Source organism: Cherax quadricarinatus, chromosome 83 (genome assembly GCF_038502225.1).
Source record: "Cherax quadricarinatus isolate ZL_2023a chromosome 83, ASM3850222v1, whole genome shotgun sequence".
NCBI lineage: Eukaryota > Metazoa > Arthropoda > Malacostraca > Decapoda > Parastacidae > Cherax > Cherax quadricarinatus.
Window position 1 is genome coordinate 1,412,938 of NC_091374.1, and position 144,179 is coordinate 1,557,116.

The window sequence follows — 144,179 nt, forward strand, 5'->3', positions numbered from 1 at the left end:
CCATATTCCCATGGCACTATAAAACGAAGGAAAATACACTGTTAAATATCTTAATACTTCTGATTTGTACTGAAAACGTCATGATGAATCGTAATTCACACCTGGAGGTTATTCCGGGGATCAACGCCCCCACGGCCCGGTCCATGACCAGGCCTCCCGATGGATCAGGGCCTGATCAACTAGGCTGTTACTGCTGGCCGCACGCAGTCCAACGTACGAGCCACAGCCCGGCTGATCCGGCACTGACTTTAGGTATCTGTCCAGCTCTCTCTTGAAGGCAGCCAGGAGTTTATTGGCAATTCCCCTAATGCTTGATGGGAGGCTGTTGAACAGTCTTGGGCCCCGGACACTTATGGTGTAAAAGTCTCCGAATATAAAGGAGAAGCGCAGTAAGCGCACTAAAGACAGCTCAACAAGCAAAAGAATTCTAAGTTTTCAACACATCTTTAAATATAAAGGGGAATTACCAATGACGCCCCAACTCTCTTCAAGCGGGAACTTGAGAAATTTCTTCGCCGGCCTGTGGTGTCAGTGTCTGACTGCGAGCAACGGCAGCCTAATATCCACACCGTGAGCCGTGAGCTAGGAAGCCTGGTCTGAGACAGAGCCGCAGAGGCGATGATGACCTCAACATGTGAGTCTCTACGACTGCCAAGAGGACCTCTAAAAAGTTGGGATCTCTTCAGAATCACTTCCAATTATCTGAGCTCTAAGGCTTGTGTCTTGAACACGGGCAAAGACCCTCTCTATTTCATCTGTACCTTGAACACAGGTGTTCGCATCAGACATTCCGGAACTGTGTACCTCTTGATATATGACCAGTAAAGTTGTATTCTATCTTATATTTTATTTTTGCAAATGATTCAGTATATTTGTAGTACAAGCAGTACAAATATCCTATCCTGTTAGTCGACTCTTGGAGGTCACATCCTGGGAAGAACTCCTATGTAAAATTAATTAGAAGCTAAAATACCTGCTGGATAGTATATCGAATGCAAAATACCAATGTGTAATCAAACCCCTGACCTACATGAAGCATGCAGGTATTGGGTATAAGGTGCCCTCACACTCGTGTATTCAATGGTGATAAGGGTACAAAAATATGTGAAACTTTTCAAACAGTATTGGATGTTCTGTTGTACCCTGGGTACCCATAATGTAAAGGACAACTCTGATTCAGCTGTGGCTCACTACGCAACAAAGATTTACAGTAATACGCTCCAGTGGAATTAACCTTTATTCACTTTAGTTATCCTAGAGTAAATCTACATAGCAGACCTTTTTTTATGCCCATAATGTGTGCTATCAAGGTATATTTTTTTGTATGGTAGACATATTTTTTGTATGGTATATACGTAAGGCCTAAATAAAAACTTACTCGTAGAGCGATCCACTCGGAATTTTATCACAATTATTCCCGCGGACACGCAAAACTCGGGGGATAACTCTAAGTAGACAGATTAAGTCTAATGAAGATGTCAGGTTCAATTCCTTGGGTGGAACCTCTTCGCCAGCTTCAAGAAATTTCCATTGAGAGGACTCACAAGAGAAATGACCCTGGTTTAAATCCCAGGCGTAGAACGACACTTGTCGTCTCGTAAGTGCTACATCACCCTTACGGGTTGAGCGCTTTTCCGTGATAATAATAACACGTGCCTTTTTTCACCTAGCAGTAAGTAGATTGCCAAGAGTTAGTCGAATTTTGTATTGTATCCTGTGGGAGGACACATGAAAGGTATACATCGGACTTAATATAAGGATCCCAACGGCAGTAAGGCACAATTCTTGACTTTCTTGGGTTACCCCGGTTCATTAATCTTCCGGGGTTAATAAGCTAATAAAACCTTTTTCTTCCTCGGCTTATAACTATAGTAACTTTTTAGCTGGCAGTTATTGGTGGGTTACCTGGAGGTTATTCCGGGGATCAACGCCCCCGCGGCCCGGTCCATGACCAGGCCTCCCGATGGATCAGGGCCTGATCAACTAGGCTGTTACTGCTGGCCGCACGCAGTCCAACGTACGAGCCACAGCCCGGCTGATCCGGCACTGACTTTAGGTATCTGTCCAGCTCTCTCTTGAAGGCAGCCAGGGGTTTATTGGCAATTCCCCTAATATTGGTAATTCCCCTAATGCTTGATGGGAGGCTGTTGAACAGTCTTGGGCCCCGGACACTTATGGTGTTTTCCCTTAGTGTACCAATGGCGCCCCTACTTTTTATTGGGGGCATTTTGCATCGCCTGCCCAGTCTTTTACTTTCGTAGGGAGTGATTTCTGTGTGCAGATTTGGGACCATTCCTTCCAGGATTTTCCAAGTGTAGATTATGATATATCTCTCCCTCCTGCGTTCCAACGAGTACAAGTCAAGTGCTTCCAAGCGTTCCCAGTAGTTAAGGTGCTTGACAGAACTTGTATGTGCAGTAAAGGATCTCTGTACACTCTCTAGATCTGCGATTTCACCTGCTTTGAATGGAGATGTTAATGTACAGCAGTATTCCAGCCTAGAGAGAACAAGTGATTTGAAAAGGATCATCATTGGCTTGGCATCTCTCGTTTTGAACGTTCTCATTATCCATCCTATCATTTTCTTTGCACTTGCGATCGTAGCACTGTTGTGATCCTTGAAAGTGAGATCCTCAGACATTACTACTCCCAGGTCCCTTTAATTTAGATGTTATTACTGGTGGTAGCGTCAGTCTCACTGTCATAAAGGCAACCTTGAAGCCACGCTGCGGAGGAGATAGTCTGGTACTTATGCAGCATAGATAATGTTGGGCTAACGTATATAGCAGGTAGGGAAAGTGGGAATTTTGCTCGTTTGGGAAAATTTCTGAAGCATGACCCAGTCACATGATTTGCTCTGTGGAGCTTTTGGTCATGGGACCAAGATGTGTCTGGTGCGGGTCCTAGTTAATAATGACCCCACTCAGAGGAGCTTTTGGTCATGGGACGAAGGCGTGCCTGGTGCGGGTCCTACTCAATGATGACCCCACTCAGAGGAGCTTTGGTCATAGGACGGAGGGCTTCCGCTGGCTTACCTATTCACCTCATAAAAATTTGAATTACATTATATTGTAAGATATACATATATATGTAGGAGGCGCACAGCTTGTGATTATTGGCGAGTGTGTGTGTGTGTGTGTGTGTGTGTGGTATTGATGTATATACATCATACATCTGCTCATCTCACACACCTGTCTTACCACCTGCCCTAATTTATCTAAAGCCTCTAACTTAACAGTTGATATTACTTTATTCTTTTATTTTCCCAACGTGAGTTACACGCTTCGCTATTGTTAATAAAGTTTACATCCCAAACAGCATGAAAATATTAGTACTAGACAATAAAATATTGGTGAGAGAACGTAGAGCCGGGTGGGAGAGCCCAGCAAGGTGACAGGTGCGTTATCAAGCATTACCTCTCTGGTAATGGTAACTCACAACGGATGTCTTTCACGAGTAGATGGTTAGATTTACATGTTTTCACTAAATATTACTATACATTATATAGCATTACGATGGATGAGGTGAGAGGTAGCAATAGTGTAGTGGTGGATGCTACAGGAAGTAGTGAGGGAGGGATGGGGGAAGAGAACACCGTTACACTGAGCGGACACTGACTCTAGCCCTTACTGAGGGCCCCCTCAGCCAGCACTACTCTGAATCCTCACTGGCTATGGTTTCCTAGTAAGTTTATTCAGGTATACACAAATACAGTTACATAGATGATCATATATAGCAGCATATGTGTAGAGAACCTAGGATAATCCAAAAAAGTCAATGTGACTGACTTCCATTGGGGTCCTTTTTCCATATCAGGTATACTCCAGGTATCACTATTCATAATTGTATTCACCACCTTTTGAAACGTATCTACTCATAACCCCCTTCACCAATTTCCCCTTAAGTCAAATTTACATAAACCCTCTTGATAAAACACCTCAGTTTGGCAATATCATTGAAAAACGAAAAAAAAAACCAGAGGCTAGTCTGCTATTCTTATCCTACAGATAACTTGTAATCGAGGCCTACCTGGAATCAAACTTCTTTCCATCTTCAGCAAGTGTGCCGGTGTAATGCATGGTCAGCATGTCCCCCTTCTTAGAGGGGCGCTCACACGTCTCCGCCTTCTGTACGTGTTCCACCTGTAGCTCCGCAGCGTAGGCCACAGTGGAAAAGGCTAACAAAATGAGTGCTGGTGTGTTCATTATGGAATGGCAGGAGACACCTTGACACAGCAGCTTCGGTGTACAGTGTGAGTCTGGCCGGGCCCGGCTGTGGGGATTTTAGCTGCCTTCACTCACCCTCCGTCCGCGTCCCCATCACCCCTTGTCTCGTTCTTAGAGATCTCTTCTCTCATTATTATTTTAGCTCCATTACATTTTTTTTTCATTCTAGAACGCTTCGTAAATTAACTTCAGGTTGGTAGCTTTCTGGATATTCAAACACCTAGTGTGTGTATTGTTAAGGAAGTAATAATAAGGCAATGCGAGTGTGTTGGACTGTAAGACAGAGTCATGGAGAGAGAGATTGTAAGGATGCCGCACCTAGTGGGTGATTCTTACGTACACGTGTAAAACAGAGAGCCTAGATACAAAACTATCTTACACGTATTACAGTGATTTCGGTACATGGTAATAACTACAAAGGAGTTAAAAATACGCTTTGAGTCTTTCTTCTTATATAAAGTCTAAGTCGAAATGCTATTCACCCAATAAGTGCAATAAAATGAAGATACTTTTGAGCTCAACAGAACTTCTGTGAATGAAATATACTCTTCTCTCTCTTGTAAATATATATCTTTCTTCCAGTGAATTTACACTACTTACTACCATAAGAAATATATATATAAGAGTTTGTATTAACCCTGCATCTTATCTTGCATATTAATTTTCTCCTATAATAAATAATAATGTTTGTGTCGTCTTTCAGGTGTTTAAGTAAGTTTATTCAGGTATACACAAATACAGTAACATAGATTATCACACAGCAGCATGTGTAGAGAACCTAAGATAACCCCCAAAAAACGTCAAACTGACTTATTTCCATTGGGGTCTGATAATAATCCAATTTACCCATGCAACTTGTTAAATGTACAGTACATTAAACATAGACTACGGTCGTGTAATGACATTTATTGTGGTGTACAGCACTGGGTTCATGTCCCCAGTCCTTCAGGTGTTTCTCACTGTCTTATAAAGTATACTGTTGTTACCAGTGTGGTTATATTAATTTCCCGCGTGAGAGTTTAATGTCACTGATGTCAGATAGGTCTGTATAAGTTGTATAATGTACTTGTAGAAATAAAAATATTATTATTATTATTATTATTATTATTATTATTATTATTATTATTATTATTAGATTAAGAGCTTTGCAAGGCTTACCTCTCGAAGGGTCACCTCACCTAGATAATTTAACTTTCTCACTGTCGCCCGAGTTATTCTGCAACTTTCTCCATTCTCTTCTTAAAAACCAAATAAAAGTAGGTGGGTGTAAGTTGATTTAGGTACAAATTACACACAGGTACAATTATCATACACAGTAACATATATGGAAATTACCTATGACGCCCTGAAAGGTCAGACAGTGTGTGTTACGTTTTTATTATTATCATGAGAAGTATCACGGCAAGAGACAGCCAACAGCATTGTCTGCCACCCTGATAGTACCATGCCCAGTACCATGCCCAGTACCATGCCCAGCTACTCTCCTAAAAAAAATAATAATGTTCAATCTTCATCTTTAACAAATTTATTAATTCAGTGTTCTGGAATACATACTCAACCTACAGAAGAAAAATAATATCACACATCTACGCTGATGGCTCCTTTAATCGTGACTGCTGTTATAATAATCCAGTATGATGGTACCATAATACATTTATTAGAATTAATAAGTGGACTTCATAATTCTACGCAAATCCAGGGATGACCTTTTACACTGTCCAGTACTTAGTTATTACCCCTGATGAAGCCAGCACACAATATACATGCTCCGTGTTATTTGTAGGGGTAAGAATCAACTAAAAAAATTAGCCCCTCCCAAGGAGACGCGTAACTTTTGCTGTTTATAGACAAGACAGGAAGATAGTTTAAAGATTAGAAAATAAATTCACAACTCAGTTAGTAACATATCCAGCACAATGATTTTCTTGATTGAAACAGAACAAAATAATAGCCTGTGCACTGAGTCACAGTGAAGTGTCAGTCCATCCTTCAGTTACAGGAGGATGTGGGCAACCACAAAAAGCTGGTGTTGGTTGTTTTTATGTTGAGCGGAATCGGATATATCAGTATGCAGGATGATTTTCCTGTCAACCCATCATACAGGATGGTTTTCCTCTCATAACCCATCACACAGGATGATTTTCCTCTCATCCCATCACACAGGCTGATTTTCCTCCCATAACCCATCACACAGGCTGGTTTTCCTCTCATAACCCATCACACAGGCTGGTTTTTTCCTCTCATAACCCATCATACAGGCTGGTTTTTCCTCTCATAACCCATCATACAGGCTGGTTTTTTCCTCTCATAACCCATCATACAGGCTGGTTTTTCCTCTCATAACCCATCACACAGGATGGTTTTCCTCTCATAACCCATCATACAGGATAGTTTTCCTCCCATAACCCATCACACAGGATGGTTTTCCTCTCATAACCCATCATATAGGATGATTTTCCTCTCATAACCCATCACACAGGATGGTTTTCCTCTCATAACCCATCATATAGGATGATTTTCCTCCCATAACCCATCGCACAGGATCGTTTTCCTTTCATAACCCATCATACAGGATGATTTTCCTCCCATAACCCATCGCACAGGATGGTTTTCCTCTCATAACCCATCATACAGGATGATTTTCCTCATAACCCATCACACAGGACGATTTTTCTGTTATTCTCCACCACACAGGAGGGTTTTCCTCTCATTCCGTTAGGATGGCTTTCCTGTTAAAGTCTATCAAAACAATTTGAGGAGGGTTATATCCTGTCATACTCCATCACACAGAGTGTGCTTTTCTGCTTTCGTACACCAGGATGGTTTTTCTTGCATATTTCTTCACTCAAGGTGATTTACCTATCATACTCCTTTACACAGGATAGTTTTCCTGTCATACCTCATCACAGTTTGTTTTTCCTGTCATACTCTCATGCAGGATAGTTTTCATGTCACTCCTTCGCACAGGATGCTTTTCTTCTTATCCTGCATCACATAAATTGGTTTTCCTGTCATGTACTTCTTTCTGGCGTGGTCTTCACGGTTTTTGGCCTTTTTTTATTAAACAAAATAGGATGCATAAGAAGTGTTCAGCTGAGTATTTCTCGTAAATTAGGTCAGTTTTGTCCCAGGATGCGACCCACACCAGAATACAACCTCGTTCATATTTGCTAATATACAGGGCCTTAAGCCATCCACCAACAACAAAATACCTTTTATCAGTGGACTTCTAGTGGAGTCTAATGCAATGTTTGCAGCCTTCACAGAGACTCACACAAAAGATCACTTTGACAGTGAAATATGGATAAGTGGTTACAACCTTTTTAGATGCGACAGAAAAAACAGGCAACAAGGGGGGGTTGGCCTGTATGTCAAAGAGTCCCTTATCTGCACGGAGTTGCTGAACACCACAAATGAGGTAGTTGAAGTTCTATCAATAAAGATCGAGAACCAAAACCTAGTCATTGTGGTTGTATACAAGCCACCAGATGCAACCTCCCAACAGTTCAAGGAACAGCTACTGAAAATCGATTACTGTTTGGAAAACCTTCCAGCTCCATCCCCAAACATCTTACTGCTTGGTGATTTCAACCTAAGGCATACAAAATGGAAGAATGTAGCAAATAATGTTATAGCTGAAACAATCCCCGGAGGTAGCGCAGATGAAAGGTCACACACACATGAGCTATTAAGTCTCTGCGAAAAACACACCTTAAGCCAGCAGATAGTGGAGCCAACAAGACTAGAAAACACACTTGACCTTATCTTCACAAATAATGAGGACCTGATAAGAGACATAAGAATATCAAAAACAACTAATTCCGATCACAATCTAATCGAAGTCCAGACGTACATGCATAGGGGTCCTGAACAACAGAATGCATGTACCTGTGAAGGTGTCTTCACAAAATACAATTTCAACAACAAGAACATCAACTGGGACCAGGTAAACCATGTCCTAAACGAAACATGTTGGGAAGATGTCTTAAATGACATGGACCCAAACCAGTGCCTTGAAAGGATCAACTTCCTGGTAGCCGAAGCATGTTCTAGGCATATTCCCCTAAGAAAGAAGAAGAGCAGGAGTAAACTGGAGAGAAAAAGACGCTCCCTCTACAGAAGACGACGAAGAGTCACTGAGCTCCTCAGGAGTGCTAGAATATCTGATACACGAAGGGAGGCGCTGACCAGGGAAGTGGAAACTATTGAACTTAAGCTAAATGACTCTTACAGGAACCAGGAGAGGCAGGAGGAGCTCAAAGCTATTAGTGAAATTGAAAGAAATTCAAAATATTTCTTTTCATATGCCAAAAACAAGGCAAATACCACATCTAGTATCGGGCCCTTACTCAGACAGGATGGGACTTACACAGACGACAACAAGGAAATGAGTGAAATATTGAAATCCCAGTACGACTCTGTGTTTAGTGAACCACTAATCGGTCTGAGGATCGACGACCCAAATGATTTCTTCATGAATGAGCCTCAAAACTCCATAAATGTATGCCAGATTTCCGACATTACCCTAACTCCGATAGATTTCGAAAAAGCCATTGACAACATGCCTATGCACTCAGCCCCGGGCCCAGACTCGTGGAACTCTGTTTTCATTAAGAACTGCAAGAAACCCCTCTCGCGTGCTCTAAGTACACTATGGAGGAGGAGCTTGGACATGGGTGAAATTCCACAGTCACTTAAAACAACGGATATAGCCCCACTCCATAAAGGTGGCAGCAAAGCATTAGCTAAGAACTATAGACCAATAGCTCTGACATCCCACATCATAAAAATCTTTGAAAGAGTGCTAAGAAGCAGGATTGCAAATCACCTGGATTCCCAAAATCTGCACAATCCAGGGCAACATGGGTTCAGGGCAGGTCGCTCCTGCCTCTCACAACTACTGGATCACTATGACATGGCCTTGGATGCACTGGAAGAAAATCAGAATGCAGATGTAATATACACAGACTTTGCAAAAGCATTTGACAAATGCGATCATGGCGTAATAGCCCATAAAATACGTGCTAAAGGAATAACTGGGAAAGTGAGGAGATGGATCTTCAACTTCCTAACAAATCGAACACAAAGAGTAGTGGTCAACAGAGTTAAATCGGAGGCTGCCATAGTGAAGAGCTCTGTTCCACAAGGCACAGTACTCGCCCCCATCTTATTCCTTATCCTCATATCAGACATAAACAGAGATATACACCACAGCACCGTATCATCCTTTGCGGATGATACTAGGATCTGCATGAGGCTGTCATCTGCTGAGGACGCGGTTAACCTCCAAGAAGATATAAACAAAGTTTTCCAGTGGGCAACGGTAAACAATATGATGTTCAATGAGGACAAATTCCAACTACTCCGTTATGGAAAACTGGAGGAGATAATAACTAGAACAGAGTATACTACTGACTCCGGACATACAATAGAGCGGAAAAATAATGTAAGGGACCTGGGAGTAGTAATGTCTGAGGATCTCACTTTCAAGGATCACAACAGTGCCACGATCGCACGTGCAAAGAAAATGATAGGATGGATAATGAGAACTTTCAAAACGAGAGATGCCAAGCCCATGATGATCCTTTTCAAATCACTTGTTCTCTCTAGGCTGGAATACTGCTGTACTCAGTTCCTCAAGCTTCAACATCCGTGCACACGAGGGCCTGGGATCTTCAATCAACTTGGCGTCCACCAGGACGCTGACATGTCCCTAGGGGAGCTCTTCATCGGGCTGCTAACGGAGTCACTGGCTTCTTGGACCTCTTGGGGAGGGTCGATGGTGCTCGTGCAAGCAGCAGATCCCAGGGCAACTTGCTGCTGTTTGCAATGGCTGTCTACCGAGGAGAGACAGGCACCTAGCAACATCTGTTGTTGGGGCAATGGATGAATTCCCTGCTATGTTTGTTTACTGCTCATTACTCTGTAATTTGTCTATGATTGTAATCATGTGATAACGTGTTTATCATTCATTACCTTTGAAACTTGTCATGATTGTGACCAGCTCTACCTGGAGCTCATTACCTTTGTAAATTCTCATGATTAATGTGTTTATGATTCATTACCTTTGCAATTATTCATGAGTGTGACCAGCTCTACCTGGAGCTCATTACCTTTGTAACTTGGTCATGATTATGACCAGATCTAGTTCATTACCTTTGTAACTTGCTCAGCTATCAAAACTTTGGAGTCCAGTCCCTGGACCAATTATGTACCTCTGTAATCTTTTGACTACCGCCCACAGGATGGGTATGGGGTGCATAATAAACATATTAAACTAACATTAACATCTCCATACAAAGCAGGTGAAATCGCAGATCTAGAGAGTGTACAGAGATCCTTTACTGCACGTATAAGTTCTGTCAAGCACCTTAACTACTGGGAACGCTTGGAAGCACTTGACTTGTACTCGTTGGAACGCAGGAGGGAGAGATATATCATAATCTACACTTGGAAAATCTTGGAAGGAATGGTCCCAAATCTGCACACAGAAATCACTCCCTACGAAAGTAAAAGACTGGGCAGGCGATGCAAAGTGCCGCCAATAAAAAGTAGGGGCGCCATTGGTACACTAAGAGAAAACACCATAAGTGTCCGGGGCCCAAAACTGTTCAACAGCCTCCCATCAAGCATTAGGGGAATTGCCAATAAACCCCTGGCTGCCTTCAAGAGAGAGCTGGACAGATACCTAAAGTCAGTGCCGGATCAGCCGGGCTGTGGCTCGTACGTCGGACTGCGTGCGGCCAGCAGTAACAGCCTAGTTGATCAGGCCCTGATCCATCGGGAGGCCTGGTCATGGACCGGGCCGCGGGGGCGTTGATCCCCGGAATAACCTCCAGGTAACCTCCAGGTAGTTAGGTAAGACACATATGCAACAGTTAGGTATCTTTATTATGAAACGTTTCGCCTACACAGTAGGCTTCTTCAGTCGAGTACAGAAAAGTTGATAGAAGCAGAAGATACTTGAAGACGATGTAATCAGTCCATCACCCTTAAAGTTTTGAGGTGGTCAGTCCCTCAGTCTGGAGAAGACCATTGTTCCATAGTATGAAACAATATGGAGATGAAGTGACAGGATGGAGCTTATATAGCGCCAAGAGGTGAGACGTAGGCCACTAGGAGAGGTAAGAACTCAGATGTTGAGAGGTCAGGTCCCTCTCAAATCCAGCCGCTCTCACTAGTGGAAGTTGTCGAAGTTGATTGCAGGTCTGTACCAAGATACCCTTGTGTTGCAGTGTCTGACAGATTGAACATTAAAATGGTATAAAATACCGACAGGTTGTTAGGTAAGACACATATGCAACAGTTAGGTATCTTTATTATGAAACGTTTCGCCTACACAGTAGGCTTCTTCAGTCGAGTACAGAAAAGTTGATAGAAGCAGAAGATACTTGATAGACACACACAGACACTGCAACACAAGGGTATCTTGGTACAGACCTGCAATCAACTTCGACAACTTCCACTAGTGAGAGCGGCTGGATTTGAGAGGGACCTGACCTCTCAACATCTGAGTTCTTACCTCTCCTAGTGGCCTACGTCTCACCTCTTGGCGCTATATAAGCTCCATCCTGTCACTTCATCTCCATATTGTTTCATACTATGGAACAATGGTCTTCTCCAGACTGAGGGACTGACCACCTCAAAACTTTAAGGGTGATGGACTGATTACATCGTCTTCAAGTATCTTCTGCTTCTATCAACTTTTCTGTACTCGACTGAAGAAGCCTACTGTGTAGGCGAAACGTTTCATAATAAAGATACCTAACTGTTGCATATGTGTCTTACCTAACAACCTGTCGGTATTTTATACCATTTTAATGTTCAACCTCCAGGTAGTCCACTAACACCCAGGTACCTGTTTTACTGATGGGTGAACATAGATAACCAGTGTAAAGAAACACGTCCAATGTTTCCATCCCTTCACCGGGAATCAAACAAGGTGTTGAAATTATACACAAATAACCCGCACATAGAAGAGAGGAGATTACGACGACGTTTCGGTCCGACTTGAACCGTTTACAAAGTCAGTGTCTCTGTAAATGTCCAAGCCGGATCGAAACGTCGTCGTAAACTCCTATCTTCTATTTGTGTATCGTTCCAGTCACTACATTGTGACTTTTTTTATTATTTAAGATGTTGAAATGTATCAGTCTGAGCTAGGAGACTTCACTAGGGCAATGAGGATATTAAGTATTCCAGGAAGTTAATTTAGGCACGGGTACACATAATTAATATTAAAATTCTTTATTTCTTTCTTAATATTACAATGTGGGGTTTACGTATTATAAAATATTATTACATATTATAAAATACTTATTACAAAGAAGGCTACTAGTATGCCTAGGTATGACTAGGCATTTCAGGCAGACTAAGCACAATTATCAGTATAAATTACCTATGATAACCGAAGAAATCAGTGACGTATTTTGACTGGTATTCTTGAGGGTGTATCAGCTATGACTGTATAATCCTACGGGTTTAACGCTTCCCCCTTGATTAGAATAGAAATCATCAACTATGACAGCTTCGTTCTAGCAGAGCTGGAGTTACTATCACTTGGAAATAAGTCACTTTTTTGGGTTATCCTAGGTAATTTACACAAATGTTACTAGGTATAATAATTGTACTCATGTGTATCTATCTAAATAAATATACTTTGTGGATAGACGTTTTTCCATTAGTGTTCTCAACCCTAAGAATGTCAAGAGGACATCTAGAATAAGTTTATAATTTTTTCCCTCAAGATTCCGGTCAAAATATTCAACTAACATCCAGGTTAAGTATTTACTAATAAAAAGGAGTGATAGGAGGTGTAAAAAACCCGGGATCTTCAACTATAAACCATTGCGAACCCAGCTTTCATAACTGAAATAACTCGTATCACTTGTATTTGTTGAGTTATCTCAGTTTATAATTTATTTCCACTGTATAAATGTAATAAAAAATGTGGTTATGCAAACTATCAACTTTTTCAGAACAGCGAGGGTAGTGTAGACAGCTCCTGGGCCTCACAGTACTCAGTAACAAGGACCCCAGTGGAAATAAATCTCTCTATTTTGGGTATTTCCTCCCAAGTAGGTACCTGGTTGTTAGTCATCCTACACCTGCTGTCCCTGCTCATGTAGCAGTAAGTAGGTACCTGGTTGTTAGTCATCCTACACCTGCTGTCCCTGCTCATGTAGCAGTAAGTAGGTACCTGGTTGTTAGTCATCCTACACCTGCTGTCCCTGCTCATGTAGCAGTAAGTAGGTACCTGGTTGTAAGTCATCCTACACCTGCTGTCCCTGCTCATGTAGCAGTAAGTAGGTACCTGGTTGTTAGTCATCCTACACCTGCTGTCCCTGCTCATGTAGCAGTAAGTAGGTACCTGGTTGTAAGTCATCCTACACCTGCTGTCCCTGCTCATGTAGCAGTAAGTAGGTACCTGGTTGTTAGTCATCCTACACCTGCTGTCCCTGCTCATGTAGCAGTAAGTAGGTACCTGGTTGTAAGTCATCCTACACCTGCTGTCCCTGCTCATGTAGCAGTAAGTAGGTACCTGGTTGTAAGTCATCCTATACCTGCTGTCCCTGCTCATGTAGCAGTAAGTAGGTACCTGGTTGTTAGTCATCCTATACCTGCTGTCCCTGCTCATGTAGCAGTAAGTAGGTACCTGGGTGCTACTCATCTGATGTGGGTTGCATCCTGGGGAGAGAATTAAAGGACACTAATGGATTATTATTATTATAATCAAGGGGAAGCGCTAAACCCGTAGGATTATACAGCGCCTGGGAGGGGGGGGGGATGTGGAAGGCATTCAGACTTAATTCGGGGAACTGGAGCACAGATCCAATTCTTTAAATCAAGAGCCCCTCACCAACATCAAGGAACCTTCCTTGAGGGGTACATAAAAGGCAGTCTGATTATATCCTGGCTTTATTGTGCTATCCTGGGTTACTTCTTCTCTTAGTTAATAATACAAATAATCTTCAACTTTATTGGGTTTTCCTAGGTTACATCTACATAATGTGGCCTGGTGGCTAAAGCTCCCGCTTCACACACGGAGGGCCCGGGTTCGATTCCCAGCGGGTGGAAACATTTCGACACGTTTCCTTACACCTGTTGTCCTGTTCACCTAGCAGCAAATAGGTACCTGGGTGTTAGTCGACTGGTGTGGGTCGCATCCTGGGGGACAAGATTAAGGACCCCAATGGAAATAAGTTAGACAGTCCTCGATGACGCACTGACTTTCTTGGGTTATCTTGGGTGGCTAACCCTCCGGGGTTAAAAATCCGAACGAAATCTTATCTTATCTTACTGCAGTGAATATGTATGCCTACAACATTTATATGCCCTAAAAAAATAAAAATTGTAAGAACAAATCTTTCTTTGTAATACAGTTTGTAAGTTGTTGTAAATAATAATGACAATAATAATCTTTATTTCTGCAAATAATGTACAAGGTATACAGACCATAGCTGACATCAGTGACATACCACTACTGTACAGAAAGCCCCTTGTTCTGCAGAACATTTCTGGCAAATTTGGTCAGTTTTGTCCCCAGGATGCAACCCACACCAGTCCACTAATAAATGAAAGATTATTAATGCTGTCCCATAATGATAATAATAAACATTTAGTTGTCTTCTATTTTAAGTAATTTCTCATCATTTACTCAGTATTTTTTTGTTATGCTGTTATATAACCATAATTAAGACATTCTAACTGTGAACAGGTGTCATCTGTGTGAAGAGGTAACTACTAACTTATAGTAATGCTGCAACAACTTGCCTCAAGTTAACATGAATTGGGTTGGTGGAGTCCGTCGGCGAGTGCTGTTAAGAGAGGAAGAGCGTCGCCGCCAGGAGCAGTTCTTTGCTGCACATGTATCTTCTGCAAGACACCGGGATAGGTGAAAATCTTTGTTGTGTTTATTAATGTGCAGTAAACTATCTGTCTCTTTTAATTCATTCCATTTGCCTACCTCTCTGATTTCTTTTTTTTTTCAGTTATTCTTTGGTTCCACTTTTCCTTAATATATATTTGTAACCTCTTGCTTTCATTGTTGCAGGTATATTAAGAAATCCTATTATAGTCCTTTTATGACCTTATATGTACTCACCATGTCTGTTTTCTTCCTATCAGCCAGCATGGACATTTTTTAGCATTTAAAGTCATCATACAGTAATTCATATTTCTTTGAATCTTTTCTAATTGAGCAATGTTTACTAATTTAGCAATGTGTATTTTTTAGGTATAAGGACCACACAACTGCTGCATATAACAAATTTGATCTTATATATATTGTAAGCAGATTTTTTTATGATTTCTTGCATTTGTTTGAAAGCTGTTTTGTTATTAGCCAGTGTTTACCTGGAGTTTACCTGGAGAGAGTTCCGGGGGTCAACGCCCCCGCGGCCCGGTCTGTGACCAGGCCTCTTGGTGGATCAGAGCCTGATCAACCAGGCTGTTACTGCTGGCTGCAATGATGATTTTCTATCAATTTTGTTTACATGATCTTTAGATAACAAATTTTTGTTAAGATTAACTCTTGGATCCCTACTCTCTTTCTGATATTGTACTTTTAACATTTCTTTCGGTTGTATTCTTCATGTTTACGCTTTCATTTTTTCTTATTTCCCTAACGTGGAATTTATCTGCATTGTTAAATTTCACCATCCATCTATGACTCGTTTGCTCAGTTTATCCAGGTCATTATGTAGGGATTTATTGTCAATTTTATTAGTATTTATTTTGGCTAAGATTTATACAAACATGTTCATATAGTTTTTATTTCTTCTTGTAAATCAGTTATATAAATTAAAAATGTTGTTAGGTCTAGTAAGGATCCTGGCAGTGCCCCACTTGCAACATCTCCCTACGAGGGCATTTTATCAAAGTGTTTACACGACCATAACACAAGACATAGATCTCTTGTTGATGTACCCCGTGTCCATGTCACACTGTGTAAAAACTCTATGCACATAAAGGGCTCCAAAATTTGGAATTAATTACTAGAAAATACTAAAGTAATCTGGTCTGAAAATCAATTTAAGACTCTTCTAAAAAACCACTTACTCGCCCTGGACTAAATAATCAATACTCAATATTTAACTTTACCAATAAATCTCCCATTTACTTAAATCTTAAAACCTCAAGACAACTAATAGCAAATTGATCATCTTGTTATGTATTGTTCCAGTCACGGTATTGTGCCTTTTTTGTTATTTGTTACGTTATACATTGTAATGTGACAAATTCACAACTAAATGCTTCAAAATTGAAATGTTCAAAGTTCATTGTTTCAAATACTCAGTTGTACATCATACTGTAAATTGTTTACGGTAATTTTTACCACTGTATCTATCATTGCTTAGTTAATTTTAAGTTAATTTTATGCCTGCCCATAATGCTATGCATACAAGGGGCTTTTGTCATGTACACCCAACTACTATAATTCCTTGTACAACTATGTATCATGTCCAAATAAAGTATTGTATTGTATTGTAATAGTACTTAGATGAAGGTAATGAACATTTTTGTCTCATGGATTTAGATGTATGATAGGGTGGATTGAGAAGCAATGTGGCAAACAGCCTGTCTCTGTTTGCCCTATCAATTCCTCCAGGGTCCTTTATTCTTTCTCCTTGGCTCTGAAACTAGTCTTGTTGCATACTTCTACACTTTTTCCAGTTTCTTAACATGCTTCTTCAGGTGTTGGTTCTATACAAGTGCTGCATGCTCAAAGATAGGCCTAACATATGTTGTATAAAACACTCTGTTGAGATTTCTAAATACCACTCTTAGGTTTGTCCAATTCCCAGGTCCTTCTCTTTGAAGGTATGGTCTTCTGGCCCCTTCCCCAATCTTCATAATCTTGCATTTACTGAGGTTGAATTCAAACAGCCCCTTATCTGACCAACCCTGCAGTTTGTCCAAATCTTTTTGCAGCCTTTTCCCATCCTCATCTGTTTTGTATTCTCTTCATTAGTTTTACATCATCGATTAATAGAGGTACATTTGACTTGATTCTGACTGGTATGTCATTTACATACACCAGAAACAACACTGGTCTTATTACCGAACTTGTGGTACACTGCTTGTTTCTTTTCCCCATTCATCTCTCATTGGATAATCACTCTTTGCTTCCTTCCTCTAAGGCACCCTTTGATCCACTGGAGTATGTTTCCAGTTATTCCTGCCTGCATTTCAAGGTTTTACCTGTCTCATTTTGGGCACAGTATTAAATGCCTTCTTGCAGTCCAAGAAAATGAACTCCACTCGACCCCTTCTCTCCAGTCTCGCTTCTTTTACTGTCATAGAATTCCAAAAGGTTAATAAGACAAGGTATGCAAGTTTGCAAATTGGTTGTGATTCCTTTCACTTATTGTAATGCCATAAAAGGACAACCATTGACTTGTATCATAACTTGTTTTTCAGGATATCTCAGGGAAGCAGTAGTATTAAGCCTGGGTATGTGTCCTACCTTGCAGAATCGTCAGAAAAACTTCAGCCGGCTGGAACCATGCCCCTACGACCTAGAACAGGTCAGCACATACAAGAACTTATTACTCTAAGAGTATTTTTGAAGTTGTGGAGGCACTCCCCTTTTTGCGAATTACTGTACATAAGATTATAGTATAAAAAACTGTTCAGTATACCCAGAACTGAATGGTATAGTTAGGATAATGATTTAAAGTAAAGAATACAAATACTGTGTACAACTTTGTCCAAATGCTTTGCAGATTCTTTTGTCCAAATACTTTACAGATTCTTTTAGAGAGAAGTGTTGTATGCAAGAGTGTTTCCAAATACAGTATTGCAACACTATGTTCATTGGTTATATTCCTTGCTTGATATTGTTTTTGCTCTGGCATAAAAAAAGGGTTGTTCCTGGGATGGGCAAACACTTGGCAGGGAAGGTTGGAATTAAAAAAGAAAGGCAAAAGTTTGTAGGGTAACATATATATACATCTTAATATGAGGAAGTGGAGCTATCCTCTCTTTTCTTGGATTGAAGCTGTTTACCTTCCATTTCCTAGGTAATGTATCATCCCATAGCCAGTGCATCAAAAAACTTATACTGCATGTAAAAATTTGTACTGCATGTATATAATGTATGACTGTATTATACTCCATATATTTGCAACATTGAGGCATTGTCTTTCTGTATGCCATGGAAAACAAAGCACAGTATTGTCAGTAAATTAATAATTTTATTCACAGGGTCTCAAAGGTGGAGAAATGAGGAGATGGTCTGTAAGCGAATTAAACAAGGTTCTGCTTCCTTGAATTACAAAGTTGAAAAGGTAATACTGTACAGTAATTGTTTTAGAGGTGTAAGAGGTATGGGGTAGATTTAAGAATGTAGTGATGGTGTGTGCAGCAGAAGTCTGTGGATATAGGAAGGTGGGTGCAGAAGGTAAAAAAGAGTGATTGGTGGAATGATGAGGCAGAGAGAGTGGCAAGGGAGAAAAAGTTAGCATATGAGATTGCAGGCACTGTACCTCTCACCTCCAGAACTCAAGTCTGGCTAACTGGTTTCCTTGAATCCCTTCACAAAATGTTACCTTGCTCACTCTCCAACAGCTCATCAGGTCGCAAAAACCATTCACTCCTTTCTAACATGCCCACACATGCCACGCATACAAAACCAGGATCATTTATCCCCTTCCTCCATCCTTTCCTTGGACGATCCCGACCATGCCTCCCCTCCATTACAGATTTATACACCCTCCAAGTCATCTTATTGTGCTCCATCCTCTAAATGTCCAAACCACCTCAACAACCCCTCCTCAGCCCTCAGGATAATACTTTTTGTAACCTGCACCTCCTCTTAATTTCCAAGCTATGATTTTTCTACATAATATTTATACCACACATTATTTATTTATTTATTGAACAATTATGTATTTTGTTTCATTTAGTTTTTGTTTGTATCATACTGTTTGCCTCGTTCATGTATTGTATGGGTGTTTATATTTGTATTTTATTTAATCCACTAATAATGCACACAGCTGAATTAAGTCTGTTACAATTTCATATCCATTCAATAATGCTGTGGAATTCAAATATAAATGACTTTTCTTATATGGAAGAGCCTTCGTTCTTTGATGGACTCGTTATCATTCACTGCAGCAATGTAACGTTAAAATAAGTAATGCTGCAGCCAGTAGTGAGTGTGAAGGAAAGAAAGTGCCATCACTTCTTGCAGATAATGTACATCATGGAAGTAACACACTTTCTGGTAACTCAAGAGCTCGTCGTATTAAGCCAACATCCATCCATGGACCATTTTCAAAGTTTTTATTAAAGGTTAGCCGATTTTTTTAATGTGTGTATATATGTGTGTGATTAGATATTTATTCACAAAAAGTAATGTAATACGAATCTGTTTTACATTCTCATTGTCAACTCCTAGATTGTTGAAATTTAAGAAATGAATAGGTACAAAAAAGTGTGAATAGGATAGGCATACCTTGTCCCTTTTGTGGTAGAATAGAGTGTTAGGTGCATATTTTACTATAGAATTTGTAGGACAATATTAAAATATACCATGGATAGTCATATCTCACAAATGCCAAATTCTGTGAATGATGTAGTTTCAATGTACAGTGGAACCTCTACTTGCGAGCGTGTCCACATACGAGTTTTTCCAAATACAAGCAGTCGATGGATCGATTTTTTGCTTCCATACGCAAGCAAAATTTCCACAAGTGAGCAGACTTCAAGGCAGGTTCCTTGACACTGGTGAGGGGCTTTTGCTCTTGATCTCGGGAATTGTATCCCATTTGTTTGTTGGACTATCTTATTGAAACTTGGGCAATGTATGATGGAAAGATGCTTCTTAACGTACACCAAAAATGAAAGAAATCTAAGCCTAAATAATGGAGTTCACTTCTCAGCAATTAGCCACCCCTTAGTGGTAATTTCGAATGGTTTTTATGGTTGTATTCTCGTTTTCTATTAATTTTAGAGTATATATCAGGTTTCTATGCTATTTTTATTGTTTATTGTGTCATATTAGATGAAGTGAGATAGATAAATAAGCCGTAGAGTTGATATTAGCGAAATTATTGAAGTACAGAATTCCACTGGAACGGATTAATTGCATTTCAATTAATTTAAATGAGGAAAATTGACTCTGCAAACGAGCAAATCCAGTTGTGAGCAAGATCATGGAACGGATTAAACTCGCAAGTAGAGGTTCCACTGTATTTGTATAATTGCTTAGAAACCCTGTGTTCAGGTAGAATATTGAATGTTGTTGAATGGTAGTGTACTGGATTTTGGGAGTGTAATATAAATGGTCTTTTGAATGTAGTTGAACAGGAAATTTATATGGATATTTTTTATTAATGTTTACCAGTAGTTGTTTCAATTAAAAAATGTAAATGTCATTAACTCTTCAGCTGGAAATGGAAGGTATTGAGAAGAAGTCACAGCAGCAAGATTTACTTAGAAGTTCAGAAGGGAGACAGCCAGAGATCTCTGGTAACAGAAGACTATTTGAAGAATCAGAGAGTGAGAGAGAGAGAAGAGAAACTGGAAATCATGAGGGTAATGATGAAGAAATGAAAATAAGGAATATAGATACAGTGGTCAAGAGTAACATAAATTATAAATCTGAAAATATTTTACGAGACAGAAATAAAGATGGCAAGAATACCAAGAGTGAAAATGGTAAACTGGGAGAGAAAGGTTTCAAGAATAAGGAAAAAGAAGCAACTGAAATTCACAGCAAGAATAAGAAAAGTGAAATTAAAGTGGAGTTGACAGATGTGAATAAAAAATCCAACTTTATCCACAGAACTAAAACTGACAAAACAGAAAATAGAAAAAATAATTATGGCATTCAACAGAATTACTGCATCAGTAAAAGTAAAAAACACAAATATAATTTGAAAGAGACAGAAGATAAAGAAAAAATCAGAGAAGACACTTTTAGAGAAAATAAAGTTGAGAAGGAACTTCATGCAAAGTATGAAACTCAGAAAATAAAAAGTCATAAAAACACTAAAAATAGAGTAACTGACAAAACAAAAGTTGATAAAAGACAGAATTTGTTAGATAAAGAAATAATACAAAAAAATTGCACAGCAAAAAAAATGACCAAAGAACTGGGTAACAAGGAACACTTGAGACATACAAGGAATAAAAGTACTGAGACATGTGGAGATTTAAATTTAAAACTAATAGACTTAAGATCTAAACAGACAAATTTGGATTTATCAGAAACCAATAATTCAAAACTAGATAAGAAAGATGAGATGAAAGGAGAGGAGAGGAATTTTTATTTAAGAGAAAGAAGTGCACAGATGAAAAAAGGTAAGCAAAAGAATAAGGATAGCAAATCTGACGCACTTCAAATGTCATCCAGAAATCCTGTATGTGGTAAAAATAAAAACAAAGTAGTTAGTAGCATTCCAGTACCAAGTCTTCTGATTGGGGCTCCGCGTGTAAGACAGATGCTTTCATTGAGTCCAAAACGACACAAAGGAAGGATTTGGGCACCATTGAACTTGCCCCAAGAGCCCTTTTTAGGGAAAGATAATGGAAATAATGACGGATGTGACTCTGAAGAAAAATATAAGCATCAAAAGTGCAGATGTATGAAAGATTGTGGTAGTACTGGCAGCAAGGAAAACAGTGAATGGGAAGAAAGGCGCTTAGAAATGCTTTTGGGTCCTCGGCTTCACAATTCACCAGGTGTTTGCTCTATTCCATGTGATATTCAGAGGAACAGTGATCAAATAAAAAATCTTGATGCATTTGAACAATCACATAGCAGAGATGTAATGCCACTTTTGAGAGCTTCTTCAGTGGAAAATGATGAACATTTAAAACCAAAAGAAGCAAGTAATGGTTCTAAAATGTTTGAAAATTCATTACCTCTAGATGTAAGAAGACTCGGAAAAAGAAAGCTGCAAATAATTTATAAAAATATTGATAAGATTCAAGAGGAAATTTCTCAAAAAGTGTTGCAAAATAAGCCTAAACTTAGCTCATTTACTCGCAAAATAGAAAAAGTTGAAGGTGGCTTGAGCTTTGCTCGTCAAAGAAAGGATAAAACTCCATATATGGATAAGGGTTTCAGTACTCCCTGGAATTTAAGTAAATTATTTAATACTTCGAATAGTAGCAAATCTTCATCTAAAACTCCCTCTGATCCTACACTGGAGAGATCACAAGAGGATCCTTTTGGAAGTCAAGGAGGATCAGAGCTCTGCAATGCTACTGCTGATCATACAACACAAGTTTTGTTGAATTTTGACAATCGTGAAGAGCCTGAAGAAAATAGCAAAAGCAGAGCTAGGGAAATTAGTTCATATTTCTCCTTAAATCAGGTGTCTACTGAGAAAACTAGATTATCCTCAACTCATAGAGAGGATGAAATGGAAAATGTTATTACAACTTGTGTAAGCAAAAAAGATAACAGCTCATCAGTAGATTTAGATAAGAGCCCAGATATAGATGATTGTGCATTTTATCATACCAGTAAGAAGAATAAGTTTCCTTCTGATCAGTTGAACAACAAAATGCCAGATTGTGCAAAGAGCGAGTCTCAGGCTCTCATGTGTGGTACGCAAGTTCATTGTTTCAAGTCTTTTCCTGTAAACTCTCCACAAAGTTGTTTCCAACCTTTAAGCAGACCTAAACATCACATCTCATGTAATAATGATTATTACCCACAGGCTGTAGCCTATGATGGTCATGTTTTTCAGACTGATAGAGAGCTACCCTATATATCTGGTGAAGAAACCAATTTACAAGGTGTTTTTCTTAAGGATGTGAACCCTTCACATACTTTGAATAGAGATACTGTAAGTTCACAGAACTTCAGTAACTTAATTAATGCATCACAGTCACATGTCAGGAAGAATGTCGTATTACACAGTCCTCAAGCAGAAACATGCTCTTTGTGGTCTTCAAGTAATGATCATGCATTTTCAAACAGTTGTAAAAATGAAATACTGAAGACAGAAACTTCATCCAATAATTTCTTCACTTCATATAACCTTAATAATGAAGCACGAGTTCCAGTTAGGGAAAGAAGCTTTTTACTTGCTCCTTGGTATGAGACTGATTCATTGCAGGCTTCAGATATTCACTTAGCTAATAGATCAACAGGAATGCAATGTGAAACAAATTCAACTCAGTTTACATCACAGTTAAATTCTTCGGAAGGTACAATGCAAGACACGTACAAAAAGCAAGGCTACTCACATCTGTTGGCTACTGTCCAACAGACTCCATCTGTTAACATCACAAGTACTGTTTCACATAATGTCGTAAATCTAATGCCAGAAGGGAAGTGTAATCTTGTAAGCAAATGGATGGACACTGCACAAGAAAGAGAACCTGATAGTTCTCAGATAACTTTCAAAAAAGATATTTGTTCTAGTGCGTCTCAAAATATTTTATATTCTGACGTGACAGGCAACAATATAGAGCCTCATGATTACTGTCAGAATGTGAAACAAATGAGATATTCCAATGAACTGGAAGGATCTGTGATCCATAATGAGACTGTGATGAATTATGATAACAGTAGCACCAGGGAAGTTGTTGGTGATGGCGATCATCTTCAAACTGAGCAAGAATATAAAAAACAGAAATATGCATTTATTAACAGTGAGGATGTTTTTAGAAACAGATTTATGAAGGAAAACTTTGATAGTTCACTTTTCGTAAGAGAAGAGAATGGACAAAATCCCAGCGAGCTTCATGACCTTAAGATATCCGAAAATAATATATGTATTGAAAAACTTGGGCATGATTCCGAGAGAATCAGCAGTAGTTTTAAGGATAACACAAAACATTCTATAAATACAGCAGTAGACAAAGCAAAGTTACAAGAATTACACTCTGCATATTTTTTAGGAAATAACACACACAAATTAATTTCTGAAGAGGGAGCTGCACAATTCCTAGGCAGTGGGAAAGATTGGGGAGAAGTGAGGAGTAGAATTCTGAATACGCATGCAGATAAAGAGTCGAAATTGCCAACAGCAGCAAAAGTTAAAGGAGATAATATAATTCAGATTACAAATAACAAATTAAATAAAATCTCTGGGGAATGTTCTCAGGATAATACAAGGCAAGTTGAAAATTTTACTTCAGATATGACCCTGAAAAACTTCAAACAAAATACTGGTAAAGAAAGTAATAGGCAGTCATCAACCACTTCTAGAGGTCAGTTTTTTAACTTGTGTTAATACTATTGTAGTTTTAAAAATAGAACCAATTAAGATGATATAAATTAAATTTGTTAATACATCAATCATTGCAGTTTGATATTATACTGCAGGATGCAGTGTAGACCCTCCCTCTATTATTGATTTAGAATAGTTTTGCAAGCTCCTCCATACTAAAACCTCTCACTTCTCCCACCACCTTTAGTATCTATGCTTATTCACTATACATTTTAAAAACATTTATTCTCCGCACTTGACCAATTCATTTATCGTTTTCATTTATAATGTTGTGCCTTATATATCTATTAGTTTCATTCTATATTTTTTTAATTAATTTTCAGAGATTGAAAAATCATTTTAGCATTTTCTTTTTACCTTCTGGCCACTCTGGTTTTATGGATTAGTGTTGCATTTTATTGCCTCAGTACAGTGACTTTTTTTTCCTTTGTTTTACAAATCTTTGTTGTTCTCACTGGTTAAAAAGTTCTCCCTAATACTGTATGTTATCATGTTTGCCATAGCCCATCTGTTCTCTGCATTATATTTACTGGCTAACAAGTGTTGTCCCATTTGTTTTCTGTATTTAATTTATTGCCTCGTAAGTGTTTCTCCATATTATACAGTGGACCCTCGCCTAACAAACGCATCGCATAACGTTAAATTTGCCTAACAATACATTTTAACGCTAACATTTTGCCTCGGCTAATGCTAAAAAACTCGCCTAACGATATTCGTTCTCGGGTACCAATTAATATCGTTAGGTGAGGGTCCACCGTATTTATATAATACAGTGGACCCCCGGTTTACGATATTATTTCATTCCAGAAGTATGTTCAGGTGCCAGTACTGAACGAATTTGTTCCCATAAGGAATATTGTGAATTAGATTAGTCCATTTCAGACCCCCAAACATACACGTACAAACGCACTTACATAATACACTTACATATATGGTCGCATTGGGAGGTGATCGTAAAGCGGGGGTCCACTGTATAATGGTGGTCTAGGTAAAAGAGGTCTTCTCTTCTGGCTGAACTACGTATATTTCTGGTTAACCAGACTTAAGTCTTGGAAATGGGAAGTACAGCGTCAGCACTTTGAAGGAGGGGTTTGGGATATTGGCAGTTTGGAGGGACTTCTGAACTGTTGTATCTGAGCACGTCTGTAAAGACAGTGATTATGTATGAGTGAGGTGAAAGTGTTGAATGATGATGAAAGTACAGTGGACCCCCGCTTAATGATCAGCTCCCAATGGGACCAATTATGTAAGTGTATTTATGTAAGTGCGTTTGTACGTGTATGTTTGGGGGTCTGAAATGGACTAATCTAATTTACAATACAGTGGACCCCCGCATACCGTTGGCATCACATAACGTTAAATCCTCATACCGATACATTTTATCACTAAGATTTTGCCTCGCATACCGCTAAAAAACCCGCTCAACGCTATTCGTCCGAGACGCGTCTAATGTGCGGCCTGAGCCAGCCTCACATGTTCCGCCGGTGGCATTGTTTACCAGCCAGCCTCCGCGGTAACATCCAAGCATATAATCGGAACATTTCGTATTATTACAGTGTTTTTGGTGATTTTATCTGCAAAATAAGTGACCATGGGCCCCAAGAAAGCTTCTAGTGCCAACCCTACAGGAATAAGGGTGAGAATTACTATAGAGATGAAGAAAGAGATCATTGCTAAGTATGAAAGTGGAGTGAGTGTCTCCGAGCTGGCCAGGTTGTATAGTAAACCCCAATCAACCCTCGCTACTATTGTGTCCAACAAAACGGCAATCAAGGAAGCTGTTCTTGCCAAAGGTTCAACTGTGTTTTCGAAACAGAGATCACAAGTGATGGAAGATGTTGAGAGACTCTTATTGGTATGGATAAATGAAAAACAGATAGCAGGAGATAGCATCTCTCAAGTGATCATAAGTGAAAAGGCTAGGAAGTTGCATGAGGATTTAATTAAAAAAATGCCTGCAACTAGTGATGATGTGAGTGAGTTTAAGGCCAGCAAAGGTTGATTTGAGAGATTTAAGAAGCGTAGTGGCATACATAGTGTGATAAGGCATGGTGAGGCTGCCAGTTCGGACCACAAAGCAGCTGAAAAATATGTGCAGGAATTCAAGGAGTACATAGACAGTGAAGGACTGAAACCTGAACAAGTGTTTAATTGTGATGAAACAGGCCTGTTTTGGAAGAAAATGCCAAGCAGGACCTACATTACTGAGGAGGAAAAGGCACTCCCAGGACATAAGCCTATGAAAGACAGGCTTACTCTGTTGATGTGTTCCAATGCTAGTGGTGATTGCAAAGTGAAGCCTTTATTAGTGTATTACTCAGAAACTCCCAGAGCGTTCAGGCAAAAGAATATCCTCAAGGCTAATTTGTGTGTGCTGTGGAGGGCAAACAGTAAGACATGGGTCACTAGGGACTTTTTCTATGACTGGTTACACCAAGCATTTGCCCCCAATGTGAAAGATTACCTAACTGAAAAGAAATTAGACCTTAAGTGCCTCCTGGTGTTAGACAATGCCCCTGGTCATCCTACAGACGTGGCAGAGCGACTTTATGGGGACATGAGCTTCATTAAGGTGAAGTTTTTACCTCCTAATACCACTCCTCTCCTGCAGCCCTGGACCAGCAGGTTATTGCAAACTTCAAAAAACTGTACACAAAAACTCTGTTTGAAAGGTGCTTTGTAGTGACCTCAGAAACTCAATTGACTCTAAGAGAGTTTTGGAGAGATCACTTTAATATCCTCAATTGTGTAAACCTTATAGGTAAGGCTTGGGAGGGAGTGACTAAGAGGACCTTGAACTCTGCTTGGAAAAAACTGTGGCCAGAATATGTAGACCAAAGGGATTTTGAAGGGTTTGAGGCTAACCCTGGGAATCCTATGCCAGTTGAGGAATCCATTGTGGCATTGGGAAAGTCCTTGGGGTTGAAGGTTAGTGGGGATGATGTGGAAGAGTTGGTGGAAGAGGACAATGAAGAACTAACCACTGATGAGCTGCTAGATCAACTTCAACAGCAAGAGGCCAGACCTGAGGAAACTGCTTCGGAGGAGGGGAGAGAGAAATTGAAGAAGTTGCCTATTTCAAAGATTAAGGAAATGTGTGGAATGTGGCTTAAAGTGCAAACCTTTTTTGATGACAATCACCCTAACACAGCTATTGCAAGCCGTGCTGGTGACTATTACACTGACACTGTTGTGAAACACTTTAGGAAAGTCATAAAGGAACGAGAGGTACAGGCCACTATGGACAGATATGTTGTGCGACAGAAGTCCAGTGACTCTGAAGCTGGTCCTAGTGGCATTAAAAGAAGAAGGGAAGTAACCCCAGAAAAGGACTTGACACCTCAAGTCTTAATGGGGTTACTAACACTAAGACTCTCTCCTCCTCCCATCCCATCAATCATCACCAGATCTTCAATAAAGGTAAGTGTCATGTAACTGTGCATGACTTTTTCAGTTTGTGTGTATTAAAATTAATATTTCATGTGGTAAAATTTTTTTTTTCATACTTTGGGGTGTCTTGCACAGATTAATTTGATTTCCATTATTTCTTATGGGGAAAATTCATTCGCATAACGATAATTTCGCATAACAATGAGCTCTCAGGAACGGATTAATATCGTTATGTGGGGGTCCACTGTATTCCTTATGGCAACAAATTCGTTCAGTACTGGCACCTGAACATACTTCTGGAATGAAATAATATCGTAAACCGGGGGTCCACTGTATGTATTTTCTTTTTGGGGATTTTCTTTCTTTTTGGGGTCACCTTGCCTTGGTGGGAGACGACCAACGTGTTAAAAAAAATGATATAATGAATACATATTTTTTTTTTTAACACGTCAGCCATTTCCCACCGAGGCGGGGTGACCCAAAAAGAAAGAAAAAACAAATTTCATCATCATTCAGTACTTTCACCATCATTCAGACATAATCACTGTCTTTGCAGAGGCACTCAGCTATGACATACGATACATCCCTCTAGTGCCTGGAACCAATCTTGGGCGGAAAACATTATAAACTGAGTCAAAAAAGGAGAATTAGTGTGCACTACCTAGCAGAGTTTATTGCCAGAGGGGAATCTTAGGCCTGTGTTCTGTGTGCAAAATAATAATAATAGAACTTTTCTTTGTCAGAGGAAAGAAAGTCTCCCTGATAACATTGTGTATACATAGTGTATAGTGTATACTACAGTGGCTCCCTAGTATATAGATGATAAAGGCTAAAGTGTCATTTGAAAACAGGTGAATTTGTAAATGAAGTGATAAGCCTATAGAGGCAGGTGCCAGAAGTCGCCAGAATCTTACCACAGTGGTCAGCTGTTTTAATAATCTTCCTGGCCTGCTAGTGTACTCGCATATAATCTAGTGATACCAGTGAATAGCAGAATACAGTGTTGTAGTAGCAACTAACCAGTATTATAATGGTACTTAGTGGAGTGGAGTGACTTTCATTAGTTTCTTTTTTCTTGAAATGCCAGACGTATACTGTGAATTTCATATAACCTGTAGTTACCAGCGGTCGCAATATACACAACGAGAAGCAATTATTACTACAGAAAAAGCGTCCTTCCTCCAAAATTTCCACCAGTCAACTATAGTGATAATTTTTTTTTATTATCACACTGGCCGATACCCACCAAGGCAGGGTGGCCCGAAAAAGAAAAACTTTCACCATCATTCACTCCATCACTGTCTTGCCAGAAGGGTGCTTTACACTACAGTTTTTAAACTGCAACATAAACACCCCTCCTTCAGAGTGCAGGCACTGTACTTCCCATCTCCAGGACTCAAGTCCGGCCTGCCGGTTTCCCTGAACCCCTTCATAAATGTTACTTTGCTCACACTCCAACAGCACGTCAAGTATTAAAAACCATTTGTCTCCATTCACTCCTATCAAACACGCTCACGCATGCCTGCTGGAAGTCCAAGCCCCTCGCACACAAAACCTCCTTTACCCCCTCCCTCCAACCTTTCCTAGGCCGACCCCTACCCCGCCTTCCTTCCACTGCAGATTGATACACTCTTGAAGTTATTCTGTTTCGCTCCATTCTCTCCACATGTCCGAACCACCTCAACAACCCTTCCTCAGCCCTCTGGACAACAGTTTTGGTAATCCCGCACCTCCTCCTAACTTCCAAACTACGAATTCTCTGCATTATATTCACACCACACATTTATTGTGGTGGAGACGAAAAAAAACTAGAAAAGCTAGATACAGCGATTGATAAACAAGGGTTGAGGCTCGACCGTTCGTCATTGTAGGAGCTGCCAGAAATCACCGCTTCTTCAACACGCAAGTTATACTTTTGTATCAATCAAATCACATATTACTCGGGTAGATAATTTCAAGTAGATCCTTCATGTGTTAGCCCAAATCACCGACCAATATGTTTTAAATAAGTGACCCACTGATCAGATCAGATCGACTGGTCCGAACCCTCAACTGGTCCGAACCCTTGACTGGTTACAAACGGATTCGTTGGACAATAAAGCAGACTGTAAACGGATGGGGTTGTAGGCGCCCTTATCAAACACAAACAATAAATATAAATCAGGAACGTACACGGTAAGCTGTCCAATATACAAGTACAGTTAGAAATAGAAATACAAATAGCTAGAGCTTCATTTAAGGAGGTTATTAATAGAGTATTCAAGAGGTTGCTAGTAGAATTATAGTAAATCAACCATTCAAATCATTATGAAGCTCTGTGTAGTCTGCAGTCAATCAAACAAACGGGCTTCCACATGGATAAATTGTCATTTTTGTGGAAATTGGTGTCACGCCCCTTGTGCAGATATCCAAGAACTAGCTACAAGCAGTATTAAAACAGGGAAGTGTTTTTGGGTATGCCCAAATGAGATAAATCTGTGGACTAAAATCACAAGGGTATTAAAAGAGGATAACATCAAAGCTGCTTTCATAGACAACCTGGAAGCTTTCTACAACAGATGGGAACATAAAAAGTCTGGGCTGAATGGTACTGCCCTTGATACTGGCCATGTAGTCAGAAACTGTAAGGCTGGAGGTGATGTCCTGGTAGTCAGTAAATGTGGGGCTGATAGTGCTGTCCTGGGAGACAGTAATGGTGAAGCTGGAGGTGCTGTCCTGGGAGACAGTAATGGTGAAGCTGGAGGTGCTGTCCTGGGAGACAGTAATGGTGAAGCTGGAGGTGCTGTCCTGGGAGACAGTAATGGTGAAGCTGGAGGTGCTGTCCTGGGAGACAGTAATGGTGAAGCTGGAGGTGCTGTCCTGGGAGACAGTAATGGTGAAGCTGGAGGTGCTGTCCTGGGAGACAGTAATGGTGAAGCTGGAGGTGCTGTCCTGGGAGACAGTAATGGTGAAGCTGGAGGTGCTGTCCTGGGAGACAGTAATGGTGAAGCTGGAGGTGCTGTCCTGGGAGACAGTAATGGTGAAGCTGGAGGTGCTGTCCTGGGAGACAGTAATGGTGAAGCTGGAGGTGCTGTCCTGGGAGACAGTAATGGTGAAGCTGGAGATTTTGTCCAGGTAGTCGGGAATTATACGCAGGAAAGAATACATATAAATGACCTCATAGGGGACAGGAGCCGTAGTGGGGAAACAAGTGTAGTCAAAGATAAGATAAAACCAATATTGCAAACTAGAAATACCACAGGAAATAGCAAACAAGAGGACTCCACTAGTAATAGTGAGGATATATTACCAAAAACAACTGGTGGGAGCTCCATTGTTGGTGCTAGGGAGGATAGGAATAAGACAGGGAAACATGCACCAACAGGGAATACAGTCACAGAAACCCAAGGCAAACAGAAACCAAGCCTGTGCACATACTATGCACTTGGTATCTGGAAATCTGGAAAAACAGACGGGACGTGCAACTATGACCACCCTAGAAAATGCCGTGCCCATATGACAACAGGAAAATGCAAACTCCCTTCCTGTAAGCTTTTTCACCCTGAAATGTGTACCTCTTCAGTACAGGAAAGACTGTGCTATAACTTAAATTGCCAGGCACACCATCTAAAGGGGAGAAAAAGATACAAAACATCCAGGCCATGGGAAAACCTGGGTAGCCACAGCCACTCAAGAGGGAGAGGTTTTTTAGTGCCAGGAAGGAAAAAAAAACTGGCAGGAAATGGCAGAAATCGTACACCAAATCCAGTCATTCCTGGAGTGGAACCACAGTTGATGGCTTCCATTCCAAACCAACAGATAGAGATAGTAATGCCGGAAAAAAAATCCCCCCCCCCAGTACCAACAATACCACCAGTCCAATGACATTCTTCTTTGCAAATATACAGGGTCTAAAGCCAGCAACAAACAACAAAATACGTTTCATCCATGGACTGCTTGCAGAGGCAAAGGCAATGTTTGTGGCTTTCACTGAGACCCACATAAAGGATCACTTGGACAACGAAATACGGATCCCAGGTTACAACCTATACAGATGTGACAGAGTGAACAGGCAAAAGGGGGGGTTGGCCTGTTCATTGCAGAGTCACTTGTTTGCACAGAACTGCTTAATGCCTCAAATGATGTAGTGGAAGTTTTAGCAGTAAAGGTCGAGAACCAAAACCTAGTCATTGTGGTAGTCTACAAGCCTCCGGATGCAACATCCCAGCAATTCCAGGAACAGCTGTTAAAAATTGACCACTGTCTGGAAAATCTTCCAGCTCCTGCACCCAACATCTTGCTCCTGGGGGATTTCTACTTAAGGCACCTAAAATGGAGGAATATAGCAAATAATATTGTTGCAGTAATAACACCAGGAGGCAGCTCTGATGAAAACTCACACTCACACGAGCTTTTAAATCTCTGCACAAAATTCAATTTAAACCAGCAAATAATAGAGCCTACTAGACTGGAGAATACACTAGACCTCATCTTCACTAACAATGATGATCTGATAAGAAATGTCACCATATCAAAAACAATATACTTAGATCACAACATAATTGAGGTTCAGACATGTATGCGTGGAGCCCCAGACCGACATAATGAGACTAGTCATGAGGGAGCATTCACCAAATTCAACTTCAATAACAAAAACATAAAGTGGGACCAAGTAAACCAAGTCCTAACCGATATAAGCTGGGAAGATATACTAAGCAACACAGACCCCAACTTATGCCTAGAACAGATTAACTTGGTGGCACTCGATGTATGCACAAGGCTTATTCCTCTAAGAAAAAGGAGGAGTAGATGTAAAATAGAAAGAGACAGGCGCTCCATTTACAGGCGACGGAAAAGAATAACAGAGCGGCTAAAAGAGGTCAATATATCTGAAATGCGTAGGGGGACACTGGTTAGAGAAATAGCAAGCATCGAACTTAAGCTAAAGGAATCTTATAGGAGTCAGGAATCGTGGGAAGAACTAAAAGCCATAAATGAAATCGAAAGAAACCCAAAGTATTTCTTCTCCTATGCCAAATCAAAGTCGAGAAGAGATAAAACACCTCAATTACTGGGAGCGCTTGAGGTTTCTAAACCTGTATTCCTTGGAATGCAGGCGTGAGAGATACATGATTATATACACCTGGAAAATCCTAGAGGGACTAGTACCGAACTTGCACACGAAAATCACTCACTACGAAAGCAAAAGACTTGGCAGACGATGCAACATCCCCCCAATGAAAAGCAGGGGTGTCACTAGCATGTTTAGAGACCATACAATAAGTGTCAGGGGCCCGAGACTGTTCAACTGCCTCCCAGCATACATAAGGGGGATTACCAACAGACCCCTGGCAGTCTTCAAGCTGGCACTGGACAAGCACCTAAAGTTGGTTCCTGACCAGCCGGGCTGTGGCTCGTACATTGGTTTGCGTGCAGCCAGCAGCAACAGCCTGGTTGATCAGGTTCTGATCCATCAGGAGGCCTGGTCTCAGACCGGGCCGCGGGGGCGTTGACCCCCGGAATTCTCTCCAGGTAAACTCCAGACAGTCTAGATGTCACTCCAAACAGCCAATATCCCAAACCCTTCCTTTAAAGTGCGAGCATTGTACAGTGGACCCCCGGTTAACGAACTTTTTTCATTCCAGTAGTATGTTCAGGTGCCAGTACTGACCGAATTTTTTCCCATAAGGAATATTGTGAAGTAGATTAGTCCATTTCAGACCCCCAAACATACACGTACAAACGCACTTACATAAATACACTTACATAATTGGTCGCATTTGGAGGTGATCGTTAAGCGGGGGTCCACTGTACTTCCCATTTCCAGGACTCAAGTCCACTTAACTAGTTTCCCTGAATCCCTTCACAAAATATTACCTTGCTCACACTCCAACAACTCGTCAGAAACAGAGCTAGTTCTAAAAAATGTACATATAGTACACACAGTACTTACCTTAAAATATTTTCGTTATTAGCATATAGTGAATGGTGAATATATTTATTGTAAGAAGTCTGAATAAATGAAAAATGAGCATAATTAAAAACTGCTGCATTAGCAAAATGCTGTAAAGCATGACCCACCTTTATATATTTTCTCCTGATTTTCCTGTGTTCTCAAAATGCCAAAAATTTATTTAAGTTTTGCAGTGATTTATATATCTATTTGAATACACCTACCATCTGACTTACGACCGAGTTTGGTTCCGAGAAACCGGTCGTAAGTCGAAATGGTCGTAAGTCGAACTTTACTACTGAATATCAACAAAACATTTTTGTAATGACTTTATTTTATTGTTTTATTTTGGTATTTCATGTTTTACTTTACTTTTTATGCTGTAAGTACTGTATTTTATACTGTAAGGTTTAAGATAAACACTGTGTACAACACAAATAGTTGTTTATTTCCCAGAAATTTGGCATAAAAAACACGGTTGTAAGTCGTAAGTCGAGCAGGTCGTAAGTTGGATGGTAGGTGTATTATATAGTTTCGTATATACATTAGCTGTATAGTATCTACTCAACTGAAGTTGAGGAAGTACTTATTTAGTTGTATTAATATAAAGTAAGATGTACGTTTGCAAGTACATATTATACTATAGCTATACATAATAGGATTAAATTAATAATTTTATGTGGTAAAATAGCTTTATAATTATCTCTTATTTTTATTATAATCAAAAAGAAGCACTAAACCCACTAGGGTCAAACAGCTTAATTATCTCTTTTATTCTGGTATCCAAAGCTCTACTTTTTTTTAATACACTTTCTTACATTCCTTTAATATGAACCAAGTGGTTTCTCTCATCTGCTTTTTTTTTTTTTCCACAGAGGTGTTAACAAATTCTTACTTGAATTAACGTCACATACACATCACTGTGTTGCAAAAGGGGTGCACTTTTTTAAAACGGTATTTTCTAAAATTTACCAGGAGGGGTGTTAATGTTGCAGTTTAAAAACTGTAGTGTAAAGCACCATTCTGGCAAGACAGTGATGGAGTGAATGATGGTGAAAGTTTTTCTTTTTCGGGCCACCCTGCCTTGGTGGGAATCAGCCAGTGTGATAATAAAAAAAAAATTACCAGTTTTCAAAATTATTAGTCAAAATTTTCCCAAATTTCATTAAGATATGTGAGGTCTGACAAATGATAAGGATTTCCCCCCTTTACTGATATGATAGTTTATAAATTTCTACGTGCAGTGATGTAGAATACAACATACATAAAATCTCTATATACAGTACTGCATTTATTGTTACATTTCTTTAGTAAATAAGGTTAATCAAGTACATGTACAATTACCGTAGCTGCATAAACCACTCAGGTTTATACAGGTACTCAATTTTAACTTGTAAATCCTTCTGTAAAGCATTCTCTGAATTATGATGATGACTGTTCTTACTGTTAAATGTTTATTTACACTTTTTTAAATTCCCAGATGTCAGGAGCACTTTAGAAGAGCTGTTTACCAGGAATGAGTTAGAAGAATACCAGAGTGACCACCAAGACATAGACTTAGAGCTAGCTGCCCAGCAATTTAAAGAGGTTAGGCTTGAACACAGTCTATAGATGGATGTCATCTATGGGGGATGGGGTGCAGATTTTTTCCCCCTGGATCAGGTCTGTCAAGAAAAACAGCCTTATTGATAACTTTGTTATCCCTTTGCTTTCATTTTCCTCTCATTTGCCCCTTCTTCTGTAGGTGGTTGCTGTGGCCGAATCCTAGCTCCTGACCCCACCTTTCAATTTGCTGTTTGCTATATTCACTTCCTCCTAGCCTCACGGGCCCTACTGTACCTGCTCTTAAAACTGTGTATAGATCCTGCCAACCCCCTCTCCCCCAGTTAAGTACCTGTTCCCACCTCTCAAATAGCTTATCCCTGTCAGCCTCTCTCAATTTGTCTGAGTATTTTGCAAGTTATCATATCTCCCCTGATACTGTATTAATGAAGGGTGATATTCTTTTACTGACCCTGTGGTATTGATCCTTTATGATTACTACACTGGCTTATAATTTACATTATTTGTTATTGTCTACCTCTTTTTGAATAATTACTGTATGCAAGTAGTGTTTCAGCTTCCTAGTATTGATTCTGTCTTCATCGTTGTACAGCAAATGAATGACCCATTTGGGGTTTAACATGGTGAATAATAATAATTTATTCCTCTGTATGTCAAAAGCCGCATACTGAAAGCATAAGGCACTTCATTCAGTATAACTGCTTGGTTCTGTTGGCTTTTCCATATTCAGCTTTGTCAGGGTTTCTTCACCCCTTTTCTTCTGTCAACACTTTATATTGCTGTATTTCTTGGTGTGGTCTCTTAGTTCCAGTGTTAGTGAATATCTTTGAATGTTTACATCCTGTGTACATATGATACATACACATTTAACCTTTTTGATAACTTTTTAAGAGTTGAAAATTTTAGATTATGGAAATGTTTTAGAGAAGTGTAATTGCTTTAAAAGTACACTAAGTAGACTACTCAGGGAAATGATGTAACATTATTTTGACTAGTACTGTTTACATCCATACAACTCCTGGCCAGGTTACAAATCTCTGCAGGCGTATACCATTAATATATTGTTGAATTTCACATAAATGATTATTTTTGGATCTGACACTTTTCTTCAGTTTAGTAACAACACTAGCCAACAAATTTTAAATTTTTATTCAGTTCAGAAACCAAGTATGTTGCTTTTAGCTAGGTTTTATGTGATGCTCATGAATCTGAGGTTTTTCAGTTTCTATTTAGGATATTTAAGGTTGAAGAACCACACGATATATATTACTTAACAATCATGGGTATTATATTATGCATAGATATTAAGTGTGGTGCATGTAATGGGAAGAACTAATCTTAACCCTTTGACTGTCACAAGCCCCTTTCTGAAACTGTCATTCTATGTCGATAAATTTTTTGGAAAAAAAAAAAAATTTCTTATGAAATGATAGAGAATCTTTTCCTGATGGTAATGACACCAAAAGTACGAAATTTGGTCGAAAACTCGTGGAATTACGCTCCCGCAAAGTTAACAGTCTCGGCGACACATACGCATCGGTGATTTCGCCGACTTTGAGCCCTGTTTTTGGCCAATTCTGTTGTTCCAGTTGACCAAACTCAGCTATTTCTTTAGAACTCCATTTTTTCTATCAGTTGAGTACAAGAAACCGCCCATTTACCGATTTGAACTACCCAATAAAGTGGTCAGAAACTAGCAATTTGACCAATTTCATGCAAATTAAAAAAGATGCCAATTTCAAAATAGGGTCCAGAATAAACATTGTAGACATTCTTGGCACTAAAATAACATATCCTCTGTTCATTAGTCATCTCTAGGCCCCTCTTATATTATTATTGCTTTCTATTTTGATTTTTTATTCATACAAAATTTACTGTTATGCAGACTACATGTACTGCATTATTGTAAAAATGGTATAAATAATATCAGTGCACTAGTGAAAGAATATTAGACTCCCCAGTTGAAGTGTATTGGACGTGTGTTATGATTTGCTTACTCCTGAACATTGGTAAAAATCTAACATTTCCGCTACTTTGAGCTCAATTTCAAGGTCGTTTTCATCGTGAAAGTAATCAAAATCATCTCTATTTCTGTAATATGTTTTCCATTTTATCACCTGAGACCGTGAAAACGAGAATACAACGATAAATACTGTATGAAAATACACCTCAAAGTTGGCGTTTTAATCCAAAAAAACGGTCAGTTTTTTTTTTCTCATTACACACTGCGTGCTGCAGGATTTTTATGTGGTGCACACTGACCACACAGACCCATTCTCTCACATGTGGGCCTACCAGTTTTCTCCCGCTTGATTTGAAGCCGCTAGAATTTACGCATATAAATACGTCAGAAACAGTGGTGCGTAAGACGTATATATACGACCGAAACAGTCAAAGGGTTAATTATATACATGCATAAGAAAAATAACAGAAATTACCCTAGTCACCAGTATCTCGCAGTAAGTGGAAACAGAGTGTAAGGTTTCCCTGATATCTCTTCTCCATGATGGCTGTCAAAAGGTGGTTCTATTTCTCAGAAACCACACGTTAGAGCAAAACCACGTTCAGATTTGAATTCATGCATCCCATCCCAAAATTAATTAGACACGCATACTTTTAAACATGAACTGAAATCATTTTTTTTTTTAGTCATTGTAATACTTGTTCATTATGTATGTCTGCTTCACAGGTAATACACCTCAGAGATGATGATCTTCAAGAAGTATCTTTGATTGGTACTCCTCACACCTCCTAGCTCTTGTCATCAGTCTCCCCCAAACATCTAGACTTAAAAGTATAAATAGTACTTTTGTTCTTTTAGGATTATTATTATTATAATCAAAAAGAAACACTAAGCCACAAGGGCTATACAGCTGTTCTTTTAGGAAGTTGCAGTTCCTCTAGATTTTTTTTTTTTTGTAACATCGGCTGTTTCCCACCGAGGCAGGGTAACCTAAAAAGAAAGAAAAATACTTTCATCATCCAACACTTTCACCATCACTCATACATAATCACTGTCTTTGCAATGGTGCTCAGATACGACAGTTTAGAAGTATGTACCTCCCAACTGCCACTATCCTAAACCCCTCCTTTAAAGTGCAAGCATTATACTTCCCATTTCCAGGACTCAAGTCCAGCTAACTGGTTTCCCCTGAATCCCTTCACAAAATATTACCCTGTTCACACTCCAATAGCTCGTCAGGTCCCAAAAACCATTTGCCTCCATTCACTCCTATCTAACATGCTCACGCACGCTTGCTGGTAATCCAAGCCCCTTGCCCACAAAACCTCCTTTACCCCCTCAATCCAACCTTTTTGAGGACGACCCCTACCCCGCCTTCCTTTCCCTACAGATTTATATGCTCTCCATGTCATTCTACTTTGATCCATTCTCTCTAAATGACCAAACCACCTCAAAACAAGCCCTCTGACTAATACTTTTATTACCCCACACCTTCTCCTAATTTCCACACTCTGAATTTTCTGCATAACATTTACACCACACATTGCTCTTAGACAGGACATCTCTACTGCCTCCTCGCCGCAGCATTTCCCAAGCTTCACACCCGTATAAGTGTGTTAGTACCACTTTACTTTCATACATTCCCTTCTTTTGCCTCCATGGATAAAGTGTCTTGTCTCCACAGATACCTCAGTGCACCACTCACCTTTTTTCCTTCATCAGTTCTATGGTTAACTCCATCCTTCATAAACCCATCTGCTGACACGTCAACTCCCAAATATCTGAAAACATTCACTTCTCCCATGCTCCTTCTTTCCAATGTGATACCTAATTTTTCTTTAAATCATCTGATACCCTCATCACCTTACTCTTATCTATGTTCACTTTCAACTTTCTACCTTTACGCACCCTCCCAAACTCATCCACTAACCTTTGCAACTTTCCTTTAGAATCTCCCATAAGCACAGTATACTCTCCCATTTTGTATTTGATTTCCCATAATTTAATCCTACCCCTCTCCCTAACACCTTAGCATTTACCTCTTTTACAACCCTATCTATAAATATATTAACCATGGTGACATTACACATCCCTGTCTAAGACCTATTTTTACCGAGAAGTAACAAAAAAGAATTCTTTACTGTAGGCGAGTGAATCAATAATTTGCTGTTAAAAATCTTATTGAATCAAATCATAGTTATGAAATTTAAAGTCTTAATTTGTTTAAATTAAGAGGGAATAAAAGATAGATTTGACCTGTAAAATCATAACATGACTGTAAACAACTCAGGGAACAGACAGGATTCAAATCCATGGCAAGCCAGTTTTATAATTAGCATACCAGTGCTCTGTCCACTACATCATGCTGGCCTAAACAGATTTCAGCTAGCTTGTGATGGGTTTGAATCCTGTTTGTTCTGTGAGAATTAATGTGCTGTAGTATGAGAGATGGTATGTCTGTCCCAGTTTTTCTAGATACATGGGAAGAAATACATAGGATATATTATTTATTATTATAATCAAAAAAGAAGCGCTAAGCCACAAGGACTATACAGCTACATAGGATATAGAATGGGTAATCTGGCAGTGTATATTCTTTTAATCTGTAACTTCCTGAATATTACAATTTTTTTTTTTTTTTTGCATTTTCAGTTAGGACATTAAACATAATTATAGTTGGTCTCTCTTTTTTCCCCCCTTCCTCTTTATCTTCACATTTCTTCAGTTGCACATTACAAAATCTTAATTTAATTATAAATACATTCAAACCTAAACTCATGCAGAAATCCTTTTGGGTGTTTTCCCCAGTTTTATCTTGAGGTGAGAACATTTGTAGATGGTGGATAGAGCACTGGAGGAATGCACTGCATAAACTATCCTGCTTTGAATACAGGAAAAGGCAAGATACAGACCAAAAGATTTAAAAATACTTAAGCAAACTTATTTGGAGTTGAGATACATAAATATAATATAAAATATGTACTTGTCTTAACAATAACATACAACACTTATTTGAATTCTCCCATAATTTAATTCTCAACTGTCATTAAATTTATTTGTCAACCTTATGTGGGAGTGATAAATGCATAAGTCCTAAACAGGGGTAGTGAGTATTATGAAAATTATATTTCCATGCATGTATAATGAGATTCGGTTAATTACATTTCCTCCATTATAAACACATTCTGGTATAAATGCAAGGCATTACAGATAGTAAAGGCTGACCACACCATATTACTACAGTAAAGAAGACTTGTAACTACTCAGTTTTTATGTAATGTATGAATAATACAAATACTGTATTAAAAATATTTTTAAAATATGTTCATTGTTTACGGAAATTCAGAATTATAGTTTGTCCTTACTATCCACAACATCTTATGTGTATATTCACTTGTGTTTGTGTAAATTAAGTTCAAACTCTTGGGGCTCCACTTTTTAATGATTTGTGTACGCCATTGCATAAATGGACAAGTACGTGTGCGCAAATACATTATGCCGTGCTTTTTAGCCAGAGTGGTCAAGCAAAATTTTTTTGGTTATATTTTTCAATATTTTTTCTTTTGAACTGGGTATATCTACAAGGATTAATATATTTCAATCATTTTTTTTTTATTTTACACAAAAATTAACTGAGCAACTTGCCGTAAACTTTAAGGCAAATTTTATAATCTATATAATCATATTTAAAGTCAATAATTTTAATAAATGACATATGCTGTATTAAATTTGCAGGAAAATGCTAAAAAATGTTAATTTTGTGATGTTCAGAGCAATGTCAATTATAACAAAAGGGTATGCTTGGCTTGTTTTGTAAAATGACCTTTACTTGACAAGTGAAGATTGTAAACTCTGGCTAAATTGCATGCATGCATATACTTATTTTACAGACATGCACTGTTAAACCACAGGAAAGAAATATCTACACCCAGTAATTACACCCTAAGTTTAAAGCCTGTTAAGTATAACCAGGTTAAGTATATGCTATAATTATAATGATTGGATTGGAAAGTCAAAGTATGACTGCAGATGAACAGATTGTATTTAATGCAGGAGATATAAACCAATTCGTGGAAATAAATGGTATAAAATACCGACACAATGGAAATACAAACACATATGCAGTACAATGTGACCCTTTATTGACAACGTTTCGCCCACGCAGTGGGCTTTATCAAGTCACAAACAGACCTACGTGGGTGGAAGGTACGTTGAGTATTTATAGGATGAAGTCAGGTTGAGACTGCTGGGTCAGGCGGAGAATGCTGTATGTGACAATCTACAGAGTAGGGTTATAGAGTCTAATGCCTACGGTAGCTATCCAAGGTATTAGACTATAACCCTACTCGTAGATTGTCACGTGCAGCATTCTGAACCTGACTTAATCCTATAAATACTCAATGTACCTTCCACCCAGGTAGATCTGTTTGTGACTTGATAAAGCCCACTGTGTGGGCGAAACATTGTCAATAAAGGCTCACATTGTACTGCATGTGTGTTTATATTTCCAAACCAATTTGTAAATACAGTAGGATTACAGATATGTGGAGCAAATTTAACAGTTTCCAGAATCTGAAGAGCACAGGGTTGTGGTGGGACCCCCCCCCCCCCACCCCACACACACACACGCACAAAAGAGTGCATATGCAGTTTAGGTAAGGGAAAGCTTTGTTGGGTAGATTAGGTTAAGCTAGGTGGAATGAGATAAGCTAAGCTAAATTGGTTAGGTTAATTAAATTAGGTGGGGTATATTAGTGATGGAGTGAATGATGGTGAAAGTTTTTCTTTTTTCGGGCCACCCTGCCTTGGTGGGAATCGGCCAGTGTGATGATAAAAAATAATAATAAAAAAATATTAGGTTAAGCTATAGGAGCATTATACAAGTACTGCCACCTCACTGTAGCCCCACACCAGGCTTGTATTTCTTAATTTACCACACTGCATCATTGCCATAAATGCAATTCAAGTTTCAAACATGTTGGATCATTACCTAAGTGATAAGGCTTCTTATTTTTTTGTTTAATGGTGGTTTTATCGCCTGTGGATTTAACAATGCATATGTAATACACAATGCATATATGAATTATACATAAATATTAATGGAAAGTAACAGTATTATGGAATTTCTATTGTTCTTACTTTCCTTGAAAAAAGTTCAGTTTCTCACTGCCAAAATGTACTTCTTTTCACATTATCAATTTAAAAATTCTACAATGACCATGAAATTACAATTACAGTTTGTCAGCATACGAAAATATATCAAAATATACAGATTCAAATATAAAAATTAAATACTGTCCAGTATTTTGAAAAAAAAAAAAATTATAATGAGGGTTCACAATCTGTTACTTCAAGTATGTGTATATAGTACAGTATATGTAAGAATGTATACATTCACACATATATTTGCACTTTTATTGCTGACACTTCTTTTTTCAGCACTTACTGTCATATTATTATTATAATCAAAAAGAAGCGCTAAGCCACAAGGGCTATACGCACTTACTGTCATAGAATTTTGATAAGTTTCCAGTGGTTGTAGAACATACTACCTATTCTTTGATCCCATTCCAGCAGTCTACCATTATATTTATGAATAAATATTTTCTTGTCTAATTGACATTATTTTGCAATTGCCTCTCTCTCTTGTTATCCCTTTTAGCACTATCATTTCACACATAACCCAAACCTTTGAGAGGAACCTAGATTCAGCATTTATGTCTGTCCTGGACTATTATCAAGTCGCTTGTGACTTGATAATAGTCCAGAATGGACTGAAATGTAGACTTCAGTTTCCTCTCAAAAGCAGTAGTTATTTGTAAATCATTCCAGCTGCAGCATTGTGATTTTTATTCTTAGCACCATCAACAGAGAGAACAATAACAAATGTAAACTATAAAAATGTAATGTTAAAAAAACATTAGAAATTATTTTTGAAGAAATAAAATGATAGACTACAGCCACTGGAAATCTAGAAAAATATATGACAACCTAAACACTGAAGACATCATTAACATATCAGTATGTTAAAAAGAGTACACCCACATAGTGTTAGCTGAGAAAGTACATACATGCACATGTACACACGCATATAGGGGGAAACACATTCGTCATCATTCACTTGCTCTCTGTCTTGCCAGAAGTGTGTTGACATCACAAGTCAGATTGCCTTCTGACTGCAACATGCCTTCAAAGCGCAGGCACTGCCCTTCCCACCTCCACGACTCAAGTTCGACTAACCAGTTTTCCTGAATCCCTTCATAAATGTTACCTTGCTCACACTCCAAAAGTGTATCTATTAAACACTGACTGCAACATCCCCACCTACCCTACATATATATACATACATACAAGTAACAGGCCTATCATGACTCAAGCAAATTTTATCACAGTTTAAGTTCAGAAATCACCCACTGATGCATGACTTATCAACAGTATTCTCTTTAATTCAAAACTGAAGAGCTCAAAAATAATCACTAAGATACTGTACAGTATTTAAAATCTGCAAACAAAATAAATTATTCAGAGAACACACAAAATACAATGGTTTATTAGACTGACAAAAGCTAGCAAACATTTTATACAGTATTCAGATTTCACTGTGCTTTTACGCTATAATTCTCAGGTTCAACTAGCATTCAATGGTTAACACAATTGGTTAGGAACAAATTAATCAGATCATGTTTGCCTTATATAGCTTAATAAAATAGTTGTCAATGCAGATCTAATCTCCCTTTCCCCACATATAAAATTAATTTCAAACTATGGGGAGAAATTATATTCAAGCAATAATGTTGTATCTAATGGTAACTAATGTCAACAAGTGATTTAAAGAGTTAAAGCATTTAAATTATTTTCTACTATTCCCACAGAAAAAATTAAAACTTATGAGCCATTCCTTGCTTAAAGCACATATAGTGAGCAGAAAAAGGCAAACTTTTACCTTATCATTAATGAAATTAAATATACATTCAGTGATATAAATGAGCTACAAAACTATAATGAAATTTTAAGCTAGTGATCTAGGATAGTTGGAGCAAAATGATGCTAAGTAATATATACTGGTATGAAAGAATTAATAAACAAATCTAATACAGTAAATGCCAAATAAACATGTGTGAATGTGTTATCACAAAAAGACACCTGAATATGAATAAATAAAATATATAACTGCACTTCATTAATTGTTAATCCTTGCTTGAGTTGACATTATAGTTTTGCTCATATAATCATGCTGTAGTATATTAAATTTATGTGGTATCCAAGTAACAAAGAATGTAATATGTTTTTAGAAATTTCTTCTATGCAAATTTATCAAGAAGAGCCGATGCTGAGCGCTCCAACTCCCAGCTATTGGCCTCCAGGATGTACTCACATTCATCTTTACTTGCCATGCCCAATCTGTAGTAAGAAAAGTTATATGCATAAGCTTATCTTTGCAGTATATTTATTTGTCTGTGTATTGTCTATACAATAATAAAAATAGTTACTCCTTGTGATCAAGCACAACTGCTATCAAGACAACTTAGCGAGGAATTTGAGGCACAAAATCTGAAGCTACTGCTAACACAACCACAACATGCATAGTTAGAAAGCTATATGACCACTGATGTCAAAATAACCTAAGGATATGTAACTCAACACAGGCTAACTTTTCCTCTCTCTACAATCACTGTTAATGAATTATGACCAAATAAATGTAACTGTTGTAAAGAGCTGCCTTCAGTGATGCACACTGGCTGGGAATCTTACTGGAACCTTCTCTTGCTTGGTCAAGTACCCATTTCACGGAGCATTTATATTCACTGTAGGTACAGAATACAACAGAGTGAAGTAGTAATCAACAATATTTCAGTGAATTAAAATACTGTCAAGGATTTCATGGTGAGTACAAACAGGAAATGTGCTGTCTCACACTCAGCAGACAGAGGATCGAGCCTCCACTATGTCTTGCACTGAATGACCCAAATGGATTTAGTACTTAATATGAATTAAATTTATAGGTAGTAGGTTGGTAGACAGCAACCACCCAGGGAGGTACTACCGTCCTGCCAAGTGAGTGTAAAACGAAAGCCTGTAATTGTTTTACATGATGGTAGGATTGCTGGTGTCCTTTTTTCTGTCTCATGAACATGCAAGATTTCAGGTACGTCTTGCTACTTCTACTTACACTTAGGTCACACTACACATACATGTACAAGCACATATATACACACCCCTCTGGGTTTTCTTCTATTTTCTTTCTAGTTCTTATTCTTGTTTATTTCCTCTTATCTCCATGGGGAAGTGGAACAGAATTCTTCCTCCGTAAGCCATGCGTGTTGTAAGAGGCGACTAAAATGCCGGGAGCAAGGGGCTAGTAACCTCTTCTCCTGTATATATTACTAAATGTAAAAGAAGAAACTTTCGTTTTTCCTTTTGGGCCACCCCGCCTCGGTGGGATACGGCCGGTGTGTTGAAAGAAGAAGAAAGATGAATTAAATTATTAAAAAAAAAAAAAATCATGTGGTGATGATGAAGAACAAAGAAAAAAAGATTTGTTGATTCTGTCAATTTTGCATTTTGTTTTTGTTGCATTTTCTGGGATGATATTACAGCCTCTCCTCACTTAACGACAGAGTTCCGTTCCTGAGACCACATCGTTAAACGAATCTGTCGTTAAGTGAGGAGCATACCATAATGGTGGTGAGTTTGTGTCAACCATCTTTGATATTGTTTTAATGTCACCTTTGCACCATTTATAACATGTCTGGTATATTTTTAAATGTTTATATAGTAGTTTACTGTATATTAAAATAAACAGAATAGAGGAAATCACCTCTAATATACATTATTTAGGTATGAATACTGGTCAGAGAGCCCGTCATAAGTCCGAGGTTTTGGTAAACAAGTACGTCACCAAGTGAGGAGAGGCTGTATTAGACAAGAGAAAGCTGACATATGCTCATGTAATTTAGTGAAAGAATATGGTTTAAAGATGAGGTGATGTTTTCTAGGCAAGCAATAACTACAAGGAAAATAATGAAACAAGTTAAACACAAAGTTCAAAAGATGGAAAGATGTTTTCTGAAAAGGATTCAACATGAACAGGAAGCCTGTACAGCTATAAAACCAGCATCTATAGCACCAGGACAACACTCTTCACAATGGGTGCCTTGATGCTGATGGGCTTTTGATCCATGAGACTGGGGTTATCCTCCCCTTTGTTAGATCAAATATGATTACCTCCCATTACCCAGGCAATGTATTACCCCTATAGTTTTAGCACTTCCCCATGAATATAATAATTGATGAGAGTAAGACACATGTGCAACATCTGGGTATCTTTATTGTAGACGTTTCGCCATCCAATGGCTTTATCAATACAAATTCCAGGACATAACTTGAAGACAGTAGAACTATGTACAGAAGATGAGGTAATCAGTCCCTCAACCTAGGAGTAGGTGCGAACAGCACCATAGTCGTGGTGCTGTTCGCACCTACTCCTAGGTTGAGGGACTGATTACCTCATCTTCTGTACATAGTTCTACTGTCTTCAAGTTATGTCCTGGAATTTGTATTGATAAAGCCATTGGATGGCGAAACGTCTACAATAAAGATACCCAGATGTTGCACATGTGTCTTACTCTCATCTTGTCGGTATTATATACCATTCGTACACAATATAATAATTATAAAAGTTGAGTGTAGGAAGTATTAATTATCTCTTCCAGGAGTGAAAAATATTATGATGAACTTCTAAGAGTACAGGTTCTTTCCATTAAAGGTTCAGGTTTGCTATCAAGCTTTCTATTTAGCACATGCTTCATTACAGGTACAGACTGACTACCAGTATTTGTAAACAAGGTTTCTTTACCAAGATGCAGGCTTTAAATAAATTAGAATCAACCTGAATAAACTTGTTCATTGCACTTTCTTCCAATAAAAACTGAACCATTAGCTAGAGCTTTACTGAAAATATCATTGTGGAGTGTGCCAAGTATAAATATTGTATCACATGTAACCACATTCCTGCATGTCATCTTAAGCAAGCTTTAAGGCACTGTAGATCACTGTTTACTTTAGATGAGAGCATCATTTAAATACAGGGCAACTATCAGCTGTCTTCTTGATCAGGGTGAGGGAGGGGCAGAGGCAGCATAGATCTTCGATGAGCCTCAAGCTGGTTAACACCATACTAGAACCTGTCCTCTATGTGGGTGTATATAGCTGTAGCAGTGACAGTTTTCATACTTAAACTCTCTTCCAAACTGTATGTTTTGGGTCAATGGTTCATACCCACTGTACAAAGTGTAAATATCTGTATATAAACCATACCACAGGTGGAAATGAACCCGTGGTCAGAGAGTCTGTATATACATTTTGCTGGTGAGAATATATGGTAAACCAAAACTAACTACTGGTGTATATATACTTTATTCCTCATTTCTTTAGTGCTCTTTTGACTGCACTATCTGCAATATCTTGCATGATCAGATATTGCAAGCTTTTGAAAGTATTTATGTTCATGATAGAAAACTTTCCTGCTTCTTGCTTATCTTGTGCTTTGACAATTTCCTCGACTTGTTAAATTTCCTAATTAATTTAAATAACCTTCAGAAGTTTTACCCAGTCATCTTTCATTTCCCCATGTATTTTGTGATTCCAGTTTATCATTTTGACAACACTTGTGAATATCTCTGCTTTTACTTCATTTTTTTTTTTAAATGCAGTGAAGCAAAGTGATTGTCCCTTTAGCAAACAGCTCAATGAAAAGTAATTATGATTATATTTATGAGGAAGTGCCAAACCCATATGCATCATACAGCACCTTAGGAATGAGAGGCAATCAGGTTTATCCAAGGACGAAGAGGCTATCGTCTATTCCTTGGATCAAAAGCCCTTTACTGGCATTATGGTGCTCCCTTAAATGGCTCTTTAGTGAAACGTGCCATTAAGAAATAGGAATACAGTATAGAGAAAAATGCATGCGAGATATTTAATGAAATGAGTACTGCTATTGAATATCAGGATTTCATTATTTATTGTGAACCCTTTAAGTGAAAAATGGTATGAGAATATGAGAGTAAAATAAATTCTTAACAATTTCTAAGATGTCAAGAGGAACATTAGTTTGTGACAGCAAAGCAAGCACTGGCAAAGCTGACCTGTAAAGCTTCTCAACTTTTAGGAAGCGCACAGCACCCTGGTAATCACCACTGGCTATGTGCAGTGCCTGGCGGGCAGCAGCCTTAGAAGTCCCTGGCACCACAGCAGCAACACGGCAAACAAGAGTCTCTCCCCCACTGGCACCATAACCCCTACTACTGCTCCCACCACCACACACCATCTGCAAGCCAGGACCCAAGTGTTGGAAAGGAGATACAGTAAGATGCAAGCAAAGAGGGTGAAGGTGATATAAGCAAGCTCTTAACAAATATAAAAATTAAAAGTGTCCAAAATAACAAGAAAAAATTAATATACTCTATTTGATTATAGTATTACTTTCTGTAACACCTTTTTCATGCTATATAATATGTGGAAGAAATGTGTCTTTCTTTATGCATAACTTTTATATCAAATTAAAAGTTCATTCATATACAATACCCTGCATAAGTAATATAAAAAGTCAATTTTACAATATAAAAAAATATGAAATAAATAAGTCTATGTTTAAATAAACCAGCTATCTCCCACCAAGATATGGTAACTTGAAAAAGCAAACTTTTACCATCATTCAATCAATAGCTGTCTTACCAAAGGTGCACAGACATCACAGTTCAAATGCCCCTCTAAACTACAACATCCCTACCCCTCCTTCAGACTGAAGGAACTGTACTTCCCATCTTGATGACTCAAGTCCAGCTAACCAGTTTTTCTGAATACCTTCATGTTACCTTCCTAACACTCAAACAGCATGTCCAACCATTGAAGCCATGTAAACCATACTACGGGTAGGGATAGAACCTGTGATCATAGAGTCATAAAACTCCAGACCAACGTGCTAGCCACTGGGCCAGCTGGCTAGCACGTCGGCCTGGAGTTTTATAATTCTCTGATCTTGGGTTCTATCCCCGCTAGTGGTATGGTTTGTTTACAATTGTGTCATTACAATTTTGTGAGTTATTAAAGCCATGTGTTTTCACTCGATCTGACCTACAACACCCACACAAGCCTGCAGGATTTTCGAGTCTCTAGTACTCGAAGTCTTCTTTACTCCCTTCTTACAATCCAGCTTTGCACGCTCTTAGTTATCCTATCCTGTTCCATCATCTTTAAATGCCCAAATTATTACACAAACCCCTGTCTAGCCTTCTGAATTATACCTTTGGCAACCCAACATTGTCTTCTAATTTCTAAGCTCCAAATTTTCTACATAATATTCACACCACACACTGTTCTAAAACATGATATCTCTGATATCTGCTATCTCTAGCCTCCCCCTTGCTGCAATGTTAAAAACCCATATCTCACTCATATGAAAGTGTTTGTATCACTGTGCTCTGGCAGTTTTTGCTTCATACACTTTCCTTCTACAGATGTCTCAACAGGGAAAGACAATGGCATAAGCTGACATGCGATAATTTCAAGACACTGTATATGAGGGTATTAGATTTCAAATAGCATAATAATACTAAGTAGACTTGAGTGTTGATGAAAAGAAAGGAATATTTATGCGAGTATGTGTATGTGGGCAAGGGGCTTGGACTTCCAGCAAGCGTGCATGAGCGTGTTAGATAGGAGTGAATGGAGACGAATGGTACTTGGGACCTGACGATCTGTTGGAGTGTGAGCAGGGTAATATTTAGTAATGACACAACTGCAAACAAGATGGGCAAAATTAACTAAGTGTATTTTCAGAACATTATGGTAATATTTTAGAAAGGTTGTTCAGACTATTAAGTCATGTAAAATCAAGACACAGTCTGTGTATGAGAATGGAAGAATAATGAAGACGAGTCATAACATCATTTAACCGAGTATGCCAACTGAACAGTACATATTGAATTATTTTCCTTATTATATGTTCTTAAATGATTAACTCTAGACATCTAGTCACTTAAATTACATTGTTTTTAATAGGCAGCATAATCTTTTGCTTTGAATTACAGTAGATGCAGAAATAATTAGACAGCGACAGACACAACTAACCTGATTATAGTTAACTGTCAGTTGAGGACTAAGAACAACTGTTGGCTGTAACACAGAGCTCGGAATTGTAGGACCACTTTGTTGATGTTGTTCATGGTAATTCTGATGTTGTTGCTGTTCACACCATGGAAGTACAGAAGCAGAAACAGATGTGGATGAACTCTTCTGAGTAAATTGCACTTGCTGCTGAGGCTGTTGCCAGCTATAGCTCATCTGGAAATTGGGAGATACACTGCTCAAACTGGAGACTGCTGGTGTTGTTCTCATATTTGCTGACTGGTTCGGCCATCTTTCATCACTAGTATTTCTGACCTCACTCGGAGGTTTCATGGGGGCTAACGTACACACTGATTCAGTAGAAAACATATGGTTATGTTGAATGAGGCTCCCTGTAGTGCCCAGAATTTGAGGCTGGTTTCCTAGGTTGACACTAGAGATGCCTCCAAGGCTGGCTGTTGAAGTTGGAGGGTACTGAATGAATGGACGAACATGAGCAGTTTTTGGAAAGAACTGTCCAGTGTCTACTATCTGTTTTGGTAGCAAACCTAGGGTTTTTGAAGAGGTAAGAACATCTAAATCTGAGAAGGCACTGTTGCTGATAACTGGTTCTAGCTGATGAACTCTTCTATCACGTTCAACTTTATTCTGGCATGTATTCATTGGTGCGGCTGCAACTGCTAAGTGTGTGTTTCTAGATCCATGTGTATGTTGTGGAGGTGACGGAGATGGTGCTTGAATACTCTGCATTAAATGTTGTCTATCAATTTGGCTAGATGCAGCAAAACTTGAAGTAGCAGAATTTCTTAAAGAATTGCTTACTTCTTTTTCTTTGCCAGTAAAGGTGTTTGCCGAGGCCTGGTCTTTTCCGAGCGATTTTTCAAATTCTGCAATGAAAGCAGGATCTAATCTTGGTAATGTGGCTTTAGTTGGAGTTAGTGGTGCTGGTAAAGCAAGTTGAGTATGATGAACTGACTGTGAAGATACTGTGGATATCTGGGTAGGGTGTAACAAAGAATTTCTTGAAATAGCAGACTGAGGAAATTCCTCTTGTCTACTCTGGCTCTTTTGCACAATTTGTTTATTAGTATACAGAGAAGGGGGTGATGATGACAGTGAAGTGGAAATGTGACTTTGTTCAGTATGTGGTGTTAATCTGGCTTGTGTTGTAGAGATGGGTAATAAGTTTGAACTCGATGACTGAGAAATGGAGCTGATCCACATGTTACTTATTTGTGTATTCAAGTCTCTCATACAATTACTGTCTTGAATACTCTGCACCAAGTGGGAATCTGGAGAGTTAAGATTATTACTTATCAGTGGAAAGACCTGTGTTGAAATTGCCATGCTATTTGATTGGGATGGTGAACTAATGTGGAAAGAATTATGGAGTGATTTTACTATTTGAGAGTTGTGAGACATTCCCACTGTAGTTGAAACACCCATCGATTCTGAGCTTGGACAGACTGATATAGGCAATGAAGGTTTTGAGGTAGCAGTAAGTGAACTATTAATGGTTGAGGATTGGCTTAATGAGACTGAATTATCTAATGGTGAAGAAGTGTTTGTTTGCGAGTTTAACTGACTACTGGATAATGAAGTATTGGCAGACATGTTCGGTGTAGGAATGACAGCTGATGACCCACGTATTACACTTTGGGAAGAAGCTGTGTTAGTGGTGCAGATATTATCTGGGGATTCATATGGTGGCTCATCATAACACCTGATGTATGATGTGTCAAATGGATCAGATGCTTCATGCATTTCATTAACAGCTTTGTTTTTAATTTCACTACTTTTATCATTAACACTACCAACATACTGATCATGGGATCCAATTGTCATATTGTTCTTTGCTGAGTATGTGCATTCCTCACTCTCTGTATCATCATCCCACTCAGAGTCATCATCAAAATCATCACAAAATTCATCAGTATCACCAAAAGAATTAGAATAGATTGTAGGTACAGGTGGGGCTTGCCGATGATGCTGATAATTTTCTGGAAACTCACAATCCAGATTCTGCTGTACATTTTTCTGATGAGTATCACAATTTTGGAGACTGCTCTCCAGGGAAATATTTTGCTGGTTATGAATTAGAGGTTTATTTTGTTGCTTTTTTTGTAACTGGTGAATGGGTGGGCTTGGGCAGGGACGGACCGGTACTCTAAGAGGCTGTTGGACAGCTCCAGTGGTAACAGCAACTGAGGCACTGCTTACATTTTCATAGGTGGGCATATCCTGGTTACCACTTACTGAAAAAGAAAGAAATATTTCATAGATTATTGAAATATTTAAGGGCTACATCAAGCTATATAATACTGTACTGCAAATGTTAATGTTCTTCTGGAAACAATATATAATTTAAATAGTACTGACTAATTGATGGTTAATATGTAAACAGCAGAAACATCTCATATGATAATTGTTGAATATTCCAGCACACTGATTTCTTGCTATTTCATGGCCTCATTAGCTGCTGTTAGTACAAATAAATAAATAGTATCTATAACTGTCCTTGATAAGTAATTGCAAGGAAAACAATGTAGCTCCTTAGCCAGGAGCCACACTTAGCTGGGAGAGATATATAGGAAATTTGAGACATGGAGGGAATGGGACAGGGAAGACAATCTCTCATGAATACAATGCATATATATTAATTTCATCTTCTTCCCCAAAAACCTAATAGGAATTAGATATGGGTTATTAGTATACCAGTCTGCATCTCGGTTAGAACATGGGATGTCTCTGGGAAGATGTTATATGCTTAATGTAGTATTTGCTTAATGGACCTTTATCTGGTTCCTATTTAGATTGTTAAGTGATGACTGACAGTACTGCCTTGTCCACACTCCAACACAACATCAAATCTGAACACTACTTGTCTTAATTCCCTAGAGTCTAACAAACTTTCCCTTCAAAACTTTCATACCCACTCTCCATGCCTCCCTCCAAGTACTGTAGATTTATACAGTACACAATCTTAGTAATCCTACCTTGATCCATCTTTTTTTTTTTTATACATGTAAACAAGTCAGACTCACCAGGGTTGATGTTTCCATACACTGGAGAGGTGGTTGGTAATGGTAGGTCAATGAGAGAGGAGACACTGCCCCTTAATTGACTTGTGACATCTGATGAGCCACTAGCTCGTAGATCTGTAGCAGAGTGAGATCTCTGTCGTCCTCCCTCTGACAGATCTATCAAGAGTTCATCTCTGTAGACAAACATAACACAGATGAAGTGCAATAAGCTTCATGACTATAAGAATGAAAATGAATAAAAATCAATAAAACAAATAAAAACAAGCAAACAAAATCAAACAAACAAAAACACACACACATGCACACACACTTGCAAACAAATCACAGAATGGGTGGGGCTCTAACCTATAGCAGGCAAGTGCTACAGCTTGCAAGCCAGTGTGCTTAACCACTGGTATGCATGTCATAAAATTTCCAAAATGAGAACTTGATTAACCCTTAAACGGTCCAAACGTATACATACGTTCACTCGCGTAGCGCCCCAAATTTTTTGGGGAAAAAACAAATCTTTTCTTTTAAAAGGAAAAAAGAGCATATTGTGCCCAGGCATCCCCAATTATTTTAATATGGCACACAGTGAGTGCGCACACCCATTCTCTCATGTCAGGTGACTCAGGCTTATTGTGGCAATGTTGAATGAATGACAAAGAAAACGTATATATACGTTTGGGGCGCTACGCTCGTGAACGTATATATACGTTTGGACCGTTTATGGGTTAATGTAAGATTAGTATTAAATTAAAATGTTACCAACTGCAAAGATGCTATGCAGGGAAAGAAAATAGATGACATTTAAATTAATATTCTTATATGACGTAGTTAATATCTTTCAAGAACAAAAATTATCCATCTAAAATTTCAGCTTAATTTATACTGTATTAGGTTAAATTTTAAACTTTGTGCAAGTTTTAGCTCCTTCATTGGTGTACTAACCTTCCATGAGAAGTATTTTTCTGAGGCTTTAGTGTCTGGGCTCTAGGTAAATCATCTGGCCACTTCTCATTTACTAAACGGCTGTAATTAAATTGCCGCCGATACCCTTGCTTGAATCGCAATGACTGATACTCTGAAATAAGATGCTACATCAAAATATATAATGCAACAGTGTCACAATTTGGAGAGGAAGCTCGAGAAAACATTTTGGTCTGCCCATAAAGTGTGACTTGATAATGATACAGGACAGACTGAAATGCTGTCTCAAGTTTCCTCTCCAAACTGTGGGTTAATAGTGACCTTACCAACTGGTCACAAGGAGTACCCAGAATAATCTCTATAATAAAACTGACTAATATATTTGATATTTCCAAAACTCTGTTAAATTTCCAGAGAAAAAGAATACATTATATTTATCTGTTGATTTCTATAATACTGCATATTTCTTTTAATAGCTGGTATTGTTATGGTATTTTGATAATCTTCTTTCATGTATAACTTGTGCACCCTGCAAACATAACTATCACTGGTTGTCTTTAGTTAAGCTGCATAATGTTATCAACGTCTTTCTGAATTTGAATGCTTTAACATTTTAACAGCACACTAAAAAGGATTCTTTAAGTTATCCAATGTTTCTCTTTATATACAAACATTATCACTACTAATATTAATTAATAACTATAAATTTCTTATAAAATATACATACAAGAAAAAGTTCAAGAGACATGAATATATTACATAAAACATTTTTAAACAGTTATACCAATGAACCAAAATAAATGATAATTGTATCAAATGAGTCACCAAGAGGTAAACAAGAGTTACACTTGAAAAGCCTGATCAAGTGTGGGCATTAGAAGTGTATTTACTTACTGACTCTTCGAGGTGACATGGGTTTTCCCAGTTTATCTGGAGGCTCCATTGGGTTCCTGAGATACATATCATCAATAAAAGCTGGACTGCCCCAGGTTTTTCCTCTTATTCCTCCATGACCTAATAGATAAAAAATAAACAGAATTGATTATTTTTTAACACTGCCATCTCCCAGCAAGGAAGGATGACCTGAAAAAGAAGAAACTAAAGTGTTTCTTCCTTTTCATTTAGTAATTTATTCAAGAGAAGGGGTTACTAGCTCCTTGCTCCCAGTATTTTAGTGGCCTCTTACATCAAACATGGCTTATGGAGGAAGGATTCTTCTCCACTTCCCATGGAATGGAACTGATGATGTACGTATACATTTATAGTCATGAGAAAGCACTAAAACCAATGGGGTCATACAGTACTTTCGCAAATGGAAGATAATCAGATCTGATCTAAGGAAGTGGGGGTAGATCCAATTCCTTGGATCAAGAGAGCTTCACCAGTATGACCAGGAATAACTAAGGTATCAGTGCATGAAATTATACATTTCAAGACTGTAAAAAGATGGCATTTTCTCAGTTATAATTATTTTAAGATTCAAAAATGTTAAATGCACTGTGGTAGATTAATTTTTAATTCAATTAGAGTTGAAAATTTTCCAATTCATTCAGAATGAAGCTAACATCCCCACCCATCATTCAGAATGAAGCTAATATCCCCACCCATCATTCAGAATGAAGCTAATATCCCCACCCATCATTCAGAATGAAGCTAACATCCCCACCCATCATTCAGAATGAAGCTAACATCCCCACCCATCATTCAGAATGAAGCTAATATCCCCACCCATCATTCAGAATGAAGCTAACATCCCCACCCATCATTCAGAATGAAGCTAACATCCCCACCCATCATTCAGAATGAAGCTAACATCCCCACCCATCATTCAGAATGAAGCTAACATCCCCACCCATCATTCAGAATGAAGCTAACATCCCACCCATCATTCAGAATGAAGCTAACATCCCACCCATCATTCAGAATGAAGCTAACATCCCACCCATCATTCAGAATGAAGCTAACATCCCCACCCATCATTCAGAATGAAGCTAATATCCCCACCCATCATTCAGAATGAAGCTAATATCCCCACCCATCATTCAGAATGAAGCTAATATCCCCACCCATCATTCAGAATGAAGCTAACATCCCCACCCATCATTCAGAATGAAGCTAATATCCCCACCCATCATTCAGAATGAAGCTAACATCCCCACCCATTCAGAATGAAGCTAACATCCCACCCATCATTCAGAATGAAGCTAACATCCCACCCATCATTCAGAATGAAGCTAACATCCCACCCATCATTCAGAATGAAGCTAACATCCCCACCCATCATTCAGAATGAAGCTAACATCCCCACCCATCATTCAGAATGAAGCTAATATCCCCACCCACCATTCAGAATGAAGCTAATATCTCCACCCATCATTCAGAATGAAGCTAATATCCCCACCCATCATTCAGAATGAAGCTAATATCCCCATCCATCATTCAGAATGAAGCTAATATCCCCACCCATCATTCAGAATGAAACTAACATCCCCACCCATCATTCAGAATGAAGCTAACATCCCCACCCATCATTCAGAATGAAGCTAATATCCCCACCCATCATTCAGAATGAAGCTAACATCCCCACCCATCATTCAGAATGAAGCTAATATCCCCACCCATCATTCAGAATGAAGCTAACATCCCCACCCATCATTCAGAATGAAGCTAATATCCCCACCCATCATTCAGAATGAAGCTAACATCCCCACCCATCATTCAGAATGAAGCTAACATCCCCACCCATCATTCAGAATGAAGCTAATATCCCCACCCATCATTCAGAATGAAGCTAATATCCCCACCCATCATTCAGAATGAAGCTAACATCCCCACCCATCATTCAGAATGAAGCTAATATCCCCACCCATCATTCAGAATGAAGCTAACATCCCCACCCATCATTCAGAATGAAGCTAATATCCCCACCCATCATTCAGAATGAAGCTAACATCCCCACCCATCATTCAGAATGAAGCTAATATCCCCACCCATCATTCAGAATGAAGCTAACATCCCCACCCATCATTCAGAATGAAGCTAATATCCCCACCCATCATTCAGAATGAAGCTAACATCCCCACCCATCATTCAGAATGAAGCTAATATCCCCACCCATCATTCAGAATGAAGCTAACATCCCCACCCATCATTCAGAATGAAGCTATCCCCACCCATCATTCAGAATGAAGCTATGTTCCTCCAGGAGGTTGCCTTGAAAAAGATGTTCACAAGAGAAAAATCTCGGTATCTACACTTTTTCAGGTTTCTGAAAAGCTCTTAAAATGTTTATTGGGTATTCATCCATTTAAGCCCTAGCACTGCAATTCTAAAAATCTCCTTACAATCTTGTCATTCATTAACTCCATATACCAAAATGATCATAAAGTGCATTTCTTAAATAGTTCCCACCTCATTTTTAACATTCCTAGCCATATCACACATTATATACTCTTCTCCATTACTTATTCCCTATTTACTGCCATATTCACTTCTTACACTTCCTTTCTACTAGATAAAGTTTTAGATTTTTCCCATCTCATTCCATTTTCATGTGTTGCTTCCATAACTCAGGGCAGACAAAAGTACAATGCCAAGCTAGCCATTTTTCACATCCATAGAGTTCACTCCCTTCCATAATCTCTTATCAAGTGTCTTCCTTCAAATATTATGATCCAATACTATAGCCACTAGTTAATATTCTTTCAATGACTCCAACACCTACTAATCTACATAAAGGTAAAAGGTTAATGTGACATGCATATTTCACTCAAATATAAATATAAACTTGTCAACATCCAACTTGTAAATACCTGTATGAATGAAAGAGTTGCGGAGAGGTGTGCTTATGTCTTGGTTTTCTAAACGTCTCTGAGGATCAGCAATGCAACGTGGGAAGTCTCCCACTTCAAAGGTTCTCTGGTTCTGGCCCCTCCACCAGTAATTTTCAGAGCTGCAAAAAATCATTTAATATAAAGTTCAAGTGCAGTATAAATGAACAACAGAATAATGCATAAACATCATTCATTATTTCTTGATAAGGTAACTGAAGGTCCTTTCACCTCAATGGCCATCCTCCACTAAGCTAGGGTGACCCACAGAAAAGACAGTCACCATCATTTATTCAGTCACTGTTTCCAAAAGTGTGCTGGCATCACAATTCACATGGCTTTCCAAACTGTGACATCCCATCCCCTCTCAGAGTTTAGGCACTCTACTTCCCACCACCATGAATCAAGTCTGGCTAACTGGTTTTCCTTGAATCCCTTATAAATGTTACTGAATTCACACTCCAACAGCACATCAGGCCATAAAAGTTACTAGTTTCCACTCACTTCAATTTATCATGCTGCCACAAGCCTGTTGGATGTTAAAGCTTCTAGCAATCAAAACCTCTACCTCTTCCTTCCAACCCTTCTTGAGATGACCCTTACCCAGTGGTGGCTCGTCAAAAAATAGAATGGGGGGACTGCGTGACTGCAAGCCTCATAGAACAGCATAATAAACATTATTAAAGTAATCATTTTTAAAATTAACTGGGTGTGTGCTGCATCGAATGCAGCTCCTAGCTGCCAGATGTAACGCCAGTAATACCTATACTATCGTACCGCATCAAACTTCTATTTTTAATTATTTTTTATCTCGTTTCAACAACAACAAAAAAAATTCGCTTATAAATACATCGAAAACAACATACAACAGATTTTTTCTGTAATATATTTGTCAGTTGCAAATAATTTTAGAGTAAGGTTGATGAAGTCATATATCGGTAATGAGCATCTGGGGGGACTGCAGCTCTGCAGCTCCTATGGATGAGCCACCACTGCCCTTACACTACCTTCCTTCTACCCCTGATTTATACACTTTTGTTGTTTAACATATTTATAGGTGGCGGTTGTATATAAAATGAAGGGAATGCTAGAGTACTGGGGAGAGATGTGGGATTAAAAAGTAAAGAATCTGATACAGAATGGGAGTTGTCACAGTTGTTTGGGAGATTCAGAAATTAAAAAGGTTTGTGGATAAATTTGGGAGGATGTTTTTTTTTTATTTATTTTTATTTTTTTATTATCACACCGGCCGATTCCCACCAAGGCAGGGTGGCCCGAAAAAGAAAAACTTTCACCATCATTCACTCCATCACTGTCTTGCCAGAAGGGTGCTTTACACTACAGTTTTTAAACTGCAACATTAACACCCCTCCTTCAGAGTGCAGGCACTGTACTTCCCATCTCCAGGACTCAAGTCCGGCCTGCCGGTTTCCCTGAATCCCTTCATAAATGTTACTTTGCTCACACTCCAACAGCACGTCAAGTATTAAAAACCATTTGTCTCCATTCACTCCTATCAAACACGCTCACGCATGCCTGCTGGAAGTCCAAGCCCCTCACACACAAAACCTCCTTTACCCCCTCCCTCCAACCCTTCCTAGGCCGACCCCTACCCCGCCTTCCTTCCACTACAGACTGATACACTCTTGAAGTCATTCTGTTTCGCTCCATTCTCTCTACATGTCCGAACCACCTCAACAACCCTTCCTCAGCCCTCTGGACAACAGTTTTGGTAATCCCGCACCTCCTCCTAACTTCCAAACTACGAATTCTCTGCATTATATTCACACCACACATTGCCCTCAGACATGACATCTCCACTGCCTCCAGCCTTCTCCTCGCTGCAACATTCATCACCCACGCTTCACACCCATATAAGAGCGTTGGTAAAACTATACTCTCATACATTCCCCTCTTTGCCTCCAAGGACAAAGTTCTTTGTCTCCACAGACTCCTAAGTGCACCACTCACTCTTTTTCCCTCATCAATTCTATGATTCACCTCATCTTTCATAGACCCATCCGCTGACACGTCCACTCCCAAATATCTGAATACGTTCACCTCCTCCATACTCTCTCCCTCCAATCTGATATTCAATCTTTCATCACCTAATCTTTTTGTTATCCTCATAACCTTACTCTTTCCTGTATTCACCTTTAATTTTCTTCTATTATTATTATTATTATTATCACACTGGCCGATTCCCACCAAGGCAGGGTGGCCCGAAAAAGAAAAACTTTCACCATCATTCACTCCATCACCGTCTTGCCAGAAGGGTGCTTTACACTACAGTTTTTAAACTGCAACATTAACACCCCTCCTTCAGAGTGCAGGCACTGTATTTCCCATCTCCAGGACTCAAGTCCGGCCTGCCGGTTTCCCTGAATCCCTTCATAAATGTTACTTTGCTCACACTCCAACAGCACGTCAAGTATTAAAAACCATTTTGTGCAAAAGAAAATTAAGAGTGAACAAAGAAAAAGGCAAGATGATGTGAGTAATAAAGAGGTCTAGGCAATGAAAGCTTGGATATCATATTAAGAGAGGGAAGGGACTTGTACACAGATGGATCTATGAAAGACTGCAAACTATAGAACAGATGCAGATGAGGAGGAAAAAGGTAGGTGCTGTGTTGAGGTACCTATGGAATAAATGAAGTTTATCTATCGAAGCAAAAAGGGGAATGTACCAGAATTTAGTGGCATATATGATAACACTTTTATAAGGGTGTGAAGCATGGGCTTTGAATGTTGCAGTAAGGAGGTTTGAGGCAGAGATGTCATATTTGAGGGTAATGTGTGGTGTGAATACTGTGTAGAGAATTTGAAGTATGGGAATTAAACTGTGTGGGGATTACCTAAAGTATAATTTACTGAGCTGAGGAAGGGTTGTTGAGGTGATTTGTGCATTTTGAGATGAGGGAGCAGAATTACATAACAAAGAGGGTATATAAATCTGGGCTGGTAAGGATCATCCCAAGAAGAGTTGAAGGGAGGGGGTAAAAAGGACATTTTGAGTGCTAGAGGGAGAACATCCAACAAGTTTTTGTGAGCATGTTAAATCAGAGACAAGTGGCTTTTGTGACCTGATATGCTGTTGTAGTGTAAGGTAACACTTATGAAAGGATTCAAGGAAAACTGGTTAGCTGACTGCAGTCTTGAACATGGATAGTAGTACAGTGTCTGCGCTCTAAAGAAAGGTGGAGATATTGGAGTTCAGAGGGTTATGTCAACTATGATGTCAGCACACTTCTAGCAAGACAGGGATAGAATGAATGACGAATAAATTTCCTCTTTCATGGGTCACTACCTCAGTGGAAGATGGCTGGTGTGTTAAAAAAATTAAGTGTCCATAACGTTTACCAAATTTTCTAGTTTTCCTCAATATGCCAAACTCTCAGTCTTTGTGAGGAATGTGTTCTTAAAAATGGTGCTAATACTGGAGCTCAAAATATATAACATGGCAGCAGTAAAATAAGTGGAAGCTATCCTTGAATGAGTTCATGCGCTGGAGATCACAGAGCTGAATCAAGTAAAAGAATTTTTAAGAGTCAGGCAGTTTCCCACCAAGGCAGGATGACCCCCCTCCTCCAAAAAAAAAAAAAAAAAACTTTCACCATCATTCACACACATCACTGTCTTTGCAGAGGCACACAGAAATGATAGTTCAAATGTCACTCCAAACAGCAAATATCCCAAACCCCTCCTTTAAAGCATAGGCACTGTACTTCCCCACTCCAGGACTCAAGTCTGGCTAACCAGTTTTCCTGAATCCCTCCACAAAATATTACCCTGCTCACATTCCAACAGCTCATCAAGTCCAAAAAATCATTCATCTCCACTCACTCCTATCTAACACGTTTACACATGCCTGCTGTATGTTCAAGCCTCTTGCACACAAAACCTCCTTCCCTCCATCCTTTCCTAGAACAACCCCTACCCCTCCTTCCCTCCACTACAGATTTATATACCGTCCAAGTCATCCTATTTTGCTCCATCCTCTCTAAATGACCAAACCACCTCAGCAACCCTTTCTCAGCCCTCTGAATACTACTTTTAGTAACTCCATACTGCCTCCTAATTTCCATATTATGAATTCTCTGCATAGTATATACACCACACATTGCCCTTAGACACATCGTCACTGCCTCCACCCTGCTTCTTGCTACAACATTCACAACCCATGCTTCAAACCCATATAAGAGTGTTGGTACCACTATACCTAAATATTTTAACGAACAAGAGAAACACATTCACATCACTTGATCAATAGCTGTCCTGCTAGAAGTGAACAGACATTACAGTTCAAATGACTCTTTGAACTGAACTAATACACATAAACCAGCACATAGGAGAATGAAACTTATGACAACACTTCGGTCCAACTTGGAATACTAACTTGTCACACCAAGTCAAACTGAAACGTTGTCATAAGTTTTATTCTCTTATGTGTGGGTTATTTGTGTTTTGTTCAAGCATGGTATTGTGCCTTTTAATTCTAACCGAACTAATTCTTGATAAGTACATGAAAGGGTGACAAAAGTAGTCCTAGAATACTGTTTGTGTAGATAACTGGCTATTAGCTTGACTTCCCTACTAAATTTTAACTTATTAGGCACAAGAAATATGTAAGCAATGAGATTATTCATGAAAAGCACTAATCTTGGGAGGAGTCATTCAGAACTGTGATCAAGATAGAATGCACATGATGACAGTTTCCTATGGTTCCAACCATTTTATTCCATTAACTGGTAATGAATACACATGCTCAAGCTCACCTGCCATCAATTATTACTATAAGATCACCCACTTCCACCTTCAATCTCCCTTCTTCATCCCATGGCTGCATAGCTTTCATAACATGAGGCATGATTGCTGCCACACGCTCGTATATCTGGGAGAAAGTTGGTCGTTCACTAGGATCATGAGACCAGCACTGAAAAAATATAAAAAAATTCATGCTTCTAAAGCCACAAAATTCAATACAATGCAAAACAAAGATCTTTTAACACACCAGCCATCTTCCACTAAGGGAGGGTGACCCAAAGGAAGAAACACATTCACAATCATTTATTCAATAGCTGTCTTGCTACACAATGATATTTTTTTTTTAACACACCAGCCCTCTCACCAAGGTAGGGTGACCCCCCCCCCCCCAAAAAAAAAAAAAATCACTATCATTCATTCCATAGCCATCTTGCCAGAAGTGTGCAAACATCACAATTCAAATGAACCTGCAAACAGCAACACCTCCGACCCCTTCCTCAAGAGTGAAGGCACTGAATGTGAGGATCACAAAGGATGGCTTATGAAACACTAAAAATGGAAGGGATATAGTACAGTAGTTGAGTGGATATAGATCATGCTTACAGTACAGTAAAGAAGTGAAATAATACATTAGTGAAATAACAAGGTAGTGAGGTATCAAAATATTAGGGAGAAATTACATAATAATTAAGGTATGATTCAAGATAGTGATGACACAAGTCATATTACTGAATATACAATAAAAAAAAAGTTTAATGTAGGCAGAGTACAGAAATAACCCACACATAGGAGAGAGATTATGACAATGTGTCGGCCGATTTGGACCATTTACAAATCACCAGGCACATCGTCATAAATTTCTTTCTCCTATGTGCAGGTTATGTGTGTATTATTCTAGCCACTGAATTGTAGCTTTTTGTTCTTTGTAAGCAGTGTGTGTATACATCAGATTTTTGTACTAAAGCAAGTTATTACCTGGAGTTTACATGGAGAGAGTTCCGGGGGTCAACGCCCCTGCGGCCCGGTCTGTGACCAGGCCTCCTGGTGGATCAGAGCCTGATCAACCAGGATGTTACTGCTGGCTGCACGCAAACCAACGTACGAGCCACAGCCCGGCTGATCAGGAACCGACTTTAGGTGCTTGTCCAGTGCCAGCTTGAAGACTGCCAGGGGTCTGTTGGTAATCCCCCTTATGTATGCTGGGAGGCAGTTGAACAGTCTCGGGCCCCTGACACTTATTGTATGGTCTCTTAATGTGCTAATGACACCCCTACTTTTCATTGGGGGGATGCTGCATCGTCTGCCAAGTCTTTTGCTTTCGTAGTGAGTGATTTTCGTGTGCAAGTTCGGTACTAGTCCCTCTAGGATTTTCCAGGTGTATATAATCATGTATCTCCCCGCCTGCGTTCCAGGGAATACAGGTCCATGAACCTCAAGCGCTCCCAGTAATTGAGGTGTTTTATCTCCGTTATGCGTGCCGTGAAGGTTCTCTGTACATTTTCTAGGTCAGGAATTTCACCTGCCTTGAAAGGTGCTGTTAGTGTGCAGCAGTATTCCAGCCTAGATAGAACAAGTGACCTGAAGAGTGTCATCATGGCTTGGCAGCCCTAGTTTTGAAAGTTCTCATCATCCATCCTGTCATTTTTCTAGCAGATGCAATTAATACAATGTTATGGCCCTTGAAGGTGAGATCCTCTGACATGATCACTCCCAGGTCTTTGACGTTGGTGTTACGCTCTATTTTGTGGCCAGAATTTGTTTTGTACTCTGATGAAGATTTAATTTCCTCGTGTTTACCATATCTGAGTAATTGAAATTTCTCATCGTTGAACTTCATATTGTTTTCTGCAGCCCACTGAAAGATTTGGTTGATGTCCGCCTGGAGCCTTGCAGTGTCTGCAATGGAAGACACTGTCATGCAGATTCGGGTGTCATCTGCAAAGGAAGACACGGTGCTGTGGTTGACATCCTTGTCTATGTCAGATATGAGGATGAGGAACAAGATGGGAGCAAGTACTGTGCCTTGTGGAACAGAGCTTTTCACCGTGGCTGCCTCGGATTTTACTCTGTTGACTACTACTCTCTGTGTTCTGTTAGTGAGGAAATTATAGATCCATCGACCGACTTTTCCTGTTATTCCTTTAGCACGCATTTTGTGCACTATTACGCCATGGTCACACTTGTCGAAGGCTTTTGCAAAGTCTGTATATATTACATCTGCATTCTTTTTGTCTTCTAGTGCATCAAGGACCTTGTCGTAGTGATCCAATAGTTGAGACAGACAGGAGCGACCTGTTCTAAACCCATGTTGCCCTGGGTTGTGTAAATGATGTGTTTCTAGATGGGTGGTGATCTTGCTTCTTAGGACCCTTTCAAAGATTTTTATGATATGGGATGTTAGTGCTATCGGTCTGTAGTTCTTTGCTGTTGCTTTACTGCCCCCTTTGTGGAGTGGGGCTATGTCTGTTGTTTTTAGTAACTGTGGGACGACCCCGTGTCCATGCTCCCTCTCCATAGGATGGTAAAGGCTCGTGATAGGGGCTTCTTGCAGTTCTTGATGAACACGGAGTTCCACGAGTCTGGCCCTGGGGCAGAGTGCATGGGCAAGTCATTTATCGCCTGTTCGAAGTCATTTGGCATCAGGATAACATCAAATAGGCTTGTGTTAACCAAATTCTGTGGCTCTCTCATAAAAAATTCATTTTGATCTTCGACTCTCAGTCTCGTTAGTGGCTTGCTAAAAACTGAGTCATATTGGGACTTGAGTAGCTCACTCATTTCCTTGCTGTCATCTGTGTAGGACCCATCTTGTTTAAGTAAGGGCCCAATACTGGACGTTGTTCTCGACTTTGATTTGGCATAGGAGAAGAAATACTTGGGTTTCTTTCGATTTCATTTATGGCTTTTAGTTCTTCCCACGATTCCTGACTCCTATAAGATTCCTTTAGCTTAAGTTCGATGTTTGCTATTTCTCTGACCAGTGTCTCCCTACGCATTTCAGATATATTGACCTCTTTTAGCCGCTCTGTTATTCTTTTCCGTCGCCTGTAAAGGGAGCGCCTGTCTCTTTCTATTTTACATCTACTCCTCCTTTTTCTTAGAGGAATAAGCCTTGTGCATACATCGAGTGCCACCGAGTTAATCTGTTCTAGGCATAAGTTGGGGTCTGTGTTGCTTAGTATATCTTCCCAGCTTATATCGGTTAGGACTTGGTTTACTTGGTCCCACTTTATGTTTTTGTTATTGAAGTTGAATTTGGTGAATGCTCCCTCGTGACTAATTTCATTATGTCGGTCTGGGGCTCCACGCATGCATGTCTGAACCTCAATTATATTGTGATCTGAGTATATTGTTTTTGATATGGTGATATTTCTTATCAGATCATCATTGTTAGTGAAGATGAGGTCTAGTGTATTCTCCAGTCTAGTAGGCTCTATTATTTGCTGGTTTAAATTGAAATTTGTGCAGAGATTTAAAACCTCGTGCGAGTGTGAATTTTCATCAGAGCTGCCTCCTGGTGTTATTTCTGCAACAATATTATTTGCTATATTCCTCCATTTTAGGTGCCTTATATTCCTCCATTTTAGGTGCCTTAAGTTGGAATCCCCCAGGAGCAAGATGTTGGGTGCAGGAGCTGGAAGATTTTCCAGACAGTGGTCAATTTTTAACAGCTGTTCCTGGAATTGCTGGGATGTTGCATCCGGAGGCTTGTAGACTACCACAATGACTAGGTTTTGATTCTCGATCTTTACTGCTAAAATTTCCACTACATCATTTGAGGCATTAAGCAGTTCTGTGCAAACAAGTGACTCTGACTCAAGAAATCGTAATGACACGATGGCAAATAAACCATACCCCCGGCCGGGATTGAACCCGCGGTCATAGAGTGACTCTGCAATGTACAGGCCAACCCCCCCCCCCCTTTTGCCTGTTCACTCTGTCACATCTGTATAGGTTGTAACCTGGGATCCATATTTCGTTATCCAAGTGATCCTTTATGTGGGTCTCAGTGAAAGCCGCAAACATTGCCTTTGCCTCTGCAAGCAGTCCACGGATGAAAGGTATTTTGTTGTTTGTTGCTGGCTTTAGACCCTGTATATTTGCAAAGGGGAATGTCATCGGACTGGTGGTATTGTTGGTACTGGGGGAGGATTTTTTTTCCGGCATTAGTATCTGTAGGATTGGAGTGGAGGCCATCGACTGTGGTTCCACTCCAGGAATGACTGGATTTGGTGTACAATTTCTGCCATTTCCTGCCAGTTTTTTTTCCTTCCTGGCACTAAAAAACCTCTCCCTCTTGAGTGGCTGTGGCTACCCAGGTTTTCCCATGGCCTGGATGTTTTGTATCTTTTTGTCCCCTTTAAATGGTGTGCCTGGCAAGTTAAGTTATGAAAAAACTCAAGAAATCAATACATGCTGCACTTGCTGAACTGAAGTACAGTAAGTCATTACAAATGGCACAAAAATGCAGGTAAATTATAGCTAAGAATAAGATGGATGCTGCCCTGTTTCAATATAATAAGGGAACAGACAGTTATCAAGTCACAAATGTTAAAGATGGATATTTGTATATTCTTCTGAGGGGACCGAGATTTTTTTTTTTTTAACACATTGGCCATTTCTCACCGAGGTATGCTGACACAAAAAGAAAGAAAAACCCAAAAAGAAAAAACTTTCATCATTCAACACTTTCACCATCATTCATACATAATCACTGTCTTTGCAGAGGCGCTCAGATATGACAGTTGAGATGTCCCTCCAACTGCCAATATCCTAAACCCCTCCTTTAAAGTGCAGGCATTGTACTTTCCATTTCCAAAACTCAAGTCTGGCTAACCGAAGAAGAATTCTGGAGGGCGCTGCTGCAGCCTGGCCAGTGCGCCTCTACTTTAACCCTTTCAGGGTTGACAATGACAAGAAAAGTATGAAATTTGATGGAAAACTTACGGAATTATGCTCTCGTGAAGTTAGCGGTCTCCATGATGTTTATGCATCGGCAATTTTGTCCACTTTGAGCCTTATTTTCGGTCAATTCCAGTGTACTTGTCGACAAAAATCATAACTATTTCGCTAGAACTCCATTTTTTCTATCGAATGAGTACAAGAAGCCACTCATTTACCGATTTCAGCTATCCAATACAATGGTCAGAATTTAGCAATTTTGCAAATTTCACACAAATTTCAAAAGATGCCAATTTCCAAATAGGGTCCAGAATAAGCAAGAAAGACATTCCTGGCACTATATTAACATTTCCTCTGTTCATTAGTCACGTCCCCATGCCCCTCTTACATTCTTTTGCTTTCCACTTTGAATTTTTATTCTCACAAAAAAATAGAAGATTTACTGTTATGCAGACTACTGCATTAGTGTAGAAATGGTATAAATAATATCAGCGCACTTGTGAAAGAATATTAGACTCACCAGTTGATGTGAATTGGACGCATAGCATGATTTGTTTACTTTTGAAATTTGGTAAAAATCGAACATTTCTGCTACTTTGAGCTCAATTTCAAGGTACTTTTCATTGTAAAACCAGTCAAAATCATCTCAATTTCTGTAATATGTCTTCCATTCTATAAAATTAGACCAGGAAAACTAAAATACAACAATAAATACCATACAAAAATACGTACAGTGCAAAGTCGCCGTTTTAATCCAAAAAACAAAGTTTTTTTTCCTCTCATTACGCACTGTGTGCTGCAGGATTTTTTTTTATACCGCGCACACAGACCACATAGACCCATTCTTTCATATGTAGGCCTACCAGCTTTCTCTCACTAGATTTGAGGGCTCTAGAATTTAGGCGTACTAGTACGTCAAAAACCCTGGTGTGTAAGCCGTACTAGTACGACCGAAACCCTGAAAGGGTTAAATTAGTAATTTCCTACTGATCCTCCTAGCTAGCTATGTAGATCTTAATTTTGTGCAAATTTTCAACTAACGTGTGCAGCACCATGACCATACTTCACTCCAAACCAACGGTTATGGAATGTGTATATCACAAAGTCTTTTTCACATATCCATTTTAAGTATTTCTTTTAACCTTTTATAATATTTTCCTGGGATCTGATCACCTTTCACCTGTAGCAACTTTATTTAACACATCGGCCATCAACTACTAAGGTAAGATGACCCAGAAAAGAAGAAACACTTTCACCACAGCCTATTTGTAGGCTCTGAAGTCATCATCACAAGCCAAGTGTGGCACAAATAATGCAAAGAATTACAGACTGTAACAGAATACAGAGTCTAAATGAAACTGTTTGGTGGAAGACTTAAGGCAGCACAAATACTGTAATTTGAAGAGAGAAAAAACATTTTTTGCATAACCTAATTTTAAATATATTACAGCAATAATCTATGTATTACCTCTTGCATTTATTTCACAATTTATGGATATAGTTTTTTTTTTTTTAACACACTGGCTGTCTCCTACTGAGGCTGGGTGACCCAAAAGAGAAACACTTTCACCATATTCACACTATCACTGTCTTGCCAGAGGCACACAGATACGACAGTTCAGAGGTCCCTCCAAACAGCCAATACTCCAAACCCCTCCTTTAGAGTGAGGCACTGTACTTCCCACTCCAGAACTCAAGTCACATTTATCAAATACCGTACATAATTCAAGTAACTGCATTACAGTACTGAAGAGTATTACTCAGCCTCACCTGCAGAAGCAGGTCATACATATTCCTGAGACAGGCTGGTGGGCAGGGAAGTCGCTCCCCTTCCTGATCAATTTTCTTCAAAATTTGCTGGCCATTTAGCCCAACCCACGGATCTTCTCCAAACGTAAATGTTTCCCACAAAGTCACTCCATACATCCACACATCTGGGTGGAAAAATTAAATCTTAATTCAAAATGGTATTATGGAAAATGAAACATAATAAAAGAAGTATAATATACAGTTTACGATCAGCTCCCAATGCGACCAATTATGTAAGTGTATTTATGTAAGCGCGTTTGTATGTGTATGTTGCTCTTAGACAGGCCATCTCCACTGCCTCCAACCGCCTCCTCGCTGCAGCATTTATAACCCAAGCTTCACACCCATGTAAGAGTGTTGGTACTACTATACTTTCATACATTCCCTTCTTTGCCTCCATAGATAAAATTTTTTGCCTCTACATATACCTCAATGCACCACTCACCTTTTTTCCTTCATCAATTCTATGATTAACCTCATCCTTCATAAATCCATCCGCTGACATGTCAACTCCAAAATATCTGAACACATTCACTTCTTCCATACTCCTCCTCCCCAATTTGATATCCAATTTTTCTTTATCTAAATCATTTGATACTCTCATCACCTTACTCTTTTCTATGTTCACTTTCAACTTTCTACCTTTACACTCATTCCCAAATTCGTCCACTAACCTTTGCAATTTTTCTTTAGAATCTCCCAAAAGCACAGTATCATCAACAAAAAGTAACTGTCACTTCCCATTTTGTACTTAATTCTCCATAATTTAATCCCACCCCTCTCCCGAACACCCTAGCATTTACTTCTTTTACAACCCCATCTATAAATATATTAAACAACCATGGTGACATTACACATCCCTGTCTAAGACCTACTTTTGCTGGGAAGTAGTCTCCCTCTCTTCTACACACCCTAACCTGAGCCTCACTATCCTCCTGGAGGTTACCTGGATGTTATTCCAGGGATCAACGCCCCCGCGGCCCGGTTCATGACCAGGCCTCCTGATGGATCAGGACCTGATCAACTAGGCTGTTACTGCTGGCCGCACGCAGTCCAACATATGAGCCACAGCCCGGCTGATCCAGCACTGACTTTAGATATCTCTCCAGCTCTCTCTTGAAGGCAGCCAGGGGTTTATTGCCAATTCCCCTAATGCTTGATGGGAGGCTGTTGAACAGTCTTGGGCCCCGGACACTTATGGTGTTTTCCCTTAGTGTACCAATGGCGCCCCTAATTTTAATTGGGGGCATTTTGCATCGCCTGCCCAGTCTTCTACTTTCGTAGGGAGTGATTTCTGTGTGCAGATTTGGGACCATTCCTTCCAGGATTTTCCAAGTGTAAATTATGATGTATCTCTCCCTCCTGCGTTCCAACGAGTACAAGTCAAGTCCTCATAAAAACTCTTTACAGCATTTAGTAACTTACCACCTATTCCAAAAACTTGCAACATCTGCCACATTGCTCCCCTATCCACTCTATCATATGCCTTTTCTAAATCCATAAATGCAATAAAAACTTCCCTACCTTTATCTAAATACTGCTCACATATATGCTTCATTGTAAACACTTGATCTACACATCCCCTACCCACTCTAAAACCTCCTTGCTCATCTGCAATTCTACATTCTGTCTTACCTCTAATTCTTTCAATAATAACCCTACCATACACTTTTCCTGGTATACTCAGTAAACTTATTCCTCTATAATTTTTACAATCTCTTTTGTCCCCCTTCCCTTTATATAAAAGGACTATACACACACTCTGCCAATCCCTAGGTACCTTCCCCTCTTTCATACATTTCTTTCTTTCTTTCAACACACCAGCCGTATCCCACCGAGGCGGGGTGGCCCAAAAGGAAAAACAAAAGTTTCTCCTTTCACATTTAGTAATATATACAGGAGAAGGGGTTACTAGCCCCTTGCTCCTGGCATTTTAGTCGCCTCTTACAACACACATAGCTTACGGAGGAAGAATTCTGTTCCACTTCCCCATGGAGATAAGAGGAAATAAACAAGAACAAGAGCTAGTAAGAAAATAGAAGAAAACCCAGAGGGGTGTGTATACATATGCTTGTACATGTATGTGTAGTGTGACCTAAGTGTAAGCAGAAGTAGCAAGACGTACCTGAAACCTTGCATGTTTATGAGACAGAAAAAACACCAGCAATCCTACCATCGTGTAAAACAATTACAGGCTTACGTTTTACACTCACTTGGCAGGACGGTAGTACCTCCCTGGGCGGTTGCTGTCTACCAACCTAATACCTAGGTTTCATACATTTATTAAACAAAAATACCAACCACTCCAACACTATGTCCCCCCTTGCTTTTAACATTTCCGTCATGATCCCATCAGTTCCAGCTGCTTTATCCCCTTTCATTCTACATAATGCCTCACGCACCTCCCCCACACTTGCATCCTGCTCTCCTTCACTTCTAAAAGATGATATACCTCCCTGGCCAGTGCATGAAATTACCGCCTCCCTCCCTTCATCGACATTTAAAAGTTCCTCAAAATATTCTCGCCATCTACCCAAAACCTCCATCTCCCCATCTACTAACTCCCCTACTCTGTTTTTAACTGACAAATCCATTTGTTCCCTAGGCTTTCTTAACTTGTTTAACTCGCTCCAAAATTTTTTCTTATTTTCATTAAAATTCCTTGACAGTACCTCTCCCACTCTATCATCTGCTCTCCTTTTGCACTCTCTCACCACTCTCTTCACCTTTCTTTTATTCTCCATATACTCTACTCTTCTTATAACACTTCTGCTTTGTAAATACCTCTCATAAGCTACCTTTTTCTCTTTTATCACACCCTTTACTTCATCATTCAACCAATCACTCCTCTTTCCTCCTGCACCCACCCTCTTATAACCACAAACTTCTGCCCCACATTCTAATACTGCATTTTTAAAACTATTCCAACCCTCTTCAACCCCCCCCCCCCCCACTACTCATACCTGCACCAGCCCACCTTTCTGCCAATAGTTGCTTATATTTCACCCGAACTTCATAAATTATCCAATTATAACCAAATGATAACATAATTAACCGATTAAATTATGATTTCGTTCTGAAATCAATTATGTCATTCTGAAATTATAATTGAATCAATGATAACTTTCAAGTTTATCTTTTTGAATAAACAAAGTTAATAACAATAGAGATAAATGATATAAAATATCAACACAATGGAAAAATAGACAAATGCAATATAACACAGTCCTTTATTGACTATGTTTTGCCCACAAAGTGGGCTTTATCAAGTCACAAATGGATCTGTTTGTGACTTGATAAAGTCCACTGTGTGGGCAAAACATAGTCAATACTGTATTTGTGTTTTCTCTAAAGTTAATAACACTGACCTGAAGCATGTGAAAACTGCTTAGACTTGAGAGATTCTGGGGCACACCAAGGAAACGGTACCTTCTTCTGCTCTGTCATCACATAGCAGTCCTCTTGTTGGGGTAATGCCCGCATAAGACCAAAATCACCAATCTTTAGCTAAGGAAATTCAATGAGTGTAAACACTACAACAGAAAGCAAAGAGGAGGATATCTGAGAGATAAGTGCAGAAAAAACTAATAGGTTTAGATGGGATGGTAAATTAAATGATCATGCTTTGGGTAGTGGAAAGAAATATTAGAGGTTTAATTAAAAATTTTAATAACAAAATATGACTAATCAGATTTATTTTTTAAGGTTAATACAGTGGAACGTCGGTACTTGAACAGCTTTCTACCCGAACAAAGCTCGGAACTCGACCAAACAAACAACCTGCCAGAACTTCGCTGTAAACTATTTTGTATTTCTTTGCATTTTTGGGTGTTTTTTATTATTTGTATAAATAAGTCACCATGGGACCTACAAAGATTAGTGATAACAGCCAACCAAAAAGAAATTTGGTTGGAAAAAATTCAGTTGATACTCAAACAGCCTTCCGGAATGAATTAAGTTTGAGTACTGAGATTCCACTTTATCAAATTTGGAACAGGAATTTTGAAGACCTGCCTAGCACTGGCCAGTAGGCCTACTGTACTGATTCTCCAGTCTTATGTTCTAATGTATTATTTTTTTTTTGTGATTATTTTTTTTTTAACTTATTCTTGAGTGGCTTGTGCTCACAAGATGAGCATATTTAATAAGCAAAAAAACTCATCTTGTGGCCAGAAATATATGGTAAGAATGAAAAAGTTAGTCAATTTTTAGACTTACACACAAGACAACAAACTGGATTTAACAATGTACTCCTATCTAAGAGGTACAAAAGAACCTATAACAGTAGCTACACAATCAAACATCTGCTAATATGTTCCCCACTCTATACCACTTTCTCTATACTGCTCATTCATCTATCTATATCTCACTAATGAGATCTGTATACTATGAGAAACAACAACAAATGACATACTTTAATCCTGTTATTAGAATACTAAGAAAGCTTTTGTACATCCAGTGACTTTACAGAACCTAGCCAAAATATCCTCCAGTCATGTAACTCAGTAATTCAGACATACAATTTTCCTTAACCCTTTGAGGGTCGACAGGCCCTCTCCGAGACTCGTTCTCAGGGTCGGCCAAATTTAAAAAAAAAACAAAAAAAAATTTCTTATGAAAAGATAGAGAATGTTTTCCCGATCATAATGACACCAAAAGTATGAAATTTGATGGAAAACTTACAGAATTATGCTCTCGCGAAGTTAGTGGTCTCGGCGATGTTTAAGCATCGGCAATTTAGCCCACTTTGAGCCCTATTTTCAGCCAATTCCACTGTACTAGTCGACAAAAAAAATGAATATTTCGCTAGAACTCCATTTTTTTCTATCGAATGAGTGCAAGAAACCACCCATTTACCAATTTCAACTATCCAGTACAATGGTCAGAATTTAGCAATTTTGCCAATTTCACACAAATTTCAAAAGATGCCAATTTCTGAATAGGGTCCAGAATAAACAAGAAAGACATTCCTGGCACTAAAATGACATTTCCTCTGTTCATTAGTCACTTCCCAAGGCCCCTCTTACATTCTTTTGCTTTCCACTTTGAATTTTTATTCTCACAAAAAATAAAAGATTTACTGTTATGCAGACTACTGCATTAGTGTAAAAAATGGTATAAATAATATCAGCGCACTTGTGAAAGAATATCAGACTCACCAGTTGACGTGTATTGGACGCTTGGCATGATTTGTTTACTTTTGAACTTTGGTAAAAATCGAACATTTCTGCTACTTTGAGCTCAATTTCAAGGTACTTTTCATTGTAAAACCATCAAAATCATCTCAATTTCTGTAATAACATGTCCTCCATTCTATAAAATGAGACCAAGAAAACTAGAATACAACAATAAATACCATACGAAAATACAGTGCAAAGTCGCTGTTTTATTCCAAAAAAACGGTCAAAGTTTTTTTTTTCTCATTATGCACTGTGTGCTGCAGGATTTTTTTTATACTGTGCACACTGACTACATAGACCCATTCTTTCATATGTAGGCCTACCAGCTTTCTCCCACTAGATTTGAGGGCGCTAGAATTTAGGCGTACTAGTACATCAAAAACCCTGGGTCGTAAGCCGTACTAGTACGGCCGAAACCCTCAAAGGGTTAAAGCTCATTAATCACTTTCCATAACTCATATTTCCCTATCAAATTGCCCATTTCTACAATAAAAACTGCAATCATAGTCTGATGTAACAATCTGCCAGGTATTTTATTTTTAATATGCTGGCTGTCTCCCACCGAGGCAGTGTGACCCAAAAAAGAAACACTTTCATCATCATTCAAACTATAACTGTCTTGCCAGTCTCTCTGCTATATACAACTCAAAAAAAAAAAAAAAAATTATGCACTGACCATCTCCCACTGGAATATGGTAACTTCAGTGGGTGATGGCTTCAGTCAATCATCATTTGCCAGAAGTGCACAGACATCGCAGTGAGTTAGTCTAAGAAGGAATAAATATATAAACCAGCTTACCTTATCTACAGATGCCATGAGCACATTTCTGGCAGCGAGATCACGATGAATGAATCGTCGACTTTCTAAATACTTCATCCCATTAGCTATTTGTACTGAATAATCACATAAAGCTGTAAACAAGAAGTAATTAGAGGTTTTACTGGCATGACATGAATGGCCCAAATACACATTAAATCTGACACAAGCAACTTACAAACAAGGGTTGTGACTAGAAGACTAGTTTCAACAAGGTCATGTAAAGAGCTAAGTACATATACTGTACAACAATGATTTATATACAAGTTTCCTCTTTAAAGCTTGCACCAGATACACAGACAAGCTGGTGTAATAAGGGTTAAGGAATAGAGCCCAATCCTAGTAAACAAAAATATGTACATTATAAATACATGTATGTGTACAAGCATATATATACACACCCCTCTGGGTTTTCTAATATTTTCTTACTAGTTCTTGTTCTTGTTGTTTATTTTCTCTTACCTCCATGGGGAAGTGGAACAGAATTCTTCCTCCGTAAGCCATGCGTGTTGTAGGAGGCAACTAAAATGCCGGGAGCAAGGGGCTAGTAACCACTTCTCCTGTATATATTACTAAATGTAAAAGGAGAAACTTTCGTTTTTCCTTTTGGGCCACCCCGCCTCGATGGGATACAGCCGGTGTGTTGAAAGAAGAAATACATGTATGTATGGTATGTACTTGGTGCTGTAAACTATTCATCATTAGTCCACAATTTACAGAGGAAACTTCAGCTGACATTCAATAAACTTTCTAAGGAACCATCAATTTTCAGACTTAACATTCTTAGGTAAATTAATTATTAACTAACTGATGACTGTTACAATTAATTTTAGAAACATGACAAATTCTCTGGACTACAAATATTTAGACGGCTGTTACTACAGCTTACACATTTGTCACTAAAGAAGTTAAAATGCTCCTAGATTCTTTAGAAGGCTGAGCTTTTTCCTTATACCTGTGTACTTGATAAAGCTCCACTGTGGGAGAAACATCTCATAATTAAAACTTTTTCTGCTAAAAGTGTCTCTGACATTACCAAAACAATCTTATAAACTAGCAGAGAGGTTTAAATAGTAACTTACATGTAATGGATACACGAGAGAGTTGTTTACGAAGATGATCCAACAAAGACCCAAGGGGAGCTAGTTCAGTTACCATCATCAAGGGATTGCTAAGAACAATCCCAAACAATCTGTTGACAGAACAGTGCAATATCAAAATTAAGAAATGTGAATTAGTGGTGAAAGTCATTTTAAAATTAACATAAGGGTAAAAATGACTGAGTACTGTGTAATAACCCATTAGTAATTATCTACTCGAGCTTTAGGAAAAGGGGCGAGAGCTTCAGAGCTTGGCCCCATCTCTGAACTTTCAGCTCACTGACAAAATTGAGCCCTGTCTGAATCCTTGTACGGAATCACTTCTATTATTCGACTCATTCCACTTCTTTGCTACTTTAATATTGAAGAAATGCTTTCTAATATCCTTATTGCTCTTGCAATTTCTAACCATGCCCTCTTGCTCCTCTGCATCCTTGGTAAAGATCCTACATTTGTTTACCCTGTCTATGCCTTATAGTATTTATTTGCTGATCCTGTCCCCTTATTCCTCGCTCCTTCAGTGACATGAGGTGGTTTTCCATAACACATTTCTTTCAGTTTAGGCATTTGTCTTGTTCCTCTCTTTTTCAAACCTTATTCTACGTTTTAACGAGCAAGGGTTTCACAATTGCACTGCGTTCTTGAGAATGGGCTGCACAAATGAGGTAAAACAAGTTTTAACCTTCAAACTGTATCCAACATACTAGTATGCCAGTAATGACTGTGAAATGTACTAGCATACCTGGAGTATACCTGAAGAGGGGTTTCTGGGGTCAATGCCCCAGCAGACTGGTCTGTGACTGAGCCACACAATTTTTCATGCTTTTAAATAAGCCACCAGCCAATATTTCTGATTTCACCACAACTGCTTGGGTCTCCTACAACCTCTTCATGCCTTTGGAAAAAAAATCTAAGCCCAGATGGGTCCACATGGTGCATCGTAGGTAACACTGCCTAACTAGCATAAGTAAAAAATGTAAGCAGGACCTGCTCTTCCACCACCAGCTTCCCTACCAGCAAACAGTGTGTGCAACTGCCTGGAAGATGCCTTTTTCATTCCAAATTCATTAAAATTTCATGATAACAGTGAAATTTGGCCAAAAGGCACTCTATGTAGATTTAACCTAGGATAACTCAACATAGTCACTGACTTGTTTCCAAGTTTCACTGAGTATTACACCTTATAAATATGTTTTACAGTGATCTTGGAGGCACCAAAGTGTTACGAACACAGAAATTGCTTTTATAAAACTAGGATATTCCCTCAAACCTAAATATATTTTTCAATGAACAGTAAGAATAAGTTTTTCTTTATTCTTTACTCACTTTATTAAATTGGGATGAGAGAGCTGGTGCATGGCTTGTACCTCACGGATAAAGTCATCAAGAGCTCCAGGCACGTTGATTACATCTTGTTTCAATATTTTTACAGCTACCTGCAACACACCATTAAATATGAGAGAAAAGCAAGGAGAAAAAATAGAATTATTTCACCAAAGCTTTTTCTATATGCTTTTTTGATATCTCAAGGATGAATTTGGAACTTCTGATTTCTTTTTTTTCATTCACTGAACTTCGCTAATGGGTATGCATTGATGTGCATTATCGTTAGGTGGTACGCTTAGAATTTATTTTTTTAAGGGGGCAAGGTTTCCCTCAATACATTAGACAAATTAACATGAATACAAGACAAAATACTGTGGATTAAACCTTTTTTTTTAACATGTCGGCCATTTTCCTTGGTGGGAAATGGCTGGCGTTAAAAAAAAAAAAAAGAATACAAGACATAATAATGTGGATTATATTGAATCAACATAAGCATACAGTAACATACACATTTTTATGCTTGCACCTGCATATTAGTTTGTGGTTGGTTAAGATTACAGATGTTAATAAGAGAGTATTTAGTATCTCCTGATATAACTTTTGATAGTTTTATCCACAAAATGTGTTGAAATTTGAAGTGCAATAACTCACCACCTTCATCTTGCCACTAGAAGTTGTCCATTCACCACTACGGACAACACCAAAACTTCCATCACCTATTTTGCGACCTTGAGCAAGATCCTGTTTCATATAAACAAAATAAATATTTTATTAGTCTTATTTTAAGGAATATGACAATACAGGATACACAATACATAATACAAAATACATAATACGTAATCTTAAATACTGTCTTCTATTTAATACGATTCAGAAACAGAATGCTTACAAATATTTACTTGCTGTATTAAATGCTTTAAGCCAAAAAGATAGGAATTCTTAAAATTTACATAGTAAAACCCACGGAAACAAATTATTAATCCACCAAAATATGTAGAGAAACGGGTATGCATATATGTACTGGAATATGCCCATTCTTGGCAGGTCCTTTTCAAATCCAACCTTTTCAGAGCATTCTCCACCTGACTCTTCACATCACTATGTTCTCTATATATACAGTATAATTCCTGCATCCACTGATTCGGTATCCGCAGTTTCAGTTATTCACGATTTACTGTGGCCCAAATATACCTCTTAATTTTACCTAATAATGACCCCAAAGCATAAATGTTAAACTGGCAGTTCTTCAAAACTTAAGAGAAGCTGTGAAGTGCTCCCTATCAGTAAAAAAGTCATAATTCTCCACTTATTGTCCATAATTTATCAATTAAACTTTATAATAGCTACTATCCATGGTTTCGGTATCCACAGCAGGTCCTTGGAATGTATCCCTTGTGGATACGGGGTTCCTACTGTACTCATGTACTCTCTACTCAGGTAGATCTGTTTGTGACTTGATAATGCCTGGTGTATGAGCAAAACATTGTCAATAAAGGATCACACTATACTGCCTTTGTGCCTATTTTTCCATCCAGGGTACAAAGTAATAAGGAGAGGCAGGCCAGTGAGAGGCAGAAGGAAGTCACTCCTCATTCAAGACTTTGTAGAGTCGGAAGCTATACAGTACACAGTATACTAGAATAGGGACTCTACCAACAAGAAGGCCTAAGACAGTCATGGTAGCACTATAAAACCCACTGCTATATATATAGCAAGAGACAAACACAAAATAATGATAGTAGCAATAAGTCAGTCACAAAGATAATATAAAGAGAAACTCTGGCTACTGAGAAAAAGGGCACAAAGCTACTAACAATGGATTGATTCAACAATCTACACACTGATCCAGAAATAAAGAATCCCCCATGGTGGAAGAGAAACAGTGAGGAAAGTTAACAAATGTCATCAGGCACAACGTTCATGGCAAACACATAAAGAACCTAAGAGAATTAGGCAAGGAAACAAAACAGACAGGATCTTAATTATGTACAGCAATGATTACATTTTTCATTTTATAAACAAAATTTCACCTTTGGTAATGTTAGTGGATAAACGAGTTGAATGCATCTATTTTTTAAAGAAATTTAAAACTTATATTTGAGAAAACTTTCACCTTTTCCTGAATTAGGCATGTCAGACCTGACATTTGTGATTCATCAGTTACAGGGAATGATTTATTTTTAGTCAAAGTAGAACTACCCGTTGACAAGAGTTTGGATACTAGGTTTTTTCTCCATGTTGTTGATCTTTTCTTCTTGACAGTTTCCAACAAACGCCTCGCAGCAGGCTTCCCAAGACCAATGCGCTCCAAGTCCTCACCTCGAACATAGTCAAAATGATTGAGCCTCGTAACCTACAGAGAGAAAACTAAGTTACATATATTAATCTCTCACCATTTATCATGAACCAAATTATCAACAGTGTAAATACAGTAAATAAATCATTATTAAACACACACTCAAAGATTTAAAATACAGGCAGGCCCTGTTTATACAGCAGTTACTGCTGTAAAGCAAAAATCACTGTTAAGTGAATCACAGCCATTTTATACTTTCAAATGCATATAAAAGCCTGATAATATATGATAGTGTAATATCTCAGTCCACAGTAAGATTCAAACCTGTAAACTTGGCATCAAAGTAAAGGGTACTTTATCCACAACACCAGACTCCAGGTAAGTATGGGCGCCTAGCCGAAGCTAGATGGTGTTTCCCCATACCCTGGAGCACCAGGCTTGTTCAAAGTTATTTCACCAAATCCTGCCACATGCAGTGAACAACAAAAAGAGATTTTGAAATGCTTAACAATTTCCAAACAGGCAAAATTATTTACAAACATTATCTCTCACCCCACAGCAGGATTCGAACCTGCAAAGTCAACATTAGAGCACACACTACTTTATCCACAATGCCAGACTCCAGATAAGTCTGGCGTTGTGGAGTATAGAATTACCTGAAGATCATCACGAATTCGTGTAAAAAACTGAGCAAGCTGTACTTCCACAAGAATGCCTCGTATAACCTCAAGCTCATCTTCCCCGACATCACCCATCACATTTGTCTATTCTGGAAAGAGGTAAGTAAACTTCTGCATAAATTATAAAAAAAGAAATCCATCAAATGACATTATTTACTGTTGCTATAATTATATATACAATATAATGCGTATTGTTATTTGTTGTGGCTGAGACTCAGCTCATGTGTGTATGTATATATATGCATGCATGTATATATGTGTGCATACATATATATGTATGCTAAGTATTCTTTATTTCTGTATGTATGTGTATATATGTCTTAATTTTCATCATGTGTGGGAGATTCTGAAGAGAAGTTGCAGAGGTTGGTGGATGAATTTGGTAGGGTATGCAAAAGAAGAAAATTAAAAGTGAATACAGGAAAGAGTAAGGTTATGAGGATAACAAAAAGATTAGGTGATGAAAGATTGGATATCAGATTGGAGGGAGAGGGTATGGAGGAGGTGAATGTATTCAGATACTTGGGAGTGGACGTATCAGCGGATGGATCTATGAAAGATGAGGTGAATCATAGAATTGATGAGGGGAAAAGGGTGAGCGGTGCACTTAGGAGTCTGTGGAGACAAAGAACTTTGTCCTTGGAGGCAAAGAGGGGAATGTATGAGAGTATAGTTTTACCAACACTCTTATATGGGTGAGAAGCATGGGTGATGAATGTTGCAGCGAGGAGAAGGCTGGAGGCAGTGGAGATGTCATGTCTGAGAGCAATGTGTGGTGTGAATATAATGCAGAAAATTCGTAGTTTGAAAGTTAGGAGGAGGTGCAGGATTACCAAAACTGTTGTCCAGAGGGCTGAGGAAGGGTTGTTGAGGTGGTTCGGACATGTAGAGAGAATGGAGCGAAACAGAGTGACTTCAAGAATGTATCAGTTTGTAGTGGAAGGAAGGCGGGGTAGGGGTCGGCCTAGGAAAGGTTGGAGGGAGGGGGTAAAGGAGGTTTTGTGTGCGAGGGGCTTGGACTTCCAGTAGGCATACGTGAGCGTGTTTGATAGGAGTGAATGGAGACAAATGGTTTTTAATACTTGACGTGCTGTTGGAGTGTGAGCAAAGTAACATTTATGAAGGGGTTCAGGGAAACCGGCAGGCCGGACTTGAGTCCTGGAGATGGGAAGTACAGTGCCTGCACTCTGAAGGAGGGGTGTTAATGTTGCAGTTTAAAAACTGTAGTGTAAAGCACCCTTCTGGCAAGACAGTGATGGAGTGAATGATGGTGAAAGTTTTTTTTTTTTCAGGCCACCCTGCCTTGGTGGGAATCGGCCAGTGTGTTAATGAAAAAAAAAATAATATATATATATATATATATATATATATATATATATATATATATATATATATATATATATATATATATATATATAATATATATATATAGTATATATATGATTAAGGATGTCTATGAATCAGTGTATACATAAAGTATACATACAGTATACATAAAGTAATAAAGAAAGTAGTAATGTGAGAAAATAATCAAGTTTATTATGGAACTTCCTGTTACAGCACAACCTTCACATAATAACATTAACAAGATAACAAACACAACATAATCACACACACTACAAACACGCACAAATAACTTACCTCAATAAACAAGTTAACAAAACGTCAGCACTCCCAGTTACCCTTCCTCTCATTCCAAGACTCGACAACCAATGGTAATTCCTCTTATATGACCTTCCTCTCTCTCTCAGCAACTTGATCACAGGTGTGTCTTGCTCCCAGGGCAAGATATATACTGGGTATTAGTGTATAAAAGTGCAAGTAAGGTGTAGTATCAGCCCTGAGAACACACACTTCAACACTGTCATTCCTCACTCATGTAAACAACCTTCTCCAGTGTTGCCTCAACTTATTAATCTACATTAACTTTATTAAGTAACTAAGTAAGTTAGTTTACTTAGGTACAAGTAAATATATCTACACAAATTATCATATATGGTAACGTGTGTAAATTACTTAACATAAACCCCAAAAAAATGTCAAAGTTACTTATTTCCATCTGGGTTCTTGTAATATCTTATTATTTAAAAGTTAATAATTAAGTTTATTTAGGTACAAGTGTACATAAGTACAATTATGATATATAGTGTAAATTACTCAAAATAACCCGAAAAAGTCAAAGTGACTTATTTCCACTGTAATATCTTATTTTTTCAGCCTTAAATATTTCAAATTCATAGAATTTTAATACAAATAAGTCTCATTGCTTGGTTTAACAGGGTTTTAATGTATAAAACAAACACAAGGGGCCAAAAATATGGTTTATATCACTTGTGCTCTCCAACTTACTCATAATTATAACAAAAATTATATGTTATATGCGCATTTTCAATAAAAAACAAAACTAAAACTGGTTTATATGTGAATATAAGAGTATATATAAAACATAATATAACACTAGCATGTGAGGGATGTAACTAGATAAACTGAATCATTCCGGTGATAACAAGTCTATTTAGGCACTGTGTATGTTACATACAAAATATTTAGTGGTGGTGAGAACACACAGGTGTTACGAGCACACAGGTGTTACGAGCACACAGGTGTTACGAGCACAGGTGTTACGAGCACAGGTGTTACGAGCACAGGTGTTACGAACACAGGTGTTACGAACACAGGTGTTACGAACACAGGTGTTACGAACACACAGGTGTTACGAACACACAGGTGTTACGAGCACACAGGTGTTACGAGCACACAGGTGTTACGAGCACACAGGTGTTACGAGCACACAGGTGTTACGAGCACAGGTGTTACGAACACACAGGTGTTACGATCACACAGATGTTACGAACACACAGGTGTTACTAGCACACAGGTGTTACGAGCACACAGGTGTTACGAGCACACAGGTGTTACGAGCACAGGTGTTACGAACACACAGGTGTTACGAACACAGGTGTTACGAACACACAGGTGTTACGAACACACAGGTGTTACGAGCACACAGGTGTTACGAGCACACAGGTGTTACGAGCACACAGGTGTTACGAGCACACAGGTGTTACGAGCACAGGTGTTACGAACACAGGTGTTACGAACACAGGTGTTACGAGCACACAGGTGTTACGAACACACAGGTGTTACGAGCACACAGGTGTTACGAGCACACAGGTGTTACGAGCACACAGGTGTTATGAGCACAGGTGTTACGAACACAGGTGTTACGAACACACAGGTGTTACGAGCACAGGTGTTACGAACACACAGGTGTTACGAACACACAGATGTTACGAGCACACAGGTGTTACGAACACGTGTTATGAGCACACAGGTGTTATGAGCACACAGGTGTTATGAGCACACAGGTGTTACGAGCACACAAGTGTTACGAGCATACACGTGTTATGAGCACACAGGTGTTACGAGCACACAGGTGTTACGAACACACGTGTTATGAGCACACAGGTGTTATGAGCACACAGGTGTTACGAGCACAGGTGTTACGAGCACAGGTGTTACGAACACGTGTTATGAGCACACAGGTGTTATGAGCACACAGGTGTTACGAGCACACGTGTTATGAGCACACAGGTGTTATGAGCACACAGGTGTTACGAGCACACAGGTGTTACGAACACACGTGTTATGAGCACACAGGTGTTACGAGCACACAGGTGTTACGAACACACGTGTTATGAGCACACAGGTGTCATGAGCACACAGGTGTTACGAGCACACGTGTTATGAGCAAACAGGTGTTATGAGCACACAGGTGTTACGAACACACGTTGTGAGCACACAGGTGTTATGAGCACACAGGTGTTACGAGCACACAGGTGTTACGAGCACGCAGGTGTTACGAGCACACAGGTGTTACGAGCCCACAGGTGTTATGAGCACAGGTGTTACGAGCACACAGGTGTTATGAGCACACAGGTGTTACGAGCACACAGGTGTTACGAGCACAGGTGTTACGAGCACACGTTATGAGCACAAAGGTGTTACGAGCACACAGGTGTTACGAGCACGCAGGTGTTATGGGAACATAGGTGTTATGAGCACATAGGTGTTATGAGCACACGTGTTATGAGCATAGTGTTATGGGAACATAGGTGTCATGAGCACACATGTGCTATGAGCACATAGGTGTTATGAGCACACTGGTGTTATGGGAACATAGGTGTTATGAGCACAGGTGTTACGAACACGCAGGTGTTATGGGAACATGTATTATGAGCACACACGTGTTATGAGCACACGAGTTTTTATGAGAAAGCCACAAAATTTGGTTAACACAAGCCTAACCGATGTTATCCTGATGCAGTGACTTCGAACAGGCGATAAATGACATGCCCATGCACTCTGCCCCAGGGCCAGACTCATGGAACTCTGTGTTCATCAAGAACTGCAAGAAGCCCCTATCACGAGCCTTTACCATCCTATGGAGAGGGAGCATGGACATAGCCCCACTCCACAAAGGGGGCAGTAAAGCAACAGCAAAGAACTACAGACCGATAGCACTAACATCCCATATCATAAAAATCTTTGAAAGGGTCCTAAGAAGCAAGATCACCACCCATCTAGAAACCCATCAGTTACACAACCCAGGGCAACATGGGTTTAGAACAGGTCGCTCCTGTCTGTCTCATCTATTGGATCACTACGACAAGGTCCTAAATGCACTAGAAGACAAAAAGAATGTAGATGTAATATATACAGACTTTGCAAAAGCCTTCGACAAGTGTGACCATGGCGTAACCCTCCGGGGTTAAAAATCCGAATGAAATCTTATCTTATCTTATCTTAATAGCGCACAAAATGCGTGCTAAAGGAATAACAGGAAAAGTCGGTCGATGGATCTATAATTTCCTCACTAACAGAACACAGAGAGTAGTCGTCAACAGAGTAAAGTCCGTGGCAGCTACGGTGAAAAGCTCTGTTCCACAAGGCACAGTACTCGCTCCCATCTTGTTCCTCATCCTCATATCTGACATAGACAAGGATGTCAGCCACAGCACCGTGTCTTCCTTAAGATAAGATAAGATTTCGTTCGGATTTTTAACCCCGGAGGGTTAGCCACCCAGGATAACCCAAGAAAGTCAGTGCGTCATCGAGGACTGTCTAACTTATTTCCATTGGGGTCCTTAATCTTGTCCCCCAGGATGCGACCCACACCAGTCGACTAACACCCAGGTACCTATTTGCTGCTAGGTGAACAGGACAACAGGTGTAAGGAAACGTGTCGAAATGTTTCCACCCGCCGGGAATCGAACCCGGGCCCTCCGTGTGTGAAGCGGGAGCTTTAGCCACCAGGCCACCGGGCAGATGACATCCGAATCTGCATGACAGTGTCTTCCATTGCAGACACTGCAAGGCTCCAGGCGGACATCAACCAAATCTTTCAGTGGGCTGCAGAAAACAATATTAAGTTCAACGATGAGAAATTTCAATTACTCAGATATGGTAAACATGAGGAAATTAAATCTTCATCAGAGTACAAAACAAATTCTGGCCACAAAATAGAGCGAAACACCAACGTCAAAGACCTGGGAGTGATCATGTCGGAGGATCTCACCTTCAAGGACCATAAACCATACCCCCGGCCGGGATTGAACCCGCGGTCATAGAGTCTCAAAACTCCAGCCCGTCGCGCTAGCCACGGCAGTGAAGGGACTTGAGCTAGAGTTCGTCACGGCCACGCTAGCTGGAGATTCGTCTGTAAAAACTTGCATTTGTGGTCACAGAGGTGCCTGTGCTAACTTTCCTATGGTGTAGAAATATACCTAGTTGGATGAATCTTATTGTGGCTAGCTGGTCTAGTGGCTAGCGCGACGGGCTGGAGTTTTGAGATTCTATGACCGCGGGTTCAATCCCGGCCGGGGGTATGGTTTATTTGCAATCGTGTCATTACGATTTCTTAAGTCATTCAAGGACCATAACATTGTATCAATCGCATCTGCTAGAAAAATGACAGGATGGATAATGAGAACCTTCAAAACTAGGGAGGCCAAGCCCATGATGACACTCTTCAGGTCACTTGTTCTATCTAGGCTGGAATATTGCTGCACACTAACAGCACCTTTCAAGGCAGGTGAAATTGCTGACCTAGAAAATGTACAGAGAACCTTCACGGCGCGCATAACGGAGATAAAACACCTCAATTACTGGGAGCGCTTGAGGTTCCTAAACCTGTATTCCCTGGAACGCAGGAGGGAGAGATACATGATTATATACACCTGGAAAATCCTAGAGGGACTAGTACCGAACTTGCACACGAAAATCACTCACTACGAAAGCAAAAGACTTGGCAGACGATGCAACATCCCCCCAATGAAAAGCAGGGGTGTCACTAGCACGTTAAGAGACCATACAATAAGTGTCAGGGGCCCGAGACTGTTCAACTGCCTCCCAGCATACATAAGGGGGATTACCAACAGACCCCTGGCAGTCTTCAAGCTGGCACTGGACAAGCACCTAAAGTCGGTTCCTGACCAGCCGGGCTGTGGCTCGTAAGATAAGATAAGATAAGATTTCGTTAGGATTTTTAACCCCGGAGGGTTAGCCACCCAGGATAACCCAAGAAAGTCAGTGCGTCATCGAGGACTGTCTAACTTATTTCCATTGGGGTCCTTAATCTTGTCCCCCAGGATGCGACCCACACCAATCGACTAACACCCAGGTACCTATTTGCTGCTAGGTGAACAGGACAATAGGTGTAAGGAAACGTGTCAGAATTTCCACCCACCGGGAATCGAACCCGGGCCCTCCGTGTGTGAAGTGGGAGTTTTAGCCACCAGACCACCGGGCCACCATCGTACGTTGGTTTGCGTGCAGCCAGCAGCAACAGCCTGGTTGATCAGGCTCTGATCCACCAGGAGGCCTGGTCACAGACCGGGCCGCGGGGGCGTTGACCCCCGAACTCTCTCCAGGTAAACTCCATACAGGTGTTATGGGAACAGGTGTTACGAGCACGCAGGTGTTATGGGAACATAGGTATTATGAACACAGGTGTTATGGGAACAGGTGTTATGAGCACACCGGTATTATGGGAATATAGGTGTTATGAGCACAGGTGCTATGGGCACATAGGTGCTATGGGCACATACCTGGAGTTTACCTGGAGAGAGTTTCGGGGGTCAACGCCCCCGCGGCCCGGTCTGTGACCAGGCCTCCTGGTGGATCAGCGCCTGATCAACCAGGCTGTTGCTGCTGGCTGCACGCAAACCAACGTACGAGCCACAGCCCGGCTGATCAGGAACTGACTTTAGGTGCTTGTCCAGTGCCAGCTTGAAGACTGCCAGGGGTCTGTTGGTAATCCCCCTTATGTGTGCTGGGAGGCAGTTGAACAGTCTCGGGCCCCTGACACTTATTGTATGGTCTCTTAACGTGCTAGTGACACCCCTGCTTTTCATTGGGGGGATGGTGCATCGTCTGCCAAGTCTTTTGCTTTCGTAGTGAGTGATTTTCGTGTGCAAGTTCGGTACTAGTCCCTCTAGGATTTTCCAGGTGTATATAATCATGTATCTCTCCCTCCTGCGTTCCAGGGAATACAGGTTTAGAAACCTCAAGCGCTCCCAGTAATTGAGGTGTTTTATCTCCGTTATGCGCGCCGTGAAAGTTCTCTGTACATTTTCTAGGTCGGCAATTTCACCTGCCTTGAAAGGTGCTGTTAGAGTGCAGCAATATTCCAGCCTAGATAGAACAAGTGACCTGAAGAGTGTCATCATGGGCTTGGCCTCCCTAGTTATGAGCACACGTGTTATGGGTACAGAGGTGTTATGGGAACATAGGTGTTATGAGCACACTGGTATTATGGGAATATAGGTGTTTGGAGGACTTAAGTGCTATGGTGACATAGGTGTTTAGGTCACGTAGGTGTTATGAACACTCATATGGGAATGTGTTTAGGGCACATAGGTGTCATGACTACAAATTATTACTACTACTTCTTTCATAAGGAGCGCTAAACCCATAGAGGTCATGTAGTATGGAAGGCCTTAAGACTTGCTTCGAGGAATTAGATCACAGGTTCAGTTCCTTGGATCAAGAGCCCCTTCTCGTCATCAAGGACCCTCCCTTGATTTTCTTTCTGAAACATTTGCATCAAAACCAGGTGCACTAAAATCAGGTCTTGCAAGATTTAATTGATTCTTGATAGTATAGCAATAATTATAATATTAATGGGAGAAAACAACACCCGTATTATAATAGTATATCTTATTGACTTAATGGGATTTCCTGGCTTAAACATGTATTATACGTGTCCATAACACCTGTATGTTCATAACACCTATCTTCATAACACATGTGTTCATAACACCTGTGTTCATAATACATGTATGTTCATAACACCTGTGTTCATAACACATGTATGTTCATAACACCTGTATGCTCATAACACCTGTGTTCATAATACCTGTATGTTCATATTATTATTATTATTATAATCAAGGGGAAGCGCTAAACCCGTAGGATTATACAGCGCCTGGGGGGGGATGTGGAAGGCTTAATTCGGGGAACTGGAGCACAGATCCAATTCCCTAAATCAAGAGCCCCTCACCAACATCAAGGAACCTTCCCTGAGGGGGGTATGTTCATAGTACCTGTATGTTCGTAACACCTTTATGTTCATAAAATATGTATGTTCATAAAACATGTATGTTCATAACACCTGTGTGCTCATAACACCTGTGTTCATAATACCTGTATGTTCATAGTACCTGTATGTTCATAACACCTGTGCATATCCCTGTGCTCATAACACCTGTGTCCATAACACCTGTATTCATCTAAGATCTTTGTAAAAATTTAAACGTGTGTGAATCTCACTTAATACTTACACACATTGGGGAATGGAAAGGTTTGATCCATGGAAGGAGAGATGGCAGCTCCAGCACCTTTGACCAAGAGCTCTTCACCGGCATCAATGATTCAGTTATATAGGAATGTTTGAGTAAGATGAGGATATGAAAGTTAGAGGCATTGTGACAGATAAGATATTGTTGGGATTTTTAACCCAGGGTGGTAGGGATAGACACCCAGGGTAATCCAGGATAGGAAGAGTTAGCAGCCCAGGATAACCAGGGGTTGGGAGGGTTAGCCACCCAGAATAACTCGGGGTTAGGAGGGTTAGCCACCCAGAATAACCTGGAGTTAGGAGGGTTTGTTACCCAGGGTTGGGAGGGTTATCCACCCAGGTTAACCCAGGGTTGGGAGGGTTAGTCACCCAGGATAACCCAGGGTTGGGAGGGTTAGCCACCCAGGATAACCCATGAAGGTCACTGTCATCAAGGACTGTCTCTTATTTCCATTGTGGTCCTTTGGACCCCAATGGAAATAAGTCACTCTGTCTGACTTTTTTGGGTTATCCTAGGTACTTTACACATATGCTGCTATGTATGATAATCTATGTAACTGTATTTGTGTATGCCTGAATAAACTTATTTACTTACTACTCCCCCAGGATGCCACCCACACCAGTCGACTAACGCCCAGGCACCTACTTACTGCTAGGTGATCAATGACAGCAGGTGTAAGGAAACATGCCCAATGTTTCCACCTGTGCCAGGGACTAACCCTGGACAATCAATGTACAGCGAGTGCCTTGTCCCATGCTTTGAAATACCTTGATACCAGTGAAGGGCTCTTGATCCAGTGAACTGGAGCTGCCTTGCCTTGCCTTCCCTCAGATCAAAGCTTATTGCCTCCTCAGGAGCTGTGTGCTATCATGGGTTTAACGTTTGCCTCATGAATATAACACCAATTATGTAACTCATTACCACTCAAACCTTATTGTTCTTTTAAATACATCATTACCATAGCAACTTGCTATATATTCCCGAGGCACTTATTACATACGGGTTTAGGGTTTAATAATAATAATAATAATGATGTTTATTTCTACATGTACATATACAAGGTATACAGGCCTAACTAACATCAGTGACATACTACTATATAGAAAGTCCCTTGTTATGCAGAGCATTTCCTGCAAATCAGGTCAGTTTTGTTCCCAGGATGCAACTCGTACCAGTCGAATAACACCCATGTACCTATTTTACTGCTAGGGGAATATGGACAGCAGTTGTCTTAAGGAAACACATCCGGGATTACAAGGACTATGCTTCTTACTTACACTTGGTCTGGGTCCATGATATGGGGGATACTGTTCACGGATTGTGTAGTGATCAACGCACTTTGTTCAAAACATTGCTTTGTGTTTATATTCCCTTTTAAGGTTGAGGAAATATTGAAATTATAAAATATTATGCAAATACATTTTATTACTGAGAATAAGGGGGATTACCAGTAGACCCCCTGGCTGTCTTCAAGAGGGAGCTGGACAGGAACCTAAAGTCAGTAGTACCTGATCAGTCAGGCTGTGGTTCATACATCGGTTTGCATGCAGTAATCAGTAACAGCCTGGTTGATCAGACCCTGATCCACCACAAGACCTGGTCATGGACCGGGCCACGGAGGCATTGACCCTCGGAATACCCTCCAGGTATACTCCAGGTAGCATCTAAAACTACTGAAGTTGACTGAAGTATTAGGGGTGTATTGTGGACCTTTCAGTGAAGACATGAAAAAAAAAATCTGGAGTGTCTGATTATTATTGTAATGAAAAAGAAAGAACTAAACCTACAAGGGTCATACATCACAGAGGAGTGTCTGATAGTGACTGCCAACATGAAAATTTAATCAAGGGAAAGAACTAAACCTATTAGGGCCATATAGCACCTGGGGAGTGGGAGGTTCAGTCCAAGGAAGAGGATATAGCTAGTTCCTTGGATCAGGAGCCCCTCACCAGCATCTGGACACCTCTCTCTGAATTGACAACAGTATTAAATGTGGCACATTTTTGTTCAACACTTATCACTTCCAACATGTCTGACATTTCTTTTACACATGTAGTATTTTGGCCAGGATATGACTTCCAGTGGGACGACTGTGTAACACTGTGGGTGCCATGAAGGCAGTGAAAGGCTCTTTGGTTCAAGAAATTGGAGCTGCCCTCCCTTCCTTGAACCAGACTTGATTGTCTACCATTTCCCAGGTACTGTATGACTTTTATGAGTTTAGTGCTTCTCCGTGAACATAATAATAATAATTATTATTAAGTTTGTAACACATTTGCATATTAAGTTTTCTCGGGTATGACCATCGACAGTCTGATGAGATACAGTGCCGCTATATGGGAAATTATTATTACATTCGTGGGGGAACACTAAACCTGTAGGAGTCATAGAGCACCTGGGGCAGAATGAGAGACATTCAGGTTTGATCCCAGTGAAGCACAGGTACAATTCTTGGATCAAAAGCTGCTCACCAGTGCTAGGTGAGCAAAGGTGTAAGGAAAATTTGCCCTTACATTACACCAGTGCTGGGTCTGAACCTGGGGACTTGGATGTGAAAGATATCATCATAGCACCACTTACCAGAATTATTATAACTATATTCATGAGGAATACAGAACCTAAGAAATGAGAGGGATTCAGGTTTAATCTAGTGAAGGGAAGAGGAGCTCCCATTCCTTGGATAAAGAGCCAATCATCAGCTGCCAGAATTATGCATTTCATTTTGTTATAAGTTACAAAAAAATTCAAAATATTACGAAAACTTAACCTCCCGCTTAAGCTCCCGCTTCACACACGGAGGGCCCGGGTTCGATTCCCGGCGGGTGGAAACATTCGACACGTTTCCTTACACCTGTTGTACTGTTCACCTAGCAGCAAATAGGTACCTGGGTGTTAGTCGACTGGTGTGGGTCGCATCCTGGGGGACAAGATTAAGGACCCCAATGGAAATAAGTTAGACAGTCCTCGATGACACACTGACTTTCTTGGGTTATCCTGGGTGGCTAACCCTCCGGGGTTAAAAATCCGAACGAAATCTTATCTTAACAATATGAATTTGTGGCAATAACCAAGTAGTGATAAAAAGACTTAACTAGAAAAACTTTTATTTACAGAGATACACATGTACTAAACTTTCTCAAGTGACAAGGAAATCAAAAGATATGCTCACATACATAGTAGGGAGGAGGGTAGTGCATGAGATAGTGGCCAGTACACCAAGAACGGAAGAGCTAGTAGGCCTACTGCAGTGCTCTGCTACCCAGGAAAATTGACATGAGGAATGAGTTGTACAAGTGTGTTAGCACGTCTGTCTGAAATCTTTGTTTTTATTCTTAAGTAGTATGATATGGCTGATGGAAATGCAAATCCCCTCTGCTCTTAGGAACTGTATTCATAATATGACCTACTTTTAAACACTGTCTATTGGTGTGGTCCTCTTCAACAATGTTTAGTTCAGATCATTCCCATGCCATAAGATGTGAGAGAGTGTTTCATGCATCACACTAGTGTTCTTTTCATTGCTGATGTGGCAAACATAGTTATATTTGTTAATGTGAGTCTAGGTCTCTCCTGATTTCCCTGTGTACCAGGTATATTTTCTCACAGCTTTTCCAAGGGGTGGTATTTTTTTTAACACACTGGCCGTCTCCTACTGAAGTAAGGTGAACCGAAAAAGAAGAAACACTTTCACCATCACTCACTTTATTACTGTATTGCCAGAGGCATGCCAATTCTGCAGTTTAGATGCCCCTCCAAAGTGCAAATATCCCCATCCCTTCTTCAGAGTGCAGGCACTGTACTTCCCACTTCCAGGACTTAAGTCCAGCTAACTGGTTTTCCTGAATCCCTTCACAAAATGTTATCTTGCTCACATTTCAACAGCTCGTCAAGATCCAAAAACCATTTGCCTCCTCTCTCTCCTATTTAACACACTCACACACACCTGCTGGATGTCCAAGCCCCTTGTACACAAAACCTCCTTTACCCTTCCCCTCCAACCTTTCCTAGGATGACCTCTACCCTGCCTTCCCTCCACCACTACAGAGTGGTATATATTTAGCTCAGATTCTGCAAAGTCCCTTCATAGTATTAACTACTGGCACTATTCTACAGAATTTAAAAGTATGATTTGATGAAATTCATTAGTCCATTAGTAGATGCATCATGTGATGACACAGTGTTCTTGTTTTGAAGCTCTGGTTCAATAACTTTTGCCAGCTGCTTACCAAGTTCCACTCTGTGAAAGCAGGTTTACAAGTTAGATTTAAAGTAAGTAAAACAATAAATGAATCAAAATAAACTCAGGGGGCTCCAAGAAATTTGTAAATTTTAAATTAATCTGGTAGGTGTATTCTAGGATAATGAGACAAAAGAGATTAGTCTTATCTGATATCGCCCCTTCAAGGGGGTGCCTTGATACTAGTGAAACTCTTGATCCCCCCCCCCAAAAAAAAAAAAATCTATGCTACATTCCCTTTCATTAGATCAAAAATGATTAACTCAAGCACTTTATGATCTCTATAGATTAAGCTCTCTCTCCCTTGATTATAATAATTATACATTAAAAAAATTGAGAAAAATGCAACCTGGGTAGAGCATACGAATAAAGGATGCTGATAAAATTCTACGACAAATATGGGTGTTATTACAGCTATTGTAAATTTTATACAATATTGTAAGTTATATTGTGTCTAAAATGCATAATGGTGACTATGGAGTCTTGAATGCCATTTAAAGGCTTTAAAGCATGCATTAAAAACAAACTTCTAATAAACAACATATTTCAGATATGAAAAATATAAACAGTGACAGCATCATACAGTGCAGTGGATCCCCAGTTTACGATATTATTTCATTCCAGAAGTTTGTTCAGATGCCAGTACTGAACGAATTTGTTCCCATAAGGAATATTTTGAATTAGACTAGTCCATTTCAGACCCCCAAACATACACGTACAAACGCACTTACATAAATACACTTACATAACTGGTCGCATTGGGAGGTGATCGTAAAGCGGGGGTCCACTGTATTGATAAAAGCATAAACTCTTACCCCCATTGATCAAAGGAATTAATGTCCCAGATAATGCCCTGTATGAAGATCTTGTGTTCATACATAGCAATTAGTGCTCCCAAAGTAAATGGAGTAAACCTTTCAACCATGATAGAGTTTGTCGGGCGGTTGCCTTCAAACACTTTATGAGGCAAGATATGTTTTTGTTCATCAGCTGACAGGTTAGCTTTTTCTAGTTCAACCTTGGCTCTTTCTTTCGTCTTCCCTCTCATAAGAGCCTCTGTTTGTGCCAGAAAGTTTGCCAGCAGCAGCTGCAAAATAGAAAAAGCAAATTGTGTTTTAGGTAATGAAAAACTGGATATCAGATTAGAGGGAATGATTATGGAGCAAGTGAATGTGTTTGGATATTTGGGAGTAGACTTGTCAGCAGATAGATCCATGGAAGAAGAGGTAAATCATAGAATAGAAGAGGGTAAAAAAAAAAAGTGGGTGGTGTGTTGAGGCATCTGTATAAAGAAGAACTTTATCCATGGAGGTAAAAAGGCAAATGCACCAGAGTATAGCGGTACCAACACTGAGTGCAGCCTCTCCTCACTTAACAATGGAGTTCCGTTCCTAAGACCACGTCGAGTGGAGGGCAGTGAGAGCAATGTGTGGTGTGAATACAGTATTATGAATAGAATTCGAAGCGTGGAATTAGGTGTGGGGTTACCTAAAATATACCGTATTTTATGGCATCTAAGATGTTATTTTTTCCTGAAATGTCTTGAAAATTTATCCAGCATCTTGGAGGCTGAAGCACTATTTATCTTTTCTCCCAAAATTTAGCCAGTCATAATTGGGGGGACAGAATCTTGACACAAGAGAATCCCGTTCGCTGTAAAATACGGTAATTCGGTTTGGGCACTTAGTGAGGCTGGAACAAAATAAAAGGTGGAGGGAAGGAGGGGTTAAGGTCATTTCAGTAAAGGCTGAAGGGAGAGTTTAACGAGGCTTTGAGGACTAGGGGCTTGAACATCTAAGAGGCTTGTGCAAGTGTGCTAGATCAAGTGAGTAGAGGCAAGTGGTTTTTATGACCTGACGTGCTGCTAGAATGTGAGAAAAGTAATACTTATGAAGGGATTCACGTAAACTGGTTAGTCGAACTCAAGTCCTGTAGGTGGGAAGTACAGTTCCTGTACTCAAAAGGAGGGGTAAAAATGTTGCAGTTTGGAAGGTCATCTGACATGCAATGTCAACATACTTCTGACAAGACACTGATTGAATGAATGATGGTGCATGTGTTTCCTCTTGTTTGGGTCACCCTACCTCAATGAAAGATAGCTGGTGTGCTAATAAAAAAAAATATAAAATATTATGAAAACCCTTCACAAATAACTTATGCCTAGAACAGATTAACTCGGTGGCACTCGATGTATGCACAAGGCTTATTCCTCTAAGAAAAAGGAGGAGTAGATGTAAAATAGAAAGAGACAGGCGCTCCCTTTACAGGCGACGGAAAAGAATAACAGAGCGGCTAAAAGAGGTCAATATATCTGAAATGCGCAGGGAGACACTGGTCAGAGAAATAGCAAGCATCGAACTTAAGCTAAAAGAATCCTTTAGGAGTCAGGAATCGCGGGAAGAACTAAAAGCCATAAATGAAATCGAAAGAAACCCAAAGTATTTCTTCTCCTATGCCAAATCAAAATCGAGAACAACGTCCAGTATTGGGCCCCTACTTAAACAAGATGGGTCCTACACAGATGACAGCAAGGAAATGAGTGAGCTACTCAAGTCCCAATATGACTCAGTTTTTAGCAAGCCGCTAACCAGACTGAGAGTCGAAGATCAAAATGAATTTTTTATGAGAGAGCCACAAAATTTGATTAACACAAGCCTATCCGATGTTATCCTGACGCCAAATGACTTCGAACAGGCGATAAATGACATGCCCATGCACTCTGCCCCAGGGCCAGACTCATGGAACTCTGTGTTCATCAAGAACTGCAAGAAGCCCCTATCACGAGCCTTTTCCATCCTATGGAGAGGGAGCATGGACACGGGGGTCGTCCCACAGTTACTAAAAACAACAGACATAGCCCCACTCCACAAAGGGGGCAGTAAAGCAACAGCAAAGAACTACAGACCAATAGCACTAACATCCCATATCATAAAAATCTTTGAAAGGGTCCTAAGAAGCAAGATCACCACGCATCTAGAAACCCATCAGTTACACAACCCAGGGCAACATGGGTTTAGAACAGGTCGCTCCTGTCTGTCTCAACTATTGGACCACTACGACAAGGTCCTAAATGCACTAGAAGACAAAAAGAATGCAGATGTAATATATACAGACTTTGCAAAAGCCTTCGACAAGTGTGACCATGGCGTAATAGCGCACAAAATGCGTGCTAAAGGAATAACAGGAAAAGTCGGTCGATGGATCTATAATTTCCTCACTAACAGAACACAGAGAGTAGTCGTCAACAGAGTAAAGTCCGAGGCAGCTACGGTGAAAAGCTCTGTTCCACAAGGCACAGTACTCGCTCCCATCTTGTTCCTCATCCTTATAACCGACATAGACAAGGATGTCAGCCACAGCACCGTGTCTTCCTTTGCAGATGACACCCGAATCTGCATGACAGTGTCTTCCATTGCAGACACTGCAAAGCTCCAGGCAGACATCAACCAAATCTTTCAGTGGGCTGCAGAAAACAATATGAAGTTCAACGATGAGAAATTTCAATTACTCAGATATGGTAAACATGAGGAAATTAAATCGTCATCAGAGTACAAAACAAATTCTGGCCACAAAATAGAGCGAAACACCAACGTCAAAGACCTGGGAGTGATCATGTCGGAGGATCTCACCTTCAAGGACCATAACATTGTATCAATCGCATCTGCTAGAAAAATGACAGGATGGATAATGAGAACCTTCAAAACTAGGGAGGCCAAGCCCATGATGACACTCTTCAGGTCACTTGTTCTATCTAGGCTGGAATATTGCTGCACACTTACAGCACCTTTCAAGGCAGGTGAAATTGCCGACCTAGAAAATGTACAGAGAACTTTCACGGCGCGCATAACGGAGATAAAACACCTCAATTATTGGGAGCGCTTGAGGTTCCTAAACCTGTATTCCCTGGAACGCAGGAGGGAGAGATACATGATTATATACACCTGGAAAATCCTAGAGGGACTAGTACCGAACTTGCACACGAAAATCACTCATTACGAAAGCAAAAGACTTGGCAGACGATGCACCATCCCCCCAATAAAAAGCAGGGGTGTCACTAGCACGTTAAGAGACCATACAATAAGTGTCAGGGGCCCGAGACTGTTCAACTGCCTCCCAGCACACATAAGGGGGATTACCAACAGACCCCTGGCAGTCTTCAAGCTGGCACTGGACAAGCACCTAAAGTCAGTTCCGGATCAGCCGGGCTGTAGCTCGTATGTTGGTTTGCGTGCAGCCAGCAGCAACAGCCTGGTTGATCAGGCTCTGATCCACCAGGAGGCCTGGTCTCAGACCGGGCCGCGGGGGCGTTGACCCCCGGAACTCTCTCCAGGTAAACTCCAGGTAATAACCTGCACACAGGAGAACGAAACTCCTATGTGTGGTATTGTGCCTTTTTATTATTTTCATGGAGCAAATCTAATTATGTACCTCCCATTCCCCAGGTACTGTATGAGCCCAGTGGATCTAGCATTTCCCCATCAATATCAATAACATGGAAAATTATTCACAAATAGTTATATAAATATTTGATATATGTATTTAAAAATGGTATACATGACAGGGTGGATAGGGGGGCAATGTGGCAGATGTTGCAAGTGTATGGTGTAGGAGGTAGGTTACTGAAAGCAGTGAAGAGTTTTTACGAGGATAGTGAGGCTCAAGTTAAAGTATGTAGGAAAGAGGGAAATTATTTCCCAGTAAAAGTAGGCCTTAGACAAGGATGTGTGATGTCACCGTGGTTGTTTAATATATTTATAGATGGGGTTGTAAGAGAAGTAAATGCGAGGGTCTTGACAAGAGGCGTGGAGTTAAAAGATAAAGAATCACACACAAAGTGGGAGTTGTCACAGCTGCTCTTTGCTGATGACACTGTGCTCTTGGGAGATTCTGAAGAGAAGTTGCAGAGATTGGTGGATGAATTTGGTAGGGTGTGCAAAAGAAGAAAATTAAAGGTGAGTACAGGAAAGAGTAAGGTTATGAGGATAACAAAAAGATTAGGTGATGAAAGATTGAATATCAGATTGGAGGGAGAGAGTATGGAGGAGGTGAATGTATTCAGATATTTGGGAGTGGACGTGTCAGCGGATGGGTCTATGAAAGATGAGGTGAATCATAGAATTGATGAGGGAAAAAGAGTGAGTGGTGCACTTAGGAGTCTGTGGAGACAAAGAACTTTGTCCTTGGAGGCAAAGAGGGGAATGTATGAGAGTATAGTTTTACCAACGCTCTTATATGGGTGTGAAGCATGGGTGTTGAATGTTGCAGCGAGGAGAAGGCTGGAGGCAGTGGAGATGTCATGTCTGAGGGCAATGTGTGGTGTGAATATAATGCAGAGAATTCGTAGTTTGGAAGTTAGGAGGAGGTGCGGGATTACCAAAACTGTTGTCCAGAGGGCTGAGGAAGGGTTGTTGAGGTGGTTCGGACATGTAGAGAGAATGGAGCGAAACAGAATGACTTCAAGAGTGTATCAGTCTGTAGTGGAAGGAAGGCGGGGTAGGGGTCGGCCTAGGAAAGGTTGGAGAGAGGGGGTAAAGGAGGTTTTGTGTGCGAGGGGCTTGGACTTCCAGCAGGTATGCATGAGCGTGTTTGATAGGAGTGAATGGAGACAAATGGTTTTTAATACTTGACGTGCTGTTGGAGTGTGAGCAAAGTAACATTTATGAAGGGGTTCAGGGAAACCGGCAGGCCGGACTTGAGTCCTGGAGATGGGAAGTACAGTGCCTGCACTCTGAAGGAGGGGTGTTAATGTTGCAGTTTAAAAACTGTAGTGTAAAGCACCCTTCTGGCAAGACAGTGATGGAGTGAATGATGGTGAAAGTTTTTCTTTTTCGGGCCACCCTGCCTTGGTGGGAATCGGCCAGTGTGATAATAAAATAATAATAAAAAAAAAAAAACAGAAAAAAAATAGCTGAGAAAGGGCAAAGCTGAAAGGACAGAAGAGCACAAAAATGTGAAACACAAGAAATGAAGAGAGAATGAACTGGATGTTCCATGAGATATATTGCAAGTAAATATATGAGAGTTGTTGCATACAGGTAAGAATATATGTTGCCATTTGGAGCACTGTTTGAGCTGTGATGCTCATGCACCTCTGACAAAACAGCTATTGAACGAGTGATGGCAAGTCACCCCAACTACTTAGGAAATGACTGGGAGACGACATTTGTGTTTAAAAGAAAAATGTAACTGTGCTGGATAGGCAAAGATGGTGTAATTAAAACAGCTACAACTTACTGTACCTAATTATTAACAAACCTTATGATGAAGGTTATCTCTAATTGGGTTATGGGACTTGACAGGAGCAATGAAGTCTGCCGGAATTAGACGAGTCCCCTGATGAATCAGTTGATAAAATGCATGCTGGCCATTGGTCCCTGGTTCACCCCAAACAATTGGCCCAGTGCTGTAGTCCACCCGGCGTCCACTACGTGTTACATATCTGTAAAAAAAAAAAATCCTAAATTATATTAAAACCCATGATAATTTTTCAATATGCAATTTGAAAATCATATTTTAAAAAAATATCATGTTAGCCTTCAGTCCTATGCTGTACATAAATTTGTATGAGACACATAATGTTAACCTTGTCTTCTTAGCCTTAAGTTCCTTCTTGGAAAACATTTATACAGTACTTATTATGTTGTAGGTAAAAGACACAAATGCATAGGTCAAGACATTACTGCAGTATTATTATCTTCATGGGACAGTATTAAACCATTACAGTCATACAAGCAGTCTGGAGTACAATATACATGCACACACATACTTTCCATTCGACTCCATATCCCCTTGTTGAAAGTAAGCAGCAAACCGGTGTAGGTACTGGTCGTATGGTAAGAGGGCATGGGTTCCTGCACCATAAAAGTTGTGATACCATATGCCCAGAAGTCCAAGAATTACAGGAAGCTGGTAAATTATACAATATTGTAAGCATGATTATTATCAATAAACAATTAGCTTTATGAAATTATTACTGTAATATAATTTAATTATACAATATAAAATGCCCCATGTAAAATTTGAGCTAAAAACAAAAAAGTTACACATTTTAAAAATTCTTAATATTTTTAAAATCTTATTTATTAAAATATCTTATTGGTATTAATTTGAAGCTATATAATATGACTTTTACTTATCCTCATTATGGTATAAATCAGGAATAATGTACAAAATTTTAACCAATTTCATGAATATAATAAATGGATTATCTAAAATAATATTTGATCTAAAATAAAAAAAAAAAACACTTACATTGTGCTCTAATGGTGCAGTTCTAAAATGGTTATCCATAAAATGAGCACCTGACAGAAGTTTTTCAAAGTTGCCAAACCCAATCTGGAGTGCAATAGACAGACCTACAGCTGACCAAAGGGAGTATCTGCCACCTACCCAGTCCCAGAATTCAAACATATTGGCCTCATCAATGCCAAAGTCTTTTACTTTGGGACCATTAGTTGACAGAGCTATGAAATGCTTGGCAACAGCACGATCCTAGAAAGATAAATGTTAACATTTTCAAGTTGACAAGCCCTTCCTACAAAAAATATGGAACTCAGTGGAACCACTTAAGAATATGCTGTACTAAATCAGTAAAAATATCTGGCACAAGATCAAACTCATAATTAGTTTCAAAACTTATTCATTATTAATAATAATTTGTTTCAAAATTATTCATAAAAATATACCTCAATGTATTTCATTAATTTTTTTTTAACAAGTTGAACATTTCCCACAGAGGCAGGGTGACCCCAAAAAGAAAGAAAAAAATAACATCATCACTCATACAAAATCACTGTCTTGGCAGAGGCACTCAGTTTAGTCACTCCAAACAGTCAATATCCCAAACCCCTTCTTTAAAGAGCAGGCATTGTACTTTCCACCTCCATGACTCAAGTCCAGCTAATCAGTTTCCCCTGAATCTCTTCACAAAATATTACCCTGCTTACACTCCAACAGCTCGTCAGGTCCAAAAACCATTCGTCTCCATTCACCCCTATCTAACATGCTCACACACGCTTGCTGGAAGTCCAAGCCCCTCGCCCACAAAACCTTCTTTACCCCCTCTCTCCAACCCTTCCTAGGATGACCTCTACTCTGTCTTTCTTCCCCTACAGATTTATACACGCTCCAAGTCAATTTTAATGTTATATGTTAAAAATCATTAGAAAAGTAATGTGCCATACTACCTCTTTAGGGCCTTTTAACTCTGAACATGTGTCTAATTCCTAGAAGAATGTCCCAGTTAAAGTTCCCAAATCATATCTTACTACATAAATAAAAGATTTTTTCAAGAAATAAATCTATATAGTATTATGCTACACATCCTGTGGATATTTGTGTTTTTTCAATAAAAATACTTTCATTAAGTTTTATTACTGTATCAAATAGCAGCCTTGTAATACCAGTATGGGGCTCTTGATCCACTATTATATTGTGATCAATATGTATTTCATATTAAAAAATAATCACTCTTCATGTGTGCTGCATTATATCCAAAACTGTTCATCTATTTCTCTTATTAAAAATACACCTTCATATTTTGTATAGAAAATCATCACACACTAGTACTACTGCATTACAAAATACTGAAGATACTTACATCTTTAGCAGTAGCTAGGAACCAGTTCTTGGCTGAGGTAGCATTGGTAATGGTTTCTTGTGTGGTGAATGTTTTAGAGGCAATAATGAACAATGTCCTTTCAGGCCTCAGAGTCTGATTGAATATTAATAAGTTGTAAATAATGCAAAATATAAAATAAATGTAATTATGTTTGACATAAGCAGTTATTAATGTCATATACAGTACAGTGTATTTGGATTAGAGAAGTCTAAGCAGCCAGTTAAATTATACACAGAACCTAAAACTTTTATACTTCATAAAGGTATGTACAATGAGAGGAATGTAAATACAGTACACTAAGAGTCTATATTAAGACATATTTTAGAAATACTCTAAATTATTTTAAATTAAGTGTTAAGATGAATTGTAACCTAACATAGTAACTCTAAACCTTACCTTAAGTGTCTCTGCCATGTGTGAGCCATCAATATTAGATACAAAGTGTACACTTAGTCCATTGGCATAAGGCTTCAGAGCCTCTGTTACCATTAATGGACCTAGGTCAGAACCTCCAATGCCAATGTTAACAACATCTGTGATAGCTTCTCCAGTGTAACCTTTCCATTCACCTGAAATAACCTGATGACCAAAAATAAAAATAAATAGGGTTACATTATAAACATTATACAGTATACTTAATATGCAACAACATATTATAATAATTGATTTTTAACATTCATACATCTTACCCTGCCACAGAAGCTCTTCATGTGGGAAAGTACAGAATTAACTTGCGGCATGACATTTTCTCCATTAACCATAATAGGAGTGTTGGAACGATTGCGTAAGGCAATATGTAAAACAGCCCTATCTTCAGTGAAGTTAATCTTTTCTCCAGAAAACATTGCATCGCGAGACCCCTCAATGTTGCGAGCTCTTGCCTGTGTATAAGAATAAAGTACGTACTGTATTACAAATGATTATGAAAAATTACGAGCATAAATAATAACCAACTTACTGAAGTATGTAGTTCAGAATATTTAGTAATGACAAAGTTGCTTGCAATTAAGATGTCAAGTAGGTAGCTTATACGGTCATCCCTCTAAATTCATGGGGTTACAAAATTTACATAATTAATTCTGCATAAAATTTCAATTTAAGGTTCAATTTGTTTCACAGACCAATGTTCCATCACTCTGTACATCACTAACCTGGTTAATATTGGCATTCATATGAAATGAGGGCTAGAATAAAAAAAAAAAATTAGGGTATGAGGAAAGCCTCCAAGCCATATAAATGTTGAGTACACATAATTGAATTTATTCACTGGTTGCTAACCATTGAAAATGCTGGATAATCAAAAACTGCAAATCTGGAAGCCATGGACTTGTAGAGGAGACAACTGTACTATGTACCAGTACATGTTTGAGTGCAGGAAGTACCCAGTTTAGCAAACAATTCCTCATGGGGTGAGGTACGTGTAATCTACTTATGGTATTTACCAGTAAATAGTGATGACCATCTGTTTGTTTCTTGAGTCAAGACTAATGTCTTCATTTTTCTTTTATACAGTACATAATAATTCTTTATAAATACTGCACCTAAATACAGTGCAAAGAGACACTCATGCTTTGGTGTATCAAAAAAACTCACAATTAACTGGTACAGTATACAAGAAAATTTTAATAAAATAAATAAAACTAATACATGTACAGTACTTGCAACAAGAGAAATATACTCATAAAACAAATGTTAAACTCGAGACCAATTTTAAAAGAATAAATGTAACCTCTTATCAAATAGACTTACCAAATCAAACAGAAGTTTGAGAACTTCATCATTAATGCGATTTTTGCTGTAGTCAAGTAGCATATCTCCATCATCTGGAGTTGCCAATATCAGGCTGAAATTGATTACAGTACATATATACAAATTTAAGCTACACTTTACTGTACATTGAAAAAAGTGAACTGGAAGTGTTACTTACATTGCTTCAAAAATACAAGTATGGATAGCATTAGTAAAATAAATAACAAATACTCTAGTTTGTAATTAACTAGTAAATTATCAACAAAAAAATAATTATCAATTTACAGTATACAGTACCAATACACAGAGAAACTCTAAATGTACTAAATATGGTATAACTGCATTGCAAAAGTCAAGGGAGATAATATATTTCCAATTTCCCAATACATGTATATGTCTTAGGATAAAAACATTAAAAAAATAATCTTTAGTTATTGTCTACTGTTTTATTTAGAGATATGCACTGACCAGATAATTGAGCATCCACTATATTTTCAAATGCTGCATGAGACATTACATTAAGTAGCTTGGAAGGACTACAATTGGTCAAAATACTGTTTGAAAAATCAAATGTTTCTGTCAAAACCAAATATTAATACGTACAATCATTTATACAATGTACTGCAAATGCAACCTCAATTTCAAATCAAAAGCAGGGGGTATATATGCCAGTAAGTTTGCACATTACCCTAAGTGTATATACATAAAATTTAATCTTTACTTTAAGGATTAAAGTACAGTACCCTCGATGTAAGTGAGCAGGTAGATTGCAGCCTTATGGACCTCATCATGCAGTTGTATGCCTTAACCTAACAAATTAACCAAGTCAAGAGCAGTATGCCTTAACCTAACAAATTAACCAAGTCAAGAGCAGTATGCCTTAACATAACAAATTAACCAAGTCAAGAGCTGTATGCCTTAACATAACAAATTAACCAAGTCAAGAGCTGTATGCCTTAACATAACAAATTAACCAAGTCAAGAGCTGTATGCCTTAACATAACAAATTAACCAAGTCAAGAGCTGTATGCCTTAACATAACAAATTAACCAAGTCAAGAGTTGTATGCCTTAACCTAACAAATTAGCCAAATCAAGAGCCTCAGACTTTACCTGTATTTCTTAAACCTGTCTGGATCTTCTTTGAACAGTTGCATAATGTTTATTTTGCTGCCATACTTGTTATAGTAGTTTTGAAGTTGCTTGTAAGTTGTCTCCTCTGTGAGGTGAGTCTTACTTATACCACTACTTAAGTGTTCACCATTGTCACGTGTTAATAGTGCATTACGTTCATTCTTACACAGGATGGTGGATGTGTTTCCCATCTGTTGGCAGGATTAATAATGATAGTTATCTGTTGGTAGGATTAATAATGATAGTTATCTGTTGGTAGGATTAATAATGATAGTTATCTGTTGGTAGGATTAATAATGATAGTTATCTGTTGGTAGGATTAATAATGATAGTTATCTGTTGGTAGGATTAATAATGATAGTTATCTGTTGGTAGGATTAATAATGATAGTTATCTGTTGGTAGGATTAATAATGATAGTTATCTGTTGGTAGGATTAATAATGATAGTTATCTGTTGGCAGGATTAATAATGATAGTTATCTGTTGGCAGGATTAATAATGATAGTTATCAGTTGGCAGGATTAATAATGATAGTTATCTGTTGGCAGGATTAATAATGATGGTTATCTGTTGGCAGGATTAATAATGATAGTTATCTGTTGGCAGGATTAATAATGATAGTTATCTGTTGTCAGGATTAATAATGATAGTTATCTGTTGGCAGGATTAATAATGATAGTTATCTGTTGGCAGGATTAATAATGATAGTTATCTGTTGGCAGGATTAATAATGATAGTTATCTGTTGGCAGGATTAATAATGATAGTTATCTGTTGGCAGGATTAATAATTATAGTTATCTGTTGGCAGGATTAATAATGATAGTTATCTGTTGGCAGGATTAATAATGATAGTTATCTGTTGGCAGGATTAATAATGATAGTTATCTGTTGGCAGGATTAATAATGATAGTTATCTGTTGGCAGGATTAATAATGATAGTTATCTGTTGACAGGATTAATAATGATAGTTATCTGTTGGCAGGATTAATAATTATAGTTATCTGTTGGCAGGATTAATAATGATAGTTATCTGTTGGCAGGATTAATAATGATAGTTATCTGTTGGCAGGATTAATAATGATAGTTATCTGTTGGCAGGATTAATAATGATAGTTATCTGTTGGCAGGATTAATAATGATAGTTATCTGTTGGCAGGATTAATAATGATAGTTATCTGTTGGCAGGATTAATAATGATAGTTATCTGTTGGCAGGATTAATAATGATAGTTATCTGTTGGCAGGATTAATGATGATAACCTTATCTCTTGGCAGGATTAATAATAATAAGGTTATCTGTTGCCAAGATTATTAATGATAAGAATCTTAATTCAGGAAAATCTAAATAACACATAGTACAATACTTCAAAGATACGAAGTGACATCAATTATAAATGTAAGAGAAAATGCAATATTTCAGGCACATAACACTGATACATTATATACATTTAATAAATTACAAATTATTATTATAATCAAAAAGAAGCGCTAAACCACAAGGGCTATACAGCGCTGACACAATAAGTTACAAAAATTTAGATGATTACAAATATCATACATAGTAAAACAGGTTTGAATTACCTGAGATAATCCACAAAGTGACATATTTCCATTGGAATAAACCAACAAAGTTGAAATCTGTAAATGTAACCTTTCGCTAAGCATGTAGCAGGTCCAAGAGCTACAGCCCGATTTCTATAACTAAGCAGGTCCAGCTGAAGCTTATTAACTTCCTCTAATGGATATTTAGAAGGTCCAGGAGCTGTATTTCATCTTCCTTGGCTAGACATGTAGTAAGCCCAGGCAAAGGTATGTCAAGTCACTGTATTATTCTAGTTGTTAAGAGCAACTGTAACTTAGTTACTCCTTGTTAACCTCTACCATTAAGTCCTGACTACATGTCTTGTATCATAATAATAATAATAAATAATTATTATTATTTTTGTAGTTATATAATGCTTAACAATTTTCAAACGGTCAAAATCACTAATAATCATTATCCCCTTCCACAAAATAATAACGGACACCATTCCCACGTGCCCTCTTAGGGCGGGGAAGGTGCCAGAGCTAGAGCTTGTTACCACCTGCAGCTCACGTGCCCTCTTAGGGCGGGGAAGGTGCCAGAGCTAGAGCTTGTTACCACCTGCAGCTCACCAGACTGCCCTTCCCACGACCCCCCCCCTGGGGCGGGGAAGATGGTAGACCAGAGGCCTAGTTTCTCACTCTGAGCCCCGTGAGGTCAGGGAATGTGGCTAGGCCTGGGGACACTTGGTCCCAGAAGATGAGGAGGTACTTGTACCTCCTCTCATGGCAGACATGGTCTCAGACACTGCCATGAGAAGGAGACAAGGTCGGGTCACCATCTGGAAAAGACCCGGACCAGGAGAGTACCTTGTTCATCTGTCAAAACTTTGGGGTCCAGTCCCTGGACCCATTATGTACCTCTGTAATGTTGAGGTGATTGTCTGCATCGCTATTGGGCCGTGCAGACCCCCTTGCCTGACGCTCCTCAGTAACCTGACAGCAGTGGTACGAGGAGGTGTTGTGCATTCGCTGCCTGGATGAGGTAGAGTGCGGACGTGCTTTGCACCCCTCTACTGTTTCCCAGACGAGCTAATCAGTCAACGACATGGCGCCAGGTGTTCGCAGGAGAGTGAATACTGTGGGCATTGAACTTATTAGTGGGGCTTTAACACCTACGTCAGTCGATGTGTTATTGCCCAAAATTATACGAGAGACATATGGCATCAGAGACGAGGATTTATATGGAGTGGCACTGAACGGTGTATATAGAATTTTCGTGAAAGTGCTAACTGCTCAAGTATACGAGGCTTTGGTTGATCGTTACCAAGATGTCAGCATTACTGTAACACCGGCAGTGAGGGTCAAGTTGATTGATGTATCACGACATTATTCGTGGGTTAAGCTCCGCAACGTGCCTTTTGAGGCTGATGAGGTAGATATTCGAAATGTTTTCGAACGTTATGGAACTGTACATCTGGCCCAACCTGGCAAATGGGTAAAAGGTGCGTACACAGGATACCCTGAGGGTTCTTTTAATCTCAAGATGACGCTTAGGCATCCTATACCCTCGTATGTATATCTCGAAGAGTTTAGAACCCAGGTAATGGTAGCGTATGCGGGGCAGAGGCGTACGTGCCGACTGTGTGGCGAATTTGACCATATGGCGGCAGACTGTGGCAAGCGGAGTATGGCTCCTGGGCCGGCAAGGGGCGGAGCCCCTGCGCATGAGCACCCGATGCCTAAGGAAGAACGGGGGCAAGGAGGAGGGCGTGGTCGCATGTGGAGTGAAGAGGTGGTGGCTCCTCCAGTGGAAACGGAAGAAGTGGTGATCCATGAATCACCTGGCCCATCAACAGTGGCTCCTGGGCCGGCAAGGGGCGGAGCACCTGCGCATGAGCACCCAATGCCTAAAGAAGAACGGGTGCAAGGAGGAGGGCGTGGTCGCATGTGGAGTGAAGTGGTGGTGGCTCCTCCTGGGGAATCGGAAGAAGTGGTGATCCCTGAATCACCTGGCCCATCAACAGTACAGTTGTCAAGTGAGGAGGTACAGGAGGGCGCAGCAGTGAAGGCTATTGAGGAGGAGTTGGAGACGGTGATACAGGCTATGTTACAGTCTACGGAGGTGGAGAGTTACAGCGAACAAGACCCTGGGATCAGGGTAGAAGGTGTGTGTGGGGAAGGGGAGGATCAGGTGGCACATGTGGTGGACAGTGCGAGTGCCATGGAGGGGCATGGAGGCGGATTAAGGGTGGTAGAGGTGGAAGTCCATTGTGCTGGCTCCCAGGACTCCGATATGGAAACTGAGGGAGCTACAAGGAAAAGGGCAGCAGCGTCAGATTCGGACGATGTTCTGACACCGGCGCAAAGGCCGGGGAAAAAGACATGGGGTTCTGGTACCCAGAGTGACTCTGCGAGAGGGCCACAACAGAAGGGGGGGGGGATGGTTGGGAAGGAGGGGGGAAACTGTGGCAAAGGCACAGTCCAGGGGAACAGTCTGAAAGGGAAGAATCTTGACATGAGGCGGGGAAGGAAACCTTAAGCTGGCCTCAGGTGTGTAACAATAAATATTAATGGTCTGTGTGATGGTGTTAAACGGGAGTGCTTCAGGATGTTTTTGAATAGGTATAAGGTTGACGTAGCTTTTGTGCAGGAGCACAATTTTAAGCTTGGTCGTGAATTAGTGGTCCCTGGGTATCAGGCTTATGTGTTGCCGTCTGAGCGTTTAAAAGGAGGAGTGGGTGTGTTGATCAGGGAGGCGGGCCCGTTTGTATTGCATAGGAAAGAGGGGGGGGGAGGGGGGAGAGTATTACGTGTGGAAGGATGGTGGATGGGAGAGAGAGTGGCGTTTGTGTGTGTGTATGCCCCAGCAGAAAGTGACGTGAAAGTGAAGATGGATTTTGTGCGGGAGGAGCTCGTGTATTACCTACGCACGTTACCGTCTGTCGCGATTGTGGGGGGGGATTGGAATTGTGTAATTAAGAAGACAGACGTGGAACCCAGAGGAGCAGGATATTTTTCCTCAGTCTTGGGGGGCCTGCTTAGAGATCTTCAGTTACGTGATGCTTTCGGGGGAGGTCTGTGGGAGGTGGAACATACGTTTATAAGAAGGGGATATGCGGCTCGTTTGGACAGGTTATATTTATCTCGGAGGGTTTTGGTAGAGTCTTTTAAAACTATAGAGATGGTGTCTTCCGATCATAGGGCGGTATTAGTGGAGGTGGGATGGGATGCTTTGGCTCGTAGGCAGGGAAGTTATTGGAAACTGAACACGATGGTTTTGGGGGATAGGGAGGGAGTGGAAGCGTTTGCAATATTTTGGGAACAGCTCTGTGCCGACAGAAGAACTGAGGAAGACGTGGTAGGATGGTGGGATAGTGTGGCTAAGTTACGAATACGTCATTTTTATGTGAGGGAGGGCAAACGCATTAATCAATTGCGGTATGGTTTGTCAAATTACTTAGAATCTAGATTACGGAATTGTTACGAGGGGGGGGCGGTGGCCGGGGTGTACCCGGTGGAGGATATACACATGTTGAAGGACAGAATACGGGATTTGCAAGAAGAACGTTTTGCAGCTGTACGGGTACAGGCGGGGTTAGACGAAGTACTCTGGGGCGACAAGCCATCAGCTTGTGTGCTGCGAGGACAGAAGGTACGACAGCGAACGACTACAATACCAGGTTTGCAAGTCTTATCTTCTGTGGGGGGTTTTAGAGAGGGTCAGGTATTAAGGGACACCAAGGGGATGAGTGCATATGCAGATAGATGGTTTGAGGAATACGGGAAAAGTAGTGGGGTGGATGGTGAGGTTCTTGGGAAGGTATGTGAGTATGTGCCGTGCAAACTGGGGAGGAGTGATCGGGAGGCACTGGGTGGGGTCATTGAGGAGGGGGAAATATGGAGAGCCCTTATGGACATGAAGAAGGGTAAGGCACCCGGGATCGATGGTTTACCTAGCGAATTTTATGTACAGCACTGGGGTCTGCTTAGGGGTTTCCTAGTAAGGTTAATGAATGCCATGAAAGACGGAGGTAAGATGGGAGAATCTCAGGCAACGGCGGTGGTGGTGTTGGTCCCAAAGGGTAAACAGCAGAGTACCCTTCGGGATTATCGAGCCATTTCATTGCTTTGTGCTGATTATAAATTATTTGCGAAAATTCTTGGGAATCGGCTTAAATGTGTTGTGGGGAGGGTCGTGTTTGAGTCTCAGTTTGGTTTACCTGGTAGGTCAATGAGCGTGGGCCACGGGATTATCAAGGGGTTCCTGGAGGACATGGAAAGGGAAAGAGGAGCGTTGGTGGCGTTGGATTGGCAAGGGGCTTATGATAGGGTGGAAAGAAAGGCTTTGAGGGATATTCTCCTACGACAGGGGTTTGGCGAAGAAATAGTGGGGTGGGTGGATACGCTGTACTCAAATGCGAAGGTAAGAGTGCAAATCAATGGGTGTGTGGGGGGGGGTGTCAACATGGAGCGGGGTCTTCGGCAGGGATGTCCTTTATCACAAATATTGTTTGCATGTGTTCAGGATCCCTTTTATAGGATGGTGGAGGATCGTCTAAGGCCGGGGGGGAGGGATGGTGAGCTGAAGCCGTGGCCTGGTTTGGTGGGCTATGTTGATGATACCACTATTTTGGCAAGTGAGGAGACACGGTTAGGACTTTTGGGGGAAGTTGTACACACTTTTGGGAGAGCTACTGGGATGAAGGTAAATCTGGAAAAGTCAATGATCATGGGGCTGGGAGAGTGGACAGAGAGATTAGAGTGGGGATGTGATGTTGTGCAGCGGAGGACCGGGAGTCTGAAAATCTGCGGTGTCATGTATGAGGCTGACCTGAGTGCTGCAAGGGTTAGCAATTCGAATAGGATGGTGGAACAGGTGCAGCGACGGTTGGGAATGCTGCGACCTCACCATTTAACCCTTAGGCAGCGTGTAATTGTCATCAATGTATTACTATATAGTAAAGTCTGGTTTGTTTCGGCTGTGATGCCGTTAACAGGAACGGCGATCACGAGTATTCTTAGAATGGTGTTCAAATTTTTGTGGGGTTCAGGGTGCAACTGGTTGCGAAGGGAGGTAGTGACATTGCCGGTATGTAGGGGAGGGTTGGGTTTGTTGGACTTGAGAAAGCGCGTCAAATGTGTGTTTATTAAGAGGGAAGTGATGAGTGCAGGTGGATGGAGGGAGGGTCAGCTAGATAAGGTACATGCTCACCTGAGGAAATGGTATGGAGGGGCGGAAATGAAGGAATGCGAGACAGTGTTACGCGCCTTAATGTTAGCCAGGGAACCAGGAAAAGTAAAGGTGGGAACGTTGTGTAAATTGTTAGAGAGACATGTAGTGGCGCCGGTTGAAGGGATCTACCCCATGTATGCATGGGATGTAATATGGCGAAGGTTTAGTAAATTAAGGATACGACCTAGGGAGCGTGAGGTTATGTACCGTTTCCTGCATGGGATTTTGCCAACGGGAGCGATGCTCCGAGACAGGAGGGTTATTGAGGGTGGGGGGTGTGGCAGATGCAGTGGGGAAGAGACTGCGTATCATGTCGTCTATTTTTGTGAAGGTTTGGAGTGCATCAGGGTATGGATGCGTAAGGTAGTGGTGAGGGTGGGGGGCCAAGGTGTGGCGGTATTGCGAGCGTTGAGTCTTGATATGAGTGGTGTGGAGGAGAGTGTGGTAAGAGGTTTAGCATATGTCATCGTGGACTACATATATGTTTTATGGGGTATGAGGGGGAAGGTGGGTGGGGATGTGCTGAGAAGGACTTTGGCGGCGACGTTTTATCGAACTTTGTGTCGCAACAGAGACATTTTTGGGAAAAGGTGGGAAGAGTATTTTTCTGAAGGTTATAGAGGACTAACAATAGGGATTTTATTGGCGTTATAAGGGGCTTTAACTGCCGGGGTGAGTGGGTTGGTAAAAAGGGGGGGGGGGTTCAGGGGATTTCAACGGGCTCACCTCCTTGGGAATGCAGTGATGTGGTTGGGTGTGATTGGAGGTACTAGTGTGTGACCAGATGAGAGGTTGTGCAAGATAAGTTTTGCTTAGTTCCCTTGATGGGGAAGGTGTAAGGAGCAGATTAAATATATAACATGTATTAAAGTACCTATAAATTATATAACATGTATATTTCTTTGGTAGCGTATTATGTTCCACTTACGCTGGTATTGCAATTGAATTTGAATTTTCTTGAGAGGGTTTTCCTTTCACTATTTCCTTGAAGCACTGAGTTATTTTTGTTTTATTGTAACGTGGGCCAGCATCAGTTTTGGTAGTAATTACCTATTATTATTGTTCTTATTTAAGGTATTGTAATTTTGGTAGTCCTGTACCATTCATGGTTGTAAATAATGCTTCCTCAAGTGACATGTGTCATAATAATCCTAAATTGAGGATAATTAATGTCATGATTATTCAGGTTGGTGATAGGGTTAGTTTTCAATGTGTGTGTGGGAGTGGGGGGGGGATGATGGGTCACCTGTGTTGCAGCACAGGTTTCTTAATAAGGCATATTGTAGGTCTGGTGTATTTGTTGAGGGTGGTATTATGGGTGATTGTCATTAAGCTTGGAGCATTATTGTGTTGAGGTTGTAATTTTAGGAGTTTTATTAATAGCCATTTTGTGGCCTTTGTTATTATAACTTTATTCCTTCTTAAATTGTGATATGTTATAAAAACTTGTATATAGTAGACTGGCAGATGTTGCCTGGATTGTTTTGTGTTTATATATTGATTTACTGATGTTGTCCTTGATCATTTTTTTTGTATATGTACCTATTATTATCTGTACATGAAGTTTTTAATAAAATATAAAAAAAAAAAAAAAAAAAATGTTGAGGTACAGTCCCTGGACCCATTATGTACCTCTGTAATGCTGAGGTACAGTCCCTGGACCCATTATGTACCTCTGTAATGTTGAGGTACAGTCCCTGGACCCATTATGTACCTCTGTAATGTTGAGGTACAGTCCCTGGACCCATTATGTACCTCTGTAATGTTGAGGTACAGTCCCTGGACCCATTATGTACCTCTGTAATGTTGAAGTACAGTCCCTGGACCCATTATGTACCTCTGTAATGTTGAGGTACAGTCCCTGGACCCATTATGTACCTCTGTAATGTTGAGGTACAGTCCCTGGACCCATTATGTACCTCTGTAATGTTGAGGTACAGTCCCTGGACCCATTATGTACCTCTATAATGTTGAGGTACAGTCCCTGGACCCATTATGTACCTCTATAATGTTGAGGTACAGTCCCTGGACTCATTATGTACCTCTAATCTTTTGACTACCGTCCACAGGATGGGTATGGTGTGCATATTAAAGATATTAAACTAACTATGATTAATGTGGATATAAATTGTTGATAGTGAGAAAAATATGAGATAAACTTAAATTTAGGAGTTATTTTAACCATTGGTCATTTGTGGCATTTTTTCATTAAAATTGGCTACAATGCAGTGTGCTATGCCTCGACCCCTGAAACCACAATTAGGTGAGTACAACTAGGCGAGTATGTTAGTGGCTTTATGTCTAACAATATTTTATTACGTGTAAACTATATTATACGTATACTATATTATCTGTAAACTATATTATCTGTATATCATTATTTTTCAATATTTTGTGGAAGTTTGAATAAATAGTTGAGAAAAACCGAGTTGATAAGACACTTGTGCCACAATAGGGGATCTTTATTCTGAATAAAGATACCCAAATGTGGCACAAGTGTCTCATTTATGATCATTTTGTGGAAGTATAAAGTGAGAGAAGAGTCAGGTTAATAGTTTAGTTGATCATGACGGTTGATGTTGGTCAGTCAGGCTTCACTACTCCTGTAAGTTTATATATGTACAGGCACTCGTAAATACAACTATACATAGTAATATATGTGTAAATTAACCAGGATAACCAAAATAAGTCAAAGTGAGTTATTTCTATTAGGGTTCTTGGTATTTCCTCGGGTTTTTGTTAGGAAAAAAATGGTGTAGCGTCTTCCTTGTATCAAGTTCCCATTGCCCAAGTGTAAGTTTATTTAGGCACGACCCTTGTCGGTTTAGAGCTTTGTTTAATTATAATAATAATTATTTAGGCACAAGTACACATAAGTACAGTTATTATACATAGTAACAAGTCTGACTTTTTTTGGGGGGGGGCCCCTCAAGGAAGGTTCCTTGATGTTGGTGAGGGGCTCTTGATTTAGGGAATTGGATCTGTGCTCCAGTTCCCCGAATTAAGCCTGAATGCCTTCCACATCCCCCCCCCCAGGCGCTGTATAATCCTCCGGGTTTAGCGCTTCCCCCTTGATTATAATAATAATTTGGGGGGGGGTTATCCTAAGTTTTCTGCACATATAGCTCTGTATAGCCCTTGTGGTTTAGCGCTTCTTTTTTATTATAATAATAATAATCTACACATATGCTGCTATGTATGATAATCTATGTAACTGTATTTGTATATACCTGAATAAACTTGTAAATTACCCAGGATAACCCAAAAAAGTCAAAGTGACTTATTTCCATTAATAGTCCTTGAGTTTTTTAAATAAGGTTAATTTGCTCTTGAAAGAAATAATTGTCTGCATGTTTGTTGCCTTTTTAATGGGTAAATTTGTTTGCATACCTTTAATGGGTAAATTTGTTTGCATACCTTTAATGGGTAAATTTATTTATTTATTTATTTATTATAAATTTGTGCACACATACAGAGGTACAAAAAAAAAAAATACAGATAAGAGCAGTATGCCAAAGCCACTTATACTATGCATAGCATTACGGGCTGGCTTAAAATTAACTTAAGATTAACTAAGCAATGATGAAGTCAGTGATAAAACATTAATGTAAACAGATTACTATAAAGCACAAGTGAGTATTACAAAGACAGGTCATATGAAGGATTCTGTAAGGTAGTGTATTTAAAAATAATAAAGTTAGATTCGGTTTTAGGTTTAACATTTATGTGATATAATTGTGAGAAACATTTAAGATATACAATTTATAAGGTTCAGTTATTCAGTATTTATTTGGTTTTGGGTGAGTAAGTGATCTTTGAGTAGAGACTTGAATTTATAAACAGGTAGTGTTTCTTTTATATTTACAGGTAATGAATTCCAGATTTTAGGGCCTTTTATGTGCATTGAGTTTTTGCATAGTGTGAGATGAACACGAGGAACATCAAAGAGTGATCTGTGCCTTGTGTTATGGTCATGTGTTCTGTTGAGGTTGGCAAGGAGATGTTTGAGGGGAGGGTTAATATCAGAGTTGAGTGTTCTATGTATGTAATAGGTGCAGTAATAAGTATGGATGTTTTGTATGGTGAGTAGGTTTAGTGTATTGAATATTGGTGGAGTGTGCTGCCTGTAGTGAGAATTTGTTATCATTCTAACTTGTTGCTTGTATACCTTTAATGTCCTTATATACAAGCAAATAATAAGTATTGCTGTAGTTAAGTTAGTGTTCAGCTTGCCTGATATGCTGTACATAATTATGGTCTTCCTACATCCACTACTATCTCTATACAAATATTGTATTATGTAGAAATACATCATTGAGCAACTTCAAGATTATTATTCTTGTAAATCTCCACCTTGACTACCTCGCATTAGTATTAAGATTAAATAGATATTTATTAAAAAGTTAACCACTCTTATCTTTTCTAGATTTTAGTTATGTATTGGGGTTATTCTGCCTGAAATACCCCAGCATGATAGTGGCTTTCTTTGTACTTAATAAACCAAAATTGTAATTACACATTGTAACCTTTACAAAGAAATAAAATCTTATCTTTTTTTTATTGACTTTGGCTTTCTAATCTTCATCTGGACATTTTCTGCTTCCTTCAAGGTGACTAATAATTTTCTTCCCTGAGAACTTTCCCTCTCTTACCTTCCGTGTTTAATATTAACCCTTAAATGGTCCAAACGTATATATACGTTCTTGATTTTACAATCAAGAATAAAACTAAGTCTGCCCGAAATGCCTAGCCATGCTAAGCGTTCTAGTGGTACACTCTGTAATCACTATTTTACTACATGTAAACCACACAATAACCAAATTTCTGTAAACTCAGCATTGTAATCCTTATAGAGAATAAACTCTGAATTGAATTGAATTGAATCTGAAAGTATGCAAAAAAATGTAGATCTTTTTTGTTTTACATTTGAAAACGTGTAAAAAAAACTTTTATCTACATTTTTTTTGTTACATTTGAAAATATGTTAAAAAAAGTAGATCTACTTTTGTAGCACTACGAATTTGAATGTCGATTTGTTTGGACCGTTTAAGGGTTAAAAATTGGATTTACCATGCCCTTGTATCAACCCCAGATGCTGTATGACCCTTTCGGGATTATTGTTTCACTATGAACATAAACTGTGGAAAATTGCTTAGACGAGTGTAATTTTTTCCGACTCTTGCTTGCCGTATTACTGTATTGTATAACATACTGATTGAATTAATAGTATGTTTATGGAATGTGGAGAAGGTATAGTTATTAGGTAATGGAGGTAAGCCAACTGATGCTGTGAAGTGGGGCCCAGTTCATAGGCCCGTTATGTCTCTGTTGCCGTGCTATATGACCCTTGTGGGTTTAGTGCTTGTTTTGATTATTGTAATAATAATAATAATAATAGAGGCAGGCCCCACTTTACAGTGTTTTGCTTTAAGGCATTTCACTAATACAGAGGTTTTCAGTTATATCTGTTCTTCATTATTCAGACTTCATATTCAAACTTCCTACAATAAATGTATTCACCACAAAGTTTTCCAGTGGGCAACGGTAAACAATATGATGTTCAATGAGGACAAATTCCAACTACTCCGTTATGGAAAACTGGAGGAGATAATAACTAGAACAGAGTATACTACTGACTCTGGCCATACAATAGAGCGGAAAAATAATGTAAGGGACCTGGGAGTAGTAATGTCTGAGGATCTCACTTTCAAAGATCACAACAGTGCCACGATCGCACGTGCAAAGAAAATGATAGGATGGATAATGAGAACTTTCAAAACGAGAGATGCCAAGCCCATGATGATCCTTTTCAAATCACTTGTTCTCTCTAGGCTAGAATACTGCTGTACATTAACATCTCCATACAAAGCAGGTGAAATCGCAGATCTAGAGAGTGTACAGAGATCCTTTACTGCACGTATAAGTTCTGTCAAGCACCTTAACTACTGGGAACGCTTGGAAGCACTTGACTTGTACTCGTTGGAACGCAGGAGGGAGAGATATATCATAATCTACACTTGGAAAATCTTGGAAGGAATGGTCCCAAATCTGCACACAGAAATCACTCCCTACGAAAGTAAAAGACTGGGCAGGCGATGCAAAATGCCGCCAATAAAAAGTAGGGGCGCCATTGGTACACTAAGAGAAAACACCATAAGTGTCCGGGGCCCAAAACTGTTCAACAGCCTCCCATCAAGCATTAGGGGAATTGCCAATTTACCCCTGGCTGCCTTCAAGAGAGAGCTGGACAGATACCTAAAGTCGGTGCCGGATCAGCCGGGCTGTGGCTCGTACGTCGGACTGCGTGCGGCCAGCAGTAACAGCCTAGTTGATCAGGCCCTGATCCATCGGGAGGCCTGGTCGTGGACCGGGCCGCGGGGGCGTTGATCCCCGGAATAACCTCCAGGTAACCAGGTAACCACTCACTAAGCTAAGAACGAAAATATTTTAAGGTAAGTACGTACTGTGTGTACTGTATGTGCAATTCTTAGACCTAGCTATATTGCTCACATATTATACAATAGTGTAAACGTGTTACCAAGCTTTTGTGTGCATTTGAAAGTTAAAAAAGGCTATGATTCACTTTACAGTGATTTTTGCTTTACAGTGGTAGTCTGAAGTCTAATCTGTTGTACAAGCAGGGCCCTTCTGTAATTATGTCTCTAATCTTTTGACTACCACCCACAGGATGGGTATGGGGTATATATTGAAGCTATTAAACTACAGTGGACCCCCGGTATTCGATGGCATCGGTATTCGATAAATCCGGTATTCGATGCATTATATTGTAAAAATTTTGCCTCGGTATCCGATCAAAAACCCGGTATTCGATACGATTCATATGAGACGTGTCCACGTGTGGCCTGAACTGCCCCGTGTGTGCCAGTGTTTACAAGCCAGCCAGTGTGCGCGCATCTAAGGATACATTCGGTACATTCCATATTATCCATATTATCACTGTTTTTGGTGCTTCTTTCTGCTAAATAAGTCGCCATGGGCCCCAAGAAAGCTTCTAGTGCCAACCCTTCGAGAAAAAAGGCGCTAATGACTATTTAAATGAAGAAAGAGCTAATTGCAAAGTACGAAAGTGGAGTGTGTGTGTCGGAGCTGGTCAGGTTGTATAATAAACCCCAATCAACCATCTCTACTATAGTGACCAGGAAAACGGCAATCAAGGAAGCTGTTCTTGCGAAAGGTGCAACTGTGATTACGAAACAGCGACCGCAAGTGTTAGAAAATATTGAGAGACTGTTATTGGTGTGGATAAATGAAAAACAGATAGCAGGAGATAGCATCTCTCAAGCGATCATTTGTGAAAAGGCTAGGCAGTTGCATGACGATTTGGTAAAGAAATTGCCTGCAACTAGTGCTGATGTGAGTGAATTTAAGGCCAGCAAAGTTTGGTTTGAAAGATTTAAGAATCGTAGTGGCATACACAGTGTGGTAAGGCATGGTGAGGCTGGTCCTAGTGGCATTAAAAGAAAAAGGGAAGTAACCCCGGAAAAGGACTTGCTACCTCAAGTCCTAATGGAAGGGGATTCCCCTTCTAAACACTTAACACCTCTCCCCTCCTCCCATCCCATCAATCATCACCAGATCTTCATTAAAGGTAAGTGCCAATTATTTTATTGTTATTGTAATTATTCTATTGCATTAAACTTAATAGTTCATGTAGCAAAATTTTTTTTTTCATACTTTTGGGTGTCTTGCACGAATTAATTTGATTTCCATTATTTCTTATGATAAGGCTAAAGAGGTCTTTGTGGCATTTATGGATTTGGAAAAGGCGTATGACAGGGTGGATAGGGGGGCAATGTGGCAGATGTTGCAAGTGTATGGTGTAGGAGGTAGGTTACTGAAAGCAGTGAAGAGTTTTTACGAGGATAGTGAGGCTCAAGTTAGAGTATGTAGGAAAGAGGGAAATTATTTCCCAGTAAAAGTAGGCCTTAGACAGGGATGTGTGATGTCAACGTGGTTGTTTAATATATTTATAGATGGGGTTGTAAGAGAAGTAAATGCGAGGGTCTTGGCAAGAGGTGTGGAGTTAAAAGATAAAGAATCACACACAAAGTGGGAGTTGTCACAGCTGCTCTTTGCTGATGACACTGTGCTCTTGGGAGATTCTGAAGAGAAGTTGCAGAGATTGGTGGATGAATTTGGTAGGGTGTGCAAAAGAAGAAAATTAAAGGTGAATACAGGAAAGAGTAAGGTTATGAGGATAACAAAAAGATTAGGTGATGAAAGATTGAATATCAGATTGGAGGGAGAGAGCATGGAGGAGGTGAATGTATTCAGATATTAGGGAGTGGACGTGTCAGCGGATAGGTCTATGAAAGATGAGGTGAATCATAGAATTGATGAGGGGAAAAGAGTGAGTGGTGCACTTAGGAGTCTGTGGAGACAAAGAACTTTGTCCTTGGAGGCAAAGAGGGGAATGTATGAGAGTATAGTTTTACCAACGCTCTTATATGGGTGTGAAGCATGGGTGATGAATGTTGCAGCGAGGAGAAGGCTGGAGGCAGTGGAGATGTCATGTCTGAGGGCAATGTGTGGTGTGAATATAATGCAGAGAATTCGTAGTTTGGAAGTTAGGAGGAGGTGTGGGATTACCAAAACTGTTGTCCAGAGGGCTGAGGAAGGGTTGTTGAGGTGGTTCGGACATGTAGAGAGAATGGAGCGAAACAGAATGACTTCAAGAGTGTATCAGTCTGTAGTGGAAGGAAGGCGGGGTAGGGGTCGGCCTAGGAAAGGTTGGAGAGAGGGGGTAAAGGAGGTTTTGTGTGCGAGGGGCTTGGACTTCCAGCAGGTATGCGTGAGCGTGTTTGATAGGAGTGAATGGAGACAAATGGTTTTTAATACTTGACGTGCTGTTGGAGTGTGAGCAAAGTAACATTTATGAAGGAGTTCAGGGAAACCGGCAGGCCGGACTTGAGTCCTGGAGATGGGAAGTACAGTGCCTGCACTCTGAAGGAGGGGTGTTTAATGTTGCAGTTTAAAAACTGTAGTGTAAAGCACCCTTCTGGCAAGACAGTGATGGAGTGAATGATGGTGAAAGTTTTTCTTTTTCTGGCCACCCTGCCTCGGTGGGAATCGGCCAGTGTGATAATAAAAAAAAAAATATTTCTTATGAGGAAAATTGATTCGCTTTTCGATATTTTTGGTATTCGATGAGCTGTCAGGAACGGATTAATATCGAATACCGGGGTTCCACTGTATTTAACTGCTTCTGTGATACATTTTGTGATATTGATATTTGTTTAATAAATTAATTACGTTTTTTGTCTATGGTAATATATTTGGAGGTGAATTTTTCAGGATACCTCAGGCCAAGTGCATATTCAAAATATATCATACAGTTTGACTTTTATAGGATAACTTTAGTTAAATCTTAATTTATAATTCCTTTATGCTTACAGAGTACATAATACTATAAGCATTGTAAGTATTTAACACTATATAAAAACAAGCGGTTTTAATCCGAGCAAGAAGTTGGACTGATGTTATCTACATAATTTATCACTGTAGTATGCCTAAAATGTCTAACCACGATGTCCAGTGGCTTTGTTGGTAACTCTCTTCACACACTGAGTGTCTGTGTTTCAGTCCTTATACCTGCTGTCCCTGTTCACCTAGCAGTAAGTAGGTGTCTGGGTGTTAGCTGACTGGTGTGTGGTGGCATCCTGGGGGACAAGATTAAATGACCGCCCTGGAAATAAGTCAGTCAGTCCTCGATGATGCACAGACTTTCTTGGTTTATACTAGGTGGATAAGCCTCTGGGTTAAGAATTCAAAGAAATCTTAACTATTGTACAGATTAGTACTATCTGTTTCATTTGTTGATATTCCTGATAAAAAACTTACCTTAAAGCTTGTTTAGTAATAAGCTAAATGGGTACTAGTATGTATAATATAGGATAAGCAATTATTTATAATTATAAGAGGCTAAATGGGCTATTCCTAGCTTAAGTGAGACAAGAGAAAGTAGGTAAGGTTCTTTAACTTTATCCAAGGTCAATTTAAAGTAGTACTGTAATTAAATATCTTCTCTAATTTCAGATTCATGATGCCACTTCCAGTGTGTCTTCGGAGGTTCTTCAGCATAATAAAAGACAGACGTGGTTCAGTATATCATAATTCCTGTATTTGCAAAAATAATTTATCTTATTACAATGTTCAAGATAAAACATTAAATAACATTTTAAAAAATTGTATAAATTTTTACAGGGATGTGCCATCCCATTTTGAAATGACACACTTTCACAAACCTTCCACTTCTCAAAACATATCACAAAGGCACCTAATGAAGAATTCACACAGATTACCTCAAAGTTATACAAGATTTAGTCCAGCAAGGGGAATGAGTATGAAGCACTTTCCCTGTGCACTTTACCAGAGACTGACACAGACTGGCCTGAGTCACAGAGCTTACACAACTGGATCATTCACTGTGAAGGACACATTAATTGACTGGAGAGGGAAGCTGGAGGCTGCTCAGGTGCCAGAAGCAGATCTGGCTGTTGAGCACATAATGTCTCACATTCTTGGAGTACCACAAGTGAGTTTTTTTTTACTCTTTATGATTGCTTATTGTAGTTTCCTCATCTTTTGAGGGGGGAGGGGGTGCCATGATGCCAGTGAATGGTTCTTGATCCAAAGAATTGGAGCTGTATGCTCATTTCTAGAATTATGCTTGATTACCTCCCTTTCCCTGTGATTGGAATAAGTTTTATTTTCCTCTGAAAATAATCTTTAACTCAGTGTATTTTGGTTCATTTGTATGCAGTCTATATTTTTATTTAAACTATATGTATTTATGTGTGATGTAGAAAATTACTATAAAAGGCTTAAAACCTTTATACACAGAGTAGAAGAGCAGTATAGTAGTAATCATTTTGTTTTGTGAAAGTGGTGGTGTGATGGTCCAGTAAAAGGCCAAGGTTGTCTGTGGTCTTGTTCAGCACTCCCATTGAAGGGAAACTCGCTGCATTATTTAGACTGTTTCCCTTCAGTAGAGGGTGCCTTGAAATCAGTGAAATGTTCTTCGTCCAAGGAATTGGAGTAACCCTCCTCATGATGATAAATAACATCAGTTTAAATGATAGTTAAATGTACTCTGAATTATTAAAGGTATCCTATAGTGTGACTATTATAGTCACATGATTTATCTTTAAAATTCTATATGAAAACTTCATCCTCTGATATAAATATACTGCTTATTGAGTAAATTAATTTATGGAAAAAAAATGGTGTTCTCTCTTTATATCTCTGCACAAGACAGTTCCTCAGTTTCCCACCATATTAACCCTTTCAGGGTCCAAGGCCCAAATCTGGAGTCACGCACCAGTGTCCAAGAATTTTCAAAAAAAAATTTGTTATTTTTTCTTATGAAATCGTAGAGAATCTTTTTGTGAAGGTAATAAAACAAAAAGTACGAAATTTTGTGGAAAATTTACGAAATTATGCTCTCGCGAATTTTGATGTGTCAGCGATATTTACGAATCGGCGATTTTGCCGACTTTGACTCCCATTTTAGGCCAATTACATTATTCCAATCAACCAAATTCTTAGCTATTTCACTAGTATTACTTCTATTCTATCGATTGAGCACAAGAAATCGCCAAGTCAACTGTTTCAACTACAAAATAAAGTGATCGGAAATTGTTAATTTGGCCAATTTAACACAAAGTTCAAAATATTCCAATTTCAAAATAGGGTCCAGAATGAACAATGTAGGCATTCCTGGCACTAAACTAACATTTCCTCTGTTTATTAGTTATGTTTTGAGGCTTTACAAATAAATTCCATTTTGATTTTTTATTCACATAATGAATTTTTATTCACACCAAAAAATAGAAGATTTACTGTTATGCAATACTGTAATAATTGTATAAATATCATCACCATATTTGTGAATGTATATTAGACCCACCAGCTGACGTGTATTAGACGTGTGAGGTCGTTTGTTTACTCTTGAATATCGGCAAAAATTTAACATTTCCGCTACTTTGAGCTCAGTTTCAAGCCATTTCCAATGCTAAAACCAATCAAAATCATCTCTATTTCTGTAATATGTCTTCCATTCTATCAAATGAGACCAAGAAATCGCAAATACAACTATAAAAAACATACGAAAAAACACTGCAAAGTTGCTGTTTTAATCGAAAAATCATGATTTCATTTTTTTTCTCTCATTATGCACAGTGTGCTGCAGGATCTGTTTTATGTGGTGCACACATACCACATAGATGTATTCTCTCATATCTAGGCCCAAATGTACCACTCACAGTTTATCAGAGTGAGCTGAGCTCATGGCGTAGATCTACGGTTTGGACCCTGAACGTAAAGCCGTAGATCTACGGGACGGACCCTGAAAGGGTTAATAACTGTAGTTATAATGTTAATGGGAAGCTACTTTCATTACACAATGTATAGAATAAAATCTAGAGGTGGACAGCATTAATATTATGATGTACTTTCATCATCATACCAGTCAGGGCTCTATAAGAGGGGGGGAATGTTTAGGCTGGGGAAGGGTTCTTGATCCAAGGAACCGGAACTATCTTTTCTTGTTTTCTTAGGTCATGCTTGATTGCCTCCCATTTCCCATGTGCATTATGACCCCCTTCCCTTCTCCCTATGAGGTCAGTACTTCTCAGTGAATGGAAAAATAATCACATGCCATTGGAAATTCATGATGCTATTATTACCCTTCTATGAAGTCAGTAGCTTAGGCAAGTAGCCCACTTAAATGGTTCATGTAGATTAAGTTTATGGCTTTATAACTACAGCTGATGTATTGTGCCAATTATATCCTCCTTTTGCTCTTGTACTCAGTATCAACACTTGTGCCTCTGTCAGCCACCCATATTTCATGCAGTGCTAAATGCACCATGTAGATTTACTGTTGTCTGTGTACTATATATAATGCTTTAGTATGCAAAATACAGTGAAACCTCGGTATACGACCTTAATTCATTCCAGAAGGCTGTTCGGGTGCCACTCTGAGTATCGAACAAGTTCTTCCCAACCAATTTTCTGTTTGGTTAGCTATTATCACTAATCGTTGTTGGCCCCATGGTGACTTATTTATACAAATAATACAAAAAAAAAAAATGCCAAAATTGCTAAGAAACATGAAATAGTTTACAGAGAAGTTCTGCTTGGCCTCACCATCCCAACCGTTCGGTGGACATTGCACTGACTCGCCTTCGAGTCAGGCACTCGCGACTGGCGGCTCATCTGTACCGCCTTCAGATGATGGACTCTGTACTGCCCGTGGTGTCCCTCACATCCTGAGACAGTGGAACACTTCCTGTTGTGGTGCCCACGTTATCACTCTGCATGGACTACTCTCCATGCGGCCTTGCGCACGCTTGGGGTGCACACTTTCACTCTACCTGTCCTCAACGGGGAGGGGTTTCGCCCTCTGGACCATCAGGAGATATTGGCCTGTACCTGCTCCTTCCTGCTGGCTTCAGGGCATATCAGAGACATATGATACGTGGTTATTAGTCAGGACATTATTCCACTTTGGTCGATATCCTCTCTCCTAGCACTGGACGGCCAGGCTCGATATGGCGTATGCTGTCAGTGGCCATGAAACCCAACAGAAGAAGAAGAAGCAAAGTTCTGGCAGGTTGTATTTGTTTGGTCGAGTGCTGAGCTTTGTTCGAGTGGAGAGCTGGTCATATACTGAGGTTCCACTGTACTTTACCAATAAGGTAATTTCACTGAATTTTCAGAAGGAGCTGGAAAAACTCACTTCAGTAGTACTGTCTAAGGAAATACTGACGGAAGTGGATCGGTTAATGACATGTAGACTTGCAAGGTAAATACTAATTTATTCTTTATTTATCAATTTTAAAAATGTGTACTATATACCACTGTACGTACTGTATTGTGTTATAATTAGTATTTTTATTTTATTATCACACCGGCCGATTCCCACCAAGGCAGGGTGGCCCGAAAAAGAAAAACTTTCACCATCATTCACTCCATCACTGTCTTGCCAGAAGGGTGCTTTACACTACAGTTTTTAAACTGCAACATTAACACCCCTCCTTCAGAGTGCAGGCACTGTACTTCCCATCTCCAGGACTCAAGTCCGGCCTGCCGGTTTCCCTGAATCCCTTCATAAATGTTACTTTGCTCACACTCCAACAGCACGTCAAGTATTAAAAACCATTTGTCTCCATTCACTCCTATCAAACACGCTCACGTATGTCATGATTAATGTTCTGCTTATTTAACCCTTGGGAAGCATTTGTCACAAAATTATATCATTGTAGAGTAGAACCTTAATTCATATCTGTTCATGTTTTTCTTAAGCCTTTTTTTTTTTATTTACATACTAATTTTGATACTGTGTAAACTTCAGTACTTGTTTGCTAGCTAACTTGTGGCTAAAAATGTTTACAGTACACGAAGTGCTTCACTTAATTAAACTGGACATTGTGCTCTCACATTTGTCTTTATCTGTGTATTTGATCTTTGCAACTACTACCCATCATTCAGCACATTTTCCATGAGGAGTAATAGTTGGAGAACAGCTGTGAAGGTACAAATGGTGCAGAAATGACAGGTATGGCAAAATGAGACTTATTTTTATAATGGTCACCTACAGAAGGCTTGATAAAGTCTTGTAGATAAAACTTTGTATTAACATGTTTTTCCAGTAGCAGAAGTAGTTAATAATACTACTAATAATAATCTTTATTTCTACAAGTACGTGATACTACTTGTACAGACCATAGCTGACATCAGTGACATAATATATAGGAAGCCCCTTGTTATGCAGAGGATTTTGGGCAACTTAAGTTAATCTTGTCCTCCAGGATGTGACCTACACCAGTCAAACACCCAGGTCCCTACTTGCTGCCAGGTGAACAGAGACAGGGGGTGGTAAAGAAACACACCCATTGTTTCCACCTGTACCGGGGATCGAACCACAGACACTCAATGTGTGAGCTTAGTGTGCTACCAACTGAGCTATGGGACACTGTAGTAAAGAAAATGTCTAGCAAGAAAGATGAAAATGTTGAACATGTTACATATCATTGTTTTGCATAATCTTATACAGTGGTCCCTCAACCCTGAAAGTCGTCCATTTCGGAAATAGTCCCGTTATTTCGTCTAAACATTGGCTCGCAAATGGTCCGTTAACTTGCTAATCGTCTTTCATCCTGGTCACGTACTCACAGCTCTGAGTCATTCCCAGCCAGTGTGCCATTGTTTACCAGTGAGCGACAGTCCCCTCATGTGTTCATACGAAATATTTCATAATATTCCATTCATTTTAGTGCTTGCAAGTGCTAAATAAGCTACCATGGCTCCAAAGAAAGCTAGTGCCAAGCTTTTGGTAAAGAAGGTGAGAAATACGATTGAATTTAAGAAAAACATCATTGAACAATATGAAAGTGGCGTACGTGTGGGCGAACTGGCCAGGATGTATAACAAATCCCGTACAACCATATCTTCCATCATAGCCAAGAAAAAGGAAATCAAGGAAGCTGTTGTTGCAAAGGGGGTAAATATGCTGACAAAAATGAGATCACCAGTACTCGAAGATGTTGAGAAGTTATTATTGGTGTGGATAAACGAGAAACAATTAGCAAGAGATAGTCTTATGACATCGCTTATTTGTGATAAGGCTAGGCAGTTGCATGATGATTTGGTAAAGAAATTGCCTGCAACTAGTGGTGATGTGAGTGAATTTAAGGCCAGCAAAGGCTGGTTTGAGAGATTTAAGAAGCATACTAGCATACACAGTGTGATAAGGCATGGTGAGGCTGCCAGTTCGGACCAAAAAACAGCTGAAAAATATGTGCAGGAATTCAAGGAGTACATAAAGGCTGAAGGACTGAAACCTGAACAAGTGTTCAATTGTGACAAAACAGGCCTCTTTTGGAAGAAAATGCCAAAGAGGACCTACGTTACTCAGGAAGAAAAGGCACTGCCAGGACACAAGCCTATGAAAGACAGGCTGATGCTCATGTTCTGTGCTAATGCTAGTGGGGATTTCAAAGTGAAGCCGTTATTAGTGTACCATTCTGAAAATCCCAGAGTGTTCAAGAAAAACAATGTTATGAAGAGTAAATTGTGTGTGTTTTGGAGATCTAATAATAAGGCATGGGTCACGAGGGACATTTTCGTCAAGTGGTTCAATGAAGTGTTTGGCCCTAGTGTGATGAATTGCCTCCTGGAAAAGAAATTGGATCTCAAGTGCCTCCTAGTAATGGACAATGCATCTGCTCATCCTCCAAACTTGGATGATCTAATTCTGAAGGAGTTTGGGTTCATCACAGTAAAGTTCTTGCCCCCAAATACCACTCCTCTCCTCCAGCCCATGGACCAGCAGGCCATTTCAAACTTTAAAAAACTCTACACCAAAGCAATGTTTGAAAGGTGCTTTAATGTGACCTCAGACACTCACTTGACCCTAAGAGATTTTTGGAAAGAACACTTCAGTATTCTCCATTGCATAAGCCTTATAGGTAAGGCTTGGGAGGGAGTGACTACCAGGACTTTGAACTCTGCTTGGAGAAAATTGTGGCCTGATTGTGTCCACAAGACGGATTTTGAAGAGTTTGAGGTGGCCCCTGATGAGCCTGTCAGTTGTGAACTCTATTGTGGCATTGGGGAGTTCCATGGGGTTGGATGTGAGTTTGGAGGATGTGGAAGAGTTGGAGGACCACAATGAAGAGCTAACCACTGAGGAGCTGCAAGAGCTTCAGCAGGAAGAGCAACAGATCGCAGCTCAGAATCTTGCTGCAGAGGAGGAGGAAGAGAGATGAAAGAAGGTGCCTTCTTCAGAAATGAAGGAAATTTTTGAAATGTGGGGTAGGATGGAAAGATTTATGGAGAAACATCACCCTGAGAAGGATGCTGCAAGCCATATCGGCAACTTGTACAGTGACAGAGTCTTGGCCCATTTTAGGGAAGTTTTAAAGAGACGCCAGAAACAGAGCTCTCTGGACAGTTTTTTTGCGAGACAGGACTCCAGTGACTCAAGCTGGTCCTAGTGGCATTAAGAAACAGAGAAGAGAAGTAACCCCAGAAAAGCACTTGGTACCTGAGGTGTTGATGGAAGGGGATTCCCCTTCCAAACAGTAATTCAATGTCTTTCCTCCTCCAGTCTTCCATACACTAAGAAGAATCGCCAATAAAGGTAAGTGTTATGCTGTTAATGTTTCATTCATCATGTCCCATTGTATTGTTTATGTACTACATCTATATTTCATGTAAAAAAAATTTGTTTTAATACTTCTGGGTGTCAGGAACAGATTAATTGTATTTACATTATTTCTTATGGGGAAAATTGATTAGAAAATCGTCTATTTCGATAATAGTCCCACTTTCAGGAACGGATTATGGACGATAATTGAGGGACCACTGTATGTTAATCTTTTCTCCTCATTTCATCCTGTCAGCAATGAGGGCATATTTAATGCTTTCAGCCTTTCTTCTTAACTTATTAAACATATGTACCCTTGGAAGCCATTTTGTAGTTTGTCTTTGGACTTTTTTATTTTTTCACTTTGTACCTGTGTCCTTTTAAATGTGAACACCTATCACTGGTTATATCTGCAAAAATTTGATTTAACATGTGTTGCCAACATGTTTTGGCATTTCCCTATGCATATATCCAATGGCTGGTTTGAAGTTTCTATTCATTATCTGGTGACAATCTTTGTCAATGATGAGTTTTAGTTTTCATTATTTATCAGATGCTTTAAATATTTTATCAGTCTATATTTATTTGGCTTACTTTTGCCTATTCCATTACCATTACTACATGGCACTTATCAGGATGAAATTTCATCATTAACTTGTCAAGGTAGGTATCAAACTTTACATATACATGTAATACATTTATTTAACCTGTTCACTTGTATTCATTTAGTGTACAGAATTTACTGTGTATGATATATAATACTGTATGAAAATAAATGGTATAAAATACTGACAAAATGGAAACATAAACACACATGCAGTTTAATGTGATCCTTTATTGACAACGTTTCACCCACACAGTGGGCTTTTTCAAGTCACAAACAGATCTACCTGGGGTGGAAGGTACGGGAGTATTTATAGTCAGGTTCAGAATGTTGAGGTCAGGTGGAGAATGCTGCATCTGATGATCTACCGGGTGGGGTTATAGAGTCTTGGGTAGCTTGGCAGGGGTATTGGACAAGTTGTGAGTAGACCTTCTGCAGTGTTCTATGTTCTTATATGGGATAGCAATGTAGAAGTTTCTTGGCAAGTGGTTCAGCTATGTTATAGAAGCCATTGTTCTGGTTGAAATTGTTGGTTATAGAGATAAGAGATGATTCCAGGATTCTTCGGTATTGAGTGTTGTCTTCTGTGACGATAAGTCTTGAGTTTCTGTAGCTAATTAAGTGGTTGTGTGAATTGCGATGTTATACACAGGCATTCCTTGTATCGTCAGTCCTGCTTGCGTATTGGTGTTCTGAAATACGTGTTTGGAGGTCTCTTGATGTTTCGCCTACGTATAATTTGTTGCAGTCATTGCAAGGGATTATGTATACCCCTGCAGAGGATGGAAGCTTGTCCTGTCTACTACTGGTGATGTCCTTGATGGTCGTGGTTGTGGAGGTAGATACTTGGAATGATGTATTGGAAAAGATGTTGGAAACATGTTTGGCAACGGAGTTGGTGGGGAGGACTATGTATCTCTTCTCGGCAGTGTCTTCTCTAGGTGTGTTGAAGATGTTTAATGCCCGCCGTCTGCAGTCTCTGATGAAGTGACGAGGATAGTGGAGTTTAGAAAATACTCAGTTATGTTGACGACATTCTCCTCATAACTCCCAGGCGCTTCAACGTTCAAGCTCTCCAAGACAAGCTCAACCAGGTCGAGCCCTCAATCCAGTTCACACTTGAAGAAGAAATCGACAACACTCTTCCTTTCCTTGATGTTCTCTGTAAAATTGACCACGAACTTCGTTTTAAAGTCTATCGAAAACCAACCAACCAAAACAATCTTCTCCACTTCTACTCTCACCACGACACCAAAACTAAACGTGGTGTAATTATAGGTATCTTCCTGCGTGCACTCAGAATCTGCAGCAATGAGTTCCTTGAGGAAGAATGCACTATAATTGAACAAGTATTTTCTAAACTCCACTATCCTCATCACTTCATCAGAGACTGCAGACGGCGGGCATTAAACATCTTCAACACACCTAGAGAAGACACTGCCGAGAAGAGATACATAGTCCTCCCCACCAACTCCGTTGCCAAACATGTTTCCAACATCTTTTCCAATACATCATTCCAAGTATCTACCTCCACAACCACGACCATCAAGGGCATCACCAGTAGTAGACAGGACAAGCTTCCATCCTCTGCAGGGGTATACATAATCCCTTGTAATGACTGCAACAAATTATACGTGGGCGAAACATCAAGAGACCTCCAAACACATATTTCAGAACACCAATACGCAAGCAGGACTGACGATACAAGGAATGCCTGTGTATAACATCGCAATTCACACAACCACTTAATTAGCTACAGAAACTCAAGACTTATCGTCACAGAAGACAACACTCAATACCGAAGAATCCTGGAATCATCGCTTATCTCTATAACCAACAATTTCAACCAGAACAATGGCTTCTATAACATAGCTGAACCACTTGCCAAGAAACTTCTACATTGCTATCCCATATAAGAACATAGAACACTGCAGAAGGTCTACTCACAACTTGTCCAATACCCCTGCCAAGCTACCCAAGACTCTATAACCCCACCCGGTAGATCATCAGATGCAGCATTCTCCACCTGACCTCAACATTCTGAACCTGACTATAAATACTCCCGTACCTTCCACCCCAGGTAGATCTGTGTGTGACTTGAAAAAGCCCACTGTGTGGGCGAAACATTGTCAATAAAGGATCACATTAAACTGCATGTGTGTTTGTTTCCATAATACTGTATAAAATATACAACACACAAATGCTTATTTTCTTCATTGCAGAATGCCATTACAGTATATACTTGGTGAATGGGACTTCCATTCAGTAACTCTAAAGATGCGGCCGCCCGTATTTATTCCTCGTCCTGAAACAGAACAATTGGTTGAATTGGCCTTGGAATGCTTGCAGGGAATACACACGCCTCGAGTGTTAGAAATTGGCTGTGGCTCAGGAGCTATTAGTCTATCTCTTCTTCACTCTATTAATAATGTAAGCATCATAAATTAATTCCTTTGCAGTTATATTAATTATTTTTAATATAAATTTTTTGCAACAGGAAGAAGTTTCTTCCCTGTTTAATTTTTTATGCACTGATTGACATTTTTCACATTTTTCATATACTGTACGTTTTTTTTTCACTACATGCATACTCTTACATTGAATCCTCATTTATCACTTTTCTCATGAATACAAAAAAATACAAGGATGCATGGATTTATACCAATTAATTTCTGACCCATTTATGCCCCATTTATGCTCAGTGCAATATCAGTATATATTTGTCATTTCTTTTATCAATACAAAATTTTTGTACAGTTGTCCCCACCTCCACCCATATCCATACGGGATGTGTTCCAGGACCTACCTGAAACTGTGGATAGTAGCAAACCCTATACATATATGTTTTTTGTTTACGTACATACCTATGATAAAGTTTAATCGATAAATTATGCACAGCAAGTTGGTTGAGAATTAGCACTTTGTTACTGATGGGAAGAATTTCATGGCTTCTCTTAGGTTTTGAAGAACTGCCACCGTCATTACTACTATTCTACGTTGTTGCCATTATTGAGCAAAATTAACGCTTATATTTGGGCCATAGTAACCTGTGGATAACTGAAACAGGAAATACCAAATTTGTGGATACAGAGGTTCTTCTGTAATACTTTTCCTCATTTTATTTGTAATCTTTATAGCACAAGATGAGAATATTCATACACCTGTAATAGTAACAGTTCTATTGAAGTTAAATGCTAAAATATACAATTTTATCTGTTGCAGCTTCAGTGTGTAGCATTGGATCAGAGCAAACATGCTATTGAGCTAACCAAGCTAAATGCATCCAATATTGGGGTTAATGATCGATTATTATTAGTGGAAGGAAAAGTAACAAGCGAGATGATGCCGTGTTTGCCTCGAGTACACTTCCATCTTATCGTATCTAATCCACCATATGTTCTAAGAAAAGACCTGTTAAATGTGCAACCAGAAATTAAGATGTAAGTTAGCTAGGACGCCTGAGCAGATTATGATAAAAATTATTCCAAAAAGTTGCTTTTACATTTAAAGATTTGCAGACAAACACTTTTACCTTAACTATTTTTTTATGCATTTCATGATAATTTTGCAGTAATATCAAGTCAGCAACATAAATATAATAACCTATATGCTTGTAAAGTCACTGCCCAGTAATCAGGCACAGAATTCCTGCTATTTTTACCAACATTATACTGTAGACTAATGTAATATGTAATACATAATGGCTATATAAAGCATTTTCTGATTTATACAAGTTTATAGATAAAAAAAAGTGTAATAAAAATTTGTAATAATCATTATTGGGTGTAATGAATAATGTTTAGTGAAATTAATATTGTTTTCCCATTTAAAACTAATTGTTTTCACTGACCACACTTCAGATAATGAGGTTTGAGTTTACACAATCAATTTTTTCTAGCTATGAGGATATGCGGGCCCTAGATGGAGGGAAAGATGGTCTGGATGTGATTAAGGCAATTCTAATACACAGTCATCGTCTTCTTTTGGATAAACATTCAGTGATTCTTGAGGTATGTAAACAGTATTAAGTTTAAAGGGTAAAGAAGTCTTTTTGTAAGTGATGTATGATAAATTTGCTATTGTTCAATCAAGTTGTTAGATTGTGTGTTTGGGCAAATTAGAATTAATATTGTAGACAGCAACCACCCAGGGAAGTACTACCGTCCTGCCAGATGACTGTGAAACATAAACCTGTAACTGTTTTACATGATGGTAGGATTGCTGGTGTCTTTTTCTGTCTCATAAACACGCTAGATAACAGGGATATCTTGCTACTCCTACTTACACTTTGGTCACACTTCACTGACACACACATGCATTATATATACATACATCTAGGTTTTTCTCCTTTTTCTAAATAGCTTTTGTTCTTCTTTATTTCTTCTATTGTCCATGGGGAAGTGGAAAAGAATCTTTCCTCTGTAAGCCATGCGTGTCGTATGAGGCGACTAAAATGCCGGGAGCAATGGGCTAGTAACCCCTTCTGTAAACATTTACTAAAAAAAGAGAAGAAGAAAAACTTTATAAAATTGGGATGCTTGAATGTGCGTGGATGTAGTGCGGATGACAAGAAACAGATGATTGCTGATGTTATGAATAAAAAGAAGTTGGATGTCCTGGCCCTAAGCGAAACAAAGCTGAAGGGGGTAGGGGAGTTTCGGTGGGGGGAAATAAATGGGATTAAATCTGGAGTATCTGAGAGAGTTAGAGCTAAGGAAGGGGTAGCAATAATGTTGAAGGATTAGTTATGGAAGGAGAAAAGAGAATATGAATGTGTAAATTCAAGGATTATGTGGATTAAAGTAAAGGTTGGATGCGAAAAGTGGGTGTATGCACCTGGAGAAGAGAGGAATGTAGAGGAGAGAGAGAGATTTTGGGAGATGTTAAGTGAATGTATAGGAACCTTTGAACAAAGTGAGAGAGTAATTGTGGTAGGGGACCTGAATGCTAAAGTAGGAGAAACTTTTAGAGAGGGTGTGGTAGGTAAGTTTGGGGTGCCAGGTGTAAATGATAATGGGAGCCCTTTGATTGAACTTTGTATAGAAAGGGGTTTAGTTATAGGTAATACATATTTTAAGAAAAAGAGGATAAATAAGTATACAAGGTATGATGTAGGGCAAAATGACATTAGTTTGTTGGATTATGTATTGGTAGATAAAAGACTGTTGAGTAGAATTCAGGATGTACATGTTTATAGAGGGGCCACAGATATATCAGATCACTTTTTAGTTGTAGCTACACTGAGAGTAAAAGGTAGATGCAATACAAGGAGAATAGAAGCATCAGGGAAGAGAGAGGTGAAGGTTTATAAACTAAAAGAGGAGGCAGTTAGGGTAAGATATAAACAGCTATTGGAGGATAGATGGGCTAATGAGAGCATAGGCAATGGGGTTGAAGAGGTATGGGGTAGGTTTAAAAATGTAGTGTTAGTGTTCAGCAGAAGTTTGTGGTTACAGGAAAGTGGGTGCGGGAGGGAAGAGGAGCGATTGGTGGAATGATGATGTAAAGAGAGTAGTAAGGGAGAAAAAGTTAGCATATGAGAAGTTTTTACAAAGTAGAAGTTATGCAAGGAGGGAAGAGTATATGGAGAAAAAGAGAGAGGTTAAGAGAATGGTGAAGCATTGTAAAAAGAGAGCAAATGAGAGAGTGGGTGAGATGTTATCAACAAATTTTGTTGAAAATAAGAAAAAGTTTTGGAGTGAGATTAACAAGTTAAGGAAGCCTAGAGAACAAATGGATTTGTCAGTTAAAAATAGGAGAGGAGAGTTATTAAATGGAGAGTTAGAGGTATTGGGAAGATGGAGGGAATATTTTGAGGAATTGTTAAATGTTGATGAAGATAGGGAAGCTGTGATTTCGTGTATAGGGCAAGGAGGAATAACATCTTGTAGGAGTGAGGAAGAGCCAGTTGTGAGTGTGGGGGAAGTTTGTGAGGCAGTAGGTAAAATGAAAGGGGGTAAGGCAGCTGGGATTGATGGGATAAAGATAGAAATGTTAAAAGCAGGTGAAGATATAGTTTTGGAGTGGTTGGTGCTATTATTTAATAAATGTATGGAAGAGGGTAAGGTACCTAGGGATTGGCAGAGAGCATGCATAGTTCCTTTGTATAAAGGCTAAGGGGACAAAAGAGAGTGTAAAAATTATAGGGGGAGAAGTATGTTGAGTATACCTGGTAAAGTGTATGGTAAAGTTATTATTGAAAGAATTAAGAGTAAGACAAAGAACAGGATAGCAGATGAACAAGGAGGCTTTAGGAAAGGTAGGGGGTGTGTGGACCAGGTGTTTACAGTGAAACATATAAGTGAACAGGAATAAGGCTAAAGAGGTTTTTGTGGCATTTATGGATTTGGAAAAGGCATATGACAGGGTGGATAGGGGGCAATGTGGCAGATGTTGCAGGTGTATGGTAGAGGAGGTAGGTTACTGAAAGCAGTGAAGAGTTTTTACAAGGATAGTGAGGCTCAAGTTAGAGTATGTAGGAAAGAGGGAGATTATTTCCCAGTAAAAGTAGGCCTTAGATAAGGATGTGTGATGTCACCGTAGTTGTTTAACATATTTATAGATGGGGTTGTAAGAGAAGTAAATGCGAGGGTCTTGGCAAGAGGCGTGGAGTTAAAAGATAAAGAATCACACATAAAGTGGGAGTTGTCACAGTTGCTCTTTGCTGATGACACTGTGCTCTTGGGAGATTCTGAAGAGAAGTTGCAGAGATTGGTGGATGAATTTGGTAGGGTATGTAAAAGAAGAAAATTAAAAGTGAATACAGAAAAGAGTAAGGTTATGAGGATAACAAAAAGATTAGGTGATGAAAGATTGGATATCAGATTGTAGGGAGGAGGTGAATGTATTCAGATATTTGGGAGTGGACGTGTCAGCGGATGGGTCTATGAAAGATGAGGTGAATCATAGAATTGATGAGGGGAAAAGGGTGAGCGGTGCACTTAGGAGTCTGTGGAGACAAAGAACTTTGTCCTTGGAGGCAAAGAGGGGAATGTATGAGAGTACAGTGGACCCCCGCATAGCGACTTTAATCCGTGCAAGAGGGCTGATTGTTATGCGAAATGTTCGGTATGCGAATGAATTTTCCCCATAAGAAATAATGGAAATCAAATTAATCCGTGCAAGACACCCAAAAGTATGAAAAAAAAAAATTTTACCACATGAAATATACATTTTCCTACACACAAAGAGAAGGATACATGCACAATAGTAGAGTAGTACATGCACAATATATATTGTGCATGTACTACTCTACTAAATGAAGAATAAATGACACTTACCTTTATTGAAGATGCAGCAATGACTGATGAGACACTGTGTCCTGGGAGTGCCTTTTCCTCCTGAGTACTGTAGGTCCTGTTTGGCATTTTCTTCCAGAACAGGCCTTATCACACTGTGTATGCCACTACGATTCTTAAATCTCTCAAACCAACCTTTGCTGGCTTTAAATTCACCAATATGAGCACTAGTTCCAGGCATTTTTCCCTGTTCACCTGGGTGTTAGTCGACTGGTGTGGGTTGCATCCTGGGAGACAAGATTATGGACCCCAATGGAAATAAGTTAGACAGTCTTCGATGACACTGACTTTTTTGGGTTATCCTGGGTGGAAAATCCTCTGGGGTTAATTGTTTCTTGGTACATATTCTCAATAAGCCACACCAACAACGGTGCTACAGCAGCAGCAGCAGCTGACGGTGGTACAGCAGCAACAGACGATGCAGTAACAGACGATGCTACAGCAGCAACAGACGATGCTACAGCAGCAACAGACGATGCTACAGCAGCAACAGACGATGCTACAGCAGCAGCAGACGATGCTACAGCAGCAGCAGACGATGCTACAGCAGCAGCAGACGATGCTACAGCAGCAGCAGACGATGCTACAGCAGCAGCAGCAGCTGACGGTGGTACAGCTGACAGCAGCAGCAGCTGACAGTGCAGCAGCAGCTGACGGTGGTACAGCACCACCACCAGTAGTAGCGATGGTTGATTGGGGTATATTATACAACCTGGCCAGCTCGGAGACACGCACTCCACTTTCATACTTATCAATGATCTTTTTCTTCATCTCTATAGTAATTCTCACCCTTATTGCTGTAGGGTTGGCACTAGAAGCTTTCTTGGGGCCCATGGTCACTTATTTTCCAGAAAAAATCACCAAAAACACTGTAATAATACAAAATGTTCCGATTGTATGCTTGGATGTTACCGCGGAGGCTGGCTGGTAAACAATGCCACCGGCGGAACATGTGAGCATGGCTCAGGCCGCACATTGGACGCGTCTCGGACGAAGGGCGGTGAGCGGGTTTTTGGGCGGTATGCGAGGCAAAATTTTTGCGAAAAAAGCGAGCGGTATGCGGATTGTACGGTATGCGATGCGTGCGGTATGCGAGGGTCCACTGTATAGTTATACCAACGCTCTTATATGGGTGTGAAGCATGGGTGATGAATGTTGCAGCGAGGAGAAGGCTGGAGGCAGTGAAGATTTCATGTCTGAGGGCAATGTGTAGTGTGAATATAATGCAGAAAATTCGTATTTTGGAAGTTCGGAGGAGGTGCGGGATTGCCAAAACTGTTGTCCAGAGGGCTGAGGAAGGGCTGTTGAGGTGGTTCGGACATGTAGAGAGAGTGGAGCAAAACAGAATGACTTCAGGAGTGTATCAGTCTGTAGTGGAAGGAAGGCGGGGTAGGGATCGGCCTAGGAAAGGTTGGAGGGAGGGGGTAAAGGAGGTTTTGTGTGCGAGGGGCTTGGACTTCCAGCGGGCATGCGTGAGCGTGTTTGATAGGGGCGAATGGAGATAAATGGTTTTTAACACTTGACATGCTGTTGGAGTGTGAGCAAAGTAACATTTATGAAGGGATTCAGGGAAACTGGCAGGCCGGACTTGAGTCCTGGAGATGGGAAGTACAGTGCCTACACTCTGAAGGAGGGGTGTTAATGTTGCAGTTTAAAAACTGTAGTGTAAAGCACCCTTCTGGCAAGACAGTGATGGAGTGAATGATGGTGAAAGTTTTTCTTTTTCGGGCCACCCTGCCTTGGTGGGAATCGGCCAGTGTGTTATTAAAAAAAAAAACTAAATATTTAAGGACGCGACTAAAATGCCGGGAGCAAGGGGCTAGTAACCCCTTCCCCTGTATACATTACTCAAGTTAAAAAGAGAAACATTTGTTTTTCTTTTTGGGTCACCCTGCCTCGGTGGGAAACAACCAATTTGTTGAAAGAAAGAGGGTAGTAGGTTGGTAGACAGCCACTACCCAGAAGGTGCTACCATCTTGCCATGTGTGAAGTAGAAACCTGTTATTTGTTTTACATGGGCAGAATTGCTGGTCTCTGTCTCATAAACACACAACTCGACAAGTAAATCTTGCTACTACTACTGATACCCAGAATACGGTACATACGCACTTGTGCATGTTTATGCATGTGTATAAACACTCATCTAAGTTTCCTTCTAACTTTGTATTAGTTTTCACTCTTGTGGTGCTATCCATTCATTTCCATGAGGAAATGAATTAGAATTCTTCCTCCATAAGCAATAGATGTTGTAGAAGGTGACTAAAATGTTGGAGCAAGAGGCTAGTGACCTCTTTTGTATCACTTGATAAAAAAAAAAATGTAAATTTTAGGTTGAGTTGTTTGTATGTGCTTGAGTGTAGTGCAGATGAGAAGAGAGGATGAATTGTTAATGTTATGAATGGAAAAAATTGGATTTTCTGGCATTAAGCAAAACAAAGCTAGGAGAGGGTGGGAGAAATTTAATGGGGGTGGAGTAAATTAGGTTAAAGATAGAGCTAAAGAAGTAGTAGCAGTATACCTGGAGAAGGTTTCTGGAATCAACGTCCCCACAGCCCAGTCTATGACCAGGCCTCCATATTAGCTGATTAACTAAGGAAAGAAAGGAGGTATAATTTGTTAAATTCAAGAATGTGAATAAGAATAATGTTGAAAAGTGATAAGTGAGTTAGTGTTTCTGCTTCTGGGGGAAAGACCTTAAGATTGCTACATTCTTGAGATGGGTTATATGAGGTAAAGAGTAAGATACTGTCATTTTGCCCTTGACACTTCCTATTTCCCTCTAATGTCAACATCCTCTTTGCCATGCATAGAGGAGTAAATGGGGTTAAATTGAGAAGGAACTCGAAGAGCAACCACCTCCACATGGTGAGCTCTTGAGTATTTTGTATGACTGGTGGAAGAATATCAGTCAGGCAAAAATAGCTGAAAGCTGCTCACAGTATATGTTGTCTGTTTCTAAGTAACATGTACCTATGCTGTATATGGGAAAAATAGCTTCTTCAATGCCATAAAATATATCTTCTTTTTGAAAGCAGTGATTGCTTTTTGGTACAGTACCGGGTTTAGACTTGGGCCCCATCCCCGAAAGGTCCCATTTTTATAGATGGAAATACAGCCTCTCCTCACTTAGTGACGTACTTGTTTACCGACCACTCAGACTTAGGACCAGCTCTCCTAGTATGCAAACCTAAATAATGTATATTAGAGCTGATTTCCTCTCTTCTGTTTATTACAGTATACAGTACACTACTGTATAGACATTTAAAAATATACCTGAAATGTTATAAATGGTGCAAAGGTGACATTAAAACAATATCTAAAGATGGTTGACACAAACCCACTACACGTGTACCATTATAGTATGCTCCTTACTTAACAACCAATTTGCTTACCAACCAACAGAACGCTGTTATTGAGGAGAGGCTGTATACAAATATTCCCAAATCCGAACCACTTCTGGTCCAGGCATTTCAGATAAAGGATTCTCAACTGTATAGACATCCCATGAAATTGAAGAATGAAGCTTATTATATTTCTTCAATTTTGATATTGCTCTGTTTCAGGTGGATCCCTGTCATCGCTATCTTATTCCTGTGTGGTTGGAAAAACAACCCAGTTTAAAGGTAAAATTTACAGAAGTTTTTAAAGATTTTAATGGAAAAGATAGGTTTATAAAATTTGTAAAGTCTTAATAAACTGTTATAAAAAAAATTTATATTTATCAGCTTCATGCTGAGGTCCTCTTCGGGAAACTTGAAAAAAAATAAAAATGAGATAAAGCTTGTGTACATTCAGCACGGCCTAAATTGGTGGAAGGAAAAGGTAACGTTAAAGCATTCCTAGTGATATCATCTAGGTTCCACTGGCTTCTGGCTGCAAACCTTCTGAATAGTTTGATAAAGTTTCAGCAGAGGCTTTGTGAAATGTTGAAATCAAGTAGTGGTTACAATCCAAGCCATCTCGAGGATTTTGTGTTTGTACATACAATTTGGGCTACAGTATATATAATAGAAACATCATTCCTTCATTTGAGGTGCCTTGATGCTGGTAAATCTTTCTTAATTCAAGGAATTGGAGCTGCATCTTTCCTCATTTTCTGATATCCCTGTTCCTTATTGGGGTTTACAATTTCTAACCTTGTCTTTTCATTCTTGTGATATTGGTCTCTGCTGCAAAGTATTTTGTATGTTATTTCTCCAAAATTAAGAAACTTTTTTCTTTTATAGCTCAATCCCCTCAACTCTGGTACCAGTCTTCATACAGTCTTTTGACCTTTCTCAAGTTCAAAATTTGTTTTTATGTCAGAACAGAACTAAAGGAATGAAAGTGCATCTGTAAGGAAACTAATGTTTTGGTCACTGTGATCTGAAAACCAGTATCAACATATCCCATAGAGAGTTCAGCATAAGTTTCTAATGTAATTAAATATCAGCATTCATGATTCAGGGAAACCGGTTATTTTTATATAGCCGGACTTGAGTTCTGGAAATGGGAAGTACAATGCCTGCACTTTAAAGGAGGGGTTTAGGATATTGGCAGTTTGGAGGGATGTGTTGTGTATCTTTATACGTATATGCTTCTAAACTGTTGTATTCTGAGGACCTCTGCAAAATAACAGTGATTGTGTGAGTAAGGTGAAAGTGTTGAATGATGAAAGTATTTTCTTTTTGGGGATTTTCTTCTTTTTGGGTCACCCTGCCTCGGTGGGAGACGGCCGACTTGTTAAAAAAATGATTTGAAGTTAGAAGAAGCATTCACGAGTTACAGTATTGCATGGAAACTCTTATTTCAGCTTCTTCAGTAAAGATGACAAATTGGCACTTAGCCAAAATCCAATTCAGACTTTCCACTATTCAGAAGGATTCTCTAGTTATTGCACAGGAAACAATATATGTACATACTGGAATACACCAACACTAAGTTTGAAGCCACTTAGAAGATGCAGTCTTGAGTTATTGGCATTGAAGGTTTAAAATGCTTAAATAAGGCATTCAGAAATTATACAAATCAGTGCATCCATTTTAAATTTATCATTATCAGGGTGACTTGAGTCACAGCCATTAGTCAAATATCTATTACTTACCACTATCATGGATAGGATGCCTTTATATGTACATAGACATAGGGAACAGGTTTACACCTGAATATGTGTAGGAGCAGTGCCATTATTTCTACATTAGGGGGAACATTGGGATGGCTTTCTGGTTGGAAGGGTCTTGTGTACTGATAGCTGCATGTGTGTATACTGTAAATTGATAGATGTATATCTTTGTATATACACAAGTGTACACAGTGTATAGAGTTGTGTGTATCTCTTATAAAGACAGTTTTGCATCTCTTATATACTGATGTATACATCTCTTTTGGTGTAGATAGGAAAGATTACATATTTTGGTGTAGATAGGAAAGATTACATATTTTGGTGTATATACACCAAAAGATATACATTGTGTGCAGCAACAGATGTAAACATCTTAGGGTATATGCATCTTGAGGTAAGTTATGTACAGTTGTACATTTATTAGTGTACAGATGAATTGGATCATCTTATGCAGTTAATACCTCACAAACCTAAAGCAAGAAAAAATAAAACTGTAGTAGTCTAACAATATTTATTCCCAAAGAAGTCATAAGACTAATAACCCATTTTCATATACAAAGTATAGCTGTTTTATATTCAAGATTTATTAGTCATACCTGTTTTTTCCAGTACAGGAATGTTAATACAGTGGAACCTTGGTGTTTAAACTTTGTTGGTTCGTATGTTTTGGTTGAACTGCAAAAAGTTTCATTTCCGAAACCGCTGTGTGACCCTTGTAGGTTTAGCATGTCGTTCTGATTATAATAATGTCTGAAACAACATTTCCCAGGCTTTAATTATCAGCCTCACACACACTGGAGGATGTTGAACTGATTGTTCCAAAAGTCTCTGCAAGTTAGGTCAGTGTTAGAGGTCACTTCAAAGCACTTTTGAAATGGCTTATGTGTATTTTACAACTGAATTTTAAACAAGCTGGTCTGTTTGGATTCCAGAAAAATGCTTAGACAGGGCCAATTTTTTCTTAACAAAATTGTTCGGGCTCTGGTTCATTTGAACACTGAGGTTCCACCATACTGACAAAAGTGAAAATATAACATGTGCACAACTATAAAGACATTTATTGAAGATATTTTGCTATTAGTGGCTTTATCAATCCTAATTATTATTACAATCAAAACTAAGCACTAAACCCACAAGGGTCATATAGCACTGCTATCAATCTTAATAGGATTGATAAAGTGACCAGTGGCAAAATATCTGCTTATCTTATTCCCATGCTATTATGTCAAACAAGTACCCTCAAGGTAGGTTCCTTGATGGTGAGGGGGGCTCTTGATCTAGGGAACTGGATCTGTGCTCTGAGTTCCCTGAATTAAACCTGAATACCTTCCATGACATCCACCCCCCTCCACAGGCACTGTATAATCTTAGGGGTTTAGCACTTCCCTCTTTATTATACTAATATCTAATGAGGAAAAATAAGGTTGTCTAAAATGTGAATAAAGCATTTGCATATGATTTGTGGCATTAAGGTCAACAGCCCACACTAAAAACTAAAACAAAATTATACAAATCTTGTTACTCGGAAAAAATGGCAAAGCACCAACAGTACAATAAAACACTAATTACAGAAGTCTTTATTG

General features: G+C 39.5%; 6 protein-coding genes across 12 annotated transcripts in view; 2 read left to right on the forward strand and 4 right to left on the reverse strand.

Moving 5' to 3' along the window:
- Fkbp14 (peptidyl-prolyl cis-trans isomerase Fkb14) overlaps nt 1-4,308 on the reverse strand; it is a 33,894-nt gene extending 29,586 nt beyond the window's left edge. Inside the window, exon 1 of the mRNA XM_053796281.2 lies at nt 4,030-4,308. Within this exon, the coding sequence (XP_053652256.1) occupies nt 4,030-4,205 (176 nt within the window). The 5' untranslated portion in view covers nt 4,206-4,308. The remainder of the gene's footprint in view (nt 1-4,029) is intronic.
- Nucleotides 4,309-12,505: 8,197 nt separating this feature from the next.
- On the forward strand, nt 12,506-40,890 carry LOC128702171 (uncharacterized protein PF3D7_1120600). 2 transcript variants are annotated; one of them, XM_053796260.2, is made up of 8 exons: nt 12,506-13,303; nt 14,944-15,120; nt 17,649-17,755; nt 18,435-18,517; nt 19,347-19,523; nt 20,621-24,404; nt 35,227-35,333; nt 37,999-40,890. In XM_053796260.2, exons 2-8 carry the CDS (start codon nt 15,011-15,013, stop codon nt 38,062-38,064), a joined length of 4,434 nt encoding a protein of 1,477 aa, XP_053652235.2. In that variant the 5' UTR covers nt 12,506-13,303; nt 14,944-15,010; the 3' UTR covers nt 38,065-40,890. The 2 variants fall into 2 exon arrangements, with proteins under 2 accessions (XP_053652235.2, XP_069958767.1); XM_070102666.1 differs by lacking the exons at nt 12,506-13,303; nt 14,944-15,120 and having other exon boundaries at nt 17,705-17,755; nt 19,423-19,523.
- Nucleotides 39,854-82,958, reverse strand: Ack (activated Cdc42 kinase). 2 transcript variants are annotated; one of them, XM_053796261.2, is made up of 17 exons: nt 82,704-82,958; nt 81,039-81,151; nt 80,200-80,439; nt 78,738-78,827; nt 78,087-78,196; nt 76,743-76,852; nt 75,643-75,755; nt 73,032-73,170; nt 69,625-69,788; nt 62,964-63,121; nt 58,169-58,308; nt 55,251-55,370; nt 54,378-54,510; nt 53,445-53,617; nt 50,404-52,655; nt 48,420-48,601; nt 39,854-44,673 (listed from the first exon to the last, which is right to left on the reverse strand). In XM_053796261.2, the coding sequence occupies exons 2-17, from the start codon at nt 81,135-81,137 to the stop codon at nt 44,574-44,576; spliced, it is 4,323 nt and encodes a 1,440-aa protein (XP_053652236.1). In that variant the 5' UTR covers nt 81,138-81,151; nt 82,704-82,958; the 3' UTR covers nt 39,854-44,573. The 2 variants fall into 2 exon arrangements, with proteins under 2 accessions (XP_053652236.1, XP_053652237.1); XM_053796262.2 differs by lacking the exon at nt 48,420-48,601.
- A 10,052-nt stretch (nt 82,959-93,010) lies between these two features.
- On the reverse strand, nt 93,011-107,811 carry LOC128702175 (glucose-6-phosphate isomerase). The gene is made up of 11 exons (XM_070102667.1): nt 107,245-107,811; nt 105,642-105,853; nt 104,530-104,623; nt 103,470-103,661; nt 103,177-103,359; nt 102,760-102,873; nt 101,412-101,651; nt 100,927-101,066; nt 100,416-100,599; nt 94,976-95,247; nt 93,011-94,160 (listed from the first exon to the last, which is right to left on the reverse strand). Exons 1-11 carry the CDS (start codon nt 107,326-107,328, stop codon nt 94,040-94,042), a joined length of 1,836 nt encoding a protein of 611 aa, XP_069958768.1. The 5' UTR covers nt 107,329-107,811; the 3' UTR covers nt 93,011-94,039.
- A 7,015-nt stretch (nt 107,812-114,826) lies between these two features.
- On the forward strand, nt 114,827-143,778 carry HemK1 (HemK methyltransferase 1). 5 transcript variants are annotated; one of them, XM_053796270.2, is made up of 8 exons: nt 114,827-115,025; nt 122,477-122,538; nt 122,645-122,975; nt 126,163-126,248; nt 132,420-132,627; nt 133,420-133,637; nt 134,096-134,207; nt 141,059-143,778. In XM_053796270.2, the coding sequence occupies exons 1-8, from the start codon at nt 114,987-114,989 to the stop codon at nt 141,185-141,187; spliced, it is 1,185 nt and encodes a 394-aa protein (XP_053652245.2). In that variant the 5' UTR covers nt 114,827-114,986; the 3' UTR covers nt 141,188-143,778. The 5 variants fall into 5 exon arrangements, with proteins under 5 accessions (XP_053652245.2, XP_053652243.2, XP_053652242.2 ...); XM_070102669.1 differs by lacking the exon at nt 114,827-115,025 and adding an exon at nt 115,097-115,114; XM_053796268.2 differs by having other exon boundaries at nt 114,848-115,025; nt 122,477-122,975; nt 126,166-126,248.
- Nucleotides 143,094-144,179, reverse strand: part of Dip-C (dipeptidase C) — a 253,805-nt gene continuing 252,719 nt past the window's right edge. The window contains exon 11 of the mRNA XM_070102668.1: nt 143,094-144,179. This exon is cut by the window's right edge and continues 2,024 nt beyond it. The gene's annotated coding sequence lies outside the window, so the exon portion shown is untranslated.

Coding starts and splice junctions, on each gene's coding strand:
- LOC128702171 (XM_053796260.2), top strand. CDS start 15,011: ATGAATTGGGTTGGTGGAGTCCGTCGGCGAGTGCTGTTAAGAGAGGAA. Junction 17,756..18,434: donor GCCCCTACGACCTAGAACAG/GTCAGCACATAC, acceptor TTTTATTCACAG/GGTCTCAAAGGTGGAGAAAT. Junction 24,405..35,226: donor GTCATCAACCACTTCTAGAG/GTCAGTTTTTTA, acceptor TTAAATTCCCAG/ATGTCAGGAGCACTTTAGAA.
- Ack (XM_053796261.2), bottom strand. CDS start 81,137: ATGGGTGATGTCGGGGAAGATGAGCTTGAGGTTATACGAGGCATTCTT. Junction 73,171..75,642: donor TCATGGCATCTGTAGATAAG/GTAAGCTGGTTT, acceptor GAATTTCCTTAG/CTAAAGATTGGTGATTTTGG. Junction 54,511..55,250: donor CATGTCACCTCGAAGAGTCA/GTAAGTAAATAC, acceptor ATCTTATTTCAG/AGTATCAGTCATTGCGATTC.
- LOC128702175 (XM_070102667.1), bottom strand. CDS start 107,328: ATGCTTAGCGAAAGGTTACATTTACAGATTTCAACTTTGTTGGTTTAT. Junction 104,624..105,641: donor GACAGGTTTAAGAAATACAG/GTAAAGTCTGAG, acceptor AATCAATTTCAG/CCTGATATTGGCAACTCCAG. Junction 101,652..102,759: donor TCCTAGCTACTGCTAAAGAT/GTAAGTATCTTC, acceptor TTATCTTTCTAG/GATCGTGCTGTTGCCAAGCA.
- HemK1 (XM_053796267.2), top strand. CDS start 114,997: ATGTTGGTCAGTCAGGCTTCACTACTCCT. Junction 132,628..133,419: donor TTCTTCACTCTATTAATAAT/GTAAGCATCATA, acceptor TATCTGTTGCAG/CTTCAGTGTGTAGCATTGGA. Junction 134,208..141,058: donor AACATTCAGTGATTCTTGAG/GTATGTAAACAG, acceptor GCTCTGTTTCAG/GTGGATCCCTGTCATCGCTA.